A 144179-nucleotide genomic window follows, 5' to 3' on the forward strand; every position below is an offset into this window, starting at 1 on the left:
CTCCTCTGCAACAATCCTGAATCTGAAGCAGCTGCCACTGCTGGTCAGAAACACCTTGATGTATTCCTGTGCCTCTGGAAACTAACCTAAAGGAAGGCTGGAATCAAGTTTTCGTAGAGATGAGATATGGAGTCAAGGATCCTTTTTAGAGGACACATGGATGCTATGGAGCAGGAAGACTAGTATTTGACATTGTTAAACAAATGCATATAGCACAGCCCTGTGCTAAGCACGTGAATTCCCTGATGGGTCATACCCTGGCCTTCAGCAGAACTTCAGAAACTAATGTCACAGATAAAATGTGGTGTGTGCACCAGGATGTGCAGTTGAAGATGATCATCCATTTTCCACTGAGTGCACTCTTCTGCCTCTTTCTCCATCCCTCTGGACACCATGTTCCCCCTCCTGCAAGTAGTGCACAGAGTATGTTAGGTGCTATCATCTCTTAACAGGCTACCTTGGAATCATTTTATAATGAATTTAATATTTTGCCTCCATCAGAGAGAGAAATCAGAATTGGGAGTCAGGCAATAATTCTGTTTCTGAATTTGCTATAATCCTCCATAAAATTAATTGCTTTGGAGTGCACATGTTCAAGAACACTCTTCCAACAGCCTTCACTGCTGTATATTCGTCTACGGAAATGTAAAAGCAAGCAACTTCTTCCCTGTAGAATAACTAATAGAATTAGAAAAATACTTCATAGTCTCTGAATAAAAAGCATCATATCAATGTATCTGATTTTTTTTTTTTTTTCTGTAATACACACATCTTGTAATTTTTCATTCAATCTGACTAGCTCCCCAAAGCCTCATAGTAACATCTGCATCTCTTTCTGCTTTGTACAGAAGTACAGAAAAAAACCCACATTCTTGTCTTTGGTCTTCAGTGGTGTTTCTGTCTCAAGCCCTGTTTATCTATGTACTAAGGAAAATCCGTATAATTATTTGAGTGTTTCTAACTGCTTTTTGAGTTCTTGAAATATATGGATCAATGGTAAGTAGAGGTGGCAAAACCAGGTGCTTCTCTACATTTTCTGATTAAAGGTAATGCATACAGTAGTTTTCCCTTTGAAAAGCTGAGTCAAGCATGATGTATTAATGTTTTATCATGCCTTATATTCTCTACACCTTCAGTTTAATGGCTGAAAACCTCACCCATAGAGTTTTAATGTAGTCTGGCTTAAAACAAACCACATTAACTTATAAAATACCAACCAATATTAATTCTGCTACGTGCAAATACCAAGTTCCTTGTTAACAATCAGCAAATAGATTTACTGCCACCTTTTATTCATAAATATGACAGCTAAGCCAGAATTTGGTTTCAGGGAGTTTGGACTTCAATAAAAGCTACATTTCCCCCTAAAATTGAGTTCCAATATCAAGAGCTCATTTTTTCTAGTTAAATTTCTTATTTTAGTTTCTCTTCATCCTGTTCATTCCATTCCCTTCTTCATGAAAGATATTATATAAACATGATTCTATACAGCATCTGCTGAAGCATTAATAAATTTGTTCTAACCTTTGTCACATTGTATTAAATTCTTCCAAACTTGTTCTAACCCTCATGAACCTGGTAAGACAAATGAATAGTCCTTGATTTTAAACACACATTACCAAACAAGAAATACCTGAAATAACTTGATTCCAACACATTGCATTTGGTAACATGACAGTTTCTCAGGTATTGTATACAATGGTAAAGAGCCCACATACCACGTATCTATTCAGAAACAATTGCCCTACTTATTTTTAGAAAAGCTAGATGCCAGTGCACTGAAATAAAAATGTATTTACCAACACACCCATGTTACTGGCAACACAGCAAACATGACTGGTAGTGATCATATGTTAAACCATTAAAAGAAGAAAGACAAATATGTTCTTTAAATTTGGAATTGCATGTGGGTATCCAGCCAGGTAATAATGGCACTGCTGTAAAACACCATAGTAAAAAATTCCATAGTCAAACCAGGCCCACTATCAGAAAACAGTAAGTGGCTGCAAACACTGTCAGATTCAAATAATGCACACATATTATAGAGAGTAGATTTATAGTCTGACATTGAAGGTAACTCTCAGAGAGGTTTACATTTAGCGCAGCATGTGCTACAGCTGCAAATCACTATGTCAGTATTTTTACTGTGTTGTTTGGGTATTTAGTGAGAAACATTAAGGAATTTAATCCCTGTAGTCATTAGAAAGATAGGTATCTTTTACACAAAAGTATCTAATTAAAAGGAAAAAAAAAGTTTGGATAACACACCCACTTTTATACAAATTCTAATGACTTTAAGACAAGTTTTTTGGCAGAGTAATTGTCACTCTTGGCTTCTAATCCAGATGGTTATTTGTTTTAAAGTGCTGGTTTTAAATTTTGCTGGTTTTACATGTTTCCCTTCAGGCAGTTTGAAGTTCTTTTATTTAGCCTTCAGTACAAATACAATCTGTTGAGCAAGGAAAAATCTCAAATATCTATCAGCTACAACTGATAGGTAAATCTTATCTGATCATCTTCGTGGCCCTCCTCTCCCCCAGTTCTAACAGGTCTCTTGCATAGGGACCCCAGAGCTGGATGCAGTACTCCAGGTGGGATAGCACCAGAGCACAGGGGCAGGATCACCTCCCTTGACCTGCTGGCCACATTATGTTTTACACAGCCCACTATACAGCTGGATTTCTGGGCTGCAAGCACACACTGATGGCTTATGTCCAGCTTCCATTCACCAGTACCCCCAAGGGCTTCTCCACAGGGCTGCTCTCAGTTCATTCATCCCTTTGTCTATATTGGTACTGAGGACTGTCCCAACCCAGGTGCAGGACCTTGCACCTGGCTTTGTTGAACTTCATGAGGTTTGCATGCACCCATTCCTCAATCCTGTCAAGGTCCCCTGGGTGACATCCCTTCCCTCTATCATATCAATTGCATCACTCAGCTTGGTGTCATCCACAAATTTGCTGAAAGTGCACTCAATCCCACTATGTCATTAATGAAGTTATTAAGTAGTACTGATCCCAAAACAGACCCTTGAGGCATACCACTCATTAGTGATTTACATTTGGACACAAAGACTGCAACTCTCTGGGTGCGACCATCCATCCAATTCCTTATCCATTTAATAGTCCATTCAGCAAATCCATATCACTTCAATACAGAGGCAAGGCTGGTTTGGGCAACCTTACTAAAGGCTTTACAGAAATTCAGGTAGATGACATCAGTTACTCTTCCCTTGTCCACTGGTCCAGTCACTCCACCATATAAGGCCACTAGATCACTCATGATTTACCCTTGGTAAAGCGTGTTGGCTGTCTCTAATCACCTCCTCATCTTCCATATGCTTCAACATAACTTCCAGGTGGGTCTGCCCCATGATCTGGGGGAACTGGTCAGCAGTTCCCAGGGTCTGGATGTGCTATTCCCTTTTCTCCAGTCACTGTGGACTTTGCCTGACTACCATAACTTTTCAAATATGATGGAGAAAGGCTTAGCAACCACACACATCAGGACCCCAGGATGTTTCTTAGACTACAAGTTTCTTAGTCTGTAAGCAACATCATATACCAAATCATCCTAACATTTCAAATCTATATGTACCTACTTGACATCCTTTTCTGTTTTCTTGCTGCAGTGGGCAAACAGGTTTTAATGGGCTGTTGATAAGAAAATACCAACAAAACCAAAAAACCCGACAGTACTGCACAAGTTACTTTACAGTCTCAGTATTTACTTTCATAACCATTTTGATGTAGGAGAAAAAAGGTAGGATCAGAGGTTGGAAAGGTGCCAGGGGCATAAGGTATTATGGGTCTACAACTGCAAGACAGCCTGTAATTAAACCCTTGTGCCCTGAGACTACATTCTTCCCCTGCATGTAGGTGGATGTGGATGAATAATCGACATCACGCTAGCAAACCGTATCTCACACTCCCCTCTAGTGCCCACGGCGCACCACCGCCTGTTCGGGTTCCCCAGCCCGAGGGCAAAAGGCCTCTCCCGGGGTCTGAACAGCCCTGCTGCTAACACAGCTGCTCCCAATATGATCCCAGCAATTAAAACTGGGGCTGTCGGTTTTATTTTGAAGCAGGTTTAACACGGAGTAAAAAGTCCGCATTTTAGATATGACAGAATTTTAGCTGGGTTAGTATATTACCTTTGCACCTTGTGCATATACACTGTATGACCTCAGTTATCACCAAAGCACATGTGATCAGTGTAATTTACTTACATGCACAAAGGGTACCAGGTTTTTCTAAGTGTCCTTGAATTCTACATGTACTTCTACTAGGTCCTTTCCCACAGTGACCATGCAGCCTGCAAGAACCTTGAGTTAGAATCTTAAAGCGTTTCTCCGTATACATGGTTACTGTTTGGTCATCCATTACCTTAACTCAGTGTCCGAGAAAAAACTCCATAGCTGCTGAAACAACAGCTTACTGAGACATGATGCCTGGAAGATGTTTTCTGAGGCACCATTTATCATTGTCATCACAGCGCACAACAACTTAATGCAGTAGATTGCTCTTCCCTATTGTGGATCACTTATTCTCAACCTCAAAAACACAATGCCAACTCATAATTGCATTAAATTACTAGGACTTACAATAATCTTAATTCTAAAAATAAAATCTATTCATGTTAATCAGAAAAAAATAATCAGCATAAAAACTATACCTGCCAGCTTTATAACTGCAGTCATTACAGCTAATTACATGTCTGCGCCAAGGGAATACTTTGCTTTCTACAAGCATCTGGGAGTCTTCAAAACACTGGCAGGTAAGGAGAAGCAGCATGGAACAGACTAACTTTGTAAGCCCTGCAATTTGAGAAACACTATTCCAGCAACTTATAGAAAGAAGGATGCCACCCTTTTTTTTCTCGGTAATCACAGTCCATTCTTTGCTTTATACCTATCACCTGGCACTTTATAATTCAGGAGTTCTGTGGGCTGGTACAGATTTCAGTTTATTGCTAGCAGCCCAAAATGAATAAGGGATGCTGAGCTGCTGGTACTGTAGCAGCTGTGAAGAAGGAAAAAGGAAAAAGGTTCAGCATGACTGGGAACTGTCATATAGCTCAGCTTGCAAATAAAGTAACACGTGCTTCTGTCCTCTTGGTTTTAAGGAGCTTTATGAACACATCTGAACCTGAGAACATAAGGTGGCAGAAATACTGAGATACCATAATACACAATTACAGCTGCACAGAGGGGAGTTTTGGGAAGGATAGAATAACTTAAGATCACTCAAAATCTGGTAGTAAACCTGCTTCCCAGAGGGACAGGCTGTCTCCCTGCTGAGAGGCATCATTTACAGCTGATAAACTCTAGGAGAAAGATAGCTCAAAAAACAGCTGAGAAACGTCTGGAAGACTTCAGTTGTGGTGAAGAGGACAAGTGAATTTAACTAGTTAACATACTGCTCCTGCAATAGGGTAGTATGGCGGTACACTTAAGTCTTTTCAGTACCAACTTTTTCAAATGCTACCTTTTAGGTAGTGATAACCAATATCAGGAGCTAACATAAAGGGAGTGAGTTGTGTAGGAAAAAGGGAAAAAAAAGCCACCAAAACCAACAAACCAAACCAAGAACAAATAATCACAGAATGGTTTGGGTTGGAAGGGTTCATCTGGTTCCAACCTTCCCTGCCATGGGCAGGGACACTTTCCAGTAGACCAGGTTCCTCAAAGCCCCATCCAACCTGGCCTTGAACACTGCCAGGGATGGGGCAGGCACAACTTCTCTGGGCAACTTGCTCCATGGCCTCATCACCCTCACAGTAAAGAACTTCTTCCTAATGCCTAATCTAACTCTACTCTCTTTCAGTTTAAAGCCATTCCCCATGTCCTGTCACTACATGCCCTTGTAAAAAGTCCCTCTCCAAGATTTCTTGTAGGCCCCCTATAGGTACTGGAAGGCTGTTACAAGGTCTCCCCGGAGCCTTCTATTCTCCAGGCTGAACAAGCCCAGCTCTCTTAGCCTGTCTCCACAGGAGAGTTGCCCTCAGATAATCTTAGTGGCCCACCTCTGGACTCTCTTGAGAAGTCCACATCCTTCTTGCATTGGTGGCCCCAGAGCTGGAAGCAGTAATAATGACATAAAGCTTTCATTAGGTCCAAATTAAAGTCAATGTGTCTTGTCCCACCACCTATTTAAAAAAAACCCTTCCTTTTATATTATGAAGTGGTAAAGGCAAATACTCAGCCTGCATAAAACCAATGTGGCTAGCAGATTTTCATTGAAACCTTCGTATGTTCTTGTTGAGATAATCCTGTTTTTTTCAGCACTTTTAAAATTATTATTGAAAATGTGCATTTCATGGTTAAATAGTTGATTTGAAACTGTCCTGTAACCGACGAATCTTATATGTTGGCCTAATTACTGACCTGATTCTGTAGATGTAAGAGTTTAATGTCAGATGAAACTGTAAAATGCAGACTGGATTTAAAAAAAAATTAAAGGCTAATTGTAGTATGAATTACTTCTTCATGAGCAGTTGCATATTGAACGGCAGTTCTGCTATCACAGCCCTCCCTTTTGCTAACTGATGTCAACCCTGGTTCTACTAGCTCAGCTATTGGAGCAGCACTTTTGCAGCAAGATCGGTTCCCTTATCTAGCACGAGTATTCACAGCACTGCTAATGCGAACCTTTCTGTGTTGGACTGGCTTTTTTGTTGCTGTTGTTTGGGGTTTTTGAACAGCTCGTTGTACTTTACTAGAGCATTAAAGGAGTGATTACAGACAACTCTGTAGGATACAAATGTGAATGCCGACTTGGAAATCTAGAAAGTATTAATGGGCAAAGAATCAACTGGGAAAAAAAGACAAAGAGACAAACTACCTAAGGTAATGTAATACAAAATCAGTCTGAGGTGCTAAACAGAGCTATCCTGCATCAATTTCCCAGAACCACAGCATAATTAGGGTCGGAAGGGACCTCTGGAGATCATCTGGTCTAACCGCTGCCAAGGCAGGGCCACCTAGAGCAGGTCACACAGGAACACGTCCAGGCAGGTTTTCAACGTCTCCAGAGAGGGAGACTCCACAACCGCCGCGGGCAGCCTGTTCCAGTGCTCACAGTATAGCAGCTCTTCCTCATGGTGAGGTGAAACCTCTTGTAAGTCACAAAACCGAGGTAAGATCTCCACTAGCTTTGAAGGCGCTGCCTCTTCATGTTTGCCTCCGGCTAAACTGCAGTAAGAGGCCTCAGGCACAGCGGCCGCCGCCATGCCCCGAGGGTGTCACTCCGCGGCCCTACGCCTTTAAGAGGGAGCCGAGCACCTACTCTGCAATGTGCGGCCCCGCCCCGCGCGGGGCGCCTGGCGAATGGGCGACTCGAAGGACGCGGCATTGGCGGTGCGGATGAACTCGGGGCTCTGCCGGCCGCGCCTGGAGCGCGGGGTGTTTGACGGGCTGCCGTGCCGCTCCGGCACTGCCGTTCTTGCGGCGCCCCACTCCGCCCATGGCCTCCGCGCTGGTAAGGGCTCTGTCCCGGGCACGGGCGGTCCTCGGGTGTCGCCCGGCGCCCTTCGCCCCGGCGGTGGGAGCTCTGAGGGTGCGGGGCCAGCTCGCCGCCCAGCTTTTGCTGCGTGCGGGACGCTAACGGCTCCCGAGAGGGGGGTGCGGGGGGCGCCCCTCCCGGAGGCTGACGGTACGCACCCTCTCCCCAGGAGGACCCTGTCTTGATTCGGCCCCTCCGAGGCCACGGAGCGGCGGTGACGGGCGTCGCCTTCAACGCAGACGCCGCGGGGCTGGGTGAGTGCTGAGGGCCGGGCGCTGTTTATCTTTCAGAGCGGAGCAGTTCGCTTTCTCCTTCCTCCTTCTCCCCCTCCTTCCAGCCCGGAGGCGCCGGGCAGTTCCGGGCGCAGGTCCGGGATGGGGGCTGGGCGGGCTCCCCCGCCGGCCGGGCGGGCCGAGGAGTCTCTGCCCCTTCCTTAAGCGACAACTTCTAGAGCAAACCACAAGGCGGGAGGAGGGGTTTGTCCCGCGGCGAGAGAGGAGGAGGAGGAAGTAAGTGAGGGGAGGGCCGAGCCCGGAGGGGCGGGGGGCTGCTTCGTGCCGCCCCCCCCCGCCGCTGCTGCTGTCCCGGTCCCGCCGCGGTACCCCGGGAAAGCTGTGGGCCCGGCACCGGAGGAACGGGCTGCGAAGGAGGGAGGAGCCCAGAGCTGCAGCCCGCTCCGTCCTGGGGGCGCGGCGGGGAGCCGGCGCTAGTTCACGGAGCTCCTCTCTACTAGGAGCTGCTGTTAATCGCCTACCATGAGGATCCGTCTGGCGAGAAGATGGACGTGGGTCCGCAAAAGCTGCGTGTTTCTTGGCTTCTTGATGGTCGCTTACTTTGTGGTCGAGCTGTCGGTTTCTTCCTTCGGTGCTTCTCTCGCCGGGGAGAGCATCACCAAAGGGAAATGGGAGAGGCGCTTTTCTGACAGAGCAGAAGAAGCTGTGGATTTGGCTCGCCCAGTTTATGACAAATCCGCGCCTGATCCTTATGCCCCAGGAGAATGGGGCAAGCCCTCTCGCCTGCAGCTGAGTCCTGAGGAAAAGAAACAGGAAGAAGATCTGATTGAGAAGTATGCCATTAATATTTATTTGAGTGATAAAATCTCTCTCCACCGGCACATTGAAGATAATCGGCTGAATGGGTGTAAAACTAAGTCTTACAACTACAGAAAACTTCCCACAACATCTGTTATAATCGCTTTTTACAATGAAGCCTGGTCAACGTTGCTGCGGACAATACATAGTGTTCTTGAAACATCACCTTCGGTGCTTCTAAAAGAGATTATACTGGTAGATGACTTGAGTGATAAGGTGTATTTGAAGACTGAACTTGAAAAATACATAAGCACTCTGAAAAGAGTCCGTTTGATAAGAACCAACAAACGAGAAGGATTGGTTCGTGCACGCTTAATTGGCGCTACCTTTGCAACTGGTGATGTCCTCACGTTTCTAGACTGTCACTGTGAATGTGTGTCTGGCTGGCTGGAACCACTGCTTGAGAGGATTGCTGAGAACGAGACTGTTATTGTTTGTCCTGTCATTGACACCATTGACTGGAAAACATTTGAATACTACATGCAGACAGCAGAGCCCATGATTGGAGGGTTTGACTGGCGTCTGACATTCCAGTGGCACTCAGTGCCTAAACATGAGCGTCTCAGGCGCAAATCTGAAACTGACCCAATCAGATCCCCAACTATGGCTGGTGGCTTGTTTGCTGTCAGCAAGAAGTATTTTGAGTATCTGGGTACCTACGATACAGGAATGGATGTCTGGGGAGGGGAGAACTTAGAACTGTCATTTAGAGTTTGGCAGTGTGGAGGCATGTTGGAAATTCATCCATGCTCCCATGTAGGTCATGTGTTTCCAAAGCGTGCACCCTATGCTAGACCGAATTTCCTTCAGAACACAGCACGTGCTGCTGAGGTGTGGATGGATGAGTACAAAGAACACTTCTACAACAGAAACCCTTCAGCAAGAAAAGAAAACTATGGGGATATTTCTGAAAGAAAGATACTAAGAGAGCGTTTGAAATGCAAGAGTTTTAACTGGTATTTAAAGAACGTATTTGCTGAGTTGCATGTACCAGAAGATCGTCCTGGCTGGCATGGTGCTATCCGCAGCACGGGGATAGCTTCAGAATGCCTTGACTATGTCTTACCAGAACATAATCCTACTGGGGCTCACCTTTCTCTCTTTGGATGTCATGGTCAGGGAGGCAATCAATTTTTTGAATACACATCAAATAAGGAGATCAGATTTAACTCTGTAACTGAGCTATGTGCTGAAGTCCCTGAGCATGAAGATTTCATAGGCATGAGAAGCTGCCCAAAAGATGGCTCTCCTGTCCCAGAAATTATTATATGGCATTTCAAAGAAGATGGGACTATTTATCATCCTCATTCAGGGAAGTGCCTTACTGCTTATCGTACGACTGAGGGGCGTGCTGATGTGCAAATGAGAACTTGTAATGCTGCCGATAAAAATCAGATTTGGAAATTTGAGAAATGATCACTGCTGGTAGTACAAATTGAATGGACTGTAATCTCCAGGGGGTTTATGTGTGTGAGCAGATAGCAATTTTGGTTGTATTCCAAGGTATACAGTTATGACTTCATAACTGAACTTCACATCTGAAGACATTACACACTACGTGTTTGTAGTGGTGTAAAAAATATATTTTCTGTGGTGAACTGTGTGGAAAGCAGAAGTAAATACTGGGGTTTAGTTTCTAAATCACTGAATACAGATCTAATGCCTTTTGGTTTTGTGAAATTTTGATCTATTGTTTTCTTACTTTGTCTTGATTATGGTAAAACAAGGGCTTTTGAATGGACTGAGGAGGGATTTTAATTCTTAAAAAAAATTATGCACATTACCTTGTAGGTTTAATGTTACATGAAAGTAAAGAATCTTTACTTACCAGAAGTTCAGGTTTTTGAGGTGGAATTAACTGACCTGTGTTGCAGGTACATGATAACATATGTGTCTAATACCCCAAGTAATGCTACAGTAGCATGCAATTGAACCAACATTGATGTAGAAAGTTGACCTTTGAGCCTTTTTTGTATCCTGCAGTTTTCTGGGAGTTTACATGCTCTTAAGGGTTTCAAAGTGACTGCTAGCTATACTGCAATGAAGAAAAGGAAGGCTTTTTTAGTAGATGGGCTTTGGCACTGCTTTGCAGTCATGCACCTGTTCTGGAAAACATAGAAAAATGTGGTAGCAGTGGAACCAAGGGCATGCTGGTGGTACTACAAATGGTAAGAAATAGGGATGACTGCAAATAAGAATTCTGTCTAAAGTTGACAAAAGAAAACAAGCACAGAACTGCATTAGCTCCTGCTGTTTCTTGGCTATATATTTAACATTTATGTTGCCTTTGTGTAAGCTTTCCCATGTTAAGCCTGGCATCCTAGGGACACATAGCTTATGTGACTAAGATTGGACTGGGCTTTGAGCAACCTGGTCTAGTGGAAGGTGTCCCTGCTTGTGGCAGGGGGTTTGGAACTAGATGTTCTTTAAGGTCCTTTTGAATCCTTAACTATTTTATGATTCTGTGACTATATCATGTATACTCTTTTTGTCTGTTAGTGAGGTAGAGGAAGGAGACAGAAGAAAACTTGGATGGTTTTGTTTTGCGTTATATATTTTGGCATCAGCTTTAGGTGGAGTTTTGAAATAACACGGCATATGCCACCTCTTTCTAGTTGCAACAGTACCATGGAAGGCCTTGAGGGAGGCTGGGAAGCTGAAGGTCCTGAAATGAGGGGAGTTGAAAAGACAAAGGGCAGCTTGGAGCAAACCAAGATTTGTCAGTTTGGTGGTTCAAAGAGCAACTTATTTAGAATGTTTTCTGTACACTGTTACGCTGACTTTTGAGGAATATTGGTTCTTGAATTGTGTCACTAATCTGTTTGAGTGTGGTTATAGCCCGTAGATGGAATCAATATGTTGTGTACTTGGAGAATTAAAAATCTTGTGTTAGCTAGTATCTGTGTGTTTTAGCTTTATGTGATTCAAGTTGAACGCCTTCATATTTTGGGCATTCCAGCTTTTTTGATTACTTTTCACTGAAGTGATTAATGTTCTTCAGTAGCCACAGTGTAATAGCTCTTGACATAGGACTGGTAGGTAGCAACTTGAGCTAGTATGCATAAGAATCTGAATACTCCAGGAAGGTAGTAGGTGTGCGTTTGCTGCAGGTCTTAGTAGGTAGAAGGGTTAAAAGGGAGAAGTGAGACATGGAATAAATGAAGATTTTCCAAAAAGAGTAAAGCAGCAGTAAATTCAGATGGTTTTAAAGAGTTGAGAGGTTTGGGTGAAAGCAGGCTAAGGTAGGAGGAGAACAAGAAGAAAATTTAGAGGTAGCATTGAATCTTGGTAAAAAAATGCTCTCCACTGTGTGGCATGAGCTTTTTAAGTTGATAACTTATTTTTAGGAGGTTACTTGCAGTTTGATTTTTTTTTTTTTTTTTAAAGGGAATCTCTTTACCATATAAGGGAGGCATTCCTGAAAAATTCCATTCTGCTCTGTAGCAAGGAATTCTTTTGTGGACCTACAAGTTATGAACCATTTATCAAATTTTAAAAGGCAGCCAGTCATTGTGTACTGGGGGCAATGAATTACATAAACTATGTGCTTTTGTGGAAAGCTTGCTGTAGACTGTTACACTCAATAGACATGACAGGAAAAAGGCCTGGGTTCTCCTACATGGCAGAGCATAAGTTGTATGTGCAGTCCATGTTTCCTCAGATGAAAGTAATTAAACGGTGTGAATATAAACTATGCAATGTTTATACAATTAACTTTTTTAGCACTTGGCAAAAACTACATTTCATATGAAGAGCTACCTTCATGTAACAGCTGACATTCAAAGTGTTCCTTATCTATTTAAGCAATAATTCTAAGTAAATCTGCCTCTTGACCTTAACATTTCAAGTTCCATTAGTTCTGAACCTAGCTGCAGCAATTCTACAGAAATGCTCCAGTCCAGTTGTTTTACATGTGTACATATTTCTGGAAAATCTGAAACTGTGAAAGATTTTCTATTCTGTTAAGACTTTGAAAATTTTGGAAACACTTGTATATATTTTAAACTACTGATTTTAAGTGACTTAAAATAAATTGAATATAAACTTAACACTGAATAAATGTGGGAGGGTTTTGGAGTTTCTTTTGAAAAAATAAATAAAATTCAGAATGATAATTAAATGTTGGCTATCATGCTGACTCTTTTCAGTTCTCTTCCACCTGTGTAACTACATTCAGCGTAAAATAGAAATGGCTATGAACTTGAAGTTACAGGAGTTTATTAAAAGTTCCTTGTAATTTATCCACTGTGCTTACTATTCCAGATTGGCTCCTTTGATAGAGGTTCAATTAGTAATTGTTTTCCTCCAAGTAGGAAATCTTGCAAATCACTATTAAATGTGTTTGTACTGGGACATTACACCTTATCACACTGAGATTTGCAGAGTTCCTGTTAAATGTGTGTTTTGGATTGGTGGTGGTGGTTGAATATTTACACACATACATCACTTACACAGTCTTGTACTGCATCTGACCTGTAATTCTTGCACAGGGTTAATTATATTGGAGTGTATCAGTATTTTGCTATGGAAAAAGGGTGACCAAGAGGTACATTTAGCTGTTAAAGCCTGGCTGAGTATGTCTCTTCTGATCTGTGTGCAGCTTTCATATAGTCAGTACTGTGTGGCATTGTGAGAAATGGGGGTGTAATGATAATTCTATATTGTGGCAACTTGTGTCTTTGTATGTACATGTGTACATCTGAAAATGTATGCCATCAGTATTCACAACTTATAAATTGAACTTTGTTTCACTGCTAATACCATAATTTTTTTTTTCATGGCATATACGAAGCCCAGATACCTGTTTAAAGAACCGCAGCAAAGCCATGCGCAAACTTGGCCTTTGCATAAGGCTAAGGCTATTCTTTGGTGTTCAATTCTGTTATGACTTATCACCAGAAAAACAAATTAGCTACTGATGCGTCAACTATACTTGGGTGTGTACAGAAAACCCTGACTTTAAGAAAGAGTGGCAGGGGGGTGGGGAGAAAGGCACTGAGTTTATAAAATAGATTACATTTTAAATTGGAGTCAGCTCAGACTTTTCAGCTTGCTTTCTAGTTATGTTTTGCAGTTGATCAAATATTTTCATTACTAGAGGTGAAAGACAATTTGTCTTTGCTGTAAACTTGATTCTAGTTATGTCGTGGTTTCTCCGAGGAGCAAGTGCAACAGACCCATTTGTGGTATGGCCCATCCTAAAGAAATTCTTCTGAACCTGTTTCTTTTGTTTCAATTCCAGTACTTTAAATTAGCCCTGAAGATCTGTTGTGGACCATTTACTGGTGGTCTGGTAATTGAAAGTTGGACTGTAGGTTGGTGGTGTACTTAGCAGGCACTGGCAGCTCATCAACTGGATCTGATCTGCACTGCTGTAAGATCTCATGTGAAATCTGCCCTGGATGGTCCTTGTTCTACTCCTTTTGAACATTTAAATGCATAGACAACGTGAACTCAAGAAAAATGCATAAAGGATTGAGGAGCAATCCTTAAGATACTCTGCTTGAGAAAACTGGGGAAGCAAGCATTGCTGTAAGTAGGGAAAAGCTCTTAAAATGGAATAAAAAGAGAAACAGAGAAGTTTATTTAATAATAGTAATAGTGTATTTTTCATGAATACAACTGTTTTTAAGATCAGTATTGATAATGGAAATGACCGCTGGCAGCATTATTGTCCCATATAATTTAGTGCCTACGGTTAGCTAAGATAAAATATTTGCTGTTACAGTACAATACTTAGGCATTAGCCATATGCATCAAAATGGATTTCAGCCTACTTGAAGGGGGGTATAGCTTGTCTTGGCTGAGGCTTGTTAAGGGTAAAGGGTCCTTGTTTCCCTGGCAGGATAGGGCAAAAGTTGAATATAGATTCAGAGTTTTGTTTTAGACTTCCTTTGTCTGGATTAACAACATGAGAGAGGGGTACAGATACAGTCATATCAGCCCATGTGCCTCAGGAAAATAATTCCGCAACAGGTCTGTCAGTTATTCCCTCTTTCCTGTGCAGCACCCTTCTGTCTTCCGTCACCCCTGGACTGCGGTCAGTTGGACTGGAACTGCAGTATCGGAGATACTAGTCTTTGAGTGTCACTGAGCAGGTGGTTTCAAGAAAGAAACCTGCCTAAGGATGGAGAGGGAATGCTGCATGAGCCTAGGCAACAGGGAGCCCAGAGGGAGAGCAAGGAAGATGTTTTCCTCTAGTTTTTGGAACTGAAAGCAAAGAGGGTTAGTATTACATTGCCTTCATGCAGTTCATAAGGTACCACAGGTACTTGGAAGTTCATGCATCATTTGTTTTGGAAACCATTAATCTTGTGCGTTCCACATTTCCAACCTGATGCCTTCAAATTCTCTTTAGCTTACATTTCACTTCTTCCTTTCTGTTTTATGCAACTCTAGGTCATGTTTTTGTGAATCAAAGGGGAGAAAGAAATCATTCAAGTACAATTATAAGGAGCCTGCTGTAAAATAGAGTTCTGAAAAGTTGGAGGGGAGAAATATCCTGTACTTCTGTGTCAAATTTAGCCTTATTGATGTGGGTCCAGACTCTCTCCATGCCCATATATTTTACCAGAAGCTAGTCTTTGGGGAGTAAAAATAGTATCTCTGTGCCAAATCCCTGAAGAGTTTAATACCTAATATTTCGTTTGAGGCTTGCCTTGACACATATGCTAATAAACAAACTTAATTCCGGTGTGCTGTGTTGGTTCCTGAAAGAGGGTGGGAAGAGAAAAAGCCATCATTTTAATGTCCTCTTCAACTTCCAGGCGGTTACTGTTCTTCCTCTGCATCCGTTTCTGTACTAGAGGTAGGGATTTTATAACAGTGGTGAGAGTGAGAATCCCTTGTTTTTACTTGTCCTGCATGCTAGCACTTGGCACAGATGAAGATAATAGGGGTGTAGAAATATCATGCTCGTCAGTTTAATTGAACTGCTCATTGTTATTGCTGCTTATAGCTTCCTGAAAATGATCGAGCTCTGGTAAAAGCTGTGCCTGCCTTCTCAAATGCAGATAGTATGGTCCACTTGTACAGTGACTGAAAAATTTCTGTTATTAGACTGACAACTTTATACTGTGTTTTGAACTAGACAAATGTTAGTATAAAAAATTGGTACTAAAATAGGATTATAGAATTTGGATATTCACTTCTGTATAGAAATCTGAAGTGTCAGAAGTGGTATCTTGAATTTCAGTTGGCTTGTCTTTCCAAAGTTAAACATTTGATGCTTGAAACAAATTCCGTTTTGGAGATCAAACTGAGATCATGAAGAACTTGTCTGTTCTTAATATTTGGTAATGCTAAATCTGAATTCATACTTAATTACATGTGCATGATGTTCTGCTTTGTATTTTTTTGTTCTATATCTTTAAAGTACTTGTAAGCCAGTTTGCCTAACATATGGGAGAGCCACTTGTTAAGGATTGTCCTTTACTCCTCCCTGTCTTCTGATATCCCTCCAAAGGCCTGGTGTTGGCATTGCTGGCTGCCTGGCTGCTACTTTGGCCAAGTATCTATTAAAACACAGTAACTGCTTCCTCCCCTTAATACCCAGTCAATTCACTGGGTATTCCAAATCTGTAGGCATTAGCCCTGATTTTTCCATAAAGAGCGAGCAGACTTATAGTATCTTTAATTTCTTGCCAGCTACCTCCTCTTTGGATAGGTTTCTTATGGTGTGGAGGCTGAAGGCCCAATGCAGAGCTTACAGATTTGTAGGCCATGCAGAAGCAGTGACCAGCATACAGTACTCGCCGGATGGGCAGCTGCTTGCTTCAGCTTCTCGGGATCGTACTGTCAGACTATGGATTCCTTGCATGTGAGTATAACTAGTCAATGCTGGCTATGTGTTTCATTAAAGTGCAATATGAATAATTGACTCTTTACCCAAGAAAAGTTTCTGTCTTCTTCCCGCATCCTTGGGCTTTGACAGAAACAGACATTAGGGAGCATAAACAAGTATGGAAGCTAATGTTGCTAGTGAATTGCACCATTCTCCAAAATTGGTCATACAATTACTTTGATGTCTGTTATTCTAATAATTAATATTCAAATAAGGCAAAAATATTGGCAGAACTAAGATTAAAGCTGTATACATTGGTTTTTCGTTTGCATAAGATGCCAAATATATTAACTTTGAGTCTTATGGGGTTTCAGTCAGTTCAATATAATTGTAGTTTGTGTCTTGGGTTTTGTTTTTTTTTCCCCCACTAGTCATGGAGAATCATCGGTCCTGAAAGGTCATACAGCGTCTGTTCGTAGTGTGAGCTTCTCTCAGGATGGCCACTTTCTAGTTTCAGCATCCAATGATAAATCAATAAAAATATGGAGTGTTTGCCATCCATGCCTTTTGTTTTCCCTATTCCAACACACTCACTGGGTTTGCTGTGCCAAGTAAGTGTTGTTTTTATTGTCTTTGTAAAGAAGCAGAACTACTAGCAAAGGGGTTTTATTTCCCAGGACAGAACTAAGAGAAGAAAAATCTGTGAATGATAAACGATGATTTATCACTAATAATGACATTTAAATAAATCAGTTGTATGCACACGTGTTTATCTATCTATCTGTCTGTCTGTCTGTCTGTCTATCTCCTGGTTGAAGTCCAAAAGCTTGCTCTATGTGTTAATATGTCTACATGTTAAATCTGTTGCTGGGTGTTAATCCTTTAACTTTAAAGGACAAATAAGGTCTTCTGTATTCATTTTTAGTCTGTATCCTGTCTTTCTGCAGTCTTGTATGCTTCTGTGCTGTATTAACTCATTTCACAGATTCACTTGTTTTTAGATGTATTATGTGCAGTAGGGGTTTTCTCAACTATTCTTGGAACATAGCAGTATAAAGGAATGGTCATGAGTCACAATGAGTTAAGTTTACGTAGCTGGAAAAGGTAAAGTAAATGGCCTTTGTACTGCAAGTTAAGATTTGCACTCTATTTAAAGGCAGGGCAGCTCTTCAAAGACAAGAAAAGATTGTTCTTTGAGTTTAATTATTTTTCCCCCTCCATATTAGTGGAAAATCTGCAGCTAGGAGGGGCGTGATTTAAACATATTGAGAAAGAAATGTAACACTAGTGGAGTGCAAAACCCTACAAAGTTCTGAAGTATCTGATTGTTTAAAATTAAAAGCACTAGGAAATTGGATGTAAAAGTTCTTGAACTGTGTTCTAATGTCCTTGTGCAGTTGCTCTCTATAAGAAATAATAATGGTTGGTGAAGTTAACACAAATTGATTTTCTTGTTTAAAGACCTAGTCTGCTAGTCTAGGAATAATCATGAATGTTTTGCTGATAGTTTGTAGGTCCAGAGAGAACTCACAGGTATATGTAGGTTAAAATTGGAACACGAGGTTTTACTGTGTCCTCTTTGTCTTTTTTTGCTTATGGTTTTCTATAACAATCTCTTTGCAGTTGAAGTGAGAACCTTAGGCTGCTGTTACCCACCCCTCTCTACAGCCCACCCCACCCTCTCTGCTTAGGGCTCTGTTTTTATCTGTAGTTGATTGTGAAACGAAGGGGGGAGGAGTAGGGGAGAGAAGCTTTTGTTTTCAGTTTTGTTACTCCATGACAAATATGAGAAATTCAAATGTCCTTTAAATGTTACACATTTTTATTCCAAATGGGCTTTCTTGATTCTGGTGTTTTGGAACTTATGTCTCTAATTCTAATCTAGGTAGTATCAGTTGTGTAGTAACGTACACACTTGTATGCTCCAGATTTTCACCTGATGGAAGACTAATAGCATCTTGCAGTGAGGATAAATCTGTTAAGATCTGGGATACAAGAAATAAAACTTGTATTGAGAGCCTCTTGGATTATGAAGGGTAAGTGTTACTAGCAAAAAGGAGAAATGAAAGGGTGTAATTTTCATGAGATTTAGTTCATGCTTTGTGATGTCAACATCTATATATGTTATGTCTGAAAATAGATCGACCTTCTGCCACCCATGTAAACTAAAATAATTCATATCACATTTTCTAAAGAGTTTAACTAGCTGTTTTCCAATAGTCAAGAAATAAGCCAGAGGGAAGTCAGATTGTTCTTGGATTTTTGAAGGTTTTCATGTTTTTGCTTTGTTTTCATAATGCTTTTTGATACTGGGTGCTTCAAGAGGAAGAGAATTTTAAGAATTCTTCGCTTGTTGATGGAGACAGTGTTAGGTTAGCTTCAGTGACCTGCCTTATTTAGGTTTAGAAAACAATTGCTTTTACTTATCTGTAGTTTTCTTAAGCATCTTAGAGCCAGAGTTTTAATTAACAAAGGCAACAGAATATAAGTCTTTTATATTTACTTCTCTATTTTCATGACTGCCTTCTCATGAACAAAGAGCTGCAGAAAACTATCTTTTTTCTAGTCTAAAAGATTGTTATAGCTAGATATTCTGTTCTTAGGCAAAATTATTTTACTTTTTGCTTACAAACTCTTTGCAGCACTTCCTTCTAGGTGATTTGTACTCCAACACGACCTGTGAAAATTTGAGTCAGAATGATTATACTAGCTTTTTAACATAAATCAGACTGTATAACCTGGCTTTTCATGCACATCTTGTTTCCTTATGCTAATTTCAGTTGCTTAAAATACCTTATTTGATTTCACACAAATCTGTGGCAACTCATTGTTAATACTGTGGGGGGTGTGTGTGTGTGTATAAAAAAATTATATATGCATGTGTGTGTGCATATGTATACACACTGCCCCCCCCCCCCCCCCCGTATTTCTATGGAAACATGCAATTAATCTGTTTTTGTTAATTGTATTTAGATTTGCAAATTTTGTGGATTTCAACCCAAGTGGTACGTGTATAGCTTCTGCTGGTTCCAATCATGCAGTGAGACTGTGGGATATTCGAATGAACAAGCTACTGCAGCATTACAAAGGTAAAAACAGTGGAGCTCTGTGCAATTAAATGTGATTTATTTAGATTATACGATCTTATTCCTTAATGGGGAAAATAGAGAAACAAGTCGTATTGTAAATAATCTTTCTGTAGTCTGGAAACCCTAAAAATCCAGTTTAAATTGTGATTATTCCTTTGTAGTGATTTTCTTAATTCTTAGAACAGAACTAATCAATTACTTTGGAGAGTGCTATGCCCCAGCACTTTGGTTGTTTTTCTCTTAAGTTATCTAGTTTCTTCATTGGGAAGTAGAAGAGAGCAAAGAAATAAAGTCTACATTTCCTGTTAGTAGGTATCTACAGTCTTTGAATATTGTCTTCTGTAAATTAGTTCACAGAGCAGGAGTTAACTGTATATCATTCCATCCTTCTGGTAACTATCTCATCACTGCTTCTGATGATGGTACCCTTAAGATTTTGGACGTGTTAGAAGGAAGGCTTATTTACACTCTTCATGGACACAAGGTATACTCAATAATTCTATTTAAATGGAGACCTTAATAGATTATTTGGTATCTTTTCAAAGGGAAGGTAACACCTATGCCATTGTGTCTTGTATCCTGCACTTCAGTGGACAGCATAGTGTTGTATTAATACACTTTAATCACAAGTGCATGAAGAAATGCATCGGTTTTACCTATGACTGTGCAGTTAATCTGTCAATATTTTATACATGCTTAATGTTAAGTAATATATTGCATTCTGAATTAATTCTTGATTGTCAAAATCAATTATTTTTCACAGTAGTCGTCTATTGAAAAATAGCACTAAGAACAAGGAGGCTTATGGAAAAGAAGTTTTATGAAGAATAGCAGATGTTTTCTCCCTTACTTTTTAATGCAAAACCCTACTTTTGATAATGAATCCCTGAAACACGTTGATAACTCATTGCAGAGTTAAAGCATAAAATCTAAGGAAAATGCCACTGTTTTCTTAGAATTGATTGTAGTAATTGTAATACAGCATCTTTCAAAGGTAGGCAGTAGCAACTCTTCGGTCAAGTTGTTTTGTGAAAAGTTCACTCCAGTTAGATTGTTCCTTTATTAAAATTAAAAAATTTATTTATATTAGATAATGGCATAAGTCTTTTTTCTCATTACATCAAAATACCATGATTACAGGAATAGCATACCTTTACTGTATACGTGGTTTTTTTTTTCTTTCAGGGACCTGTACTTTCTGTGGCTTTTTCAAAAAAAGGTGAAAAATTTGCCTCAGGTGGAGCAGATGCTCAGGTCTGTGGTATTGTCTCTTTAATTGTTGTAATGTTTGTTACAGTGAGTGGGAGTTAAATGTAGTATGTCACAGTACCATGCTAATTACAGCATGCTGACCTGTATTTTGTCTGGCAGCATTTTATGTAGACTTCCAACTGGATGTTATGATGAGATGACCGTAATACTGAATACTTCTGTTCTATATATTAAAATAAAGGAGTGGTTTTAAAACAGAAATATTTTAAGTGTCACAATTCAGTGTCAACAAAGTATTGCAACTAGCATTAAAGCCTACTCTCTCTGTTAGGTTTTTAGTTCTTTTAAAGTCACTACTCTGTGAGTATTAAGTTGTACTACTGGGAAAACTTTGCTAAAATTCAGGAAATTGTTGGCTTTGTGATTTCACTAATACAAATTAGCAAAGTATTAGATTTCATACAGGGAAGAGTTGTTTGAGCATTTAAAACAAAACAAGTTAAACAGCAAATCATACAATTAATCTTCATCTGCTGTTATAAATCTCATAATTACAAAAATACTATCAAGCTCGAAGTCATCTCAGGTCTTTACATTCCCCAAAGAGAAAAAACTTTTGTAGCCAAAGGCTTAGAGTTTCAGTCTGAATGTTTTTTAATATTAGTTGTCTTTTTCATTGTTTCCTGTTACGAAAAGCTAAAAGCCACACCGTAGAAATGAAAATCTTCTGAATTTACTATAGGTCATATTTATATTGTTTTGTGGAGTTTGAAATATGTTTCAGCTACTGACAGAGTCAGTCTTGAGATATAATAAATACTTTTCAATTAAAAACCTTATTATCATTACAATACAGTCTGTTTCTGGTTTTTTACTTGTCATTTCAGGCAGCACACTTTCTAGAATGAATTGAAAGCACTCAAAATAAAATAAAATTGCTTTCTATCACAAAGTGTTAGTAAGAAGCAGTGCAAGACTTGCAGTTATTGAAAAAGTGAAAACATTAGCAAACTTTCAATATTAATTTTACAAGCAGAAAAAAATACCAAGAATGGAGGAAAGGTATTTACTCCTTGAGCCGCTAGTCTGATCTTTTATTTTCTGTACCAAAGGGTTTGGGTTTTGGTTGTTTTTTTAGTGTTTTTTTTGTTTTTAATGAGAATTTTTCAGTTTCAGAAAGAAGCTTTGATTCCTAAGTAATTCTGAATTGCTTGCCTTACTTCTCATGAATACTCACTTTTGAGTTTTATGACAATTAGTATTATGACAATTATACTTGGGAGGAAGTGAAGTGCATGTATTAAACTAGGCCACATGACAGAAGATCCATTTGAGAAGCCATGATGATGGAAGGGACCTACAGTATTAAACCTGACTCAATCTCTGAAATAAATGCCAACATACCCTAGGAGTGCCTGTCTTACTGCAAGGTTCCTTTGTATTTGGGATCCCCTGAATGACATGCATATTCAGTGGAGTCATGTCATTGCCTTTCTCCTGCTCTGAATCCATGCTGTAAAGCTGGTATGTGGGATCTTGGGGTGAGTGGGCATTATAGTCCAAAATCTGTAAGATGACTCACATTTCTCAGCAGTTCAGTGTAGTGGTTTCATGCTGAATGCATGATAGGGAAGATCCAGTTTCATCAGGAAGTGCTTTATTAAAGCAAATGTTGAATTAAAAAAGTAGCCAGGTCTTAGAAGGTCTAATAGTGGATCCTGGGTTTATTTACCTTACAGAAAGGCATATTTTTATCTGTTGAAGTTTTGCCTCATTTTCCTGTGAGCATTCCGGTGGGAGAGGGCTGCTTATTTTGGTGTCACTTTTGTCGTAATTTTGTATTGTAAGTTTTAAAATGTGCAGTGCTAACAATTATGTGGTAACTATCTATGTATATATTTTTATATATAGTAAACATAAGAACTTTATTCCTCAGCGTCAATTTTCTATTGGTGTATGCACACATGTACTCCACAAACATACTTTTTTTGCTGACCCATCCACAGTCCTCTCCCAGGCCTGACAGGAAAATAGTTGTGGGACTTTCTCTCAACTCGCTGTGATAGAATTGAGCTATTATTTGAAGACTATTACATTTTCAAACAACAGATAAAATCTGTTATTACTCATGAAAGAAGGAAAACCAGTATCTCTGCTTCTAGTTTCAAGTTTCTTTCTGGTTGGTGCAGAGCCAGCTGAAGGCTTTGCTCAGAAGCATGTTAAGTATTTGAAACAAGCACTGTTTCTTCCTGTTTCTTTCCTCAATCAGAAAAACTCAAGCATGTAGAGCTCTGAAGTTCATGTTCATCACACTTCTTGGCTTGAGCAGCTCAAATGTTCCTCACTGATGAAAGGTCCTACCTGCCTATAGCTGCCTATACCCTTGTTTACAGTCAGCGCTGAGGAAAGTTCTAATTGCTAAATCAGCCAAAAGTTAGCCTGAAAAAATGGGGTAAATCCACATCAAAATGTGAATAACTTTATGGTGGACTGGGCGATGGAGGTAGTGGAACTACACAGTTAAGGAATGAGCTGTGAGTGAGCACAGTGAGCTGCTGGGAATGAACTAACCTAACACCTACCTGTTCCAGGCTCTGAGGCAGGTTTGAATAGTTTGTACTGAGATCCATGCATCCTACTTTCACTGGTGCTAATGTCTGAGATAGTTTGGGCCCATTTTTATAGGTGCACTGTGTCTCCCAGTGTGTATTTAGGGTCCTCCACTCAAGGGTCATGAAAATGTTGAACCTGAAATGAACTTGTAACAGTGAAACTACTTAGGAATATATTAAGAATATGATTTAGTCACTTGGAATTTCTGTGACAAATCTGTGATTTCTGTTGCTTATGTCTAGTTTATTAATTTCTGGAAAATATTTGTAATGATTGTCAAAAATATTTTTGGCTGGACAGTTTTAAGTCTCATTGTGATCTCACATTTGTCCCCTCTAATTTAGAGAGTAGCTGTAAAAATCAATATTTTTGGAAACTGCCATCTTTTAGGCGTTTTGAACTGCACTGGGTGTATCTGACTGTATGTTGTTTCTACCTTGAATGTAATTGAACAAAATTGAGAAAACGGATTCCTTTTGCTGAAACGCTGGAACAAAGTGCTTTAGAGTTGTATGGAACTCTATAATTTCTCTTATGCCCTCAAACTTTCTTGTTTGACCTGCAAGTTTTTAAAGTGGAAAGAAAATTGATAGTCTATGATCCCTTGATTTGGCAGAAAAAATAACTGTACAGTTCAGTGGGACAGAAGTTTGCTTTGTTTCATGAGCATTGAGACATATTTTAGATATATATATATTTAAATAGATTAAACTAAATTTGTTAGGCTTGAAGCACAGGATACTTTGGGGAGCTGCCTGTGTTGTAGTAAAGATAGACTAAATGGTGATAGCAGGCTCATTCTGATGTTGTGATCTATCAGTAATAACAGACTTTGCTGAATAGTTATGGTTTGGTCACTGAATAAGTTTCAAGTAGTTACTAATATGACAGCTCCTTACAGGTATTACTATGGAAAACCAACTTTGATTCTTGGGATCATAAAGAAGTTCTTAAACACCATATTAGAAGAACAAATCTTGATGATCCTCCTCATCTTCTTGATATTTACCCAAGGTCACCTCATCTCCATGGTGAAAAAATTCAGTCAGTTGAGGTAAGTGCAATAAGGACTCAAATACAGGAAACCAGAAGCTTTGTAAACACTATCTAAATAAACATATTTATAGTTAAATATGTTCTGTGTATACCAGAGAGCTTTTTGTTGTTATGGTTGCCTCCAAAGTATTGCACATAACCTTAATGTGGATACATAAGTTACTAGGCTGTCTGATGCTGTCAGATTTATCCTGATGAATTCCTTTCATACTTCTTGTGTAAGTCTGTACTCTAATTTAAATGAAATGTAGCTGATAGTCTGGTTCCTGAAGTAACATGCCAACTGTTGCAGAAGGTACCTGAATTTTTGAGCTTTAAGATACTACTTGAAATATTTCATAAGCAGGACAAGGTGGCATTATTACTGAAAGTCAAATACTTGATTATCAGAAGTTTGCCCTCTTTCCAAGACCTTTATAGTCTTGAGAAGATCTTGATATCTATCTAAAAGTTTAGAAGGCCTTTCTTGGCTAGTAGTGTATGTTATGTCACTGTGTAGTCTGATTTCCTTATAATTTAATTCTTTGGCTACTTTACTGTCAAACCTTCTACCAGTAACCCTTGAAAGTATTGGGTATTGGGAAACTAAAGTGAAATGTCAAATATTCTGTGTCAATATTTGGAAAATCCTGTGTTTGTTGTGAAAGCTGTACTAAGTAGGTAAACAGTACTGTGCCTTAGATAATACCATTGTTTGTGCTAAAACCCCAGGGATGAACTTGTGACTGTTCTTAGTAGATCTGGCTAGCTTCTGCATGGTGATTACCTATACTTTTACCTCTTCTTTGATATTCTCCAGGTGCCTCTGATGTTCAAGAGCTCTGTCTGATATAAATCTAGGAACTTTTTGGGTTTTGTCATACACCAAGAAAGTACTACAGACATTCACCATAACCTGGATTTGTTCATATAAAATGCAGATATTTGTGCAATGGCATTTTGTTTCCTGCTCAGACTTAAAAAATTGAGATTTGAGGATACTGAGCTTTTTTCTGTATTTCTTGTCTGTGTGCAATATGAATATATGCAGTATGAGTATTATAAAGTTTGAAAATATTTTTGTGGAGGAGGGGAACCCTGATAGAATCCATCACTTAACTATTCTCATGTGTCTGATTCTGTTGTCAAGTTGGATGTGAAGCTTTCTGATGATTAACGTTTTGGTCAGAAGAAGAGCAGGACAACTGCATGTATGACAAACTTCATAAACTTCTGTGTCAGACCATTGTAAGGACAATGAATGAAGTTTACTGATTAGTAGCCTTCAGTATAGGTGGTCAGTGCTAGAACAGACTCAATCTGCCAGCAGATTTAAACTCATCTGCCAGCAGATTTAAACTACTCTTGCTGCATCAATAGCTTGTTTCAAGGCATGTTCAAACTGCAGCCACTTATAAAACATGCTAAAAAATGACAGTAGTTTTTGGCTGCAGGGGTTGTTGCTTTCTTTTCAGATCAGCTTTTCCAGACTTCTTCTGTTCAGATGCTTGGCAAAGATACAAATGTTTTCTAAGCAATTTTCCAGATATTTTCTGTTCTTGTCCCTGGTCCCAGGTTAATTGAGAAGCTCTGGAAAAGTGTTAATGAATTCTGGCTAAAATTAAACTAAGGCTAGGAAGCACCTCATTACCAATACTGAAAGGGTACATAAAGAAAACTTGATAGTTGAAGGTCAAGAAATTATTTATCAATTAGCTTTAACAGATTTCACTTTAATGTCTCTGTTTCTTCATGGCTGTAACCTTTGTAGCAGTTCATAGGCTTCAGAGTTAGCTGCTGTAGTAGTGAAAGGGCTTCATGGTTTTGTCACTTGTCATAGCAATGTTTTGGACACTTGTGGTATATTTTCAAGTCTGATTTCAGGATTTTTTTAAAAAAGGCTGCTGTGTTCAGTTTTCTGTTAACATCACATTTCCTGTAGGGTATCTTGGTCTCAAATAAGCATGTCTAGTTGAAGAGGGATGCAGATCCCCCAGTCACTCTGGGTGATCTATTCCATTACAGTGCAGCAACTGAAATGACACAGTTTTTCCTGTTATCTTCTCTACACTTCAGAGAAAATGCAGGACTGCTTGCTTTCTGTTTATTTTCATTTTCATGATGAGCAAGGGAAGATGATTGATCTTAACTAAACTGAAGTAACTGTTTTAAGAGACTTGGTAACATATGCAAGAGTTACAGGCAGGCAGAGGAGGCAGTTCAGATACGGCATACTTAAAAGTATACGTGACCTTTTAAAGTTTGCTACGAGCCATTACAGTGTCATCAAGACACTTGAGGTTTGTTATAATACATTGCCCTGAGTTATGCTAAGCTGATTAAGTTCAGTCACCTTTATAGCAGGAATGAAGATGGATTGCCTTAGGAAAAAATTCAAAGTGGTGGAATGCAAGAGGTTCAGCAGATGTACAGGCAAAACTCGAGGGAAGTGATTCTGTCTATGCTTTTTTAATTCCTAATGTTTCATGCCTCTCCAGGTTTCTTACTGCTTTTGGATAGTTGCTGATTCTCTACCCCTGCTTGCCTAAATGTGGTAAGGTCCCTACTAGTCCAGGTCTTGATTCTGGGAAAATAGTATACACAAAATGGAGCTGGCTTTGCTCAGAATTTATTCAGCTAGGTTCAGAGAGACGGTTGTAGTGCTTTCACATACTGCCAATTGGCAATGTTGCTTTGAACAAAACAGCTTGCAAAAGGGCAGTAAGAATTACAGATGTCACCTGGTATTTTGTCTTCAGGGTAGTGACTGAAGCATGGAGCTTCAGTGTACTCTCACCTTTTCTCAAAACTTCTCCTGTTCACTCTTTGAAGCTATACACAGATCCATCTTCTCTATTTTTTTTGTCTCTCCCTGCCTGCATTTTGAAGCATACTTTTATATGAAGCAAACTTCTATAAGAAATTCCTTATTTGTATCTCCTCCTCTTCAGACCAGCAGTAGCCTGAATTTTAACGCAGTCATGTTCTTGACTTATAAATCTTTACAAATGTTCTCGAACTGCACTGGGCAATGTGATTCTTGAGTATTCAACTAAGTAGAGGTTTAAAGCTTAAAATCATTACAATTATTCAAACAGTTTAGAAATACAAGCAAATGACCCTGAAGGTGCCTACTTTTTTTCATTGACCATAGAAGTAATCTTAGGTGACCAGCTCAAAAAAGGTGTTTGGCAGTATGTCTAAATTTAGCTGAAATAAATCCCAGTCATTGTCTCCCTTTTAAACAGGGAGCTTTAGGAGATATTTGAAAATAATGTATGTATTTACTCAATAATGCAGTTTCAGTGCAGTATACCAAAAGAAATGTGTTCCACTTGATGCCAGCTGTATTTCTTTATTTCCTGTGTTTGTACATAATTAATCTTCCATGCACTAGAGACATCTTTAAAGTGGATTGAAGGTAGAAATAAATTTCCTTTAAAAACATAGAATTGAGGTTTGAACATATAAAGATATGTAGAGTTTCCATCTTGAGCACGAAAAGCTACTCTTGATTTAGTTTCATCTTAAAATTGTGATTTCAGCTGTAAATATTTTTTAGAGGAAGGAAACCCAAATATACACTAGGTGGCAGTAGAAATAAGAGTATACGGCTTGCTTGTTTTGAAGGCCCTTGTCTAGCACAGGGAATGGTGTTTAATCAAATTGAAAGCTAAATTTATCTTTGGACAGACTATTTCACAGCAAGCTACATCACTTTCCTAGGAGATACTTTGTAGGAGTCATTTAAAACTTCATTTTTTTAATTTCATTAGTTCTTAGGTTTTTGATCTAACTGAAACATTTTATGAAATGCATTATAAAAGTAAAGTGAAAGGGGTGTGTGAGGTTGGATATACTTTATTAAAATCAATACAGGGATAGCTGTAGGGGCATAAAAGTGTACTTAAAGCCTGTTGCTGAGAATCAAATACTTGCTTGGGCCTGCTTCTTTTGTTCCTCCCCTAGTTCTCTGTCCTAAGCAGGGATCCTAATTCCTGCATCTTACTTTTTCTTTAAATGATATATTTTGATTTTGCTCTACTTCAGTCTTTAGAAAGCTGTAATTCCTTACATGAAAGGATCTGTAGAAACCTTTCTTCAAATGTATTTTCTTGTGTGTATCAAAATGTGCTAATTATAGCATCATGTTGGAAGAAGATAACAGAAATACTTATATATCAGTTTACCAGGTAATTAAAGGAATGCTTTGAAAGAGTGTTTCTGAAAGCCTTTAATACATGACAGTTCCCTCTACCTTGCCTTTTAGTATTCTATGTTTTCTTTCTTGTTTTTTAAAGTTAAGTTTCCAACTATGTTTGGTGTATGAACCTTAGCATCAGGGATTTTTGTTTGTGGAAGTAGCACTGAAGCTGTTACTGAGTGAGCAGCTTTGGCTGAGCCAGAGTTTTGACAGTCTCCAGGTAAAGTGGCAGGTACCTTCTCTGTGAAAATACAAAATAAAATGGCCCTTGTATCCAGTGAACTTTCAGCAACTAAAATATAGCCCTGTCACTAGGTAAGTGTGAGTTTGCTTTATTTTTTCACTTTCAAAGTTGGAATTAATGCTGTCTTGTAAGGCTGCTGTTGGATTACTGATAGAAGGTTGAAAAGAGAAAAGTTCATTTCTTTTTACTACACCAGACTTCTTGGTGATTTGAAAGTCATCTAGTACCTCTGTCAATTTTTTCAGTTTGGAAATATTATTCTTGTTATTTTATATACTCAGAAATACTCTTCAAATTCCTCATCATGCTGAGAGGGCAAATGTATTAGGCTGCGATACACCTAGGTAATACTATGGTAGTGATGTACATAAAAAAAAATTATAGGGGTGATATTCTGATACTTAAGTAAAACCATCAGATAAATAAAAGCAGCAGCTTTCTCGAACTTTATTGTCTCCTATGTTAATGTTTCACTTTCAGGAAAGGACATTAACAAAATATGGCTAAAGTTAATAGATTAGCTCCTATAACCAGCAATAAATGAGTAGTCCAACTGTGATAGAAGGATTGCAAAATGGCAAATGTTGTGATGACATATTTGTTTGATCAGCCTCTGACTTTAACCCAGTATAAAGCAGTTTTCCCTGTGTTTTTAGGAACAGCATGATTTTTGTTTGGCCCGTTAACTTATCACAGATTTCAGTACTACCTCCTACCTGTTTTCTGCAACAGAGTTTTTTTTCAAGCTATTTTGGCAATCTGAGCTGGCACATAAGAAATAAGCATGTCAGTAATCTGGTTGTGAGAGATGATTTGTGGAACTTCAGTGTGAGCTGGGAATTGATTGATCTGGGCTGCTCAGTGTGTGCTCAGCTCACTTTCAGCTTTGGTGCTGATGATATACCCACACCAGTAAGGCAACTCGGGCTTCTGGGCTGGCTTGGTGCACACCTTCCTATGTACTACTGAGCCAGAGTGACTGCAACCACGCTGACCCTAGCTCAGGCTGAATGGTAGTGGGATTTATAAGCTGCAGTATGAGACCATGAGTGAGGATGTGCCCTAAGTAAACTACAACAGGCAGGGGACCACTATAACATAAAGCAGTGCTGCATAGCTGTATATAGCAGCCTCCACAAGCAGAGGGCTCCTGCTGTCCTTAGACTGTAACAAGCTAATTGAGCATCGTTGCTAGAAGGCAGCTCTCAAGTTGTTACCCAGGGCAGTACATCACTTCTGCTGGGAACAGTCCTGGTGGTTGGAAGGGATAGGAAAGACAGCCTGTAACTATACCCACAAGTTATGGATGCTGGAAAGTAAAACTCAAAGGTGACTTCCAGGAGCCCTTATAGTTGTTGTGCATGTGCAAAAGCTTTCAGAAACATCTGGAAGTGACAGAGTTGGGAATTTGTTTGAATACTTCCTGTTGTTCAGCATTTCAGCAGCATCATTGACCACTCTGTTAATTGCATGGCTTCAGCCTTGGGCAGGTTTTTACTTAGTTGTCTTAGTAAATCCACTTCAAACTGGCATTTGTCACTTCATTTTTATTGATTTGTCATACAACTGAACTTCTTAATGCTCACACCTCTTGCGGTAGGAATCCCCTGAGTTAGTTTTGGGTGATGGATCCCTATGAAGTATAAATTATATTTCTGTAATAAATGTGCATCTGGATTATCTTTATTATATGAGGGTATTTTACATAGCTTGAGGGTAGCACCCTACCTTTAGTTTTACAAATTTTAAAACCTGTTTCCAGTCCTTAGTGAACAGTGGTGCTTTAATGTAGGAAGTAGTCCTTTTTATTTCAGTCTTATTTCCCTTTATCTACAAGTGCTGAAATAATAACAATATTTATAACCTGTTTTCAACAGGTCAACCCTACCTTTGTGAGTAATACACAAGCACTTGACCCGCCTGTCATCGAAATTAGTTCCTCTTCATCTTTCAGTACTCCGGTAAGTTGCTTTCTGGAGGAGGGGAAAGATGGTATAGCTTAAACTAAAATGTTATTGGATGTGTGCTCTTTCTGTCTGTATAAACAAAATACATTTTTAAACCATTGACAACTCTTCAGAGCTCAGTATCCGAACTTCTCAGTTTAAGCGTTTCTTCACAGTTCCCAAGGCTGACCAGAAGATGGTGTAATAGCAAAGGTTTCATGTTATACTGGTCATTTTACCCATACACTAAGCAGAAATTTTAATTGTAAACCCATGCTAATTATATCTAGGCATTACTGTTAAAATTTGTGGCTTATTCTCAAACACTTTTTGTAATTCTCTCTCTCTTCCCATTATCTGCGAATAATGAGAAACCTAAAGAGTAGTTGTCTCATTGATAAAATTCCAAAGGTGATGTTTTAATTTTTCTCCTTTTAAGGAGAGAAAAAAGAACCATTTTCATCACAGAATCATAGGATTAGATCCTTCTAGTGTTAGCTCTTCATATGACATTGGTATGGCATGTGGGAGGAAAGGAAGGCAATGTTTTAGTGGTAGTTTCGTAGGAGGAGAAATATGTTCTCCTGGTATGAAATCTAAAAGATGCACTATTCTAGAATTAGGTTAAAATGAGAGTTTTTCTTCTAGCTTTGAGTCTGTGTCTGTGAAGATATAAATTGTATCCTGAGCAATTTTAGTTACTATAAACGAGTTTGTGAGGTTGAAGGGTTAATACATATGAATAGGCAGAAGGCATAGTTTCTGCTATTCTATTTTGTCGTGAATGCTTTATGAAAAGGTATGTTGTTAAGGTACTTTATAAAATTCTCGAAGATTATGATGTCTATGAGAAACCTTTTCAACACAAATAATTATGTAATCACTTTTATTTGAGAGAGAACTTCATGTATTTTAAGGTTTAGCTGTTGTCATGTTGTGTTTTCACAATGAAAATATGGTTCCTTGCAAAGTACTTGTGACAGAATTTATCTTAGACTTACAGAAATCTCTTTAGTAGGCTTGACAGATAGTGGATTGTAGTGGATATAATTTATTGGCTACTTATCATGTTAAAATACTTCCTGATCTTAATACTGATGACAGAATTAAATGTACAGTTATACTGTAATTCTCTATTACATATCTATAAATTTACCAGTAATTTTTATCTCCTTCATTAATTCTCTTGTTAAGAGAATTTTGTGTGCAGAACTCATAGTACAAATAACTTGACCCACTAGAGAAAACGTCCTTTTGATGGCTGGCTGGCTTTGCAGTTTTCATTACAAGAATGTTGCTTCAAAATTCATGCCTTTTGACTGTGTCAGTAATCACTACCTCTTTTTTCTTTTCTTTCATTATCTTAGCCTCCTGTTCTCCATTGATTCTTACCTTTCTGCACCTCAACATTCACCATCTGCATCGTTTTCCATCTAGCAACATTTCTGTGTACTTGTTACTCAGACTGCAGCCTTAAGGACTATGGCTCTGTCTGACACACCACCATTGACACAAATCCAGAAACCATTTGCATGTTTTCTCTGCTACTAGCATCCTTTCTCTCCCATAGTAAAGAACAGGTACATCAACTTTGCCAACCTATCTGCCAGATTTCCTCTTGATACTGTTGTCCGCACTTTGATGGATACTATGTGCATTATTTGTCTGTGTGTGTGTGTTCTGTTCAATCCTCCTCTAACTTGAGTTTACCAACTTCTAATTCATTTTCCTTCCCCATCCCTCTCCCTGATTCCAGACCCCTTGGGTTGCTCTTTTTATACTGGCTATCAAAGACAGTATCACTCTATGCTTCCCCCTACACCCCTCCCAAATTGTCAAGACCCATCTTAAAGCTGCCTACAACTTTTTGGTCTTATTCCTACTGGAAGAGCACTGTTCACATGACTAAAAATCTTTCTTTAATCAGGTTGCCAGGTTAATTATCTATACCTGCTTACTCTTTTTGAAGTGTTTTGTTCAAGCTGAAGCCGTTCTTCTGCCCTTCTGACATGTACAGAGAAAAAAATGCACTCTACACTTAGGTATCTTTAAGGGTTCTTGTTCTATATCTATTTCTCACGGCTGTGACACAGCAGGGCCCTAAGGGTTATTTACAAAATACTTTGGCAAGTCCCTGGACCACTGGAAGCAGCTAATAAACATGTTTAATTTTTCTTCTGAAGAAGAGAGATACAGCCTTTCTCAGATCACTGTCTCAAGTACTCAAAAGACCAGCTTCTCTGGGACAAGTAACTACAGTGAAGCTTTTGAACATCTGTGATGAGTTCCCTAAAGCTCCCTGAAATCTCTTCAGGGAGATTGGAAGTCTGTACAAAACCTTTATAAAGTTTTGTTGAATGACTATCAAAATTCCTAGTGATAAGTGTGCAAACTCCCATAGATCTCAAGCTACTCCTGGGAATGGGAGAAAGTGTTCTCCCTATTGAGAATATCTTCCTCAGCTATTGGAAGTGTGTCCTGTACTACTGGTCATAGGAAATATGCTATTACTGCCCTTAAGATGACTTGTGACAGAGCAGAAAGGTATTCCTTTTCTTCCCTTCTCTAAAGATTTGTTAATAAAAATGATAGAGCAGTATAGATTGAGAGGGATGTCTGGAGTGATTTCATCTAATCCCCCCATTAAAGCAAAGACAACTTGGATCAGGTTCCTAAAGGCCTTGTCAGGTTCATTTGCTAATATGTGTATGAATGGAGATTCTACCACCTCTCTTGGCAGTTTGCTCTAGTGTTTGACTGGTGAAAATGTTTTTTGGGTTTTTTTTCATAATATGTAGCTAGAATTTCCCATGTTCCAGCATGCCTGTTGCCTCTAATTCTATCACAGTGGTCCTCTAACAAGCGTCTGGCTCTGTCTTCTCTCTATCCACCCATTAGATGTTTGAGATGCAGTAAAATCTCTCTGTATTCTTCCTTCTTAAGGCTGAATAAACCCGATTCTCTGCTTTTTCTTGTATATCATGTGTTCCAGCCCCCTCACCATCTTGTTTGCCCTCTGCTGGACTCACTCCAGGATGTCAGTGTCTCCTGCACTGAGAAGCCCAAAACAGGATGCACAACTGCAGATAATTAGGGTGCAGCTCAGTATCACTGTCATCTCTTCGTGATAACAGTCTGCCTGAAGATTTGAAAAACAAATATTTAAACATTCAACAGTCTTGATTCTTTATTGTGAATTCAAAATATATGTTTAGATATTTTCTTAGCAAATCATTTTTATTTTGAGCTTTATCTGTTTGAGGAAATACTGGTATTATCTCTTCCTTCCACTCCTCCTTTTCAAGGAATTTTAATTTATTGCTTCATCAAACCCAACAGTCCATGACAACTTCCACATTTAAAAAGCCTGCTTATATGAGGTTTTTAAATTTACTTGCATTTTCTTGCTTCGGAGATTAAGCCAAGACATGCAGGTATGAATGTTCTCATAAGGCTTTTGCTAGCAAACCCTTAAATTATTAAACTCCCTGAACTCTAAACACCTTATCTTTCCAGCTTGTGTTCTAACTTAAAGCTGTAAGGCCAGTTCTTTTTGAACATGGTGAAAAAACAATTTTCATGTAATATTCACACTGAGGCACCTTCTTTTGTAAACTTAGTGAAGCAAATGTGGTAAATGGGCTGGTGGAAAAACTTCAGTGTAATTGTCAGTATGGAGCTGCTTTCTTCTGGACTGTAATACATAAACATTAAGAATTACTGTCTGTATTGTTACTGTCAGGAAAATAGCTTTGAACTTGATTCATTTATTTAGTTCTTGTATGTGTTACTGAAACCAGTATAAAGACAAGCTATATATGCTTAACTAACAGGTATTTGTGTAATGTCCTGACTTTTCTAACGGTCAGAGCCTTCATATGTGTTGCACTTATTAAAAATGAGGTGTATTGTAGCCTTTTACACTCTGAAAATGTTCACTGAATTGGGGTCAAGGTTTGGGGGCTGGGTGTTGTATTTCTTTCTCCTTTCTATCTCGCGGCTGACTCTGAAAGCTTTAGTGCCTCTCTGTGTCAAGCAGCTTAATATTGCCTTTGTTTTCAGAACTATTGAAAAGGAAAAATTGGAACTCTTTGTTTCCCTTTGGGACTATTTCCTCCCGTTTCATTATCTGATTTTACTTTTAGTTTTGAGGGAGGTTGGGTTTTTTCAAGTCTGTAAGGCAATACATCTGTAACGTCTGGTCCCTGATAAGCTGTTGGTAACAAGGGAAAGTTGATGATGTCTCAGTAGTTTTTACTGACAGCAGCAGGAAATCACTGTAGAGGCTGTCTAATGTTCCATCCCCTGACCTTGCTCATGTAAACAGGATTTGGAAGAAGCAAAGCAATGTACTGTAATCTGGAAGTCAGAATGTCTGTGCTTTTTGGGAGATGTTTGCTGTTCTTTCTCTTCCAACGCTAGTTAACACTGAAAAAAAGACATGTTTATTGTTCATTTACAGTGCGATTTCTACAAAGTTAAGACTGGATTAATTATTGGAAGGGGAAAGATAAGGATTGTTCCTGTTTGGAGCCAAAGGACCATGCTATGTTTTAAAACAGAAAAATCTCCTCTCCCCCGCTCAACTTGTAAAATATGTTAAAGCAAATAAGAGCATGTGCAACTTTTATTTCTCAGTGTAATACACTGTTAGTTTACTGCATTTGTACTGGTGTCTTGATACAAAACAAGTAGATGTATCTGTACTCTCAATTTGTCCTATACATGCTTCTTCACCAGTATGTATTTCAGGGTTTAGGTATTTCTGACACCAGTTTTTCTGCCTTTGAATACAACCAAAAAACCCCAAAACCCCTAATCTAAAAAGCACCTTATATATTTTGCAAAGACAGCAATTATGAATGCAAAATCTGCATCTGTTCTTCCATTTCTGTATACATGAAGTCTTACACAACTACTGATTTACATCCTTTCTTGGCTCCAGCCTTACATGGAAATAAATACCAACTGTCTTCAGTGAAGTTAAGGGGAGGGGAAAAGGAAGAAAGGAAAGAATAGGAATATTATACACAGATCATCTCCTCTGGGGCCCAAGTCTTAATTCAGAGGGGGAACAGCCAGTAGAATAAAACTCATATGGTACTTCACTGTGCATAATGGCTGCCCTTACTGCTTGTCACAGTTCATCCAAAAGCACAACAGCTTTCTGTAGTTCATGGATATCAGGTTTTCTTGGGACCTCAGACATTTAGCCTTTCACTTCAGCTCTGCTCACTGCATGATATTCATGCATTTTTCTCTACCAAAGGAAAGTTCTGGCGCTATCTCTTTGAGAGGAAGACTGGAATCATTGTCCTCCAAGAAAAAGAGAAAAACGTCCTGCTTGTGTTCCTGGTCCAAAACTCAATTGCCAATTAGAGTGAGCTCTGTATTGAGAAGTGATTGCAACAGTAGAAGGGCTTTGATAAAAATTGACAGGTCCCAGCATCTCCCATCACCTCACCTTCCTTGTTCTCAGATAGAGAAGTAAGAAAGGCCACTCCCTGAATAGCTATAGACTTTTTTCCATATACTGCCGTTCTTCTTATTACAAGTAAACGCATATTTGAACGAACTGCCAATTCCATGAGCTGAACTCCAGATCACAAACATGGAATGAAATTAGGGAATAATGTGTAGGTATCCTGTTTCTCCAAAGTATCCAAGATAAAACTGTCTGTACCTTTTCCATCGATTAGCAAAACTCTCAAACAGGCTCTGAATCTCTGATGCTAGGTCTTGAAAAACACAGAATAAATGCTATAATAGAGGAACTCGGAAGTGTTCAGTGCAGCTGAAGAAAAAGAATTTGTAAACTCTGCTTTTTTGTGTTTACGAATGAATCCTTCTTTCTGTCCGGTCTTGCTCTTGGACAAGCAATTTCTGATGTTATCGTGGCTGACAGCCCCCTCCAGGCAGACCTTCCCCACTTCTTGCAAGCTATGCATGTACAGTGTATGGGGCTGGGGGAAGAAGATAGGCTGCCTTCTCCCCACAGCTCTGCAGGTAAATGTTCAGCTGATCTCAGGGCAGGAAAGCCTCCTATGTTTCCTAAAGGCTACCACTGCCTCTACCACAAAGCAGTAGAGACAGCATTTCTGTTGCCTACTTATGGACCTTCCAAAAAATACATGGTGTATCTGAACAAAATAGCTCATTTTCTGTCACAAGTGCCAAAAGGGCTTTTGGTATATTGAACAGTGGATTTCGAAACTTGTATTTTGACCCTCTGTGGAGGTGCAGGCATGTTTAAAAAGATTTGTGTACCTAATCTTAAAAGCAATATGCTTTGACACCACCAGCATCAAATAACACTTAAAGATCAGATACATGAAGGTGAACACAACATTTATAATAAAAGAAGAATATGATCCAAACGGCCCTTGTGTTTTGCAGTGACGCTATTCTAACACAGCGTGTAACTGCTGGTTTACAAGGAGAGAACAGGAAATGTGTTGTGCCGCTACATAATTGGGTAATAATACATGTCTTGATGTTCCTTAATAGGCTTCATTATCTTCTTTGAGTGAACTGGAGCTTGAGAGAGAGTCAAGCTTTTCATTGGAGACAGAATTCTGAATTTGGGCACTAGAGAGTGCAAGAATATAATATTTCCTATGCTATTTTTAGCCTGCTTTCCTGAGGAAATGTACCTTATGAGATTGTACTGTTTATTTGTCTGTCTCTATCCTATCTCCCTAATACTATTTTAATCAAATTGCTTGTGGGATTTTTTATTTTCTCTTTTGTAACCAAGTTTGGAAATGAGTTAGTAGAATAAGGAAACGTAGTGCTGCACTAAAGAAAAAGCCAGTGGGATTTGACACAGACTAGTTACTGGTAACCTGTCCTGTAAGAGTGTCAGAGCACATACAGAGGAAGCTTGAGTTGGTATGGGACATGAAACTCAGGAGACGGACCTAACAGGAAACTAAATCTGTGCACACAGAGTGCCAGTTTAGTTATATTGCTTTGGCCTATAGTGACACTGTGGGCAACTATCCTATGAAAACAGGCTGAGAGAGTTGTTCAGCATGGAGAAGAGAAGGCTCTGGGGAGACCTCATAGCAGCTTCCAGTACCTAAGGGGGGCCTACAGGAAAAGTGGAGAGGGACTTTTTACAAGGGCATGTAGTGACGGGACAAGGGCAGATTGCTTTAAACTGTAAGAGAGTAGATTAGTAGATTTTAAATACTATGAAGGTGGTGAGACGCTGGCACAGGTTGGCCAGAGAAGTTGTGGCTGCCCCATCCCTGGCAGTGTTCAAGGCCAGGTTGGATGGGGCTTGGAACAACCTGGTCTAGTGGAAGGTGTCCCTGCCCATGGCAGAGGGTTTAGAACTGGGTGATCTTTAAGGTCCTTTCCAACCAAACCATTCTGTGATTAAATCAACACTATTAACAGATGCCACCCCTAGACTGCTGGTACTGTTTTGTAAGATAACTAGCTCTTGTAGATGACTTTCAGAACTGGCAGTATTTTACTTTGCTAGGGTCTTAGTCATGGCAACAGTGCAGTACTTCAGGAATGCTTTTCAAGTTGATCCGTCTGTATATTTTCCTTTATCAAATCAGCATATTTCTGGGAACTAGAGGGATGGAAGTTCCAGGTATTATTTTTCTTTAAACTTCCTGAGATACTTGTATGAGTACGCTCTGACCTTGTCTGCCCAAGCAGTGTTTTCCCCTGCTCCAGCTGGGAATCTAAGCTGTATTCACAGTTCTCACAGCTGATTCTGTGGCATGCAGAAAATGCCCGACAGCTATCAGCCCACACATCCAATAACAACTGGTTCCTTCCTCTTCCTGGGGAAGAGTAACATCCTCTGAGAAGAAACGTCCCCCGAGGAATGCAGGAACAGCAGCAAGCCTTTCACACAGGAAATTACTAATATAGCACTTGTAGAAAAGTGTTTCTGTCACTTGGATTGTCAGCCTGTAATGAGCTTCCTGCTGACCTAGATGATGATTTACTACTGATCTAAATGCCATTTGTGAGTCATTTAGCTTAATGGAAGTTAATGAAGTTAGCATTCAGTAGCTCTGTTACCCTGTAAGCACCTGCCTTAACTTTTTTCGTGCAGGAGAACAAGTTAAGTTTTGCACTTCTTAGTGTTCACAGAACTTTAATAATAATTCTGAGACTGCACATTTTGTGGGACTGAGAAAAAAGGGAATATTTAGTTCATAGTGTGTGACTCTATCAGGGAAGGTTGTAAGCCTTTATTTTTGTTTATCTTAAGTTGGATAATGAAGCTGAGCTACAAATCGAGCATGTCAGAAAACAAGATGCTAAAGCAAAAATACTGCCCTTCAGTTACCCTTTGTTCTTAAATACTGCTGGAGCCTAAGTTTAGCACAGCATGCTTGCAACTGTGTGGTAGAGCCCTGAATATAGAGTGAAATATAGATATATATATCTAAGCCATATGTTATTCAAAATGGTTAATGAGAGCTTGTTAGGAAAGCAAACACTTTAATACTATTTAAATCTTTTCTTATTTTTCCTAAATGACAGTTCTTGAACGAGGACTAGCAAATTCTATTTATCACTTAGATTAAAGTGGTCTCTAAACCCAGAGGGTGCTCTCTGTCTAAAAGCTTGTTTGAGCATTTTCCAAATACATCAACTGTTCTAATACAGCACATCTCTCCTTGCAAATCTTGCTGCATTGCTTTCTAGTTTGCTGTTAGAGATGCAGTTACTTGCTTCATGTGAGATAATGGAAACACTGAGTCAGATCCAAAAATGACATAGGTTGCTTAAAGCAACACTGAGAGACTGAGACTTTTCAAATAAAATTCGGCACCAAGGGCAAAAATGTTCCTTCATCAGATAGATGTTTGATAGAGAAAAACTTGGAAAGCATCTTGCATCATATCTTCCACCAGTGTAGTTTTGAGGAAGAAGTAGAAATTAGGGAGGACAGGATGATTTCACAGTCATTTTAACTTAATGACTGTTCTTGTCTGGTTAATTCCATCCAATTCCCTGATCTGCTCAGCTATCCAAACACTAATTCTAGCACAAAAGAAATAATGAGAAAAAATTATTTGGAGATTAAGTAGGAGATTAGTGTTGGCTGTAACCTAACTGAGGTTGAGCCATGTCCATGGAGCCATCTATCCAATGTGATTGTGCTGTAACATATACAGGTGTGTTACATGCATGACACATCTGAGCATCATTTTTCCTACGATGCAGTGAAAAAATGTGAGCAAAGGAGGTGGTACTAATGGTTTTTGTTCAGGCAGTTGGTGTGTTGGATTCAGTTATTTTTTCAACCTAAGAGGGATTCAACTTGCTTTCTTCTGTTTGAATGGCTAAACAGCAGGTAACTGAGACAGGGGCTGAATGCAGGCAGCTCCATCCTTCATGCTTGAATTTGAAGCACTGTAAAGTAACAGCTTAAAGTGTATGGCATCAGAGGAAAGCAAGTGAGAAGCAGTCTGTGGCTAGTGATTAAAGGTGTTCTTCTGAAAGAGAAACACTGGAGTCCATTGCTGTTATGCATTTTGTAATAAGTAGTATTTGAGGGAAAAAGAAATAAAAGAAAAAAAGAAGCTTGGGTTAATGGGAGGAAGAGAGGTGGAGAGAGAAACATGAAGAAACGCTAGCTAGATAATTGACTTTCTACTGCATTGCAACCTAAAATATGTTAATAAAAATTGTAGCATGCATATTATGGATTAAAAAAAAGAAAATACTTCCGTTAGGAACAGTTTGACTAAATACTAGGGAGGTCTTTGCTTTGACAATTTATTTTCTCAACTGTATTGATTTGCTTGACATTAGGCCTTAAATCTTTGCTATATACGTCCTAAATCAACTTTTCAGTGTTTTTCTCTGACACAATTCTCAAGCTGACTGTGACCTATGACCACACAGTTACCCTGTTTATCCTTCCTAACTACTGATGGAATGTCAGCTTCCCCACTCCCCCTGGTATTTCTCCATTATTCCAGGATATATTAAAAATCAACATCATTAGCTTACTTGTTATTTCAGAACTATTGAGTTCAAACTATGTAAGCTGGGATTTAAAAAATATTTATATGCAGTGTAAATTGTTTAATAGTCTTTTTTGCTATGGTTGGAATAGAAGGTATTTTGCCAGAAATACATTTACATTATTATCTTCCAAAATGGAAGATAAAAATACTTCATTAACAACTTAAAAAAATTCTGTATCACTTTTTAACACCTCTAGCTAATAAGCATGCCATTGCTAGGACTTTTGTTCATGATACTTGTATAGTACAAATAATACTGGAGTGACAGGAATTACGTATCCTTGCTTCCTACAGATCCATGTTTCATAGCTGGTTGTAAAGTTTTATTTGAAGCTTTTCCCTTGCTTTGAGGTAATTCTAAGTTGTTTCTCTCATATGCATCCTCTTGTCTCCAGTAATGTGTAAACTGATGTCAGAGCCCTTTTCCCAGTAGGAGTACTTACTAATTTCTCTCCTTGAGCTAGCAATCTGTTCTCAGGAAACTTGTATGAAATCAGCTCCATCTAGAATGTCTTTTTCTCCATCAGGCCCCCTTAAATCTGCAACAAGTTCAAAACGTAGAAGTGAAGTGTGGGGACAAGCAGACAGAAATTGCCTCAGCATTGTTTCCTTAGGAATGTGGGGTAAAATGTCCACTTTACTGCCTCTTATTCTAATGGCTATAGGGTTTTTGCTGAGGTCTTCAATTATCCTGATCAGCAGTGTTTCACCACTTCTAATTTATGGCCATTTGTATTATTTTGCCTTTTACAGCTGTAAAAAGCAGCAGTGTATTTTATCTGTGAAGGCTTTAAATCCCCAACAAGAATTTGGTATTTAGGACTGGAATGCCAGCTGTTGATCTGGGATTATAGTGCCAAGTGCTTTCATTTCTATTGTCATTTTAACATCAAGTGTGGAGTGTAGCACACAGTAGGGATATGCCTTCCTCCATATCCCAGCGTGTGGCGTTCACTTCTTGAGTAGACCACTACCTGTCATAACTGATACTGTACAATTGATTGCTTGTTATTTAGCTCTTCTCTGCAGTTGCAAGCACAGAATCAGCCTTAATAAAATGAAACTTATAAAGGAGACATACAGTATGATATTCTGGTTTACATCTTTTAGCATAGTTGCATTCATATTTCTTACCTGTACCACAGTGGATAGTAGTTAATGCAGTTTTCATTAAGGTAATTTAGTGAAATGTGCTTTACTTTCAAAGAAAGTACCATGTGGACATGAGCACAAGGGAACTCGAGCACATTTCAGAATCTGAGCTCCAGTTCTTAGCAGGAGTATCTTATATGCAAGTGTTAATGTGCTTAACTTTATTGGTGTCTAGAAAAGATTTTTGTTAATGTTATTGCCTGTTATTATTAGAAATTGTTTTCCTGAAGATGCATGGACATAGGTGACATGGGACTACTGATGCTGTGTTTTTAGCAGAGTATGGAAAATGGTACATCCTCTTGTACCCTGCATGGGGACACAGCTCCACACATTCTCGCTGTCACTAGGCTGCTGCTGGTGATAATAAATTCTCAAAATAATGTTCCTTTCAGAAGTTTTAAAAGATCATAATATCAGTACAAATAAGGGACTTTTTTTCTATAAGCAGAAATGTTATAGAAAGAGTGTAACTGTCCTGGCTTAATACAGAGAGATATTTTATTCTTTTCTTTAATTGAATTCTGATTTTAATGAACTGGCAGAACTGCAGAACATGTTCTTAAATCAGTAAGGTGTTTATTTTGGTTTTCTCAAAGTTCCAACTGTCATAGCTCAACAGTGGGAAAAAATTATGAAGCATTTCAAAGTAAAGCTATTATTGGCAACCTCAATGCTTTAACTGTAATTTTTAACATTGTGAATTCCTTTTTTTTTTTTAATACAGCCAAGCAGAACCTTTCTACCTACCAATCTTATGTGCCAACACATTTAGCATTTTAATTGGTGCTGAATAAAGTGTGTATTTTGACAGAAGTTTGTAATAGAACACTAATTAAAATAAATGATTTTTCGAGACTATGCCAGGCCACTCCAAAGTTAACAGTTCTTGGATATTTGTATGTGATTCTCAAATTTCTCAAGTTTCTGCAGTTCCCTACTGTGATTTCTATCACAGTAAATCATAAAACTCAACTGAAGTACAAAGTTATGCTAGTGCTGCTAAAGCAATTTTTGAAAATCCCACCTCTGAACTAAGCTCAGCAGCACTCAGTATTGTGTTCACCTGGACAGATTGGACAGCTTGTACTAATGGTGAGCATTGAAATAGCTCAGTGTAGGCTTTTGCTGCTTTTTCCAGGTATTACATGAAACCTAACAAAAGCACATATATTTGATTTTTCAAGTAAAATTTTGAAGCTTCATTTTCTCCTTATGGGATTTTCTATGACACTGTTGTTCAAACCTTTGTTCATCATCCGCTATAGATGTAATATTTTATTAACAAAAACACTGGTCAAATGCTGAGGAACAGTATTCCTGTATTACATAATAAAATACTTTTTTCCTGGCTATGTTGTGTTTGTTTTTTTTTTTTTCTCCTCCCTAATAGTAGCATCTGGCTCTCAAGCAAAGTCTTCAAGTAGTTGTGCTGGCCCTGTTGCATACAACTTTAGACTCAGTAGAGCTGGATTGCTAACTTTGTTTCTAATGCTTTTTACTCCATAATATTTTCTTGTAAATAATTTGCATGAGATTGTTTGCGCCATAGAAGCATGAGTAAAACCTCAATCGCATTGTCAATAGCCACCCAGTCAAGCGATATACCCTCGTGTTGTTACCTCTGCTCTGAAGGGAAGTCAAAGCTGCTAGATCTCAGCTAAAAAGCGAAGATTTCATAGAATTAGAAAGGTTTGGTTTGGAAAAGACTTTAAAGATCATCTAGTTTCAGCCTCTTGACACAGGCAGTGGTACTCTCTACTTGATCAGGTTGCTCCAAGCCCCATCCAACCTGGCCTTGAGCACTGCCAAGGATGGGGCAGCCACAGCTTCTCTGGGCAACCTGTGCCAGTGCCTCAGCATCCTCATAATGAAGAACTTTTTCCTAATGTCTAATCTAAACCTACCTTCTTTCAGTTTAAAATTATTCCGCCTTGTCCTGTCACTACAGGCCCTTATAAAAAGTCACTCTCCAAATTTCTTGTACATCCCTTAAGGTATTGGAAGACAAAGTCTCCCCTGAGCTTTCTTTTCTCCAGGATGAGCAAGTCCAACTCCCTCAACCTGGCCTTGTAGGAGAGGTGCTACAACCCTCTGATACTCCCATAGACTTGCTCCAACAGATCCATATCCTTCATATGTTGGGAGCCCCCGAGCTGAAGTATTCCAGGTGAGGTCTCACAAGAGCAGAGGGGCAGGATCACCTCCTTCAACCTGCTGGTCACGCTCCTTTTGGTGCAGCACAGGATATGGTTGGCTTTCTGGGCTGCAAGCACACGCTGAAGCCGGCTCATGTTCAGTTTCTTATTGACCAACACCCCCAAGACCTTCTCCATAGGGCTGTTCTCAATCCATTCGCCCCCCAGTCTGTATTTGTGCTTGGAACTGCCCTGACCCAGGTGCAGGACCTTGCACTTGGCCTTGTTGAAATTCATGGGGTTTGCACTTGCTCACCTCTCAGGCCTGTCCAGGTCCCTGTGAATGGAGATGTCACTGTGAAATCCGTGTGTAATGGGAGGCAAGCTAGGTTTGTCTATGCAATAAAGTTTTATTGGCATGAGTTATGTTGGTATGAAGTACCCAAAAAAATAATTCAAACCATAGCACTGACACTGTTACTCTGACAAAACCCATCGGTACAGGTGCGGCTGTGCCAACAGAAACAAGCTTCTCTTGGGTTTGATTATAACTTTTAAAGATGGTTGTCTGTAGATAATGTGTGAGTATATACTTATGTATGGGCTGGCAAACAGATCTTCTGTGCTGCTTTACACCAGGGGGCTCTGCTAACGTAGTATGTGTATGTGCACGAAGGGAGGCTTTGCAGTGTAGAGACTACACCAGTTCTGTGTCGCAGTCTCCCATCCTTGGGAAGCATCAGGCCCCTGGGCTGTGGAGACTGGAGCACAGAGACCACAGCTCTTGCTGGCTTTCTGCAGGGTTTAGGAGGTGGTTACTCACATTCTTCAATCCTTTTCTTTGTTCTGGCAGAGTCTGTCTTTTCAGGATTTTGTGTTCAGTAGTTTTTTGTTCATTCTTATTGAGATGTGGGGTTTAAGACAAAGTGTGTTCCTTTACCTCTTGTCATTACATACAGTGTAACTTGGTCAAGATCAGCTTTGCCCCAACAGGTTAAGTAGAAGAGATGCTTGTCTAAAAGAACTCAACCACATATTGTAAAGTATATGATTTTTTTCCCTAGGTGCAAACATGCCTTCAAGAATGAGAAATTTCTTTGGGTTTGTTGAATGATCTCTTTTCATTGTAAATTCATTTTGAACAATACCAATGAATATACTAGGTGACTTTGTCAGCTCTTTGAAGAAGATAGATGAGGTGCTAACCTTTATATATAATTTAAGACTCTGCATGATAAATCATACTGTTACCAGCTATTGTTTCTTTGTGAAGTTCAGTTAGACTTGCTCAGCTAGCTGTTGGTCTAAAGAAGAGACTTTCAGTCAGTTTCTTAAGGAGGGGAAAGAGAACAGAAAGAAGTCAAGAGCAACCAATCCAGAAGAACAGCTGGCATTTCTGTGAGTAGATGTGTTCCTGGTGAGGATGCTCTGCTCTCACTCACACTCTGCCTCCTGCCCTCCATGTTTTTGATGCCCTCTCTAAACCTCCACAATCTACTACTTGGAGGATAGGGAGTTTGCCCACATGCTAGGAAAGTCCTTGGAATTTTTACTTCTCTTTCTGTTCATTATCACTTGTAGTATCAAAAATAGCAGAACATTTTATTTATAGTATTAGAAAAGAGGCCTTGTCCATATAGGGTTATTCATTTGCTGTCATTATTTCACTTCTAGTATCTAATTCATTATGTTTCCAGTTAATGCTACAAGTATTCTTCTAGCCCTCCTTCAGCTTTTCCCTGCCCTAGTATGGATAAGAAAATCAAGCACAGTATGTAATAAAATTTGTATTTGGACTCTATATAGGTAAAAAGAAGTTATCACTTGAAACTTTAGTCTTGATTTTATATAAAATGTTCCCCTGGATGTGCACACATGCAATTTAAAGTAATTTATCTAAATTAAAATTGGCTACTTTATTTATTTTGCAATTGTGAATAGTGGGAATGTTCCTGTTCTCATGTTACCTGTCTTCAGCTTTTCAAAGTTTCTTGCTGAAGCTGCACTGAAAATCATTTATCACCTTCCTTTACCTTTACTCCATAGTGTACATATAGTTATTTTTAATGCCTGTGGAGCAAGTATTTCTATAATTTATGAAAGTTTTGAATATGGCTTATCTGAACTGTTATATTTAGAATTGACTTCCTGGCAGGGAAATTCTCACCTGTTGAAATTGAACCTCTAATGATTTCTATCCAGTTTGTGTTGCATGTTCATGACATTTATTTTTTTTTTATTTGTTACCATTTCAGCAATATTGCTTGTTTTGTGGGGGAAGTCCTTCGTTTTCTCTGAGGGTAGTGGTTTAATTAGAACATTTGAGGGCTCTGTGTTTTTTCTCTTAACTTACAAGCTGTAGAGCTACTGTATTTAGCTGAAAATGCCTGTTTTGCTGAGGAATGCAGTCTGATAGTTTAGCTTGGTTTGTTGGCTATGAGTTTGTATCCTGATACCACTACTCATGGTCAGGATCTAAACTGAAGTATGTGCTGCCTTCAGCGATGATGCCAGTGCCACAGAGGAGGAGAGCAAGTATTTCCTTGTCAGATTAGATGAGGTGCAGTTACATTAAGTACTTCCAATTTTTGGTTTTAGCTTGAACATTCTTTTAAAAGCTAGAGAAGACTGAGGTGCTTAAGGAGCCATGAAAGACTGAATTAAGTATGAAAATCTGTGTTAGGAGTTGCTCTGAAAGAGGTTTGCTCAAGCTAGAAATGCTTGGTAGAGCTTTGTTTTAGATGCACTGCATAGTTTAACTATTTTACTGCTTGAATGCAAAGCTTTAATTAAACTTTGCAAATAAATTATACCACAACTACCATGTCAGAGAGCAAGGAGCAGAAGGTTTCAGAGCCTGGCACATGGCAGGTTTTTGCTGTGCTGATTCATGTGTGTGCAAGAGGAGAGGAAATGAAGAATGCTGTCATCAGCTGAATCTACAGGGAAGTTTTCTTCAGTAGAAACCGATAAAACAGATTGTGATTTAACATACTCAGTGTTAGCCTAACAGATCAGAGAGTTCTGTTTCATGTGGATCACTTACTGACTAGAAAAAAAAAAAAACAAAAAAAACACATTTCAAAGCAGTAGAAATGATCTGTGAATAATTATGGCCTAGGAAAAAAAAAAAAACAACAGAGGGGAAAAAAATCTTCCAAACGATTCAATTTAGCTGATCCACAGTGAACCATTTTTGTTTCAGGGTAGGTTCACAAGATGGAGGAAAAAGCAGTGATAATGATAGTACTGTTACTTCTCCTGAGAAACTTCCATGATTTCATATAGCCAAAACCCACAGGAAATCAAGGTCTGGAAGGGTGGGAGAGTACTCTGTTATGCCTCTGATCTTTGGTCTGTTTGAGCCTAATGCCCTACTTATGACTAATTGTTTGTAGTTGTTTTAATCACAGTATCAGAAATGTTTAGTATTAGTAGGCAAATGTACCATGTGTTCAAAATTTAAAGGATTATTTTTAAAAAGCAGACCATGCCAATTTTTGTGATTCATTAGGAAGCTTACCAATATCACTTTTTCATATAAGCCCATCTTAATTATAAGATCATTAAGATACTCATTTGGAAGCCGTTGTCTAAATTTTCTGAATTCAAAGCCCTTAGAAGACTGAAGACAAATGATTTTCAGTTGAGTGACAGAGACTTGTATTTTTTTCATATCTTTTGACTATGAACAGGAGATTCTTTTTCTCTATAAATAAAACTGCTCAGGCATCTTTATAAATGGATGCATTTTACTCAGATTCTACTCTTAAACATCACAAAGTGAAGGGATACTAGGGTACAGTGTTTGTTTCTATCTGATCTGTGAATGCTTCATGGAAAAACATTTGGGAATAGGCAGGGGTGATAAGGTTATGTGTAAGGATTTTTCACAAATTGATTAAGTACCACCCCCAGAGTTTTGGCTATTTTGCTTGACAGAAAACAAAGATGAACAATTATGGCTTGCTGTTTGTGACATCATTTATAAGCTAAATTTAATTTTCTACTGAACATCCGCTGGTAATGTCATGGTAATAACTTCCTATTGATTAATTAAATCTGTTCCTTCTCCTCCTTATTTGTAACTTGCGTGAAGTTGCCCGAATGTGAGTCCATTTTATTACTAACGGGCTGTGAATGGAAATACTGTACATATTTTAATTTTCTTCATAGCTTTGCTCAGAAGTAACAATTTAAAATTGATTGCCTTTTTCAAATTTATTTTCTCAAGCTATAGCTCTGAAGTCTCTCAGAAGAGCAGTTTGGGGTTTTTTTATTATAAGGCATATTTACTACATTGCTGGCAACATAGAATTGTTGCTTATGAATTGGTAGTATTTAAAATACTTTAGAAAAGGGGCTAATTTGAACGAAAGGGAACATCTAGTTCTTGAAACGCTGTGTAAAATAGGCTGTGGGGTAGAGTGAGTTTCCTTAAGAAGAACTTTCTTGTAAAAGGTTATGCTGAATGAAAGTGGTGGACATGAACTAATGGGTATCCAAAAGTGAAGGAAATCTAGTGACACTGGTGTCACTCCTTTATAACAAGGATTTGGCATTTGAGCATTGCAATAGGTTTCAGCAGGTCTGGACTCTTCACTGATCTGGGGAAGACTGTAAATTTAGGTACTAGGGAAAGCAGGCACCTCAATGATATAGCAACATACTTGATGTCTGACAACATTTAAAAATCTCTAGAAACTTCCAGAAGATAAAATAACAACCATTTTGGCACAACTTAGATTTCAAAATTTGAAACAGTCTCATTTCATTTCTCTTACTGATTTTGAAAGTTATTTGCTTATCTGTATTTGATCCTTTCAGATTTGACAAACATCAAGGCGTTTGCCTTATTTATATTATCACTTTCGTGTCACGTTGTCCCTGTAAGTCTTTGAGTATATAACAGAAGAATTTCAGTTTCCTGCTTAACCCACTAAATTACAAGATGACTTTTCCAGTACTCTGACTTGGCAATGTTGGTGGCAGTTTACTGAGCTACAAAGCATTTTTCACAGCCTATTTGTCTGATATATTGAGTTTTGGATCAATTTTACTGTAAGAAAAAAATGTTAGGTGAGATTTTTAGTAACTTAGTGTTTGCTCTGTTTACCTGAGTTGACAGCTTTCCTCCTTGGGCTGGAAGAATCTGTTTAGGTTGGCTTTAATAGCACAATTTGTAATCACTTTGTTGGAGCTTGAACTGAAATCTCAACTTTATTTTCACTGTGAAGTACAGCAGGCTTGTTTAAAAAGGAACCGAGAAATACCAGCCTTGGAGTAGAATTGTTTTTAGAAGAACCTGTCAATGTCTAATAACCAGAGATTGTTTTCCTCTCTTGCTCGATTAATTTTTTTTAAATCCCAATACTTCAGATCACAGACAGCAACTTTTTAATTTGAGTGCCATAAATCTATTGTTCATTATTTAAGTACTTGAGAATTAATAGATTATCCTTGGGACACTGAAAATGCCAAGCAGAATGCCTTTAAGCAAAATCAGTATCAGTTGAAGTTTACAGTTACATTCGTTTTGGCTGTGTTATTTAGTTACTTGTGTCATTCAAAGGGCAAGAAAATTAATGTATTTCTCAAAACATTAGTACAAGTATCTTTTCTCATATTAGACAAACTACATTATGTCTGTTTCCACTGAGCTTATTGATAATGGTGTCTAGGAAAACATGGGCTCCAGCCTGGATCTTTCTTGCACTTCTGGAACTCGCATCCTTATTCCCCTTCAGAGCAAAGGGGTGTGAACTTCCAGAGCAGCGTTAACCTCAGGTGGGAAACTGGCAAATGGTTTCCTGAAGCTGTGAGGACCTTACTTACTTCTGAGACCCCTACCTCTTCATTAGGATTGATTAAAATCAGCAGAGTGCCAACATTTTCAGAGGACACATACAAGTGTCTACAAAGAATAATTACATAAGCTTTACAAGTTGTTCCTGCACCAACTGGCTTTTCATTGACACTTCCCTCATCAGCTGCCTGTGTTTCATAAAGTAGGTGATAAATGGGCAGGTTTACTGCTGCCATGCAGAATATGTAACTCCTGAGTTCTACCTGTCTTCCCTGCAACGTGTCCCATCTACCCTGCCTCCAATTTTCCTGAAGTTTGTCACAGCTTAATCAGTGAGGCTGCTACCTGACTGTCAGGTTTAGCTAATGCTGGTTGAGGTTTGGAAGCTTCTGGGCAAGCAGTCAAGATCTGCAGACAGACGCAAGGTTTTATAATCTCACCATCTTTCTATAGAAATCTCATTAAGAAGTCTATTCTAATGGACTCTTCTGTCGTAATTAAATACAAGGATGTTCTTCATAGTATGATTGGGTATAAGGCAGGAATTCTTTAATGTGTTGCAAGACTCTTTAACATTTGAATGCCAAATTGAGCTTAATCTTTTCTGTGTTAATCAGCATTTGAGACTATATCCATCTTGTGATTTACTAAGTGTGCCAAAAAGCTTCCATTAATCCTATTTCACAAGGACCTCAGTTATAACTTGGTAAATCAGAAATAACACAGTGAATCTGAGCTCTTCTAGGATTGAACTAATGGTATCTCATATAATGAAATCTGCAAAGGGAAGATACAGACGGTCTTAAGATGCAGTAATCCTATATACTTCATGCTCATCTAAAAGTACCTAGGATGCATTGTGAGACAGAATATTCTGAGATACTTGGAACACTTTCCTTTGCAGACTTCTAACACTTTAAAGCAAGGAGCTAAAGCAATGTAAAATTAAATGGGTATTTCCTTTTCTGCCTACCTTGTCCCAATATCAAACCATTTGTATTCTATTTCATCTTGTGCTAACATAACAAGTGAGCCCTTCACAATGTACAATTCTTAGGAATAATTTCTAGTTGACATCACAAGATTTTTCATATTGAGAAGAAATTGAAATTCATGGTACTGGAAAGAAAGATGTAATTAAACCATCTAGTTAGGAGTGGGGAAGTTCTGGTTCAAATCCTTTCTCCTATCGAGTTTTTATTGATTTTATCCCCTTATGTATAAAATAAAACACCTCTTTATGGGAACAGGGCTTACCTGCTCCTGACTGAGCATCATACCCACTGAACTAAAGCTGCTTTCTGTTGACCAGTAGCAAAACTCCCAACAGATTGCTGGAGACAGTACCTTTTCTACCACAGTTTCACACCTTTAAAAGGCAACAGCCTGACTGACAAAGCATCACACTGTGAGCCATGAATTTAGATAGCTTTAGACTGAGAAGGCCAGTTCCCTGTAGTCCAATGCAAATGTTGTAACCTTTGGGATATTATGTAGAGCAGCCTCAGTTGTTTAATGTTTGAAATCTGTAGTTTGATGTCTAGCACACTTTTATTTTTTGACACAACCCAGTATGAGTACAAATCACTGATGGATTTCAGTAGTGGTTGCGTCAGCCCTTTATTACTTGACATGCTTAGTTCGTTTTCATAAATCGGTCAGCAAGCACAGAAAAGAGTGCTGAAAGGGAACTGGAGGTTTCTTCTAGTTCATTTAGCTGTTTCTTTCATCATAGTGAAATTAATGAAAGTGACATATCTTGAGAAGGATTTCATGTGGTTTTGTAGTGTTATAAGTTTAGTATAGTATAGAAGTATATGCATGGGTACCTTCCCCTATCCCTATCAGTCCCATACTCTGCACACCATGGGTTCTTGCTTGGAGGCTGACTCCTGTCTTTGAAGAAATGCACAATGGTGCGTTTAACCTAGAGAGGTTGGTGAGTCTTTCTTCTTTGCCCTCCTCTTCCTAAGATACAAAATCCTCTTACCCCACCACAATCTCTTCTGTCAGCTATTCTCATCCCTAAACCCATGGTCTTCTACTGCCTCTGTGTGTGTGGCATTTGTGGTTTGCTCTTGTGCTTTGCTTTTGAAATGGGAAGCCCTTTCAAGACAGATGGTGGACACCACTTGTCTCTTACTTAGTTGTCTCTCATTGACATAGATACCACAACCCCAGCACTTAGGGAAGAAAATATTTTGGAGAATCAGCAACAGTGAGTTCAGAGAACAGAGCTTGTTAATTGGTCAGGACTGTGCAGAATGGCACTGAAGACACAGGAATAGTATTGTGAATAATCCAGGACTACGAGTTCCTGATAATATCGATACAATTTAGAATTACTTATATTTAAAATCATTACATTATTGTAGTAGTAGTATTTCACCCACTATTCTATGATCCCACCTGATTCAAAGGCAGGGTCAACTACACATAAATCTTTCCTGACAGAAGCTCGTCAATGTGCCTAGGTAATCTTGTAAAGGTTTGTCACTAATTCTGCCTAGCACTTTACATTCTGCAAGGTTATTTTATAGACTTAGGAGATTTATTTTTTTTAATGGCCAACAATGATTTTAAGACTTTTTAAAATCTGTTCAGCTTTACAATAAAAATATATTCCAGGTACATCATGAAAATTGTGTATTTTCAATATGTCAGATAAGACTGAAACTTCCCCTTTGCATAGCTTAATGGATATTCTCATCACTTGTCATTAAGTTTCAGAAAAGCAGTTAAATTGTAACCATTTATAAGTTTCATAAATGTGGATATTGGAATTATAATTAGAGATAATAAAACTTGACTACCTCAGTTCATTTTAGTATAAAATTATCTAAAAGTATAAGAAGTTTTCAGATATAGCTGAAAAAGTCATTAAGTCAGGCAAAGTTGTTATAAAGGACCTTCTAATGAATTAGTGATTATTTAACCTTTCGTGACTCAAAAGGTCCAGTAAGAACTTCAAGGCACAAACAGAACCGGAAGTGATTGGGAAGATTGTGCTCTCTCACTTACCCATGAGCAAAGTTTATACATCAAAGTTATTTCCCTCTTAACTTTGCATTGTGTGGGTCTTTTCTGTTGTTTTCTTCTCACTTTTTATGAAGGAATCAGTTTCTCAAAAAGTAATGTCACTGAGTAAACAACTAAAAACTACTTAATTCTTTTATGCTGAATGAGGAAGTTAATTCATACTAAACAAAGGTTTCATATTACGAAGCTGGATGGAACCCTCGTGATCTAGTCATATATGGATTTTTCATCCATATGACTGCTGTGAATGAATTCCTTTGTGAACTAGTTACCTTTTTGAAGAAAACGCCAGTCACCAGTAGTACTCATTGTAGCTTTAATTCAAGCTCTAGTAGTACAGCATGTAGTTCCTCAACCACATGTACCTGAAACATGTACCTAAAGACTGCTGAGATTTCTCTTGTTGCCTCGTCCACCACAGCTGAAATTCTCTCTTAGGTCCAAATGAAGTGCTAAGAATTGGATCTGGTACAAGACGCAAATCTGAAAACCCTTGTATGTGTGCATCTATGTGTAAACAGATTATTTTTTTCTTTTTTTTTAACTAAAAGCCAGACTTTCCTATCTTGTTGTATGATTCCAATTAAATGAAGACAAAGGAAACTAAACCTTCAAATGGTGTTTCTGTATTCAAGGATTATGTCATCAGTGAAGATGCGCAGAATCCCTCTGATTCAGTCTTGGCAACAAGTTCAAAAAGGAAGTCAGAGAATGAGAGTGAATCAGCTGTGCCTAATGTGGGCAAGCAAACAGGCATCTCCCCCTCCCTGGGTAACACTTTGGAGCACATTGTGGAGCAGCTGGATGTTTTAACTCTAGTAAGTATGCAATAACAGATAACACTTGCAGTGGGAAATGGTAATACTGTCAATAGGCAAAAAATCCCATGAACCATGTTCCTAAACCAGACTATTAAAGGCTATGGGGTTATTTTGAATAGTTGTGTAGTCAGGTGACTGTTCTGTTTTTTTCCTTTCAGCAAATATTGATCACATTGTGTTTGCTACAGTAAGAGCTTCCTGCTACATAATCATAAATATTATTATTGTATTTCTAGCTCAGGAAGAAAAGACTCACTGTTTTTTAGTAGTGAGATCTAACATTGATTTGTCAGAAGCCAGTTCTTTAGCAGATTCCAGCTTGAACAGTCATGTGTTAGCAGGGCATGAACAAAACAAATTTGTAATGTACCATTAAATACTTTTTCAAACGTAGTGTTCAAGGTGTTGGATAGGAATCTAAGCAGTGGAATAATTCCTAGTGTCAATGAAACTGCCCAAATACTGGTCTCCAGCAATGACTCTGAGTCACTTGTTTGCAAATGCTCAATACTACTTTTTAGTAGTCCAGATTTAGCCAATCTGTGTTTTAAGATAATACTCTGTGGTCTGTCATATATTAACATTAAACCAAATGAAAAGGGAGTGACTATTGCAAAACTGTGTTGTTTTGCAATACAGAATAAGAAATACAGAGTAAGAAATAAGTTTTGGGAAGTACAAACTCAAGTCGTCAGTTGAAAATCATTTGTGTTGTAAATTGGATCAAAAAGAAACTGCCAGCCTGTGTCTAGAAACCTTTTCTGATGAGGGCAATCTCTTGGAGAATGCCTTTTAATAGTATATTTTTTTTTCTTACTTCCTGTTTTGGGGGCTACATTAGAAGTTTCTTTTAGGTTTTTGGAAGATATCATTTGGGGTCAACCCTGATGGCTGTTTTTCTGTTGAAATATGGATGCAACTTTCACTTAGTATTTCAGAGTAATTTATATAAGCACAGATATATTGCACGCTCTCCGAGAAAATATTTTGTGAGCACAATTTTAAACCTTTACACAATCTCCGGAGATACAAACCCATTATTTTTAAACAGAGTTGTAAATAGTGGAGTAGCTAAGGAAAAGCCATTTTAGGATATTTTTTCCTGTTGAGTTAGAATGATTCTTCTTATGTTACTGTGTTGCACGCTTGTAATAATGTGTGAGTAATACCAAACCCATTGAAATTCTTGCCCTCTTCATGCAGACTGTTTCAATCCTGGAACAACGTCTGACTTTGACTGAAGATAAATTGAAAGAATGTTTAGAAAATCAGCAAAAAATGTTACTTGAAAGACAGGAAGCATGAAAGATGAAAACGAGCTGTACTGATTAATATGTTTCATATATTCACAAGGAAATAACAACTGTTACTTGGCTGGATTTTGCTATAAGAAAAAAAATATAAATCCTCCTTTTCTAACAAGTTAATGTAATAACTGACAGAAAAAAAAGCACAACACATTTTAAACATTGGTTGCAAGCAGATAGTCTGTTTGTATATTTAATAAAGTGCAGCCTAGCCAAAACTTGTGTTTTCCAAAATCATTCCCATTGAACATTGCAAGACTCTTATTTCAACTTAATAAGATCTTTGTGTACAACTAAGCAACAAACTACGTATTTTTAGATGAATAGCAATTATTATGGAAGTGCACTATGCTGTTTTTTTAGCTCAGGTAAGGATTGTCAAAATAATGCTCCTTGTGCTAAGGCAGCGTTACTCAAGCACCTAAATTAAATAAGACCTAATTAGCCCTAATTCCAAGAATGCCAGAGGTTTACTTTGTTCCTTACATACTCTCAAATATTTTACAAAAAAAGTAGTGACAGTTACTCTCTATCTTCTAAATGTTTTAGTGACGATTGCAAGATGTGGTGTAAAAACTTTGAGTTACAACTATGAAAATGAAACCAAACTTTGAAACTATAACTGCATTTGTGAATTCAGCTGCAAGACTGAAGGAGTCAAACACTTCTGCTTATCTCACCCCATCAAAATTCATGTTTCATATTTAGAAAAATAAAAAACAGCTTCATACTTCTGAATAATGTATTTGAACCAAACACAAAATGATGCAAAATCTATATCATAAATACAAAAGACTCTCATCTCTAAAGGACTTTAACAGGTGCTCAAATCATTAATCAGGAAAGACTTTCCAATGTATGATGATTTTGGTTTTATTTTTAATAAAAATGCAATTTTTAGAAAGACAATTGTAGGTCTTCTTTTTTAATAGAAAACATCTATGCTTCTTTATGTCTACCTATTATTATTTAAATGACAACTGCAGAAAACCACAAAAATCCACAATCGAAACTAGGTAGTCATCCATTGCTGCAACTTCACATTTAGTATGTTGAAAAATAGGACACTTGAAATGGGGGGAGCACTTTAATCCAATTCTGCAACTGACCGTATATAGATAAAGCCCATTTCCCAGGCTGAACCTCATTAACATCAGTAGAGTTCAGCTTAAGTCCAGAAGCAAACTGTGCAAATACTACAGTGGTTCGAGCCAAAGTAATGAGCAATCCATTTTTCTTTTATAGCTTTTCATTTTCTGTCACAGTAATCACCTTCAGGTAGCCAGACATCATCTCCCTTGGTAAATTCTGGGTTTTACAAGTGAGTACTACATAGTTGCAGCTCAGTCTGAAGGAGACCTATTTGTCACAGTGAAGAAGTCTCCTCTTACAAAAATTTTAGATGCAACTGTTTAGATGCAGCCTTCTAGCCACAGATTTTTATTTCTATATATTCCAGTGTAAACTGCCTGACCTTTGATATGCAATTGTTTATAATGGTATATAAGGCATAGTTATGTAAATACTGTCTTTTAGGTCAGATGTACTTTGCTTTATGCATTTGCAAATTCTGGTCTTTGCCTTTTCTTGGCTCTATTAGATGGCATAAAACCATGTACCTTTTGAAATCTTCTTCCTTGTTTCTTGCTTTCTCCAAGTGAACACTATATATATATATGCTTTAAACCTGTACAGAGGTTTTTTGTTGTTGTCATTCTTAAGCTTTTCAGGATTATTTATCAACAAGATTTGGAAATTTCCTTCTGGGTTGTTTTTTTTTAGTAAAATCTCTGCTGAAATTTTCCTTTCTGCCTTAGCTCCTACCACTAATCCTTCCTTTTCAGCACCTGTTATCTGGAGCATTTACTACTTAATCCAGTTTATTCCTCTGCTGTTTGCAAATCTGGTGAATTAACATTTCCAAATCAAGATATGTTCTTCTCATTCTATCAGGTGATTTCTTTATATTGAAATTCCACATGCATGACTCTTGGGGTGTGTGTAAAACTAGAGATGGTTGTTTCAGATCAAGACAGAGGCATTTTCCTCAAGCTAAATGTCTTTTAGCTAAATTTTTGGCTTAAAGCCAATTATTTTTCCAATTCTAAAACTTAAATTTTTGGCTCTTCTAAACCACAACCAGCTTACATTATATTTCTTTTAAAGGAACAATGATGTGGGCTAGTTATCTAATTCTCTTGATTCATATAATCAATATAATATAATCATATAAGCTTCCTTTAAAAGCTCCTGAAGAGACTGGTTAAACTCAGAAGCATTTACTCTAGGCTTTGTGCTCTGGCAGATAACTGGTGACTTGACTGATTTGAATTATGTTATAGAGCTGGAGGAAAATAACCACTGTTAGCCTTAGTTGTGCTTCTGCAGCATGTGGAAACGTAACTGTACAGGTCTTTAAATGACTATGAAAAGTGTATCTGTATTGCGGGCTGCAGTGAGGTATTGAAAACCCATATGTGTTCTAAACAAGCTGAACCAGGTAATTGATGCAGTGCAGCTTTCCTCAAGCCGTTATCCCTCTGATAGTAAATGTAAATAGGCCATGCTGATGAAGAAAGAGTGCTTTCAGTGCCCAGGCCAGCTACTGCAAAGCTGGCTCAATTACTTATTAAAAGTAGTAACACCAATGTCTGAATGATGCGCAGTAGATCCTCCTGGGTTTTGGGTGGGGAGAGAAGGTGGCATCTGGAATAACCTCTCCTGCTGGCATCACTGGCATATTGTCTCTGGAGGAACCCAACTGCAGATTTTGGAGGTGTCAAAGCGTTACGCAGTACTTCAGCCACTCGTTGTACATTCTCCTGCAAGTATTTCAAACCAGAAATGCTCTTCCAAATGGAAAGAAATTATGCCAGTTACTACTGTGCCTTGAATTTTATTTGTAATTCCCATTAAAGTTTAGTGGAATTTTAATGGCATTTTTATCTTGGCCATTACATAAAGCATGATATTGAGGTAATAAGTGTATTTTTCTCAGTTTTTTATTTTGGATGTCAATATGCACTTGCTTTAGGAGCACGCTTAGAGGTTCCTAATTATCACCATGGGGGCAGACACTGAATGGCTACACCTTGCAGTGTTGAACTGTAAGGCATTTCACTTCTTTTCTTTTGATCAGAACTCTGAGATTTTCAAATACCATGGCAAAAGCTGACTGAGACATCAGTTTGTGCCAATAACCCATTGTGCTTTATGGAACAACCTGACAACTCAAACTGTATTCTGAGGTTTTTTCTATTTCTGGGGGGTTGTTTCATTCATTTTATTATTTTTATTTTTTTAACACACCACTACGTTCTCCACATTCTCTATTACTTTCTACTGCTGCTGTTACATTCTTTATAAAATTATGGGTTTGGAAAACTAGTTCCTGGGGAGGAATGCATCTGAACATCTCCCTTGTCTCTGAGGGATTATTTCCTGCTTTTACATATGTAAGATTATAATTTATTGCTTCATTATCTTTGTGGCAAGAAACTTAAACTGTACTTTAACATTTTGATTCAACTAATCTGGCTGGAGAAATTGTAGCCCCAGAGGTTCTCCTCACCATTTAAGGATGGCCTGAACAGATGGGTGTGGCATGAGGGATTTAAGAAATACAACTTCCCACCTTTACTTGTGTTTATTTAAATGAATAAATCTGCTGTACTATTTTTAGGATAAGCAGGGTGTTTTGTTTTTTTCTTCCTTAAAGTCATATTACAGTGTTGCTGAATTATTTTCACTGCCATATCACAGCACAAAACCACTCTTGAGTCTTCACTGAGTGACAGTAGCTGGGATGTGAATGTTTTTCCAGGGATGTAGCTTTATATAACCTGTTTACCTTGTAAGACTTGTAAAAATCATAAACTCTGTGCTCCTTGCCCCAAACAATTAATGAATATGTATGTTCACGTTAGATCCAGGAACAGTATGTTCTTGTCAGAGTGCCCCCTCAGGGACTTTTGCATGCTTCGGATGCATAATACAATTGAAGCCGTTTCTTTGTGAGAAAATAGGTTAATGACTTGCCAAAAGGCAGAGATGTTAATTGGAAAAAGTGCATACAAGTCCTTTTCTTTACAATGTATATGGGTTGCATTTGTTATGACTTGCATCCAAGAACAGGTGCAACTTCAGTTGACTCAGCTAACAGGATGTGCTGAGTACACTCTTCACCAATTTCACCGAAAATTTTACACCCAAGAGAAAAAATATAGTTTCTAACCCAGTCAGTGACCAATAAACTGCATTAATTACCTGTTACAGAACATATTTATAACCCAGGGCTGTACTTAACATTTTCATAATAAGAAAATACGTTATTTGTTGGTATTGAAGAATTTTACTAGTACCTTATACAAGACAAAATGTGTCATCCCAAAATATTTCTTTTGGGAGAGAGTCAGCAGTTCTAGACAAGGTACCACCAGTGTATTTGTAAATGCAACCCAGAGCAGGAAAGTTGCTTATTTTCACTAACGTGTTTCCTGCCGCAAAGCTACGCAATCAGATTCAGGTCTTCACCTTGCCTCTCTTAATTTTCCCTGTCATCAGAAGTAAAAACTAATAAAACAAGTGAAAAAAAAACCAAACCCACATTTTGGTGTATCAGGGTCAGAAGAGCTGTTTGATAGTTTAATAGTTTGATTCTAAGGATCTTTTGAGAGTTTCTAGGCTACTTATGAGTCCACTGGAGCATACCAGTGGGAGATTTCAGTTTGGATCCCTATGTCTAACCTAACCTCATCTTTCGAAAGTCCCTCTCTCTCACATGAAAAGGGCTGAGTGTATAATTCAGCTGTCTGGGAAGCAGCAGTTGGCTACACCAGTGTAGGAACATCTAGTTCAGGAACCCTCTGGGAGTTCTGACATTAATGGGGGTACTGAGTTGGCTGGCAACTGGGGTTACATGATTTTCCCACGTGTATTGCAGGGACCTGAGCTTCAGAGGGCTCTGTGCACTTGCAGAGGCAGAATGAGAAGGAATTCTGAGGGTCTCAATGCCACCTGAATAGAGGATTCTGCAACTCAGAGTAGCAGTTAAAGTTCCTTTATGCCTTGTGTCCTTACAGACCTGGCACAGAGGGACCCAACTGCTCTTCAAAGCCGCCAAAGAGGAAGCAATTGTCAGAAGAGAAGAAGAAAAATCAGCCATTAGCTATCATCTTTTTCATCCTTTTGTGCTTTGTATTGTAATGAAATAGTACGTCTGTCTCAAGATTTTTTTCCTCCTCCTAATCCCCAGAGGAAATCCCTGCTCCTTTTACAGAGATAAAACCTTAGGACAAAGTGAAAGTAGCAAGAACTGTAAATCTGTGCTGGAGGCTGCTTGCTCACTGAAGCCTTGCCTGGCCACAGTGGTTGATGTCAAAGGCTTACAGTGCTTATTCCAACACCTGTATTGAACATCAGTTCTCTCATAAGATTCAGAATGAATTTTATAAGATTCATGAGCAAAGCATGCTTGCAGCAGTTTGCTGTATACAGGGACTTTATGAACATGTGTCATAGAGACAGTAGTCTGGGAAGGACAAAGCAGCAAAATCCTTTCTCTAATTTCCTCTAAGGAAGATGCAGGTAAGCCAAGTGCAATGGATTGTGCTGCTTCATGCTACTTTCATCTTGCACATCTCATAAAGAAACATCTAAGATGCGTTGCATTTGGGTGACAAAAAGGACAGGATGCTCCCAGCAACAGTTCTTCCTCATGAGAGCACTTGCTGAACATTTTTAAATCATTCTTTTTATTAATATTTTCACCCTGTGATATGTGCTGGGAGCACAAGACCCAGGATGTTTGCTAAAAAGAGCAATTTGAAAGAGAAAGATGATATGGTTGGTGATGGTTTCTGACTATGTCCAAGTTCTGCACTGATTACTGGGGGCATTCTGTTAAAATTAAGTGATGCTACACCTAAAAATTTTGTGAGGAAAAGCAAGGCTTAGCTCTTAATCTGTAAGACTTGAAAATTTCTCTATTCCATAAAACCAGCTTTCCCATCTCAGAAAATTTCATAAATGTAATAAAATGCCATTAACTTTTCAGTTAAGCAGTGAGTGTAATCAGGCAAAGTGTAGTAGATTATAATATTTGATTGTGTGTAACTGTGCTGAGTGGTTTCGGTCTGCACTGATGTTTCTCTACAGCTTCATTGCTGAAACACTGTCAGCTTTTGTGCAGCTTCTGCAATCTATTCAGTATAGACTTAGCCTATAAATAGCTGCATTATTGAAAGACTGTGAGAGGTTCATTAGAGCAGTTGTGACAGCCTCACTCGAGCCAGGGCTGATACAGTACCACTCCAAGTTACCAAAGAGCTTCAGCATGAAGCATGAAGCTGAGCTTTTGGCCGTGCAGCAGAGTTGATGCCCCTCCAGTTGTCCCCTCAATCGCCCCGGCTGCGGACTCTCACAAAGTAGATGGCACTTCTTTCTGGCTCCTGGGACTTCTTTCCAAATGAAAACACAGCATAGGGGAGCCTGTGTTCATGCCAACCTTATCCCAGCACAGAGCCAGGATGCAGCCAGGGCGTATGCCGGGGGCTGGGGCCGCAGGACATCCTGCCCAATGCACCTACCCAGCAGTGCAGACGCAGCCAGGGAGATTAGTCATCTTAAAATCACACGCAGGCATAAGTACTTTGCTGACTCAATAGGAAGTCGCTGGCTGAAACCAGTGGGACTTCTCACGTGACTGAAGTTACATTCTGAAAAATGGCTTAATTTTGTGCACTGTATTCCCATGACTGGAGGGCAAAGAAAGAAAATCTGAACAGCAGCTTTTGGTTGTTTCCCTTTAAAGGTACATGGAAAACAAATATAGTTATTGTAACTTGAGTTTCTAGCTAGTTTAAATGGGCACTTTGCTGTTTCACAGATACCTGAATTAAAGCCTCCCACTTCTGGCTCTGGCAGTCAAGTAAATGAAGAGTACTCAGGACTAGTCCCCAGTTTGTATGCAGGCCATATCCTACAGCCTTTTGGGTACTCTGTGGAAGGGATGGTAGAATGAGAGATGTTTCCAGTATCATTCAAAACCATAAAAAAGGAAATATCCTTCTTACAAAGAAAGAAGCTCTCTTCAGCTATCCCAAGCTGTGTCTGTGTTTTCCACATTTTTCTTTCTCTAAACGCTCAAGTTAGTAATTTCAAACGAGAGAGTTATGCCCTTGTTACATAATCTGAGTACTGGGAGGAAATTATCCCTATTTTTCTGTCTAATGGATTTGGAAGGAAAAGGGAGGAACAACAGTCTGTAATATCTGCAAAATGCTATTCAGAATGAAAACAAAAATGATGGGTACAATAAAATTGCCCTGTCCCCATCCAGCATCTCACCATTACTTTTACATTTGTGTACACTGCAGGGTAACAAAGCTGAGCCTTCAGCACTCCATCGTAAAGAACCAGACTGAATGCTTGAGGTCTCCTTTTCAAGATGTCACTTAGGAAGCAGTGTGTGATGTAGCCCATTAACGTTAGCTGTGACACACCCAGTTTCTTTATTATTATTATTATTATTATTAAGGGATGGTTATGCCATAAGAAGCACTGGCTGGGAGATTTCCAACAGCACAGGTTTTTGTCAGAGAATGCCGATTTGTCATGAGCAAAATGTTTCGCAGAAGCGTCTCTGTTTGGATGAACTTCCGATGAAACACAGGCAGGTTTCCATCACAAGCCTGCCTGATTTCCTGCCAGCTTGCCTGGCAGCTCTCCAGGCTCCATGGCTCCGGGACGGCTCTGGACTGAACCTGGGATTCTTCCTGACTTTTTTTTTTTGATTTTTTTTTTTTTTTCCCTTAATTACAGGGAAAAGGTCTTGGGAGAAACACACATTGGCTACCTCTGATTGTTCAGATTTGGCTATTTTGATAATAAGGACGTCACACAGCCCAGTCCCTTGGTTTGTGAGATGGGAGACCCAGATCAGCCTTTCCTCCCTCCCAGAGAAGCTGCTCAGGTTAAACTGCCCTGCAAGTGAAATACTTTTCATACCACATAAAGCTTCATTCTGGGTGTTTTCAGCAGCCCTCCTGGTGCCAATACTGTCTGCTCCTTTCTACTTTCTAAAACACCTAATTGCACTGCAGTTTCTCTGTACTAGCCGTGCCCTTCAGCACTGGCTCCTTCACCCACTTCTCCCAGGCCAGTTTCTGGTACAGAGGCTGCATCAACCCCTTTAGTGTCTTCTGGGTATTTGTGGCTGCTGGAATTGTGGATATGCAGTAGTTTATTGGGACCATAGGCACAGAGATGTACTCTACATAGCCGCCTCGGTGGGCAGCTGCTTGTGCTTTGACTGCTGCTCCCTGGTTTATCGGCTCCATCTTCCCTTGGAGCCAGAGATACTTCTCTGTACTTCAGTCTGATTCACCTGGGGGTGCTGGTTATTTAATTTTTCTTCTTTAATGTGGGGTTATCTGAGGGCAGGACCTTGTGCAGGCATCTGCCCAGGATCCTGGGGGCTCAGTAGGTGAAGCAAGCTGGGGAAGACAGATAACTTCTCTTTCACCTCAGGGCTTATGCTGTAGGCAGTCGACTTTATCTGCCTTTGTACTCCAGATTCTCAACCTCAAACAACCTCCTATACGGGCTTTTTTCCCTTTGGCCCATCAGTTTCATCAGTATGTTAATTGTGTCTGTGTACTGGGTTAACTTGGCTTTGAAAAGAATCTGGCTGAGAAGAAGCATTTGGCCAATATCAAGATCTGGTAATTTAAACTCTGACTTGATCTTGGTGTTACCAAACAACAGAATCCAGCTGCATGCATCACTTTAATATTCTCTTTAAGCATTAGAGTATCTCATTTTTTCCTCTCAGTTATGACATTTTCCCAAAACCCATTACATCTGAAAGTGGGTTGTCCAAGAGGCTAACGCAGCCCACAGGATCAGACTATTGCTGTCACAGCAAGGCCAGAAGCTAAAGAAAGAATGGCAAAAGAAAGGTGTGTGCCCCAGTGTAATTTTCTTGGTGATGTTATAAGCCCTGACAGACCCTGAAACCTCCAAAGAGAAGAGGCTTGAAGTGGAAGAGGCAATGCCAGCAGAAGCTGAATGCAGGCAGAGAGGTAGATAGAGGACAAACATGAACTCTGTTCTGCTTAAGTACAGCCTCTGATAATTAGGCCAAACAGTCTTCCCAATTGTACCCACAGTCTCTGCCTCCTTCAGCACTAATCCTTTATCCAGCCTATATTGTCTGTCCTACTGTAGCCCATCAGTTCTTTGCTTATCTCTTCCTGTGTTTTCACCCTCTCTTCTCTCCCATCCTTTTCCTCTGAAAAAATATTTTGTAGGCTACAATTAGTTCGCTTGGCTGAAGTCTTGTTGGGCATAGCAGGAAGTTTTCTGGATCACTCATGGGTGGAGTTTCCCAAAATCATCAATTTGTTATTAATGTATAAACAATGGGCCTGCCAAACCCTGGATAGCATGAGGCAACCTCAAAATGTGGTACCTCCTCACAGATTTCTCTCATGGGTTACCTAACACAGCACAGACACCAAGACCTCCCCAGTCACACAGCAAAAATGAGCGTGGGCATAACCTCAGCACATGCTGGGAGGAATCTGCCTCATGTTCACTTGTTTCTTTTGCTCGGCCTGAAGCACTGGTACTGATACTGTCTGGTAGATGCCTGTTCAAGTAGCCATGAGGAGCCATGATGGATACACAGAAGTGCAGGTGCATTTTCAGTTGCTCATTTCTGCCAGCTGTCATGGGATAAGGAGCTATGTAATAACAACATTGTTTGCAGCAGCTATGGGATCGAGTTTGAATCAGTACATTGTCTGCAAGAGGACTTTAAGTAAATAATACAGTTGGTCAGCACTAATATGGCTTGATATACAGAATCACCTCACTCATTTGGGAGCCCTTGCTCCTGGTTAGGAAGGCGGTGGGCAAGAGTTCCTACAATTATTTCAACCACAGAGTAGGAGTGCCACAAAGAGCCCTCATTTCCTGCATTTCTTTTTCAAAGAGGCCATTCCCACAAATTTCATATCTGAATGGAATTGTCCATGCTAGGTATCCTTCCAGGATCTGAAGAAACAGATAAAATGTGACCTCCTCCCCACTGCCCTTTGGGTGTTTGCTGGAGACCTTCTGGCACCAGAAAGCATACAGACAGCTGATGGGAGCAAACCAGTGTAGGAGACATTTCTTCTGAAAACATAGGCGGGCCACTCAGTGAAAGCTATAACAGAGAATGACCCAGGCCAGAAGAAATGTGGATGCAGTGGGATCAAGACTAGCTCAGCATGGGCACTGAGGCTGGGGTGAGAGAAGAGAACCACTGAGTGGATGGGGATGGTATAAGACAACAAGGAGTTTGAAGCAAGACTGAAGAGATTTGTAATGCTGGGAAAAGTCAAGCTTGGGACAGCAGGAAGAATTTACCCTTGTCCATTAGGCCCTGTTTCCTACCAGTTTGCAGAACAGCCTCTTGCTCAATTAAATGACTGTTGAGCCACTTGCTCGGTATCTTCCCCAACTGTGCACTTTCCCTATGGCACAAGTGGTAACACCCTGCTAGTGCAGTTGGTTGCTTCACCTGCTCCAGAGGCAAACATCAATGTGGTTAACTTGTAAAACACCAAGAAAATGCACAGAGAAAACTATCTGGAGGTCTGAGTTAAAATCATTTTACTAAGGCAGCTCTTGAGAATTGAATTTTATCTCTGCATCTGTATCATCAGCCTGGCAGCTGTACTCTGTGTAGGAAGCAGTGGGATGGAGATCTGAAAAAGGCTGGCAAGGAGGGGGTGTAAAACCCAAAACCTGGAGACTGTGAAGTTATAAGCAAATGGTTTGAATTCTTGGTTGAGATGTGAGAGATGCTACAGGGGAGAAAGCAACAGAATTAGAAGCAAGAGACAGTGAAAAGCAGTGCTATGGTTATAGATCCAGTCAATATCTTTTATGTCAATAGGAAGATGAAGAGGTGAGGGAAGAGCCTTTAGAGGGAAGGAATTAGTTCTGCATTAAAACTGTGAGAAGCAGAAATGTGAAAAGCTGCAGATGAGGTTGCATGCTATCCTGCCTGGGAAAAGGGTTCTGCTGTCTATCTAACCATGGGTTTATGAACCATAGCTCATGTTTATTTGTTGCTCTTCCTATTCGATTTTATGATGGTGAGTGCATCCTTTTGCATTTTTTAAATCAATGTGATGCTTGCAGATTGATTTGCCACACTAACATCCTCTCTTGATCCATTCAGCCTCTAATGAACAGCTCATGCTGACTTCCTCTCATGTGTTCATGACCCCGCTGACTCCAAGGCATTTTCCAGCCTCCTGAATACCCTGCGGCACTTTTCCCTTGCTCCCTTCTTGCTGGTGGCACTGAGCAGGTATCACTTTGGCTGCTGTGCCTGCTGCTCTGCCTGTTGAAAGCAGGAAGTCCCACTCTCCAGCTAGATGCTTCCCCACATGTATGCATCAAGCACTGGAGGCTCTGTGCCATGGAAAGGCAGCGAGCTAGGCACAGCATCATCAGGGAGCCCAAAACGTTTGATCTCAGACAAAGCCCAGCACTGCCACTGAGAACACTTTACTTCAAGCTGTGTCTGCTGCTTCCCCAGTTTGTCTTCGCCTGAAATCCCTGGCTGTATGGCGAGGGGAGAGCGGGTTTGCTTTGCAGGGTACAGCAAGGGTTTGGAGCAGCAGCCTCAGGTAGATGCAGGGGCAGAAATAAAGGAAACCTGCTCAGTGAACTAGAAATTCCCACACTCTGTTGTCAAACATGCTTGTTCACTGGTGTGGAAAAGGGAAGCTGAGGAGAAAAGAAATGAATTAGAAAGCATTTTAATTGGGATTACAGGCATATGGTGTGCTGCCATTTGTTTTCCCCTTCCTGCTCTGCAGTGGGGCTCTACCTTCACACATTTGCCTTTATTTGTCATGTCAAAAGGGGAGACAGCAAGCGTCTTTTTCCTCCCTCCTCTCTGGGGCCATGCTAGCAGCACTCCTTTCACCCCGAGCTTTGCCAAAGGGACAGTTGTGATTCTCAGCAAAGGTGTGGCCAGGTTGCAACAGCAGATTAAGCAGCTCCAATTTATTTTTATCCAACTTTACAGCTGTTGTTGGAGGGCCTTTGCTATTTCCCAGCAGCAGAAAGGGATGGATTCAAGGGGAGAGTGGGGACGTGATGTCCGCAGTACCACAGGCACGTAATTCACCAGCAGATGGATTGTTAGGTTTTATTGTTATGATAGTATATTTAGTGTTTTGTAAAAAGCTACTTAGGGAGCTGTTTCCCTTGTTGTACAGCAGTTTGTTAGCTGTAAGATTCAGACATAAGCCTTTAATTATGCCTAGCGTCTCCGCAAATGCAATTTCAGTTCTCTCCCCTGCCTCACGCAGCATCTTGGGATGCTCTGCATTTGAATGTGAGCAAGCTATTGTTTAACATGGCTTTAAATCATTACAGAAATGTTGTGTAGCATCCACTGGGAAAGCCTGCTCCCATCTGCCCTCTTCATTTCTCACAGTTGCTTTGGGAACCAGGGCCAGTAATCACAGAAATTCTGTTTAAAGGTCAAGTGCAGAGTAGTGTTATCTTCACACAGTGTGCAAGCTAATAACAGGTGAAGGTGTTGCTCAGAAACATTTAAAGAGGAATGTAAAGCTTAAGTACCTTTCACAGCCTTCACATAAGCAGCTTTCCATTCATTTCCCAAAACTGTATATGACACAGTATAGGCCTTGCATGGGACTTAGAAGTTAATGTCCACTTAAAATAAAATGTCTCTGCATGGTTAAGCCAAACCGAACTTCTCCTGCCTCCCCTGACATAAACCCTCTCGGTAGCCTTCAGTCAGTTCAGTGCCATGGCATCCCAGCCTGACCTTAACTCTGATCCTGCAGCTCCTGAATAAAAGTACAGCTTCTATTTTTCTTCTGAGAAATATGTATTTTTTAATATGGCTTAGACTTGCAGGAGTATAAAGGTATATAAAAGTTGCCTAATGTTATGCAGTATATCCTACATTTGATGCTCCTTTTGTCCCAGAGTTTCTGTTTCAAATAATGATGAAAAAAGTTGTATTAAATTTACATCAAAGGAAAGTTGGAGAAGCAGAAACATGAATAACAAACACATGCATAATGTGATTCTGAACAAAGAAACCTGTGCCGTCAGTGCAGGGATAGGCCACGTGGGAACACATGTATGTCATTGCAGCATATTGCTAACACATGTGGGGGTCACACAGATATGTCTGGGAGCAGCTGAGATCCCTGTTTGAAGGTAAATTTGATAGAATCTGGTTCGTAGGTACTGTGGCAATGACTGCATTTTACATCTTTATAGAGTGGTTACCACAGTCCTTTATGTGTTATCGTGTAGAGGTTTCCATAAACAGGGTGTGCCAAAGGGAAGGTATAAAGAATATATAAATAGTCAGTGTAAAGATTCACTGGGATGAAAAATTACAGATGAAAATGATGTTCTGAAAGTAGTTCATACACCTCTTTAAAATGAAGGAAAACAACAACAAAATCATGAAATTGTAAGGAATCATGCCCACCCAGACCTCAGAGCTCCAACGCAGGTTTTTAGCAGCTTGCTAAATTACCAGCTTCTCCAGTGGAACACAGAGCACAGCCAAGGGGCCATGGCTTTGCATAGAAGTGAGGATGCATTTGCCCAGAGCAACTGTAAGGCTCTGGATTCAGGATCTTAGTTCAGAGCTCTTCAGCAGGAGCTGAGGACATGCTAGTCTTTTGCAAAGGTAATTCAGACTGTTCTGGAAGTGATTTAGCATTTTATACCCATTACGCAGAAACAGACATTCTTGACATTTGTTCGCAATACTCCTGGTTTGGTTTCACCAGGTATTTGTAATCTTGAGCAGACAGTGTCTATTATTCTGAATGCATTCCTGCTTTCCTTATTAGCAGCTCTGGCCGCTGTTCTGCTGTCCTTCATGTCACCCGGGAACTGAGGCAGCACTCCACTGACTGGCTGGTCTTTATCACCAGATTTTCCAAATGCTCAGCACCCGTAACACTGCAGCGGATTTTCAGGAGCAGGCAGCCATCAGCTACGGTAATTACAGTGAGGGCCAAATTCTCAACAGCACTTAGCATTTTGCCCCAAATCTGGTCCCAGGCGTGGATACACAGTGCTTTCCTGCAGAAATCACAGCCCCAAGTTTGGGAGTCACCTAATTCTGTGCCCCACAGAGGAGTCCCAGCTGGGAAGTGTGTGGTCAGGATGAAGGTGGGAGGTAGGTGCCTTTTACACATGGTAATGCAGGTTTGTGACGCATGGGGTGCCACAGGACAGAAAAAAATGAGAATCCAGCTATTACAAAATGATAGTTATGAACAGGAGGAATCCGTAAATACAATATGCATTTTATGTTAATAACATCATGTGACTGGCCCAATGCATATAGGGTTTGATGTGAAATAGCCACTTAAGTTTTGGCACATTATAGCTAAACATACTGGAGCAGGTCTTTAAACCTCGGGCCCCTAAATTGCTTTTAATGAATCTCCAAAAAGTACCTAACGAAACCGAGATTTAGATGCTAAGATCTTAAATTTCCATCTATATTACTACTGAAAGATGCTTAGAGCTGCACAAATTCAAAACAGTTGGGAAAAAAAAATCACTGAAACAGAATTATAATCAACCTTAAAATAGTAGTTTTCAAGACAGTAATGAATAAAGTCAGTTGTAAAAGTAGGTTTTTTGAACTTCTGCCTCACCAAAGGCAAAGCCAAGGGTAAAATAATGAAATCACTGAATGCAGGATTAGGGTTATCTAAGGGCCTCTGTCCCTTCTAATTGACCCTTGAAAACTATCCTGCCTATTTTGGGAGCAGAGTAAATGAAGGCAGCTCACCAGTTTTGAGACTAATACAAACAAATGTTAAACAGACGAAAAAGAAACCCCAACGGAGCAAACAAAGAAAAAGTCCCCGAGCCAAAACCAAGCAAGCAACCAAAGACCCCTGCCAGTCCCTCAAGGTAGGCAAGGTCGCTCCTGATTGACAGGCAGGTGAAGCTGCTCCAGGTCAGATGTGATGCGGAAAGCCATGACAACACAGTAACGGACCACTCTGGCACGTGGGGCTCGGTTTGAGTACAAGCCCTTACTCCTCAGCTGTATTTCAGTGCTTTGCTAGCATGGCCCAGGCTGCCATCCCCCAGCTGTACAGGAACTGCGCTCGCAGTGTACCTGAATGCTTGCACAGCACCCCACCACATGGCAGTTGCTGGAGCTCTGCCCTGCCAAGGTCAGTGGGAATTTCTGTCACTGACTTTGGAGCAGGCAGGATTTCCCCCCATGGACACACACACCTCCTCCCGGATGCATGTGCATATGAGTGTTTGTGTATATACATAAGCTTTACAGTACAAAGTACTTACAGGAAGGCATCTTCTCTCTTTAAACGTTTTACTTCAACTTCACGTTGTGTGAAGTCAGACCCTAACTGTCACAGCTGCAGTTTCTCACAGCTTAATGGCATTACAAACCCTTCTTGCTCCGGACTGCTGCAATAACAATCAGGCTGGGAGGAAGGGGAAATGAGCAGTGTAGCACACGCTGTACCTTCCAGCCACCAGCTATTGTTAAGAGCACACTGCTCCAGACAGAGTGGCAGCGAGGCACAGGGTGGGAAGCAGGTGTAACCTGCCAGGAACACCAGTCTATCAACAGTTGACTTAATTCAAACAAGTACCACTACTTCTGAGCTGCCTCTTGCCACCAAGCTGAAAGAGGTTTTACATTCCTGTTGCTCAACACTTGAAAGTTTAACAAATGCCTTTATGGCAAACCAAGAGGTCATTTTCTCATGTCGGCACTTTGGTCATTCATCTGCAGAGTCACCAACCATAACATAGCATTTCACCTGCAACAGTTTGCTCTAGGAGGCATGTTTCCAGACGCTTTGCTATGGTTTGGGTTCTTTACAGAACTGCAATCTCTCCTCCTTGCTTGTCCTGCTTGTCCAGCTTGTTCTTCTCCCATTCTCTTCAGAAAGTCCCACTAGCAAAGGCTGCCCAGGCCCGATGGAGTACTTTGCTCAAGCCAGTTTTACACAGGCACAACTGGCCAGGTATGGACTGCTGCTGAGTGGTCCAAGCCCAATTCAATTACCTCACCCCCTAAATTCAATTACACTGTGGTGCTGGAGAACTAGTCTGCACCTGCTGAGCACCTGTGCTGTTCTGGGACACCCTCTCCGATGGTTTATAAACGTCAGTGTGATAGTCCTTGCCAATGTGCTTGAAGCCAGTAGCTCACGTTCAAACCCCTTCTTTGCCTTAGTGTGAGTTACTGTCCTGCACTGCAATATGAAAGCCTATTTGGATCAGGTTTAGTTCACTGTGCTCTTGATCTGCAGCCTTTATTAATACCTTGTTTTTAGATACCTACTTCTGTTTGCTGAGCACTCACACACCATGCAGTGCAATATAAATGAGCGTGTTCTGCCCTGCTGCCACACCATAAACAAGCATGATCAAAGAACACCACATCTATGCCTGGTACTATCCATTAGGACATTACCTCTGCTCCTTTTCCTCCACTGAGGCCTGGAAATGAAGCACTGCCTCATATACACCCCACTCATGAAACGTCTTCCCTGGCTAGCTGTTCCCTGTCCAGGATTATCCATCAGCTTAAATTACCTTGCTTGGTAAGGTAATCACTGGACCATAAGAAAGCCTGGCATTTTCTGTCCCTTACTAAGCACCTTCTCTACTTGTGCCTTACATTTCTCTTCTTCTTACAGTTATTGGTGCTATTTTAACACCCAGTCATTAGGGAAAGAGAATCCACCCCTGTCTTCTCCTCCCCCTCATTCAGCCGCTTTCAACTCCAGTTGGACTCTGCTTGGTTTTCTTCAAGAGTTAGCTCCCAGCTTCCTCAGCTGCCCTTGCATCACATCCAAACAGGGTGACGCTGCCCTGTTCTTGGTAACTTGGTTTATTTGGGTGATGCTGGGAAAAAAAAAAAAAAAGGAAAATAACCCTCAGAAGTAGTGTTTCCCCCAAGGAAAATTCTCTTCTTTAAATAGTCCATTTGCATTTGGGAGGAAAAATACAATTTTAATCTCATTAACACACGATTCCCCAGTCATCTGCACTTCTGAGCTCTGTAGCTATTTTATCTTCGCTCCTAATACATGTGATTTAACCTGGAGCTATGATGTATAGATTCAGACTAAAAAAAGGAGTGGAAAGTCTGTCTCCACTTCGGCTTTATTTCACTCAGCAGCAACACTGGACAACAATGACTTGCAAGCAGTTTTGCACTGAACAAAATACATCTGTCCCTGCACTGGAATGGAGACATCTGTCTGTGCCCCGAGAGCTGCTGTTGTCTCCTCATCTATCACTTCCCACTTGTGGCATCACTGCATCTAGTCAACAGTAACTCGCCGTCTGCACTGCCAAGAAACTTTGCAAACGTTCTGAATTTCACACCAGGAAAGGCCATAAGATGCATTTTGTATGTCAAATGCCTCAGAAACTGTTTCTGTGCTACTTTAAACCAAAATACATGCAGATACAGTTCTATGTCGTTTGTTGTGCTTCTTTTTTGCTGTGTTGCTTTTGAGTACTGCTATAATGTACCCTAATAAATAATTTCACATTTTGCTTTGCACCTTTCAGCATTGCACTGCTTATGTCTGATTAAGAAATTAAATGGGAAGGGGTAAGAAGCCATATGGGACTGGGCTGGCACAGTCCAGGCCACAGCATGTAAACTCAGTGATATAAAGTCCAGTCTCCTGTGTACTGTAAGTGTGCTTGTGAGAATAACAAACTTGCCTAATTCTTACAGAGGTATAATGACACCAGCCAGTCTCCCTAAGTCTGTTTCTATCCCAGTGTTGGGTCTGCTGAACCATCTGGGGGACATTGGAACGATGGCTCAAACCAGCTGGGATTCCTGGCTCAGGGGAAGCAAGCGCCACACAGATATGCCTGTATTGCTTCCCCAGAGCCAGATGAAGCAAGAAGTAAAATGGCTGTGGCCCTGCGGAGCTAAGCCCAAACCCATCAGCTCTACAGAGAGCTGGCTATGACACAAGTGCCTGACCTTCCAACAGGGAAGCGGCTGGGACATGGGGCAGAGAAACCCAAGCTGTTTCCACTGTGGCTATGTTGGAGCATGAAACCTACACTGAGGGCCAGCTCTTCTTCAAGCCATTGAAGTGTCAGCATGCTGCACTACCAGCCCAGCTACTGGAGGATTTATTATCTGGAGTGGAGGACCTGCCTGGGTAGCACTCGCTCACTGTCGCTGCAGGCAACACATCCCTTCAGAAACCAGAGTGCTGGGAAGGTAACATGGTGATGCCTTGAACTCTCTGTGAGAATTAGGAAAAGTTGTTCTTGTGTTGTCTGTATTCTTTCCATTACCAGGAGTAGCCAACCTCCAGTGAAGGAAATCCACATCATTTTGTAATGTTAGGAAAACAGACACTTAACTACAATAACCCCTGCACTGCCTACTCCACCATTATGCCCTGCAATTCAGGTATATCTGATCATAGATGACATGTATCACTGGAGAGATGCTTGCCCACAGCTCTCATCTTCACAGTATTTCTTTTTCAACTCCTTGTGCTAAATAGGAAGCTTCAGCACTGGGCTTACTAAAAGCACTCACGTCTTTGTTGTGTTCTGTTCCCAGAAGTCAATGATTACTTCAGAGGGAGCAGTGATTCCGGTGCTGACTGTCTCTGGCAGCCCTTCCTCACGGAATATTTTAAGAACTTAAATGGCCAAAAAAATCAAATTTGACTTTTAAAAAATCAAATTATCTAAAATAATAAAAGGAAGTTATCAACTAACATCTTGCTCTGAAGCACTGTTTATAAAGATTAATAAAACATTTACATATTTCACAAATGAATTTCTGATGGGATTTCTAATTTGTAAGAAAATTTGTCACTAGTGTAGCTTGTCTAAATTGAAAGGAAAATGAATTTCAACATGATACTTAAAATCCCCCCAAAGTGGAAATTCCCAGTTCTAATCTACTCTGAAGAACACTAACAACATTTCATATTTTTATGGCAGCAGATCAGAATGGCAGCATTCCTTTCTTCCATATGGCACGGATGATGCAAAATAATATCGACTCAGAAGAAAAAATAATCTGTGACTAGTTGGAATACAATAAAAGACCTTTGTTGAAATGGTCTTTTCAGAGCATCATCCCTCATAGCTCAGAACCTCACAGCGCGAGTTTGGCATAAACTGCGCTATGCCAAACTTCCGCCTTCAATGCTTCAAACTTCAGGCTTGCTTCTGCACTGCTGTCAGCCAGAGGTGCAGAATTTGCCCCTGGGCAACCTGCTCTGGCTGACCTTGTTCTTAGCAGGGGGCTTGGACTGGATAGTCTCCAGAGGTCCCTGTCAGATTTGGCCGATTGCTTAAACAGCCTTTTTTCCCCAAACCTTAATCACAGTTTACCTCCCCTTTGCTCTCTTCCCTGCTCGCCTTCTCTCCAGAATCCACTTCTCTGCACCTAGCTCAGGGAATGGTGGTGGCCACCAGTGTCTGCTGACAGGGATGCCAGCATCAGGCTGCACCCCTCCACGCCCAGCATGACCTTCACGCTGCCTGGCTGGTGCTTGCAAACGGCAGCATCCCCCTGCGGAGGGGGTGGTGGTGTGCAGGGGCTGTGACTGCACTCCCCAAACAGTGAGCTTTTTGCAGCAAAATGGCTGGTTCAAATGGCCTTTTTTGCCAGTGAAGAAGGTCTGTGCTTCCAGGGCTCTGCAGGTGCAAGCGTGGCAGCCACTGAGGGAGCACTACTGAACCAAGCCACAGACCCCACTGGGCAGCACCAGAATAGCCAGTTACTTCATGGCCTATGAAAGAGGGAATGGCCTAAAAGTTACCCTGCACTATTAGCATCAGTCCAAGAGGCTGAGGTGAAAATTCATTCGCAAGAGGATTTTCGCATTAAAATGTCCTGAAATGCAAATGCAAAAGAAAAAAGGCTCATGAGATCCACTGTTCAAATAGTGACAAACAGCAGCCACTGTCTCGGAAGACAGAACTATGTAAAAAAAATATTTGTACAAATCTAAGCAGCTGCCCTGAGCTCACCATTTTTAACACAAATGAGACATCCTTTTGCCATGTTAGACCTCCAGAGATGCTGCTTCTGGTGTGCTCCTTTGTCAATTTGTGAGATGAATCTGGGACCTGGGACATCTCACCCAATCTGTATTCATTTTATGGCTGAGTTTAAAGCGTCTCTTGCTTATAGAGAAGGAACTAACTTCGTATTTTTCTCCCAATGATGTATTTAAGTACCCTGCACACCTATTTTACAATCTTTTTTAAATCAAGCTGTCACTGCCTTGACATGGCTACTTAGAATTAATTTTTCTTAGAACAATATAAATGGCATCATGTCTTTGCTTGTCCAAGGAGGGCAAGAACATCTTGTAAGCATAAAATTCCCAAGATCCTTCCACAGACATGGTTATCTACACCCTACAAGCATTTTTTTGTGTTCTGCATTCACAGTGGGTTTGGAAGTTTATAGAGGCAAACCAAAGTGTGCAGCGATAGCGGTTTGTCTCCCTATGAGCATGCATGTGAGGATCAGATAATTAGGTAACCAGTGGACTAAGCAGCTGGTATTTCTATCCATCTTGATGAGATAAAGAAATAATTCAGTTTGAATTCCATTTCTGGGAAATTGGAGACTTCTCTGATCATAGAGTCCACTATGTAGTTCGTACTCTCAGGTTTTACAGTGCTGAAGGGTGCTGCAGGCCACAGAGAAGTATTTGATTTATGGGGCAGTTACATACTTAAACAGTAGGAAATCACCTTGCATTTATACTAAAGCGAAGAAAAAATGCCATATGCATTATGCAATAAAAAAGTGAATGAATAAAAGCCCATACCCAAAGTACTGGGCTACCTGAGAAGGCAGTTTCAAAACCGAGTGGTGCAAGTAAACTGATCACAAATCAAAGCTGCTGACTGGGAAGTGTTTTGCTTCAGATGCAGGGACTGAAAAGGCATGCAGGGGTAGCTGTCACCCCTGTGACCGGCTGCAAAGCTGGGCCCCCAGTCTGAGATGTACTGCTTCAGGGCAGCACTCAGCACTCCCAGCACCCATCCTGCTCCTGGGCTAAGCTGTACTTTGTCAACCTTGAAGCAATACCCAGAAGAGGGTGGAGACTAATGTCTTTTCCATTACCTGAAGAGCTCACAAACACATCTTCCTTCCCTCCTCTCCCACACTCAGCAAGGCTGGAGGCTCTCTGGAAGGCAGCCTGGTATGGAGGGACATGGCAGCACTCCCAGGCCAGGGCTGGTAAACACCCACAGAGAGATGAAGGAGGGCCGGCGCACCGGATGTGCATCACTGGGGATTTAGGGTTGCATCCAGGGGAGGTGATCCAAGAGCCTCTGTAACTCCCATCAGTGCCTGTAAGGCCATGGGTGTTTATCTGAACAGCAGTGCTTTCCACAGGACCCACCAAAACAGAAAAGCTGTGCTCTTTGGGCTAGGGCAGGAGCCATCACTGCTGTGGCAGAACTGACTGTGAAGAGCAGTCTGGTGCACTGGGGGAAGCAACATCCATGCCAAAAGCCCCAGCACGAAGCCAAACCACTGACACCAACCCAAACCATCCGCCTGCTATTTGCGCGGGGCCAGGCCCTACATCTGAGAGGATGAATCTTTTACAGTCAGTGAATTTTATGGCCTGCTGAATCGTTTCTGACCACATGTGAACACAAGTTGCACTACGTTGTTATTTCAGCTCTGAGGAAGTGTTTGACTTTGAAGCAGCACCGAGGAGAAATCTGCTGTAAAGGGTTTTACTGTCCCTGCACCTGGCGCTGCACACATATCCCACCACGTTTATCACTACAGGTGATTGACAATATGCGGGTTGCAATGGGAAACTCACGTGCTATTTGAGGCTGCAAATTCTGCCAACGCGTAGAAGTTCTCAATGTGACCAAGCCCAAGTACCAGTATCCTTAATCCTCAAAACAGTACTCGATTTTAAAATTCACCATCCAAAAAATATCAATAATAAGGAGTATGGTCTACACGTTATGGTAAGCTGCCTTTATGATTTTGAGATTTTCTTTTTTAGGCACAAAGGCTATAAAGACTGGTTTCAGATCCTTGAAAACCGAGATTGCCATGCAATTGCAAGCCTTGAGTTGCTAGGGGTTTAGCAGAAAACAACCTATGTCATGAGATTCACACTAAAGTTGGAAGTGAGCCAAACTGCAGTGTCACTGCAGCACAGGTGTGCAGAACTGCAGTAGCTTCATCATCATAAAACTAGTTATGCAGTAGAAATGTCTCATAAGCCTGTGTTGTATTCCTTGCAAGTCAGAAAGGACATTCCGTTACAGCCACAGAAGCCAGCCAACAAAACCTGTGGAGCCCATGCTACCCTCCCAAACTCTCCATACTACCAGTACAAAGGCCCACGGGAAGTAGTAGACAAGTGCCACTCAACGCTGCATTGAGGCTGTGTTTTCGCAGGGAGTTTGTCCTGGGGATATTAAGAAATTTTTCCCTTCAGTTTCCATATCAGGTTTTCAGATCAGCGCTCTTCCCAGCCTCTCCTCCTCCGGGCTGCTCGCAGTGTGGAGTGCTCTTTTCCTGTTTACCCTCACATCCCTTTTTATTACCAGGCAGAGCTTTTTTTCTCTAAAGCACACTCAGGCGCCTGCTTGTTTTTTCTGAAGCTCTACAGGGATTTGTTGGCGTCTTTTGCAGCAGGTCATCCTGTTTTCAGACAAAGTTCCTGTCCTGTTAAAAACAATCATTTCTGGATGTCTCTGTATACAGCTCCTGCTTTTAATCACCCGGAGTCCTTGAGCCATGCAATCTGCACTCCAAATATTTAGGTTTTGCTTGTTTGTGGCTAAAAAAGAAAAGCAAAGAAAAGCCCACAGAACATTTTCAAGCTGCCACCCTTGTGCAGGACAGGGGACCTCTGTGCACTGCAGGTAACACACAGAGGCCAGCGGTGCACAGCTTGTGGCACACTCAGGACAAAGTCTATGACAAAGACAGCAGGAAAGACAAGCTCCAGCACCACCACTCAAAATACCCTTGCTGCTTTAGGTAGAACAAGCTGGCTTCAGGCTCCCGAGTCCTGGATAAGCACTGGCCAGCACAGCTCCCTGCAGCCACACTCAGCCTTGGGACCAGGGGCAGACCCACAGGGCACAGATAGATGGGACAGGCCAAAGTACATCTTTTGGGCATAGTCTGCATTCTGAGCACATAGCAAAATAAAGAAGAGTAACACTGCCTTGTACAACAGCAATAATTTTGAGAGCAGATCAAAGCTCTGCATGGCTTTCAAACCCATAGATGGACAGTAATGGTGTAACGCTACATAACTTGTTGGGGTTTACTTTTATGTTGAGAGAAAAACTTAGACAGCCACATGTCATATTTCTTCTATTTTAATTCAGTAGAAGCCCCCTACTACTGCAGCAAGGGCAACTACTCAAAAGGCAGACCCATGCTGACAACACCTCCTGTGATGAGGGGACCAGTATCAGTTTAATTCCACTGAGACTAGGACAGATACTTTCCACAGCTTCATTTGGAGCAGAGGCAGGAGATTACTCTCCATGGCTCCCCATATAGCCAGCAGAAGAAGGCATTCTCTGTTAGGGAGCAGCTAGCACCCCTGAATTAGGATCCCCTCCTGAGCTCTGCTCTGTGCTGTGTCTCCTCATTACCCTAACGAGCAGAGCCAGTCTCCTGCCTTTAAAAGACAGAGGATGTGAATAAACCCTCAGTAATTGGTGATATAAGATGGCAAAGTGTTTAGCAAGTGTATTTAGTACCCTTTGTATATAAATAGATAGGTGAAGTCGGTTCACAGAAGGTGAATGTCACACCTTAAGCTGGGACAAGAAGTCAAGTCTCTTATATAGCCTCAGAAGAAGGGCTGGAGCTACCTGCCAGGCTGTGCTGTTGCATGCAGTGCTACAAGGAGGATGGATGGGAGCACCGGACTGAATCTTGAGCTCCTGAGCTAGCACTTACCTATTGGGAAATGCTGTTATTACAATGGGGAGGGGCAAAAGACAAATTCTCTTTATTGGTTTCCAATTTGCACTACAGCAAGCTGCATCTCAGAGGATCTTGGGTCACCTCCTTGGAGCCAAGAGAGAGCTCACTTTCAAGTGCACCTCCAGGGTTTTGTGTTTTGTTATGTTCCAGGAGGTGATGAAATGTGTTTCAAAATATGTATGTTTAAAGGTGCCACAGCCTGCAGCTCCATTAAGAGAAAGGGACTATTGTGTGCTTCCTGATGCTGAACACTCTTGCAAAATGATCTTCAATCAAAGTTGCAGGCTTTGGTAAATTTACCCCTGACAGTTCTTGTAGGAAGATGTTACACAATCCCTAACCCAAATGCTTTGATCTCCTAAGTCAAAGTCAATATGTCCAGCTGGATAAATAGCATTAAGCCCAGCACTGCTTCCTGTGGAAGTGTTAAAAAATTGATAAAATCCTGACTTTCAGAAGCACGGGTGCTTTAAATCAATGGAGTACAGTTCACCAAAGCTATCAATACCACCCCTGGAAGTCCTGACTGGAAGCAAAAAGCTTTGAAATTTTGATGCTCCTTAGTTCAGAAATGGAGTTTAAATTAGTCCTCTTCAGGCAGCTACATCCACTGAGCCATACTGTGGGCCAGTATCAATCAGAACTGTGCCATTTGCTTAACTGACCAGAGTCCCAGAGCTGAGGTTCAGCCCCGTGCACTGCCAGCCTTCCTGCAGCAGAATGGGATTAGCTTCCAAGGATGTGCGCTCAGAAACAGTTTTAGAGCCTTGTTCCTCATCCCTGTCCTAACCAGTCCTCTCTCCACATGCATTAGATGCATCATCCCCTTCTTATTCAGGGTCCTATCATTTTTAAAACCCCATTTAAGTCTCCTTGGACTTCCAGCTGATCATGTTGTGAATCCTTCCTCTTCCTCCTCCTCATATTATCACAGATCCACAGCCCCTCTTTCTGTGCAATAGCAGGGCTGGCAGGGTTAAGACAGGTTTCCTTCCCTCTGGCTTACACGCTTCCCAGCATCAATAATCTATTACAGATCCTGTTTTACTGCCCATTCCCCTCCTCCCCCAATAATAATGCCATTCTTGAAAGCTTGAGATAAATATCCTGTTACAAAACAGATGATCGGGATGAATATTACTTTCATCCTCTAAGTCACTACTTGTGGGGGAGTGGAGATAGTCTGTTTAGCCATATGGATGGTTTTCCATCATTCATGAACGTCACTGACAGCAGGGAATAAAAAAAAAAGCCCCCAGAATTATGTGATCTTTGGTTTGCTTCAGCTGAAGTTGATTCTTGGAAGGTAAAATTCCCCCTGGTCCACGGGCCACTCTGTAACAAATATAGCCCACATGTTCTTATGAAAGCCCTAAAAACATATGGGAAATTTCAGAACAAGGACCTTGTGCTAAGAAAACCCTTGGAGGGAATCTCTGACATACAGATCTTTCTTAGGAATTCATTTTGATTCCTCTGAAGTGATAAACCCATCATCTCTCTTCCAGGTATATAGTGACAGTAGGTTCCTAGAAGCTCCATATCTTCTAAAACATGAAAAAGAAGAACTAATTGCTTCCTAGAAACCCTTCTTTGGACCTGAGGGAAGGAAAGGAGGAAGAGACCAAAGTCATTCCTGCCACTTCTTGAGCATTTCAGACTTCCTCCAAAAATGAACTAGACCATGCCCATGGAGAAGTGCGAGGTGCCCTCTCATACAGCAGTGAAAAGGAAAACAGACACCCTGAGTTTCAGCAAATGCCCTTGCTGGGCATATTATGAAGAGCTAAAGAAAACAGTCTCTATCAAAGAATATGTGGGCTAAGGCATGGGCTTAGCCCATGCTTGTAAGAGGAGCTCAGACGGAAACCAGACTACATGTGCAGCCAGTTCTCAGGGAGACCATGTTTCATGGGGAGCTGTTATCTCAGGTTCAGTGGCCCCATTTTGTCTAGACCTTGCTTCTTGCTGCCTGACCTCAGCCATACTTCCTAACTCCACCCCAAACGACCAAAAAGTCTCCTGGCTGCTCCCAGACAAGCTCTTGCTCTAAGGGGTGGCCTTAGGCAAAAACAACCTCAGCAAATGCTTAGTTCCCTTGTTGCTGGCCCATGTTACCCCTTCAGCAGTGTGCCTCATGACAGTGCAAGTAAGACACATTTCTGGTGCCCAGGAATTGCTCTCAGGCAAACTCTTCAACCCACAGTGCATGGAGACCCAAGTAGGAAGGTCAGGTGGGAATCTGGGAGGAAAGCTGACAAGGGGCCAAAAGGCTGAAGCTGCACATATCCACAGGGTTGCTGTTGGCATATGGGAGGTTTTGGGGTCACCTTCACTTACTTGTAATCCCTGGTTGGAGCTCACCTTGCCGCAGCTGAACCTTATCCTTCTGGAATGTTTTTCCCACATGTACTATTTCTGTAGTAAGAAGTTATTTTTTCCCTTCTTTATAAAGGCAATGTGCTGAATCCAGCTTAATGGATGATCAAAGTGACTGATCAGTTCCAAACCCCAAGAATAAAAACCCCTTGGTTAATTTCTCTGCAATTGTGGCCTCATTTGCCTTCTAAAATAATATGCAATATATTTTTGCAGGGACTCAGATGCAAAATTAATATGGGCTATGCTTATAAGAGCAAAAAGACATTCAGCATCATGGGTCCTATTCCAGTCACTGTTTTTGCCTTAATATGTCAGCTAACCCAGCCCGAAAAACTGCCATGACACCACTCATTAAGGAAGTCAGGCGCTACACCTAAAATGGTTTTCACAGCACAGGCTGCTGCTATTCTAATGGCTATGAATTTTCCTATTATTTCTTGCTACTATTTTAATGTTACAGTTGCTATTTGTTGTAGAACATATTGATGAAGAGAACTGGGTCCATTTACTTACTGTTGCCTTGCCACTAAAACTAGAAAACCTCCTGCTCTATTATTTGTTTCCAGTCCAGTCTCTAGCTCAGGAATACTGACCATCTTACTTAGATGAGACAAATAGCATCAAAATGACTGAATCAAACAATACTGCCTCAATAGAGGGACAGTTGTTCATCTAACAATTAGCAAACTGTAATCAGTCTTTTCCCATAGCAACATACCTCTTAGCTTTACCAACTAATAAATGTTCATACACTTACTTTTGTAGGTTTTCTGGAAAAAAAACCCAAAACCCAAATCCAAAACACAACCCTTCAAAGGAAATATCCTGTTGTATGTTTCTGAGTTTCCCTGAAGCTGAATGCTGTGGGTAGGTGACCTCTCCCTACCTCTACGTAACAGTTCTTGTCCACCTGACATAGCAGAGGCATCACCTGTGTTGTTCATGAGTTTCAAAGGCGCAATTGTTTTTAAATAATTAGCCTGTGTCTAAATCTAAGAGAGATTAATTTTTATCAGTGAGCTTAGAGAGCTCTTGGCATGCAAGAACTCATGGTTCTTTGCCTCCAGTTTTCTCTTAGTAACAACTTACATGAATCCACATGGGTGGTGATTGAAAGCACTGGGCTAGAGTGAAGAGTGCTCTCATCCTGAGCACTCAGTGCAGAAGATTTGGTTCCTTTATCTACTTTGCATAAATTCTGGGGAGGAAATATGAGGCACTGAGAGTCCCTTTGTTTTTGCTCGCTGGATTTAAGCAATTCCTCTTGTACACACCCGAACAATGAATCCCTTCAATCCACCAGGCTGTCAGTGATATAAAGCCTTGGATTCACACTGTAGATCTCCACAATTTTCTAAGTTCCGAAGAAGCAACTGGATGATTGCAGTGGCTTCAGATTCAAACTTTGCATTTGCTGTTTTCAGAGACAAAAAATAAAATGTAGCCCCTTATTCTAAGAGTCTGAGCTGGCATAATGTACATATCATTAAGCCAGAACATCCAGGTTGAAGTGTCCTCACTAATTGGGAAAATTCCTGGCCAAAAATATATTGGTTGGAGCCCAAAGAACACAGGTTATCTCAGTAATTCCTCACCACATACTATCACTGGTAGAGTCTTTATCTTCCATACTTCCAGTCTTGGTAAGGACTTGCTAATACAGGCAACACACTGTGTGTGGATGAGCATTCACAGAGCTGGTAGGTTCAGTTCTCCCTCAGAGCACGTAACAAAGCCCTTTTCTCTTTGACTTCAGAAAATATGCTTTTTTTTTTTTTTTTTTTAGGTGAAAAACATCCTACAGCCATTTGTTGACTCTCCAAGATCCATGGACACTGTTTTGCTAGATGATCACTCAGGCATGTCAGCTGGATGCCTCACACCATTCAGAGTTGTAACCGGGATCATTAATTGATGCACGTAGAAGAAGAGACAGTGTATCAAGGTTGTGATCATTTGAAGCATTTCATATTTATCTAGACTAAAAAAAAATCCTTTGGCTAGTCTGACTGGAGGATTTGGTTCTGAAGCCGCAACTTGGATCCAATAAGAAAGAAAACAGTTATCAGTTTTTGCTCCTTTCATATTTAATCTTTAGAGAGAAATCTCTCTGAAAATGCCATTTGGACACTGACCTAGTCTGACTAATTTTGGTATCTTGCTCTTGGGAGACAAACCAATTCTTCCTCTTTCCCTCTGTCATACATGTAGAAAAGCAGTTGCCTTGTAATTTTATCCACCATACTTTAGTGGAGTACCAAACCTACTCACTTTGAATACAGGCCATAAGGCATTTCAAGTGTCAGTGTGGAGGTTGCGTTACCATTCTGCAGCCCAAAAACTATACAGGCAAAAAAAGTCAAGCAAACTAAAGCTAAAAAATAAAAAAAAAAAAAAAAAGAGAAAAGGTGTTGAGGGTGGGTGTGATGATGAAAATGCTGACGGGCCCTTGCATTCAGTGGCAGTAATTAGCTTTACCATAGTAAATTCCAGGCATATGGCATAGCAACTTTCACACCCTCTTATATGATTTAAAACAGTTCTCACAAATGTTCGCCTCGCTGTAACTGTGAAAAATCTCCTGTTTTCTGAAGAGTAAAACTGCTCCAGTATCTTGCCGTGGCAACTGACACTTAAAAAAGAGCGCCTCCCAAATCCAGTTAAGGCAATGATGTGTGTTTAATGCAGGAGAACAACAATTAGTGTATTTTTGACGAAAAGAACTCAGTTAAGCTGCCAGAAATGTCAAAAGTTGCTCGCTACCCTGACACTTACGTAATTGTTCTGCGAACACCCACACGCCGGAATAGACCTACTCCACCAAAAACTGCAGGGCTGACTCACTGAGCGTTCCTCTACGTCTCTGAAGACCTAACCATCTAGGATACATCATCTACAGCGTAATTCTAATGTGATTCCCCTGATTCAATAAAGTCACACTTCACTCAGGGAAAAGGGGAAAAAAAAAAAGATAATCTGTATCTTCAGGATCCTGCCCACCCATCATGGGGGAAGCAGCCAAAATTGACAATGCTGAAGAGCATATCTGCTCTTCAAAACTCTGCCTGAGCCCCATACAAGGGCAAACCTGGGATTAGATGTGGCTGGCTATGGTCTTCTGGATTCTCCTTGCTGAAACAAGATACAGAAGCCACTGCACCTACAAGCTACACAGTTTTGACCTCCACGCTGTGCAATATTTGCCTTCCAAGGAGAAGCAAGGACCAGGATGCAGGACAGTGCACCCCTCCATACAGCTCATCCTAACCCTATGCTGAGGCAGGCTGGAAATGGAGCAGGGCACTGCTGCATCCTTGTCCTTGCTTCCTGCACACTTCTGTCTTACTCCCATTAAAATTCTGTTGTGATCCAGAAATGTTTAACTTCTCTGATCTGACGGGACTGCCACATGAAATGAAGCAGATTGGTGTGAAACAGGACTAGAAGTAAAACCAAAATAACAAACCAACACTTAAAACAATTATGAAGAAAACCTCTAAGAAAGAGCAGGGAGCCTCCATTGTGTCACTAGGAAGCATAGGAGCATAGACATCTCTACAACAACCTCTTGTGAACAAAGATTTATGAGCATAGTTTAGCCAGAATAGGAAACTTTGTGAAAATGGTTTATACTTTACAGCTATATTACAAAACTTCTCAGAGAAAGTAATAATTCAATGTAATTTACTTCTGTGGTATGCTAGTGGCACCAATATACTAAATGAATAACATAAACTGTGACCATGAACAGTACTGTAATCATCCTGCCATTGTGCTCTGACATACTGAGTAATGACCTGGTGTTTGAATGGGACAGTTCTGCCATTTAGTCCTCATAAATATCTAAGCATACTAAAGCCAGGATAAACTTAACAGCAGTAATTCTCTTGTCAACATTTGCAGAAATTACACCTAAACACACCCAGTCCTCAGGGCATGTTGCACACCAGGAACATGCACAGCCCAATACTGCCCCAGACATTTTGAATACTGCTCCATGTTTAGGGCATTATCCTTTCCCCATATATTCTATTTACATCAAATTCTTTCTATTGGTTTTCCTTTCCCACCACCCACAGTCTCTTTAGCTTCCAAATGAAAAGAAACCACTAGGTTAAACTGTGGGATGTAGCAGTTGTGGTGACTGACCCCTTAAGACCACTGTAGTTTGGCAGTTTTCTTTTAATGTTCTGTTTTGGGTTTGGTTGTAGGTTCTTTGAGGGTGAAGGGGGTGGGGATGTCAAAATAAACCAGAAAGTCAGGCCCTTGCACTGCAGGACATGAAGACCTATGTCACATGCTGCCTGTCCCTGGAAGCTAGCAACATCACTGGTGCATCAAATTCAGCATGTGATTTGAGCCCCTTTTCTCTTTTAACACGGTAGGACATTTTAGCACCTAGGTCGGGCCATCAGTTTGGTGCATCTCCCTTGATAAGCTTTTCTGAAACGATGTTTGACAACAGCAGGTCACCAGGGAAACCTCCAGACTCAGTAATAAGGAAACTCTTGCCTCTGTCAATGCACTTACCCATTTGGTGCAGGTCCTTCCTGACCCAGGAGAGGTCCCCATGCAGGACTTTTCATCTGTGAAAAGTAAAACAGATGTGCTAAATGGGAGTTGCAGGTGTCAGGGCATATATCTGTCCCTGTCTCTTGCCCTGTGACTTCCTGGAGCCAAACTGTGTGCTTGGCTCCATGGGGTCCCCAGACAACATTCCAGTGGCCATATAAAAGACAGACAGCGGAAATTGAATTGTCCATGCCTGGGCGGGACTCCTAGTTGCCTCTCTTTGGAAACAGAATATAAGATAGCTGTGCAGCATTTCTTTCCCTGAATATGCCTGTCCCAGGATGAAGGTCTTTTTCTTATATGACTTGATGTCCCTGGTTTGGTCTCTGCACAGCTGATTCACCCTGCACTGTGCAAACACAGTCCTTCTTTACTCTTCCCATGGTCTAGAACAAGCCTTCAGTCATCCCAGGGGCAGGCTTTTTTCCATGGGCAGAACAAGAGAGAGATTTGGGAGCAGGGGACCTCATAAACACAGAGAAAAATACATCTTTAGCATTGGGAAGAGAAGGCTGCTTTCCACACCTGCTTGATGCTGCCAGGTTTGTTTCCTTGTAGAACAAGTGAACGGGATGAAAATGGGACAGTGCTATTGAAGGAACATACTTTAGCAATAGCACTAATTCCTCCCCAGGTAAGCCCACATGTTAGTGCCTAGTAAGCTCTTCCAAGCACATCAAAATGTGCAGCATGAGATTATAGCATTTTCTCAGCAGCCTCATCTGGTGTGATGTATGTGCCCAGGACAGTGTGATAGAGGCTGTGCCTGAATAGCAGGCAACAGCAGAGAGAAACACATCAGCATGCAAAACATGATAACATGCTTTGGGCACTACTGAACTCTTTGATATTGGCAAAGAAATAATACAAGCACATTGTTTTCCCCATCCAAACAGCATGATATTCCTGCAAGATGGATCAGGACTTTTGAACAGGAGTTGCTGCTCTCCTCAGCTAACGTTAACAGAACCATATGAATCTGGATGCCAACCAGTAAGCTAATTTATTAATTTAATCAATGCTACCAAAGTTAAGGGAATACCAGTATTTTTATGTGATCATGGCCTCAGTACCACTTCAAAAATTTATTTTGCTTCTCTCTTTTGTCTGTATTATACAGTCCATTTTTTATTTGAATGCTTTCAAATTACTATGTAATTAATGATATGTATGCACACATATACCCTTCTGTTCTCACCACGTTTATTATTTTTTAAGACAGAGCTGCCCACCTACGCTATGTTTCTGTTGCCAGCAGAATGTAATCCACTGTGAAGTGATACACAGGTCAGTGACACCGAAACTGCCTTTACCAATGACAGTACCTGGTAAGGCGGGGGGGGGGGGGGAAAGGTAAAAATGAAAGAAGAAAATAACGATTAGAGTGCTGGCCTGTGTGGTTGGCCAATACACTGTGAGCCTGGCTAAATGTGTGCCTTTCACTGCCCTCCTCCAAGCTTAGTTTTATCCCCTAAGAAAGGAGAACCCTACAGCCATTAGCGATCTGCTGTTAAACAAAACCACTCATCTTTGCACACCCAGAGGAACCATTTGGAGAACTCCAGTATGAGCTACATTCAGGAGGGAACTTAGTTTATACTACAAGAAGTCAAAAGAAAACAAAACCTTTTAAATAAATACATGCCTGTAGTAGCTGTTAAGTGTTTTAAATCGTCATTCCTAAGTAATTGCTAATTACACTGCTTTATTACAACGTGCAATTAAATATGTGCTTGAGGTCATCCAGCTATTTGCTGTTTCAAGGAAAGCACTTGAGTCAAAAGGATTTCCTAAATGGAGTCATTCAGTGTTTTTATTTCTCCGACTTCAGGCATTATTTTAGATATGAATAATTGGACATTGAATAATCAGTTAAAATGTCATTTCCATAAATTGTTTGTACTTTACATAAAACAAATAAAATGCTTTATAGGGCACTTTTGTTCTCCCTTTGAGGCACCCTGCACTAACCACTTTTACACTGAAGGCACTGTACTCTGTGGCCAGTTTGGTCTAGGATGATTTGTGTTTCTATTTTCAAACAGATCATTCATACAAACCAACAAAGACAGACCATTAATTCTCACTTTTACGGAAATTAAAAGGAACTGTGTGGAGGACATATTGATTAACCTAGAGAGAGAACCTGTGAGAATCACAGACTGTCAGGTAAGCACCTAAAAGTAAGGGCTGGTTACACTAGACACCATTTAGAGACGGTGAAGGGAACTGAGCAGCTCCAGAGTGTAGTTTTTACTCTCTGAAGGCCCCCCGAAAGTGAATATTAAGAGAAATAACTAGCTAAAACGTGAACATTTAATTTCTTCTATCTAAACCTGGATGACTGCCTAGCTGAATCACAGGCATCTGCTGGTTCAAAGTTGACAGTCAGGATCCTCAAAATTCATGCCCCAGTGTGATCTGTCAGTGGAGAAACCTGTCTTCACTACATTTCCCAAGCTCTTGCATTTCCAGAGTTGAGTTGACATCTCAACCAAAATCCTGATGCCAGCATGTTTCATGCTCTCTGGCCTTCTCCAGCAGGCAATCCCAGAGGGTACTGCACTCGCCCGACATTAAATAGTGCAGAGGCAGAAGATGTCTCTGCCACTTTGATTCAGGTCATCAGTGGGATGTGGAAAATCAAGGCTGGAGTCCTCACTTTCCTAAATACATAGAAAGACAGGCTCCTATCAAACTCTGCTCCATATAAAGTAGAAGAAAAGCACGAACCTGCATCTTTACAGGAAGAAAGCACTTCTATAAAGAAAAAACTTTCCCATCCCTGATGTCTAATACAAGAAGAAACTTCATCAGTACATAGCCTCTTGAGGATGCCTCTGCACTGCTGCCTCAGTATCCCAACCTATGAAACACCTCTCTCAGTGGCCCAGTTGGCCTGGTTTCAAAACGTCATAGATACCTGCCTTTTTGGTACATCTATCTCCCATTACACTATGTAGATAGTCCATCTGCCTAATTCAGGGCCAGGGCTTCTATTACAGGGAGAGTTGTGAAGGAATTGGGCAAAGCAACACTGAGCACTAATCTCCAAAGTCCACACAAGGCTTTTATCCTCTGTGTCTACATCTCTGGCCAAGACAAGCTCAGATTATAAGCATTCATGGAGATCTATTTGGGTCTCTACACACACTAAGAATGAGCAAGAGGCTTATGGCCCAAAAGACAGCAAATAGGCGTATTGTGATGAATAAGCTTTGAGCTGGGCTGAAGAGGTTTCATTCACAGCCAGGGAGGTATAAAACCAAAACAAAATAAACCAAACCCCACCCAGAAATAAACATTTCAGGGTTCAAAAGCTAACTCTGCCAGTGACTGGATGAATGAGGCGATCATGCTTAACAGGAATAGGCTCCTCTTACAGCCTACATACTATAAAAACTTCTGGAAGTTGAATGATAAGTGGCCTCCTGGTGAGGCTTGGGTTGTATATCTGGTCTCTGACAAAGCATCAAACGGTAGTGTGGTTAACTGAATCCACTCCTGCATCCCTCAGTGACTGACAGGACAGCATGCTGTCAGATGGAGAGAGGAAAAGTAAGTGCATACTTGCATGCAAACACAAAGATAACAATGTTCCAGTAGTTTTTATTATACTTTAGACTTCTTCAGCTGATGCATGCTAAGGGAGGTACTACTACAAATTCAAAAGGTGGCATGTGCGTTTTACTTGTTTAACTCTGCTGCAGACAGTGCAAAATCTCCTGCCTGGCTCACAATGCACCAAAGACCACCCCCAGACTGTGGCTATGCAATGAGCTGGCTATAGCCATCATCATTACATGTCTCTGCCCCCAGCTCCACTTGGGAAATATAACCCTCTTGAGTGTGCTTTGTTTAACATTTTATTGCCTTCATACACTTAACCTTAATGATCATAACATTTTGACCAGATCTGACATATGATAAAAATCTGCTTAAATGCTACCATTATTTATTGATGCATTACTACTACGCAGGTATCTCAATGGGTTTAATAAACCGCTTGCATAACATGCAGCTTTCGTTAAAACGTTGAATGACTAAGATTTTTATTTTAAACCACTGCCATAAAACGTCATTGAAAATGCCCTGAAGATGATAATCAGAACATATTTTCTTCCCAAAATATTTTAGTCATCAGAGAGTCAGGCAAGTTTACCTTATATGAATATGTAAGTGTGTGATAGACATAATCTGGGGCTTGTTCTGTTTTCTTTGAATCCTAATTCTGCAACATGCTGATGGTTTTGTGTGCATCTTCATTTTTTTAAATACAATCAAAATACACTGTAACCTCAAAGAACCATGTTAATTAATAATAACAAGGATTACAAGGAACAAATTGTATTTATCATTGTGTCAAGCTTGCTGGGAATTGTCACAGTGTTATGGTGAAATTGTCCGTGTCTTTAACTTTCAGGTCTCATTCACTGTGGTTTAATATGAGTCCTTCTGCTTGTTTCTAAGTTGGTCCCTTAGGTGATAACTGATCATTTGAGGGTTCTTCTGGCTGTGGCTCCTGTTGGGATGAAAGTTAACTGAGAAAATACAGCTTATTATTGCAATAAGTGAGTAATAAAAAAATGTTTGAGATGGCTTTAAGACAAGCATCACATTATAATGCACCTTGAGAGATAACTACAGCTGAGGCAGTTTGAGAATTTCTATTCCAGTTGCTCACGCTTTGCAGAACTTCTGATTCCAGAACTTTCATTACTTAAGCCTGAAATTCATGCTTAGTAAGGCTGAGGTTTGGGCTATATTAGGTTGTAAAATCTGAACAAAAGTTGATCTCCTCCACTTGAGAAAAATAATAAAACAATTTTAAGGATGGAGGGAAGGCGGTGGAAAAGAGTAGTTCTTAAATTATGACCCGATTACTCATTTTACCAGGACTGTGATATTTGTCATACTAATACAGAGCAACCAACAGTCTCAGCCCCAAAGAATTTGCTGTCCTGTCTAAGCCCTGACATAGGTGAAACGAAAACTCTTAACAGAGGCAGGGGGAAATACCAGCAAATAAATGAATAAAAATCAAAGGCTCCTGCTTTGCTCTGTCTCTGCTCTGAACATTTAAACTCCATACCCTGGCTACAGAGCTGAACAGAGAGTGAGGTACCTGATAAGAACAGCTTAGAAACTCTTTAGTAAGAGAGAGCAGGACCACCGTGGCAAGCTGGACTGGTCAGCTTGCCCCCATGGAGCAGTGGGATGATGTACGTGGTGCATGTCCAGCGAGTCTTACATTAACCTGGACAAATGCCCCTGCTTAGGAGCTGAGCAAATTTTGTGCAACACCTCAGTCCGGCTTTCAAGCCTTTGAAAAGGTAGCAAGCAGGGATCCTCTCAAAATCCCTGCTGAGGAGCGCGTTGATAATGCTATCTGGGTGTCAGGCTGGTTTGAAACTGCAGCGACTGATGCGCCAACTTTAATTAACATCACGGGTGTTTTCTGTGCAGGAAATACAGGACTGCCCATGCCACTATCTGTTTCCAAGGTCAACGCTCTCCGGCCACATGCTACCTAAGGAACCTCCTTCAGCTGGGGTTAACAATAACGACCCCGAAGAACAGCAGCAGTGTAAACGAGATTAGCCTCTTCTGAACAATTTTACTTCCCAGGAGAGGTTGGCGACAGGATTAGTACTTAGGCCAGGCTTCTCTCAATTTATTTGAGTTCTTGGTTTTCGCTTATCATTTGCTAACCCGCACCTGGGAACAACCCCGCCCGGCTCAGCCTCTGGCCCCGCTCCACCGGCGCCGCTCCCCCCGCTCCCTGCTCCTCCGGCGCCGCTCCGCCGGGCCCCGCAACCTCCCCTCCCGTCTCCCGGTGCGGTGGAGCCCGTAGTGCCCTTCCGCCCGCCAGGGCCGGGGGGAAGCGCCGGACGCCGGCGACGGGTCCGCACCCGCAGGCCGCCCCCGGGAGCAGCCGGAGCGGCGGCCCGGGCCGCCAGGTGCGAGGGGCGCCGCCGGGGGCCTGTGGGCTCCGCGCTGGCGGTGGACCCGCGGTGCAGCCGGGCGAGGGCGGTTCAGTTACCGCTATCTGGCGGGGCCGCTTTCCCTTGTCACGTTTTTGGGATGGCCGCAGGCTCTGAGGCAGCGCCAGCTCCCTCGCTGGGCTTGGTGCAGCGGGTAAAGCCGGGCCGCGTAGGAAGGGATTAGCTCTGGGTTTACCCTTCAGCCGCGTAGAGATCAGCTGAGGACAGAGGCTGCTCGGCCTCCCGAAAAACGAGATTCCCGGAGCGCCCTCATGAAAAGCCGGGCCGCGACCAGCTCTGAGGAACTGGAAGGGGGAAAGAGAAGGCAGCCAGCTCCAGATTTAGGGAGAAAAAACATGGAGGGAGGGATAAAGGTAAAAAGGTGCTTTTTGTTCCGCCGGTGCCAGCACCCGCGGGGGGGAAGGAGGAAGGCTCTTGGGGGGGCGGGGGGGCCGTGCCGCGCCCCCTCACCTGCCCCCGGCGGCCGCGGCGCGGCTGCCGCTTGTTTGCACTCGGCTTATCCGGAGCGGAAATTCCTTTCCGTTTTTGTGAATGACAAACTCATTAACGATTCATCAACACAACCTGTTCCAGCCGGCCCGTCGCCGCGGCAACAGCCCCTTCCGCGCGCACCCATTGGCTGCGCTGGAGAATGTATCCATTGAGGCGTCCCGTGGTTGTATCCATTGAGGAGCCGCCGGGCGCCGGGACGCGACCGAGGGGCACCGCGGGGGACACGGGCACCGGCAGCACCGGCACCGCCGCGGTGATTCCGCGCTGAGCGGGGTAGCCCCGCTCGGCGTGCACGTTAATTGGATTTCATTCACTCGCGGTGGAGGAAAAGCCCAAGGGCTCAGGCTGCAGCGGCGATTAGGCAGGTTCATTCAGGGATTCATTGACAAAAAGCAGACAGGAGAGCGGGCAGCTTGCGCGCTCGCACGCTCACAGTTAGCCGCACTCGCACACATTTACACGCCGGGGCTGCTTCTCCCTCGCCGTGACTCTGCCACCGCCCCGCGCGGGGGGGGGGGCTGCGTGATTCATTTTCCTGGGGCGGAGGGAGATAAGTTGTGAGGAGTTGGAGGGGTGCAGCCCGCCCGCCGAGCCAGCCTGCCGAGCCAGCCGCATGCCTCTGTGAGAGCGAGAGGCGCTTCCTAGAGCACGCTCCGCTCCCCACGTCCTTCCTCATGCTAGATACGTTCAGACCCGTCCCTTTCGCGTCGGAAATGGCGATTAGTAAATCTGTGGCGTGGCTGAACGAGCAGCTGGAGATGGGCAACGACCGGCTGCTGCTGATGGACTGCCGGCCGCAGGAGTTGTACGAGTCGTCCCACATCGAGTCGGCCATCAACGTGGCTATCCCCGGCATCATGCTGCGGCGGCTGCAGAAGGGCAACCTGCCCCTGCGCTCCCTCGTCGCCAGCAGCGAGGAGGACCGGGAGCGCTTCGCCCGCCGGTGCGGCACAGACACAGTGGTGCTGTACGACGAGCACAGCCGCGACTGGAACGAGAATACGGGCGGCGAGTCCGTGCTGGGGCTGCTCCTCAAGCGCCTCAAAGATGAAGGCTGCAAAGCGTTTTATCTGGAAGGTGAGAAGAGCCGCCCGGGGTTGGCTTGCTTCCCTCCCTGCTTGCCTGGGGCTGCGGGTAGCAGGAGCCGAGACCCGGGGCTCGGCGGTTGCGGCGCTGCCCGGGGAGGGGTGGTAGTGGTGGGGGTCCCCAGCCATTGTACACTGACACTCCGGGCCTTTACCCCATGCCTGTTCCCACCCCCCTGCCCAGCATCCGCTATCCTAGCTTTGTTTAAAGGACTCTCGGGGATTGGAACCCATTGGGGAAGACAGTGGTAATGGGGGTGCCGGCATGAGCCGGGGAGGGCAGGAGGAATCGTTGGCGAGACATTTCTCGGGGGTCCCCGCAGGGCGCAGCGGCACAGAGCTTTAATCCGGAATGTGCTGAGCCGCAGTGGACGATTTTCTTAAGCCGTCTTTAGGTTACTCCATCTGCATGAGAGTGTGTGACATATTTGTTTTCTTTCTTTTCCCGGGGCTCGAGAGGGTGGGAAGCAGATGCCCTTTTGCAGACTGTATCAGGGAAATAAGCTGGTTTGCCGTCGTATATCATGTTACATGTTTCCCCACCGCCCCGCTTTTCTCTCCAGGTGGTTTCAGCAAGTTCCAGGCCGAGTTCGCTCTGCACTGCGAAACTAACCTAGACAGTTCGTGTAGCAGCAGCTCTCCTCCTTTGCCAGTCCTGGGCTTGGGAGGCCTCCGAATCAGCTCTGATTCCTCTTCAGACATCGAGTCTGACATTGACAGAGACCCCAACAGTGCCACCGACTCCGATGGCAGCCCTCTATCCACCAACCAGCCTTCCTTCCCGGTGGAGATTTTACCCTACCTCTACTTAGGCTGTGCCAAGGACTCCACTAATCTGGACGTTTTAGAAGAGTTTGGCATTAAATACATCTTGAATGTTACCCCCAACCTGCCTAATCTCTTTGAAAATGCCGGCGAATTCAAGTACAAGCAAATCCCCATCTCTGACCACTGGAGCCAAAATCTGTCTCAGTTCTTTCCTGAGGCCATCTCCTTTATAGGTGAGACCCGATTGTTTGCTAACAGCTATCTGACAAGCGGTAGTACTCAGTTTCTTTGGCAGAATTCGGGAGATTTTGGGCGAGAAACCGTAGCAGCCTTTCTCGGGGCTGCTCTGCTTTTTGGCTTTAAAGCCGGTTTAAGTTGAGGGGCTGGTGGAAGCTGCTTGGGGGGGGGTGGGGGGTGATTGAGGAACCCCGGTGAATTGTAAGCGACGTTTGCAGCTTGCACAGGCAACCCTGGTTTGGCTGGCTGCGGGATTCCTGCCTGAGCCGTTCGTGTAGGAGCTGAGGACTGAGCAATGCGCAGGATGGGGGATCTTTTTAAATCCCTTCCTGATGGGGAGGGGGGAGGTAAATGAGTCTGGGGTTGGATGGCTTATATGTCCTTTTTTTTTTTCCTCTTGAGGTTATTGAAGTGCAGAATAATAAAAAGAAATGATCTGGGAAGCTAAGTTTAGCTTTTAAATGCAAGTTATTCATAAGCGGTATCCCTGGCAAATGTATAGTCAGAGCTTTAATTAAATCTCGTGGTAATAATGATATACCTCTCGGGCTCGGTGCCTGGGTTAGCCAGCCCTTAGACATTATCCATCATCTTTGAAAACGCGTCCCCTTGGGCTCAGGGAGTTCTGCTTAAAATATGCACTCTCCTTCGTTTCGGGGAGGACTATGATCAGCCCATCGGGGTGCGGTGGGGTGGGCATCGCATTATCTGTTGGGAAGCTGTGCTGTAATCCGGTTGAATGATACCGGTAATAGTGGAGAATGTAGGTAATCTGAGCCCAGCAGGAAGAAATGTGGGCTGGAAGCCACAAAGAAACTAATCTCCAGGCATTGTAACGCATTTCCTATTACAAAGGAACCCATTTTCAGCCAGTGTTGACATCCTGTTCCTCCTAATGGGCTGTCCCCTGTGACTTCCCTCATTCTTTTAAAATGCCTGAATACCTCCATTGTTAGCTGCACAACAGTTGGAGAATAATTTAATAGACCTTTGCAGTCTGCTGGTCTGTATAAAAGGCATTCAGTGACATATTGCAGGATTTCCATCCTGGGGCAAGGGGACTGTAAGAATTTAAGGCAGATCTCCAGGAGAAAGCATGTCTTTCAAAACTGACTTTATTTTAAAACAGTGTCATGCTGTGTCTCCTGCTCCCTTTGTCTCATTCTTAGTTTTCTCAGCTGTTGGACACGGGTACGTATATTTAGGGAGGTGGATTCTCCCCTTGCCGTGGTTTTAAGCCGATGAAGTTAACTCTTGCGTTGCACTGCTGGCAACTGGGATCAGAATTGTTCTTCTTTCCTGTTTGATATGAATCTAACCTGTGTTGAGGGATCAGTTACCAGCCCCCTGTCTTATATGTCCTTCTTTGCTCTTTGTACAGATGAAGCACGGGGGAAGAACTGTGGGGTCCTGGTGCATTGCTTAGCTGGGATCAGCCGCTCGGTCACAGTGACAGTGGCCTACCTCATGCAGAAGCTCAATTTGTCCATGAATGATGCCTACGATATTGTCAAGATGAAGAAGTCCAACATTTCACCCAACTTCAACTTCATGGGTCAGCTGCTGGACTTCGAACGGACTCTGGGGCTGAGCAGCCCCTGTGACAATCGAGTGCCGAACCAGCAGCTGTACTTCACCACCCCTTCCAATCAGAATGTCTTCCAGGTGGATTCCCTGCAGTCCACGTGAACTCCCACCACCTCCCTTCTCCTGTCCATTTCATGGGATCACTCCTCAATGGGTTCTTTTTGGCAGTGATAAAGAAAACGTAGCTTTCTCTTTTCCTGGCTTCTGCTATCACAAAGCAGCTGCCAGAGCAGGCTAGGAAAGGTTTACACAGTGTGGAATCGGCTTTTACGAAGGGAGGGAAAGTGGAGCTCTCTGGGAAGGACTGTGGTGACCAGGCAGCAGGTGGGCAGCGTGCTCATCCCTGCTTGTGCAGTGGCTTGTGTCCGAGGACTTCTGCGGGGTAGGGTAAGGCTGGACAGGCTGAGCACGTGCTCTCTATAGAGACTGGAACTGTCCTGCTTCCCTCTCTGCTTTTGGATCTGTGACACACATCTTTGTCTTCAGTGAAGACTGGTTATTTTTGTTTGTTTGTTTTAATTTAGAGGAGCCAAAGAAAGAGATTTCAGCTTAGTGTATTTGGAGTACTTGTTTGCCGGAAGCTCGGTAGTATCCTACTTGATCAATGTAAATATTAATCCTAAACTGATTTGCAATTTTTTTTTATTTCACATATATTCAAGAAATCAATCCAAGGAACACCTGTGTTTTTGTTCTGTTCATAAGTTCTGCTTTTCTTGTTTGTTCTTTTTTATTGCAAAGAATATATTTGCAGCATGCTTGATTTTATTGTTCAAATGAAGCAAGCTTTCCATGAGGGAGAAATGGCAATGGTTGAGAAGTTTGCAAATCATGTTTTGTGAGCAAGTAGTCTCTTCTTTCATATATCTTTCTTTTCCTTGTGGTGATTTTGTTTTCCTCATGCTTTTGACGTAGTTTCCCCATGATATATATATATTTTAAATTAATTTTTTTGCCTTACCTTTTGTAAATACATGATCTGGGAGGAGGTTTGTCTTTGAATGCAGAAGACTTCTGATCACTTTTTAAAACTTTCAGATGTGCTAAACAGTGCATTACCTCTGTACAAATTCTTCAGGGAGCTTCACCTCAAATGCAATATTTTGAGTCTTTTTTTTTTTTTTTTTATAAAACTGGAAGTATGTGCGAGCATTTGGACCTGTGTGTATGCACAGTGAACCTGCACATGGTTGCCAATAAGGGAGAGTCTAATTCATGGTGTAAAAGTTTTAAGATGGAATTTATTATAAGAATGTAAAATCTTAAATTATTAATAAATAACTATTTTTGGCTATTGAGAAGCTGGCTGGTTTATTCCTCCTTTTCCCTCTGTGTGGGTGTGGTTAATTGCACATACACATATGGTTATGTTTAAAGGTAATGATTGCTTTCAATAGGTTTTGTACAGCTCCTAAGACAATAAAGCCTTGATTTCCCTTTGGTATGCTGGTGCCTAAATGAATAAACAGCACATGTGCTGGGTTCTCATCTTGGTTTGGTGAGGGAATGCTTCTGAAGGCCTTAAGTTTAATTGCAAAATATTCCAGCATCCCTTTGCTCCCCCAGGGATGCACCTGACCCTGAGCCATAAGGATTTTTATTATTGTTTTTATTTAAGAGAAAGGAGCTGCTGTTTTCTGGGTTTGTTTACAAATTTTGGCTACTTTATTACAGATGCCAGGAGCTGGGTTTCTGATCTCCTTATCTGTTTGGCAGGAGCTCATTTCACAGAGATCCATCAACAGTCTGCAGCCTGTAAATGGCTTTTTTTTTCTGTTGCTATTCAGCTGTGTTGCAATTTAGTAGGTAAAGGCAAGGAGGAAATGTCTCTATATACTCTTAATTACCTCATTTCCTCTTTGGACCTTTCTACTCCTGTCTGCTGAAGGAAAAAGGGGGATTATGGGGATTGCAGAACTGCTGCTGCAGCTCATTTTCATTAACATCCTGCCTGATATGAAGTGGCCCGAGGTAGGGTGGTGCCAGAATCTGTGTGCAGCACCACGGTGATGGGCTGATGCTGCAGCTGGGGCTGCCGGCTGGGGTTCTGCAGAACTCCTGGCAGCCGGAGCACATGTCAAGTAATTTTAGAAACTGCAAGTGTGTGAAACGAAAAGCAAACAAAACATGGGAAAAAAGTGAGTCAGTGTCTCATGCAGTAGTGGCCTAGATTGAGTGCATAAACTGTGAAAGTAGAAGTGGGTTGCAGTTAAACTTGGCTTGTGCTAATCCAGTTTTGAACGGTTTCCGCTCTTGGCATTCCCTATGCTGCTCTGTTCAAAGTGGAGATTTGCAAGCAGCTCTAGCAATTTCCTGTCCAGCTGCAGCTCAAGTGACTCCCTTGGCTTTTTTTTTTTTTGGCTCTTTTTTTTTTTGGCTTTTTTTTTTTTTTAATATGGTCTGTGGATAATTTTAGCCAGTTTCCTCTTTGTGGATTATTAATCTGCTTTCCTTGTAGAACCTACATAGCTGTGTCCCTACTGTTCTGCTGAAGTCAACAGATGGCCTCCCCACCACTTCCTCTCGTTTCGCTGTGGGTTTGTTGTCAGGCCACTTCTGAAATTAATAGTGTTTTCTGGCCGGCCGCCACAGGCCATTACCACAAAGGGGAAGTAACACATCTGAATAGCAGGAAGCCGGGCAGGGTCACAGCGTGAACTGAACCTGTTGAGTGCAATCCGCCTCTCCCAGTCCAGCAAGTGTAGGGCTTCTCTTCCCTCCCCCTTTTTAATATGCCTTGCACAGAGAAAGGGCTGACGCTGAATGCCTCAGCTGTTTGCACCAGGCAAATATTTCCGGCTGAATGAGTTGCAAATGTTAATTGTGACTAGGTGCCCGTTAAGGTGAGGTGGTAAAGAGCAGCGTGTGATGTAGCCTAAGGGAGGAATCCCTTGGCTTTCTTTACAAGCTGCTTTGAAAAGTTAGTGCTCAACAAGGGCTTCCTGCTTTGCTTAATGACTAACACAAAATGGGTACTTCTGCAATCCGTCAGTAGTCAGGATGAGCAAGCAAAGGGGACCAGCTTTGCTCACACACAGCAGAGATGGGCAGAAAGCTTGTTGCATGTTTTTTCCTCGAGTGAGGCCTCAACCAGGATTGTTAGTCAGAAAGCTTGGCTGAACTTGAGCCAGGATGGGGCGAGAACAACTTTGGTCACAGGCAAACCAAGACTAGAACTGGAGCCAAACCAAAACCTGGTTCAACTTCTGATACTGCTGCTGGGGCTGTTCACACTTGCTCATGCACTGGCTCTGAATTACACATGGTTTGGAGGGAAGGGCGGGGAGAGCTCTCACCAGTAATGTTCACCCTCCCCACACAGACTCCTGGATAACTCTGCCCCAGCACAGTGAAGGGAATGGCTCATGCTACTTGAGCACTTGCCAGCTCTTCTGAGGCCAGGCTCTGCTTGCTCCTGCAGGCCACCGCCAACACTTGTGTCAAAATAACTTGCTTCCTCTTTCCCCTCCCTTGCTTCAGTCCTTGCTGGGATGTGGCAGAGGTCTCCAGCTTCTGGGGGGTTTGGCAGCTATTGCGTTTCTTCAGCTGGTAAAGTCATTTATTATGGGAAGAATAAATCCTTTGTGCCTGTAGGGACAGGCTTGATGGGTATATGGGAATGTAGCCCCTTTGCAGCTAAAAAAAATCACAAACTCCTTCGTGTTATAGTGTAAGAGTGTGAGGTACTGAATGCCTTCAGAAGCTATGGAAATATTAGGAATGAAAACTGTACCCTCAGGACCCATCTGTGTCTTTAACACAAAGGGTGAAGTTGTGTCCCACAGCATCCACGCTCCCTTTGCTCTGGTAATGCCAAGGTTCCCCTCAGTGTTTGAGTGCATATTAGCACTTTGCTTTCCATCTTGTGTGCATGTAGCTCATTAATTCCCCTTCTTGGCCACCTTCAAAATGTCTTACAACTCTTTCTGTTTTTTGTTGTTGTTGTAATTTTCTCTTTCTCCATTTTCTCCATTCTCTTTCTTATCCTTTTTTAATGCTGCTCTTCTTTCTATACCTTCCGTTCTTCCACGGACCTTTTCCTAAACTTCTTTCATACTTCTTATTTTCTTACCCTTTCTCTTTTCCCTGTTACTCCTTTGCTGTTTGTCTCATGTTCCCTAAATTAGCTCCACTTTCTCAGCCTTAAGCCTCCCTTCTCCTCTTAATTTTCACAGTGAAAAACAGGATGATTCTAAATGGACTCAGTCATTTGTAGGGAGCTATAGGAAAGGTGTGTATGAGAGGAAGAAGTAAGGAAATAGCACCGTTGTCTTCCTGATGCTTCCTAGTAGATGACCTTATTCCCCATCTCCACTCCCTGTTGCTGTGTAGACTTGGCTCTGCATGGCTTCTCTGAGTCTTCTCTATATAGCACTTTGCTGCTGCTAAAAGGGAAGGCCATCTGAGGAAGCAGTCTTTCCTTGGGGCCCATCCAGCATCACAGGGCACTGAGCCCTCTCCGAGGAGAGAGGTGTGGTGAGGAAAGTGGGGAGAGACTGAAAACATGGCCGCAAAAGGCAGCTCTACTAGCAAAACTGAAGCCTGGCTTAACAACTGTGTGTCTTGAGAGCATTTCTTCAGCTTCTCTGAAAACCTTATCCAGAAATTTTTCCCTGCTGAGAAGCGTGATGACACTTTTTTTCAGAGCTCCAGGAAAAAAACCTGCATGTGAACGTTTAAACAAGGCTGCATCTTAGGCCCTCTCTCCACAGCACTATAAATCACCAAAAGCTTTGCCTGAGCGAGGATGGTGGAACAAATTGCGAAGCTCAGTTCTGTGCCCCCCTAGACTTTGTATGAGAGTGTTCAGCATTGCTGTTACCCCAGGAACACAAGTAAGGGGCCAGGAGCCACCATCACACAGCAGCACATGTGGGTGACTCCTGGGATGCCAGGGAGAGGTTGCATTCAAGGAGGGTGGTTGAGTTTGCTCCAAACTCTTCATAGCTGAAAGGGAAATAAAGGCTATCTACTGGTGTTGTTTCATGGCATGTGGTGACATGGTGACATCGGGATATATGAACTGTGCCCTTTCCTCCCTTGTCAATCCCAGCCAGAAACAGATGGTACTGCATCATGCGTCTCCTTTCTTCATTGCCAAATTTGAGAGATAAGCATGTGCTGTAACTTAGATAGCACAGGCAGAAAGCTGGTATGGGAGCTGCTCTCTTTTAAGTAAAGTGCTTGTCTCTGTAAGGGAAGGAAAAAAGTGTGTTAGATGCTTTCTGTTGTTTGTTATCATAGGGATCTGCAAGTGCTGAGGGAATTTTGGAGTGCTCACAGCCATAGCTTTTCCTCATAAGGCAAAGATGAAGGATGTTGACTTACCACAAACACAAGGAGATGATTATCAGATGGAAAGTGGGGGTATGGAATCTGTTTAGGAAATATTTCTTAATGACAGAAGTTGCATTCAGGACTATATTTGAGCGATGCAACAGAAAGTGGGCCCTGCTCTACTTCACAGCTGCGATCCCCAGGACGCAGGAAGCGCACAGAAAAGCTGGCGCACTCCCATCCCTAAGCTGTTCCAGCACTACAGATACCAGCGACATAAAATGATGCTACATGGGAGGTCTCTTTACCATAACGTGGAGACCATGGTGAAGCACTTTGCCAGAGGCACAAGTGTTTTGGAAAGTCCCACTACCAAGATCTTCCACCTTCCCAAATGGCTAATGTCCTTACTTAACTCCAGGACTTCTATTTCAATGAACTTCTCTGTTTTTCTGTTGAAGCCATGTTTTGGGGCATTACGGAAGTTTCTTTTTTTCATCTTTTTTTCCTGCTGACCTCAACTCTGTAGGAAGTAAATTCCCATCTGCAAGTGAAGCCATCTGAAAAACATTTGTGGCTGACACTCGGTTTACTTGGAGCAAAAGTTCTTGATAGTTTAAAGGTGGTGTTTTTTCCCTTTGCTGGGAAGTGACATCCTTGCAAAGACAGTCTGGGGACACTAGTATTTAGTATTTGTGAAAATGCATTAGCTGTTCAGTGGGAGGTTGAACACCGAAAGGATGTAAATCAGTATAAGAGACTCTGCCACAGACTGGTGGATGCAATACTCTTGAACCCCTTGAAGGCATTATCTGCCTCTGTGTAGAGACCATTAGGGACATTAGTGATTTCTGTAGATCTTTTTCCCTGCATACAGTAATATTACGGGATTCTGAGCTAGACATAAAGCTAGAGAGCCAAAATGTCTCAAGGCAGTGAGATAACTTTTTATTTTAAACCCTGATAATCTTAGGGACCTTAACACATTAAAAAAATAAATAAAGGGTCAGTAAGACTTCAGCTATTGCTTGGTCAATCAGGATTTCTTGTGCTATCAGTGATCTAAATTGCATTTGCTGTGTCAGCATTTCTACAACATTCATTCATTTGAGGGGTTTCTAGGCCAACCCTGGTGTCTGTGATGAAAGATAGCGCAGCACGTCTCATCTGGGCTGAAATTCAACCCCTTGCGGAAGCCCGGCACTGAGCTGCTGTTCAATTTAAGCATTAGGAATTGAGTAATGCCCAGATTCTGTGCCGGATGTTTTTGTTATAAAAAGAGATAAAATGTGTCTGATTTCTGGGAGTACAATCAGGAATAACAAATTAGTCTTTCACAAACACCTTTACAATCCCTCATCCAGGTTTTTTGTTTTAAGTGAAATTTTGCAGGTTATTGTATGTGAAGAAAATCTTTTTTATGTTTACAAATTACCATCATAGCAGACAGCAGACAATGTCTATTATTAAGGCGGACCAATGCTTCCTCTTAAAAGGGGACTGTTCAGATGTTTACAGCTTTGATACTAGGCTTTGTTTAGACTTGAATATAATGCTGATCTATAAAGATGAAAAGAAATGAATATCCCTCTGAAAATGTCATCCTAAAAGACTTGGCCTTTTTTTTTTTTTTTAATTTCCGAAGAAAATGCCTCGTGTTTTGTCTGTGTAACAAAATCTGTTACTGTTTCCTCAAACATCTTTGGCACCTTGTACCTGGAAGAAGGTGCGTGAAATCTGGCAGGGTGTATTGGGAATGCGCTTGGCACTGCTTCCCTGAAAAGCAACTTTTGCCCAAGATTTGAACAGTTGGAATATGGTGATCTGCACATGCCAAGCAACCACATCTTGAACTTTGTAAGTCAGCAGTGATAAAATTTAGCTGAGCTGTCTCCTGGTGTTGACCTGCCAGCCCCACTGAGCAGCAGCAGCACAGACCCTGTCAGGAGGAAGGGGACAGAATCTTAGAATGGTTTTGGTTGCATCAGTGCATTAGAGAATGGTGCAGTGAGTCTGCCCTAAAACTGGTAAGTTGGATTGCACAGCTATGCTGTTGCTGTACCTCAGCAGTACTGATTAAAGCTGTCTTGAGTGTCTCTGCACTGTGCAGTATATATACTCTTTACATCCTTGTTTTCCCTGGGCAAAATACAGATGAGATCAGTCATCTAAGAACAGTTTTGGTGTTAGCCAGAGGAGAACATGCACGTCAGCTGACAGAAAGCAGGGCATCTCGGTGATATTGCTGGAAAGGCAAGAGATGAGAAAGTGTAGCTGCTCCTGGGGTTCATCGGGAGTTAAATGTACTCTTAGAGGTGTCTCAGGTGGCAGCTAGGTGCACAAGTTCTGTAAGCTTCAAAGTGCTTGACATTGCAACCTCAGTATTGTTATTCTAGTAGTGTTTTACTTCACGGCAACAATAGATATTTCAGCCTCTCTGTTGAGGTCTAAATTAATGGCATTCCTACGGGTTTACACAAGAGTAGCAGAGATCACACTTAAGCCTTCAGTTTGCTATTACAATGTTAAGGTTTTAAAAGACCTTGTCAATTATGGTGGAATAAAATTAACAGGATTCTCATTTTTTTTTGTGCTTCAGAAATGTATGTAAGCTTCCTTTGGCAGGGATTTAATCATCCGATATGCACCTTGGCTAATGAGAGCTGGTTAGAGCTATGGGACATTATTGTGATGTTAATAATAATGCAATGATTATCTGAGGTCAAACAAAAATTTCCCTTTTTCCTGAGTCCTGCACAGTACAGTGAGTAGCTTGACTTAAATAATGTGCATGTTGCTGTATTCCAGAATGACAGTTCTGATCTGTATCGTTGGATTGCTCAGTGTTATTACAGAGTTCAGTGAGCTTATTCCTGTCAGTAGGTATTCACATGCTTAACTATTGGCAAAATCAGACACTGGGGCATTGTTCTGGCTGTGAAAACACATTGCACGATGCAGGCTGTGTAATAATTGATAATATCGACTAACTATTGAAGAAGCTAGGAATTCTTGGGCAGGGCAATTTCTCACATTACTAGAATTTTCTGAATTAACAACTGAACTAAATGCCCTTGTGTTTTAGCTGCTCAGCATAAAGGAGGCAGAAGCAGTTTGTTTAGGAAATACAAAGCCCTCACACCCTGAGGAGCAGGTACCACAGAGAAGCATCAAACAGGGAACTTAGGCAACTCAGTCCTAAGTCATGAGCTGCTTAAAAGTCCATCCTACCTTTTTGCTTTTGAGAGCATCACAGACAGGACTCATAGTCTGTGTTGTTGCAGCGCTGTAAATGTAGTTTCTGAAATAAAGCTGGAGTAATACAGCGATGAATCAGGCCCAGGAGCCATGCGTGTGAGTGCCATTACTTAGGGGAAAAAGGAAGAATAGACTTTCTAATGTATTCTTATAAATGTGAGTTACTGTTATTCAGGAAACATAGGAAGGAGACTGTATTGTTCCAAAGTGAATGTCAGATGATTCTGTTCCTTGAGCTTTCCTTCTACCTACGATGATGATGGGGACTGATTCATTCCCTGTAGAAGTTTCTAGCTGTTTTCGCATCTTGGGCGTCTGCCTAGAAGTCACAATTTTTGTCAGACAAGTTTTTGATCTGTTGGTAATAACAGACCTGGCTAAAGACAGTGGGTTTGTTTCTTTTTGACTCAATACCGGAGAGTTTAATGAATGCCTTTTTATACAAAGATGGTAGGAAGCAGACGTGTTATGGCCCAAGGCAAGGAGTGCGTGATAGAGCTTGAGCAATGCTAAAATACTTGGTCCGTGTGTGCAAGAACAAGAATACAATGGGCAAGCTGTTGTTTGTACAGAAAAGAAAAAGGCTGTAAGAAGGGAAGCAGTCGTGGTCATCACACTGAGATGGGGCAGACAGTCAGGGTGCAGGGTACAGTCTGATGTTAGGCCAGGCAATCAGATGAAAAGGCATCTATTCCCTTTCTCCATCTCAGTTTTCAGTTGTGTCCTCTTGTTTCTTCCTTTGCTATCGTAAGCTCTTGCCTGTCTGCAATGCTCTGCAAGCCTTATCAATACTTTTTCTGGTTATCTAGCCCTGATATAACACACCATGAGGTCAGAAAAGCATCAGACACAGCGCAGTGCCGGGAATAGGAGGATGCAATTAGTGGCAATAGAGGGACAGACAGAACTGAATCTTTCGATACTAGCTTGAGCTGAGATTGGCTTAGCTATAAAGTCCAACTATGGCCCCAGTGTCTGGGCATAGAATTAATTGGAAAGACAGGCTGGGGGGGTGGTTCTGGGCAAGAAAAGTACTTCCTGATGTCTGCTTCTGTTGGGTACATGGAAAAAATCTTCAGGAATCAATATGAGACGGTACAGAGGGCACACCTTTTCCTAAAGGAAACAAACCTACAAAACCCCCAGAATGGCTTCCTAGCTGCCCAACAGGGTACAACACCCACATATGAAATTACAAGTTCCTCACAAAAGAAGGCCAGTTTTTGATTTTGCACCATCATTTTCTGTCTATTTTTTTCTTCTCATTGTGAACAGACCTTTGTATAACAACCACGATGTGCGTATAAATTATATTTTAAACCCAAAAGCTGTTCTAATTGAAGTATCAGGTGGTATTTTGATGGGCAGTTTTCACTGGTAGCCACAAAATGCCATTTTACAGAGTTAAACCAGAAAAGAGTATGGGTGAAAGTGTTTGAGTTAAGAGAGAGGTTTAAATTTCAGTCTGAGAGGTATCTGACTGAAGACCAGTTTGTCACATTCACACATACAGAGCTGCTTCACAATATAGTTACACTGTTTAGTTTAATCTACGTGATTAATGCCTCTAGTGAGGCATTTAAAACAGGCAAAAACAAACTAGTTCGGTGTTTCTGCTAGTGCAGCAGAGAGCAGTTACTTAACTAAACTGAACCTTGAAGAAACATATCCCACTGTCTATTGTACCATGAACACTGCTCCTGTGTGAGGTTTCAGAAAGAAAGGCAGCTTTCACTTTGGTGGATTTTAGCATCGTTGTTGTGCCATCTATCTGGGGTAATTCACATGGCTGTAATTAACATAAAAATGCGCTTGTCATCTTCTAACTTCATGTCAGAAAAATCCTTCAAAGGAATGAGAAATGCTTTGTGTCCATGATTAGTCATCACCACTAATTTATTTTACTCTGACATAATTAAAAGAAAATACATGCAAAACCTACAGATCACAAAAGAAAGCTATTACTGATGAGACCTGTTTCATTTAGCTCATGTATAGAGAAAGTTTACATTTTCATGAAGGTAATGCCAGCCTGGGGTCCTTAAAACCTCTGGGAAATGCCAGCAAAATGATGGGTAGCTAAAGAAGACTAGGTATTGCCATTTTTAATGGACAGACTGGAAAGTCTTCTCCTGTCCACAGCCCCCGGGGGAGCTCCCTGGGAGGAAGAGGTGGGGCTGGAGACATCTTTCCCTGTGCCTCAAATGTACCACTACAGAGCTGAGAGTTGGTTTTGCCACCACTGGTGTGGTACAAAGCATTCTTTCTGCCATAATAGTACCTGTATCATCTGCTCTGGGAGCCTTAAACTTTGCAGAGGACCCGTGAGGGGATCCTTCTGATAGCTCAGTTTGGAAGAAGAAAGACATCTGCTTTATTGTGCTTGGCTTAATCCCACTGGCAATTGCAGCACCATTTAATATGCCTTTACCCTGAGAATTGAACTGGAGGTGGCCAAGGTGTTATGGCAGAGCCCAGCAGAGCCTGGCATGGGACATGGCTGGCCTCAGCATTTCTGCTCTTCTGCTCCCATATAGGGACTCAAAATCCTCTGAGCAGCAGGCAAAAACCTGCTTGCAGTGATGGGGGACAACAAAGTACCGCCGATCCTGTTGGAGCTGTCAGCTTTGATAGTGGCAGGGGGGTAGCGGCGTATTTGTTATCCTTGACGGCAGCGAGCAGAATTAATTTTGGAGCGAGTCCATGCTGTGGAATGAGGGCTGCCCTGCTCTGTGATGGATTTCCAGGCAGAATCACTGTTCTTGCTTTCCATGTTTAAAGGTTTCCAGTGGCTGGGCTCCAACCCCTTGAAAAATCTGGAATCTCTCCTCGACCTATGCCATGTGTAAGCAGTGGAGGTATGAAAAACAGCCCAGTAGTGCTATATCCAGAGTATGGGCACCACTCTTTTCTGGAGCATGTTTCCTCCGTGTACGTGTCTGAGCCTGTTTATCCTTACAGCCACCCAGCAAGTCCCCTTTGTCCTCAGGACTCTTAAGAGCAGAAACCTCTCAATTTCTAATGAATTTCACACTGAGGCTTTTGAGAGAAAGAATATATTTTAAAAATAGCTTATTTAATTTAGTAAATCAAACAGCTTTAGGAAACAGGGTGGCCCAAATACAAGGTGCCATAAAAATAAGATGTTTTACTTTGTCTTACTGTATAAAGAGACTAAAAATAAATTCCCAAGTGAAAGTAAGTCAATAGATCCTTTACTGCTATGTTTTCACCTTTTGAAAGAAGTGCTCTAGCCTTCCCTTCACGTCTTTCGTTCAGCTAGTTTCAAGAGGAAAAGCAGTCAATTCTGCATTATCTCAGTAGGGCAGTTTTAATTTTAACACTATCTGCCCTGATCTCTCTTTGTCCAGTTAACATTTCCTTGACCCAGAGTTCAACCCCTTTACAAAGTAACCTCAGGCTTTGATGGCAGTAATTCTACCTTCACCCCAACGGATTCTGAATACACAACCTCCAGGCCCAAAGGAGAAGATTAGCAGACTTTACCCTAATTACTTGTTATTGTGTAGTTGTTAAAAAAGATTTTGGCTCCAGAAAATGAGGCTGTAGCCAGACAGAAGTTAGCCTGGGGTTCAAAAGTCTAGCAATCTTTGGCTCCACAGGCCTATAAAAGCAAAGTGTTGACTGAATGCAAACAGCCTGCATGGTGAGAGGCCCCCTCGGAGGGGGTGACAGCAGGCCATCAGTCATGGGAGGCAGCAGGGGTCGGAGGAGTCCCTCTAATGACTCCTTGCTGGCTTGTTAATGGATAGCTCCATTTGATTCCTTCTTTGGTGGGAACGCCAGGCTTGGCCGTGGCTGCAACACAGAGGGCTTCACGTGCATGCTCTGTTCTGGGGATCTTTGAAAGGATTAGCCATGTTTGACACACAGCTGGGAAAAGTTCCCCCAGTACAGTAGGTGCCTGCAACATACTAACCCGCCCTGGATGCTTGGTTTAGCTTGGTGTAATGAGTACCTATCAACAATTCATGAGGGTTACTGCATGGGGGGAAGGATCGGGAGTGCCTTTAGTGAAGTGAGAAGCAGTCAGTCAACTCCTCACCTTCAAGCATTAAATGTCCTGAGAGGTCAAAGGGTTTTGTGAGGAATGCAAAGTTTAGAATATTTTTAATTAAGCTACATCCTTTGAAATTCTTTCAAGTCAGTCTTCAAACAAATCAGGTCTTAAATCAACACCCTTTAAAAGCACATACACCTCTGGTAAGTGCCTTCATGCACACTCCACTGGATATCACAGAAAGCAGTTAATTTAATTTTATGTGAGTCATTAAAAACCTCCACTTATTTTTGTGTTCATTCACCATAGGATGTATTAATATTCCTTTTCTCTGAAAACCCAAATTCCTTATCTTATGTAAAGCTAGTGTGTTTGCGTCTGAATGGGTTTATTCTGTGAATTTACCAATGTCTTAAATATAAGGCTTACGAGGAGAGTTTGGAATATCAATGTTTTTGTTATCCTAAACCATGCCTGCTTCTTTGTTTGCTTTTAATAATCTATTTTTATGAAATGCTTGTCTCTTAGAGAGTTACTGATTGGGGGATATTTTCATCATCCTATAAATAGAAGCTGCAGTTGACATACAAATAACTGTACTCGTCACTGGAGTTTAAGGCCATTTTGGAAAGTTTTACTTGCATGAGAAGATTCAGCAGCTGGCTAAATCCCACAGCAAATTACATAAAGCAGTGAAATCAAACTTGATCCAAACATTTGAAAGACGCTAAATGCCATTAGAAGGCAGTGACTGCTTTGGTTTACATCCTGGCTGTCATTTTCAGATCTGTACACCTTCTGTGTTATTTTTGTGACCGGCATACATGGGATTCAAAAGACACTCTGCTAACAAAGACCTTTGATCCCTGGATTAACTCTTCTAACACTCTCCTTAAGCAACTAGGAAAATAAAATTATTACCTCATTATCTATTTTGAGAGAATACTTTAACAGGCCTCTGAGGAGAAGGGCTGGAGGGGCCACCCTAGTCTCCCTCCCTAGTGAAAGCTGATGGCAAGGGGTGGCACCTATCAGTGTGAATAGTTCAAATTCCAGTCATAAGCCTGGAAGCAAAGTCCTTCTGTTGGGAGCTCCAGTGTCTGCCCTGGTTTCTCTTAGGCCATGTCTGTGCTACCAGGGCAGCTGCCCCAGGGGTAGTCTCTGACCCCAGGCCAAGCAGTGCAAGATGACTCCTGCCCACATTGATTAGGAGTTACTACTTTCTTTAGGGCAGTGTGGCCAGGTTTGGGATAGGTCTCCTCTGACCCAATATGGCCCTAAGAACTTATTATGAGGCATTTGTGATTTACTAATTCAGAGTATGTATTGCCTGCTTGTGGCTTGCTATGACAGCGCATAGGGGATTTAAGGACACAAGGCTATTGGAATAACATCAGACAACTGTCGTGGGCTGAGGGAGTTAAACTTGCTGCAGTCCAAGTCCATTTTGTCTGTCTGGAGCAGAGCCTGGAGCAAACTATTCTGTCAACTGTGTCCAGGCTTCCTCTCCAAGGAAACTAGTCATTTTGCTTCAGAAGGGGGCCTGGGAGTGAGCGAGCATATATGCAGCATGAATGATGAGAGGATCAGATGCTGGCAGCGAACAGGGAGCTTAAGTATGTGACAGCAGAGACGTCTGTTGATCTTTGACAGGGGCCTGTTTCATCTGCAGAAAGGGTATCGTTTATGCTTGAAAATAACCCACATTCAGTACTTGAAGCAGCCAATGTTTCCTTAGTTTAAACTCAGATACTCAGTTTTCAGGAGTGTAAGTACTCAGCAGGGGACTTTATTGAAAGCTTAGCTGCAAGTCCCTTTTCACTCTGAATACAGTTACTGCACTGGTGCAGCTACATCTCTTGTCAAATTTGGCCTAATCTGGAATGAATGAAGACAGTATCTAATGAAAATATAGTTTAGCTCTACTGTGAAGATCTGCATTTTTTGCCATATAGTGAGCTGGTTCTGTTCTAAATATGTCACATAACCCGTTTCAAGAGAAGCAGAACAAGGAACCCCAGCTTCCTATGGATTTTCATCTAGCCTTCCCACAATAATCATAGTTTCTCTCAAAAGTCCCTAAGATTTCCCCAATCCCCTCATGTCTGGTACACATCCTCACATTAATCCTAACTCATTTCTATTATTTCCTCTATTTCTGTATTTTTTTCTTCATCTCATCCCACCCTCATGTCCTTTAACTACATGTTAAAGAAGCACAGTGTTGCAGATGCTGTGGCCCATATACATGCTGATCGGTAAGCAGACACATGTGGTGTTTGTCCAGCCATGAGGTCTCGTGGAGCTCACATTGAAACTTTTCTGTTTCTCTTTTCTCTGATTTGCCTTAGCTGCTTTCCTCTACTCACCTGTCGATTTTCACAAGGCTTGTAGGGACTCACCTCCCATCAGGAATTCTCCCTTTTTGTCTGACATGATTGTCAGCAGCTGTCAGATTTAAAAGCTACCCCGGTAGGAGGTGAATGACAGACAAACTGATATACAAATGGAAAGACAGCATGAATAGAGAAGCTCAAGTTCCTCAGGAAATGAGGCTAAAGAGAAGGTGATGGTGAGATCACCTTGGAGCTCTGCCGGCAGTACAGAGAACCCAGCTGCCAACCAAGGCAAAGCTGTTCCTCAAAGCAGGTTCCTGCCAGTTCTTCTCAAAACATAGTGTGACCAGGATGAAAAGGAAGTTCCTGTAAATGTGATCTCTTTATGCCTTCTGGCCAGGTGGGTGTATTCACAGAGTGTCACTGCAGTGTCTGGGTGACACCAATACCACAATATCACCAGTACCAACAAACACAGTTCAAACTGAAGGCAAGAGGCTCTTTGGGTATGGAGTAGTGCCGTGTTGCACATTATTTACCACTCTAGCTTCACTTACAACTTCAATACTTAAGTAACTTACGGTGAGTTAACCAATGACAATGCATATAAAGCAAAACCATTTAGATGCACATGGTGAAGTTCTGTTCTCAGTTACATGTCTCTGAAATCAGCAGGATCCAAAATATGACAGTGCATATCCAGAGTAACAGCCTCCAGGGCATTTGCACTTTTGATGAGTACTTTTGTGTGAACAAAGCTGACAATTCATGCTTATTTTTGATTTTGGATTTGCAGCTATCACATGTGACTGGACCAAGGGCTATATATGACAGAGATTTTAATCCTAAAGCGGGAACAAAGTGTTTCTGAGGAGCCTAAACCCAAAATCATGGTAGAAAACCCTGCTGGTAGAAAAAGCTACTAATCTTGGTATATGCTTACCTCTTTTTAACCTGAAATTTTATCCTGAAAGTTATCCATCTGTGCTTTGTCACAGAGATCTCTTTTGAGCAAATGGGCACGCAGGTCTCATCTGAGACCAGCAGTAGCTGTTCCATCATTTAAGTTCCTTGGGAGATACCTCATCAAATACACTGGTAACGTAAGGTTTCTTGAGAAAAGCAGTGCTCAGTGCCAGCTGCTTTCTTTTGAAAAGATACAGACTTAGGAGTCTAGCTTTTCTGTAATGGTTTATATTTCTTCTCTAGAAGATCTGGAGCCCTTCTCATCATGAAATGTTTCAAACCCAACTCTCAGGAAGACCTATCTCTTTTGTCAGTGGTGCCACACTGTTCAGTAAGGGGCCTTTAGTATGCTTAAGTAGCAGTTGCTTTGCAGAGCTCATCTTATAAGTGACAGGCTGACTACTAGCACTATAAAATCATTCCTTCTCTTTCTCACCAGGCTTTACCCCTTTGCTTCATACTTTAACAGAGGAAGGGAAGATGCTCCTCAGTTCCAGGCTAATCAATAACCTGCCTATCCATGTAATCCCACTTTGCAGGGGAAATGTGGCTCTTACCTTCTGAAAACTGAAGAAAGACACTACAACCACTAGGCTGTAATAGAAAAGGTTGGCTCCTTCTCTAGAGATACCATGGGGAATACAACTAGGGGTATACCACCAAGGAAAAAAGTGTATATTCACCCTGTCCAGAGGTGAGAATCTGGGGTTTTGGAACTCAAGGAAATTGCTAGATCTTTCCTTGCAGGTGTATCTCAGACAGCTTAACTGTAAAAGAAAAAGGGATTTCAAACACAACCCTAATCTCGATGTTTTTTACTAACTAACTCTAAATGACTGCTAAGAAAGTGGGCTGTTAAGCTTACCTGTCTGAGGTGTGTAACTAGCAGGTGGTACTGCTAGCAGGTGTCTGATAGGGTTGTGTTCCTAAAAGTAAAGCAGCATGAGTATAATTTTACCCCATATTTCTATTAGATGCTTATGCCTGAACAGTGGACAAAAGCCAAAATTTGAGTAGCCACAGAGAAGATCTCACTGGAAAAACTTATTGGTGGCTTCTACAGGGAAAATAGGCAAAGCAGATAACTCAAAAACATAGTCAGACCATTCACTCTACAAATCAACACAGCCCAAGTCACTCATCAGAGAGGAACATGAGGTCTATAAACAACAGCTCCTTGCATGGACAAGCTAAATCAATTATAAAGATCTGAAACACACAGTGCATCAGAGGTTTCCTTCTTTAAGCTTTCTTGTGTATTTGCCTGTCTCTGTTCTTACACAGCCCCTTTTACAACAGAAACAGAATGCCTCTTTTTTTGCAGGACAGCACAACACTGTGTTCGGAGAGCCAAAATTAACGGTCTTGAGTGCCAAGAGTCCTTCTGTAGCCACATCTCTTATATGCTGTAGGAAGTATTGATGGCTTTTTGTTCGTCATTTCAGCTGCACAGACTAGAAATATATGTGGCTTCACTGTGTACTTTCTATTCCAGGCATGAATCCCATTGGCCTTTCACATGCAGAAACCCCTGGTAACCTCAGCTGAAGTTTTCCAGGGTGAAAGAGAACAGTTATTCAATGGCTGGAATGCTACTCCCAGCCTTGGGAGATGTTGCTTGTAATTTCTTCACAGTGTTTCTCTACTTTTTTCAATAAGTCATTTAGTCTGCCTTTTCTCCATGCATAAAACAAAGGTAACAGCACTTCAAACAACGCTGTGAAGGTTAGCACATGATGTTCCTTCAGCAAAAGGGAAGACTGGTATTTGAATCCTTCCAACAACTTGTGACAGTTCCTGCTTCTACAGTTAAGGTCCATGGATGCCAAGCAGAACTATAGATCTGAACAGAAATCTTGGAGATACCAAGAAGTGTTTATTGAAGAAACACTATTATTACTGTCGTTTTTACCTATGGAAAACTTTTTTAATGTTCACAGAAAATAATCCTAGGTTCAACTGTTAGCAGGAATAACTCAAGAACATAAATTACCCTGCTTCTCTCCTTTGGGAATACTTACGCATCAATCAATGTAATGGGCTACATTTATGAAGGTAAGTATGGAATGAAGGGGAATGGAATGGAAAAATAATTTTTTCAAACTCTTCAATGCACTTCATACTGTGTGGTGCCCCAGAAAGGGGAAATATTCTGGCAGAGATTCCATCTATCCTACCTCTGGCTCACGGTCTGATTGCTAATCTATTCTTGAGCTTGCTGCAAATCAATCAGTCTCAAGGGCTGGTGGAAAAACTACAGCTGGGCCCCTCAATGACCCAACTTCACCGATCTACTCATCAAAAACACACCAGGAGATTTTAAGTGAACACTGAAATGAATGTATATAAAACTATAGCGTGGAAGTGCAAATCTTTTCTATCTCATGTGTCCACAATATATTTGTGGAATTAAAAACTTATGAAATTCCATTGCAAAAATATGGCCCCACACTTGTAGGAGAAGAGCTGTTCCAGGTCATAATATTCTGATTGTTACAAAATTTTTCCTAATTCCTAGGTTATGTTCACCCATGGCCAGTTTATACTTGGCTTTAATCATCCTGACATTGTCCTCTAGCTTTACTGTTTTTTTACGTCTCCTCTGTTTTACCCCTGAGGTGCAGCAAAAATATTACCTCACAGTTCTTGTTCTGCTAGACACTTAAGTGCTTTCAGTTGCTTGTCATTATTTTGTTCACTGTGTTTTTTTTCAGCTTGCATTCATCTTTCTTGAACACAAGCAATCAGAACTATATACAGAGGAGGTTTCGCAAGTACAGTGACATTAATAGTTTCTTATCTCTTCTGGAAAAAAGGATTAATGGGGATTGCACTTGCCTTCTTCACAGTTAGATCACACTGATGGATCATGATCATCCTGTGAGCAAGCGATGCTCTCAGTTATTTCTCCCTCTCATTTATTTCCAAGTAGCGTGTTGTAACAAAAGGTCTTATTAGTAGTTGAAAGATATAGCAATCAGAATGTTGCATTTTGTGCCATTTCTGTTACTCTAGGCTGCAAAGTTGTCCAGCTCTTCCTTTCAAAACATCCTGCTCTCTCACTGTGATGACAGATACTTTCAAGAATTGTCACCACCTTTCATTAGCTCGTTTCTATTTCTGTGCCAATTCTCTGAAGACAGTATTAAACAAGATGGGCCCTGACTGATCCTTTAGAAATTCCTTTGCTGGTCTTCATCCAGCTAGAAGTCCCCCTTTCAACACTACGCAGTGTCTCTCTGTTGAATTAATAATTTCGCAGTAACACTCCTCAAATGATTTACCCACCTTTCATTTGCTCTGAAAGATGGTTAGGACAGAAAAATATTTGGAGAGCCTGGCATGGTAAATGCATGTTGCACTTTATTTGATTTCTCCATTTTTTCCTCACATCTCCAACTGATATTTTTACAAAATGCTATTTAGATACTATTACTGATTTATCAAAAACCACAAGAAATGTTGGTATTGGGTTCTGGACAAAGGTAGATTATCTGGAATTGGAATCTGTTTTTAACTCTCTAAGCTGGGAGGCAGTACAAAACAGAGAGGTAACCTTTTTCCTGCATTGGCTTCCCTGCATCTACTCTACCTGGGAGACTTTATTTTATGATCTATGTAAATGTCACCCTTCGAAAAATATTTCTTTCAGAAAGAAGGGCAGTACTTTCTTCAGGTGTCATAATTAAGCGCTACGAAAAAGATCTCGGAATATGGCAGCTTGTTTGTTTTCTGCTCTGATCCCTTACGTTTTAGTGACACTTATTTTAGGTACTTATCATTAAGAATTTATGGGGTGCTCTTTTCAAGAGCCCCAATGGCAGTGAATAAATGAGATATTTGTCTAGATATCAGTGCTCACATTAGCACTTACAATGTATTCTACTGCATAGGGCCATGAATTACAGGAAATAAACTTCCAGGTTCTGTATGGCTCCTTTACAAAACAGTTGTAAAATCCACCCCCAGCAGAGCTTTGCATGTAACTAAACAATGATCTGTTAATTGATCTTTAGGGATCCATTGAAATTAATGGAAAGGTTCCCATCTATTTTGCTGAGAGCTAGGTCATGCCCCTAGTGAGAAAGGAGATTAGGCCACGAATATCCATGGCAATTGATAGTAACTAAAACTAATCTAAAAAAAGCACTCTATAAGAAACACTCATGCAAAAAGACCGTGTAACTCACCTCGCTTTAGAGGCACTGTGATCAAAGTGTGTGATAACTGTATCATCTGGGCAGAAATTGGTTTAACTAAGGAAAGATCTTATTATGAAGCTCCTAATTTCCCTGTTTAGCAATTGCAAAGTGGATGTTTTGAAAATCAAACAAGCAAAAATTGCACATATCAAATATTATCCACTGGCTGAATGTTGTGTGTAAGCAAGGATGATGATTTGTCATCGTTATACCAGGGCCTTGAGCTGCTAAAGTTAGAATTAAGGAGGCAAATCTCTATGGCGAGAATGTGCAATATGGTTAACTTCTGGGTTTTGTTACAAAGAGGGATTTGTACCACTCATTCACCAGAAAGTTAAACAATCTAATCAGAAGTTTGTAGTGTCCAGTTTGCATAAGCCTGCTGAAATCTGAAATAAACATTACGTATGTGGGAAGCAGCAGGAAGGAGAATATCCTTTAGAAGCCAGATGCCTGTTTACTGCCCAGCTTATAATGAAACTGTTTTTAACTTGGGTGTCACTTGTATTCTTAGCTACTCAGCTAATATTGTATACATGTGATATAGCCATTAACGTAAAGGTGTTTTTTATGCCTTTGGTGTTTTTACATTTACGCATATGTCTATTGGTGGTGATTCTCCCCTTCTTGAGAAATAATTGACATGAACAACCATAATAAGCCAAATACCATGAAGTTCGGAAAGGAATGAAGATCAAGAACCAGTAGTTCTGGCTATGATCAGATGATGAGCAGAGGCAAATATGTGATAATCAATAGAAGGTGCAAATATTTAATTTAAGATGAATCAAATGATGAAGACAAAAATACAGATTTTTGAATCTTATTTATATTTTTTATAAACTATAAAAATAATGTTTCCAGCATGGGAGATATCATCTGGATCTGGCACTCACACAAGACAATCCATGCCAATCAAGTCCCACACCAGATATCCTTATAGCCTTTGGTAAGGCTGTGGGTCATTTTCAGTGTATTTACCCACAATGTGTAACTTCTGACTCAGAAAGCTCATTTTGCAACTTTGCTGAGAACATATGGGGAGTGCCTGGGTGTGGGATTGCCTTTCTGTCAAGAAAACCACCAAACCCAAACTTATAGCAAGGAGTGTTCAGAGCATGTATTCTGTGTGAATGAATAGCCTGCATGGGCTGCAGGCCAGTTACGTCCTTTGCTCGTTGTTGGCTAAGGTGCTGTGCATTTATTTTGCATCTCTACAAACAGAAAGTGGAAGTCCAACCTAGCTGGCCTAGTTCAATATGTAGGTCACTGGTTTGATAAGTCTGGCCAATTAATTTTTTCAACAGAAATATGCATGTCTGCTTGGTGAAATTCCACCTGACTACCTAACCATTGCTGGTTACAACTGGACACAGGACAGGCTGTTTCTGAGGTGCTTGGACCTTCTGTGGACCAAACTGAAAGGCACAACATAAAGGACTGTAATGGTCTGTCGTGGTTTAAACCTAGCCAGACGACATGGTCCCAGTGGTATATGTGACAGACACCCAGTGCAGTTGTTTCTGTGCATCCTAACGATGCTCATGAAAGATGAGGGGAAAAATATCCACATACTACAAGAAGGCAGGATGGCCAGAATAATCTGGCTTCATAATTGCTTGTTTATTTTACCAAATGCTATGTCCACTTTCTTGGGTCGGAAGGTACGCCAACGTGGCTACTCATAGCGAGCTGCATGCTGTGTTACACATGTTCCTGGGGAGATGCTTGTGGGGCAAATGGCAGTCAGGCTTCCCAGGTTAGGCTCTGCTGGGTGAGACACTTGGACTTTTCAGCAGGCCAGCATGGCTGTGGGCCAACAGTGCTTGAAAAGGGGGAATGGGCATAGTGGTGCAAAAGCAGAAGCAAAGACCTGAGGCTCAGGGTCTTTCTCCACACCACATAAAGAAGGAAGAATTGAAGGTATGGAAGCCAGAAAGATATGATCAATAGGCTGTAGCCAGTGCTTTTCCATTTTGCTCTAGGAAGAGGATAGTATAGGACATACTAAGGGACCTTACCATCCCAGGATCAGCAGCAACATGGCTATAGTCCACAACATCCCTGGCACGGCAGGGACACGTGCAGAATGTCCTCCTTAAAACCAGTCAGAATTTGCAGGCTGACATTTTACATAAACCAGCCCTAATACTGGCTGGAAATCCAGGCTGGAATCTGTGGTGGTTCAGCTGTGCCAGGTTCAGGGCACTGGTATCCATCGGGAGGGTGGTACATGTGCCTAGCTGGGGGGTAGCCATGTCAGCCACCTGTGTTTTACCTCCTGAAACAAATCTGTCATGAACCTAATTTTCAAAATTTTAATTGGAGAGCCTTTAAGGTTTCAGATTTTTGACTGGCATTTTAATGAGTATTAAAACTTTTAATAAATGGCTGATATTATTATTTCAATTGTATCATTTGGATAAGGAACTTAACCCAATGTCTAAAACTGAGTGCATTTGCTGAGTCTATTTTTAGTCTTTAAACATGAAATCTAAATATGTTTCTAGACAGTCAGAAAGGTGATTATCTCTGTTTTCTCCATCTAAGGCAATGTGCTTTCCTAATAATGTTATTTATAGCTAAAGGCTGTTAAAGTCTAGTGCAGACAGTCTGCCTACATGTCATGTAAAACTGCTTGCTGGAGTAATTACACATTTTTCTTAAGCAATGTGGTAACAGAAAGATGGCTGAGTACTAAATAGTTGCTTGCCTGGCTGCTTACCTGAATATCCCAAAAGCGCAGATCAGCTCCAGATGTATTGGATCTGATGGATCTTGCCATGTTGCGCTGTGCTGTGCTCTCGTTTCACAAATTTTTCCTACATGACCCTGATGCATAGCTTACAGCTCTAAGTCTCCTCTGACAGAGTAAGCTGCAAAGCAACCCCACACTTTTCAGACTTTAAAGACACTGTAGGAAGTCCAAAAGTGAGCCACAGATATGGTGAGAGGATGTGCTTGAAACCTAAGCATTGGTCCCCAAGTGAGATACTTTGTGGGTCTGCTTGAGGTGTTCCTAGATGCCTTTTGGAAATGATTATTCACCTCATTTCAGATAAAGGAAGATCAAATAGATGAGAATTTGAGTCTAAAAAGGAGCTGAGGCCTCTGGAAGAAGTTCAAATATCATATATGGTGATGGAAAATAAAATTTGGAACCATTGTCTCACTATTTGTAGCAATTTGGAAACGAGAGCACACCCAATTAAGTGACTGGGTTTAAAACACACACAAAAAAGGAATTGTTTTCACACAACTTATACATACATATGTAATGGAACTCATTGCCACAGGATATTCTGGAAGCCAAAAGTTTACATGTGTTCAAAAAGGGATCAGGCAAATTCTTGCAAGAACAGCCCTTGCCAATATTTTGGATTGAGCCTGCGGCTCAGGACATCTGTAAGCTGACTGTCAGAAGCAGGTTGGAGACCTTGGAGAAAGATCACTGAATTAGTTATGTATGCTTCTGCTATTCCTTAAACAGCTTTTGCTAGCCATTATCAATATTGGTAGATTGGGCTAGATAGACTTTTGATCAACCAAAGTACATCAGTTCTTACGCTTTCATATTCTGTGCCTTGTCTGTCAAAGAAGCAACCTCAACTGGGCACTGTTTCTATAGAAAAAAAGTAGAAAAATGACAGATTGAAAAAATGAAAGATAATAATATAAATAAAGAAGAAGCTTATGACAAACTAGGAAATAAGTGCCATTTGAACTGATATCATGATGAATTGTTTAACAGTTACATAAATAAATATCAAAGCCAGCAGGAAAGTTAAAATATGGACCTTGATCAAGAGTATCCAAGTAAATCAAAATTACAGTGGATAATCACAGGCAAGGAAATCCCTAACTTAATAGTGTTAACCATTTTGTTCAAGGACGGGGAAATAAAGATGAAAGAGAATTCTAAAAGCAGCAGAACTAGCTAGGGAGAGAAGGAAACCGAGAGGACCTATTTCCAGCAGCCAGGGGAGAGAAGGATGAATAATTTGAGATGAATTTAAAAAAGCTAGCAAGATTAAAAAAAAAAAAAAAAGGCAAGAATAATATTTTCTTGTTTTCACTCCGTGTTCTAAGTGCACGGTTCCTTTGCTGAAAATTGTTACTAATGACAGATTTGAATGTTGGTTTTCAGATTGCTGTAATCATAATTAAGGGCCCAGATGTCAAAGGATAAAGGAAAACACTGGAACTCATCTTGAGTGACCTTGAAGATAGGAAATGGGAAAGGGAAAAAGAAGCAACAGCACAATGAAAGCATGATCTATGGATTAAGGTTTTGAGTATGCTTTGAGTGGACATTTCTGAGTAGCCACAGCCAAGTTTGCACTGTGTTTGGCTTTAGTACCCCATGTGTGTGGTCTGTTTGCACTTCTTGAGGCAAGATCAGTCTCTCCTTCCAGCAGTCAGTCTAAGCAGAGTGTCACTTTAGCAGTGACATAGTGGCATAGCTGTAAACTAGGTGGTACTAACAGAAAGCAAGACTGCACAGAAATCAATAACACATCAGTCATTTTTATTATAGAAAAAACAGGAAACATCTGAAAGAGGCTATCAGACTTCCAAAAGGTGGCAATTTGTTTGCAAAAACATTGCTAACACATTACTGTAATTTTCACCATATAAGGTGAAGAAAAAGATCAGATATAGGAAAGATATTTTTTTTCCTCCATAGGAAGCAGAATTAACTCAAAGAAATTGAGATGTTACCAGGAGCAAGCTGAAAATAGCAGAAACTAGGATAAATAATAGAGCTCCTGTGCCAGGAAGACTTCTTGTTGTTCTTCCCATGCAAAGAAATGAGTTCAAATACTTTAAGTGTCCTTTGGAAAGAAGGATGTTTCAGCACTCTCCAGAAGTTAATCTTGCTTTCACCATGTGAGTTGCTTCTATGGAATAGCCAGGAAACTATTGACTTGAGTAACTATCCTATCTACAGAAAGCAAAGCTGTTCACGTAGATCACCGTTAAAGCACAGGATAAATTATGATTTAATTATAGCTATTAAATATGAAGTCATGCATGACTACGGGAGGAATTGCCAGAAAGAATTTTAAAGGGAAGCCAAGTACTTCATAATCCTGGACTTCTGAAAAGTTTTCTGTGGAGTGTGAATGCACAAATGACACTACAGATTTCTCTAGACAGCACAGGTACATGAGCTAGCTCTGTGTGTGAGTTACTTGGGGACCCCTGTGGCAGCAGAGCTGTTAGCACAGTGCTCTGCCCCTAAATTGGGGTTAATTAACCCAATGGGAGGAGTGCAGTGGTATAACAGCATAATGCTGCTTCCAGTTTGGGAGACACGTTGTTTAGCACCCACTTTGTCTGGATATCTCTGTCACTGCAGTGAAGTCAAATAATCCTCTGAGGTTAGAAAAGAAATATGTTCGAATAGTGTGAAAAAGTGTTTGAATAATCTCCATTTAAGGTGAAATACCAGCCTTCATGTAGAAGATATCCCAAAGGTATTTTCTAAAAGATGAAGTTGCTCAGATTTGAAAAAGGTGTGATTATGGAGCATTTTTAGCCAGATATGCTCTTGCTGCAGCATAAGTATCTGTCTTGTTTGTTTCTTTCAGAAGACACATGTTGAAGTCTATTGAAATCACTGCCATTAATTACTGCCATGGGGTAGACAGGGTTTTTTTGATGCACTTAGAAGCCCTCTTCTTCCCTTGTGAAGCCTTGCCAATTCTAGAGTCAGCTTTAGGGATTTTTTCAGACTAGGATGAAGAAACAGGGCATTTTTCCAACAGAATTAGCTCAAGCTACCGAGCATAATTTGATGGAAAAATACCATCACATTCGCAATAGCTCAGTATCCCCTGCTCGGTTCTAGTCAACTGGGAAGATGAATAAGAAAAGACTGGTTTTTAAATCACAGAAGACCTTTCTGATGTTTCCATGCAGACCACTTGCTGGACTTGCACTTCATCTAGTTATTCACATTATTCTGAGATAGTCAGGCTTCAGACCACTAGCGGTGTGGCAATCAGAGAGTACAGCAGATAAATGGGGACTACATTTTAAACAAGCAAGTTTGCTGTTATAAGATGTACTAAGACAGTTGAAGGAAGGAAAGAAGGAATGGCTGGACTGGGTTGACTAGCTGTAAAAGTAAAGAGAAACCTTGAGTAGCTGATGAGGCTTAACCTTTCAGTCAGTCAAATTAAATCAAATTCCTCTATTCATGGCCAGCGTGACTGTGTATGTGTGTGTGTGTGGCTATGTGTGTGTGTATTTTACCTCAGTGTGACTGAGGCAAAAACATAGTCACACTCATAGCTGTGACTATGTTCGCTAAATCATTCCTCCAAATTTTTCAAATAGATATAAACCTTCATAGGTTTAAAATGAAAGGGCTGCCACAAGTTATTAAAGTAGAGGTGGTTAACTTATATCTGTGGCAACAGAGAAGATTCAGTAGAGTGCTCCAAGAGTGATACAGAAAAAGCAACCTATTAAAAAAGAGTAGGGGGAGGAGATCTGTATTCTCTGGGAAAAGCAAAAGAATGGGAGGCCAGCATTTTGAAATGAAGAATAAGGAAGATGTTACAAGGCTGTTGGGAGTCACGTTAGAGGGAAATAAGAAAGGGGAGTCATCTTGTTAAGACGGTGCTTCTTTAAACAAAGATCTTAAAAATATGCACTATAAATAGAAAATGAAAAAATCTGGGAAGATAAAAAACACAGTCGGAGGAAAAAGTCACCCTAGGTCAGGCTTGCTGGCATATCATCATGAGCTGTAACCTTCTAGATTACAATAACAAATAAAATTTGAGTAGCTGTGTGAGGGGGATAATCTCCCAAACCATGTTGGGGACATCAGCGACATTAAAGTTATGGTAATGCATTAATTCATGGTTTAAAGAGCTATCATAACGTATTTCCATGAGCCAGTACCAAAAGTGATATCTGTTTTTATATAGAACCAATAGCTACAAAACCAACAGAAACTGACAGACCAATAGTTTAGGGATACTCGTTGCAAAGGTACATGCCAAGACACAGTAGTTTGGGAAAAGGCAGGTTTTACCTTTTAGTATGTGTCATCATTTGGAGCTTGTCTGACGTTTGTTTCCTGGCACCTCATGTCTTGGAGTTGCTACAACAAAATATTTGTCCTCAGATATCACTACACTGATTGTTTCTCATCATGTCATACAGCAGAGAAGAAAAGGGGAATCTCAGGTTTTACTTCTCTTTTTGTTTCCATGGACACAGTTTTCTAATTCTGTAAGGAATCAAGATCTGCTGCCTTCATTAACTTCTTTCTTGGAATTAACTTCCTTATTAGCTTTTACAAGGCAGTGAAATAATGTGGAAAAAAAAAAAAAGAAAAGTAAACAAACACAAGACTGAAAATCCCCCACAAACTAATTCCAAGTAAACAGGAAGTCGTAGGATAAGGCTGAATAGAAAACATAATTTAATAAATTGTTTTAGATGGAATTTTATGACTATGTAACACTACATTTTAATATAAAAGCTCTCTTCTGTTTTTTTTTTTTTTGAAGACGTAATATATGTTTGTGTGTCTTGCTAGGAATCTGTGGCAATAAGATAGCTGTGTTTATTTATATATGTATATATATATTTTAAGATATTCAGGCATTTTCACCTGGAATGACTTCTACCTGACACCTTGTTAAAGTAACTCTTGGCAATTTCCCATTATTTCACTGTTTCTAAGGGTTACTTCTTCATCTGGGCAGAAGCCATTGCTCCTCATGACAGACTGAACCTGTGGCAAGTCTGACATTTAAGAAAGCAGACTCTTAGTGTCTAGTTGTGTAATGAGTTGTTGACTAGCCTTGGGTTTGCAGAAGCCACAGAGAGAGCTACTTGGGGCTAAGGAAAGGATTTGTTCATTGAATGGCAGGGCCAAGTGAACACAATAGGGTCAGGCTCCATCTGCACCATTTGCTGCAGAGTTTCCTTCCTTCCCTATGCTGCGCATCTGCTGGGAACTGATGCTTGCCAGCTGCCAGTTCCCCCTTCTGCCAAAAACCAGCTGAGGTAGGTGGGATCTGTTGGAAAACTGAGGTGTGGGAAAAAGGAAGGACTGCACTGAGCCAGAAATATCAGGGATCAGGGAGAGGTGAATGAAAAGGTGTGTGATTTGGTATCCATCAGAGTCCAAGCTCCCTATTGCAAGGGGTGTCTTGGCTGAGACTTGAGGACAGGAAACAGAAGGATCTGTGAGGAAGAATTTAGAGATAGGAGCAAATAGTATTTAGAACAATGACATTAACATTAAATAAATTTTTAATTTTATAAATATATTAACAATATATTTCTATCCAGTGCTGCAGTTCAGTCATAAGAGTTAATGCCAGACAGTGTTTGAACAATTTTTATGCTGCATTACCACTACTGCTTACTTGGCTGCTGGAAGATTCTACATAAGGAAACCTAAAACAGTTCCTTAAAGAGACACATTTGCCACCAATCTTGTGGGTAGTGAGTGTGCTAAACATTTCAGATCTGCAGGATTTGTTTCTTTTTTTGTAAACTTTATACTCAGGTGATTAAATCTATGATTGTAGTGTCTTTTGAGGCTAGTAAATATTCTTAGAAGCAGATTAAACATCTGTTCTTTGGGTATCTTAAAGTAGACTTCATCAAAATTTTAGAAGTGCTTGCCTTTGACTAAAGAACATGAAGTTGTGGCCCACAGGTTAATTTTTCTGCAAGTGGCATTGCAGTGCATGAGAGACTTGGAGCAAAACCAGCTCTTCAATTAAAATAAGGGCTTCTTCCCATCAAAATGTACACTGCAAATAAGCATCAGTCCAGCACAGCAAAATTCCCTTAATGGAAGATTGGCCTTGCTCCACAGAGGTGTACTCCCCTTCTCATTGCATTTCAGATACCCAAAGATTTATTGAGCTTGCTCCAAATTGCTGCTCCTCTTTGAACACACCTTACTCACACCCTGGTCTAGTTGTCAAAACCATCCTAACCTCACAGAGGCTTGGAGTCCAATTCTAATAAACCTGTGCAACGCAGCTAACTTTAAAAGTCAGAAGTTTCGCACTGCAAGAGGCAGATAACATCAGCACCTCTTGAATCCCTAGGAAATGTGACTCGCTTTTATCTTTGTGCCATCTCCTGAGCCAGCAGACCTTCACTTCCTCCTGGGCAGGAGAGTAAGAACCAGCTAAAATGTCTGCAGCAGCTGGTGGTGCTCATGCCTCCAGAGGACCTGAGCTGCTGCTGACAGCTGCACTCGGCATTTTGCAACCCTCTCTCCCCTGAATCATCTTGCAAACACCAGCAGAGGCCACAACCACAACTTGAGCAAAAATAATGCACACACATATGTCAAGCAGATATTAGAAGTCCTGTTTTGGAACCTACTTGTCTGCAGAGGTATGAATAAGAATGCATTCATGCTTAGTGTTCTTAAAAGCGCAGGCTACTTACAGTTTCTGTATGGGTAAGCATGTGTGTGCATGTATACAGCTATGTGAATGAATGGGAATATTAAACTTACAGCATCCAGTTCATATAATAGGTTTAAATGTTGCTTAGGAGAGAGTTTGGTGGTCAACATGTACTGCCTTCCATACAAAATGGTTGTGTGTTGCCACCACCACATCTATGACTATGACTTTTTCTCGCCAAGTCCTGGAAACCCAAGATCCCAAGTTCTCTGGGCAGCCTTGCTCTACTGCCCTTCTTGTGAAGATGTTTTTCCTAAAGTCCAGTCTTAACTTCTATCTGTTGCCTGTGATATTTTCAGGCAAAATAATTAGACATGAAGTAGGACTTACAAAGCCTTTTGTGCTCCAGGTTGCATAGGAATCTGTACTTTAACACAAATTATGCTACCAAGCTGGGTACTAAAGCTCGCCTGAGTATATGATTGTATGCACAGATCAGGCACCAGCCCTCCTCCTGGCTGCTCCATAAATGACTGAAAACACTGTGTGTGCTCTAATTGTGTATGTGCTCCTCTAACCACCTGGGATTTTGAAAAAACAGGTTTGAAAGTGTGAACATGCGATATCTGTTTCCTTTAAGATCATAATTGTTCCTGGCTTCAGTTTATTGTGCCAAATGCAGCAGGAAGCGAATGTCAATAAAGGGTTTTAACTGGATGTAGACACTGCTGAGGTATACAAACATTTATTAGAGGTAGTCATGGTAACTAGAACAATGTATTACACAGACTTACAATGCAATTCTTATAAATGTAGTATTCCACTCTCCAAAGGTGAAAGAAACTTGACTATTCCAAGTTCTCAACTTCAAAATTGGTATCAAATACACTACCGGGAATAAACTTTTAAAATTCAAAGAAGAGTTAAAACTAGTTTCAGGATTGCTGAAATTCAAAAATCAATTTAAAATTACACTTCAGAGAGTGGAAACTATCTCATTCTTCATCAGAAAATGATAACCTGAGTTGAAAGCCTCACAGGCATGTTATAAAAATTTTTGCAGGATCAGATTATCTTGGATTTATAATATTTATCTTCCTTCAAGCCAGAAATTCCTCTCTGCTGGGAACAATAGCCTGACTTAAACTCGTTACTTCATTGATTTGTGCATTCAAATTTCACAATGAATTGACATCAACACTCGCTGTGAAAACTGCCTGCAGATGTGGAGCTGGGTGTTTGTCCCTGAACTTCCACGAACGGACTGTACAAATATTTCTCTGTCAAAGGATCTCTCCTGTGTGACAAATAACAGCTCCATTCTAGTGACAAGGCTTTAATTAAGTCTCTCTTCTGTGATCACCAGAACCTGTTCTGCCTGACATGAGAATCTTCTGTCATCTGCTTTTGCCTCTGGTCATCATTAGGAGAATGAAAGCCTCAAAATCAGTCAAAGCAAAGAAAAAGGAAAAGGTGAAAGTACTTTTCAGAATGTTTAAAACAATTTTCACTTTAATATCATGAAAAAAACCACTGGTTCATCTATGGATTTTATTTTGTCCAATATCACATATGAATGCTGACTTGTTACTACCAGCTGCTAAAGAAGTCAACAGATTTATCATTAATCACAGAGAAACAGTAACACAAGCATATTCTCTTAGAGGAAAATCTCCTCCATTCCAATCACACTCACCCATTTTTTTCAATACCTTATGCATATATAGAAATAGAGGCCAATTTCACATCTCTCAATCTAGAGTCTGCCTGTTTAATCTCTTTAATCTGAAATTAGACCAATGAGATGTGTGATGTGTGGGTGTAAATGTGCGTGTCAGGACATAACCCTGCAATTCCCTTCATCTTTCTTCAGCGCTGAACGCTGAATTATGCACAGCTTCTAATCTTCAAATGATTCAGATGTTCAAATCCTTATTAGTATCGCTATCTCAGCCTGCTTTTAGAAAGAACTAGATTAGCAAAGCAGGTATTCAGCATTCCGCACGTCTCCACAATGATTCACAACTCTGGTTTCTCTGTGTTTGCTATTGTTGGTAACCCTAGAGAGGAACTGAAGTATTACAGAAAATTGCATTGAAGCTGAAATTGAGGAGAGATTGGCAGAGAACCCTCAAGAATCAGACTGAGGAAAAGGGACACTGGGGAGGTACAGACAAAGGACATGATGGGCAGAGGGGCTGTACAAAGAGAAGGGAGATCTGTAAAGATGAGCTCTGGCAAGCATAGACCCAGATTCGCTTTAGTGGCACTGAAGACTGAGTATGATTTTCCTTGTGCTGGTCTCTATTGCAGCTCTGTGTTCTGCGCTTGCAAAAGGGCTTTTGGGAAGGATTTTAATCTTTTTAGGGGTGCATAGCAAGAAGAGGTTTTTCCTCTGAGTCCCTGGTGCATCAGTATACAGTCATCTGATGTCTCTCCACTATCACCCTGTCTTCTGAGACCAAATAGCCACCAAAGCATGTGCTTACAAATGGTGCCTGCATTTTCAGTCCTTCTGGATGCAGCCATATGAATAAAGTTCAGCTGCTTTTTCCCCTCCTTTCTTCTCCATTTGAACTAGCAATCTGAGATCTGACAGAGCAGTTAGACTAAGTGTAGTGGAGGTTGACTGAGGTTTCTTTAGCAGTAATCAACGAAAATCTCCTTGATGATCGACACAAATTTCTTGTTTACAATCAGTGCACCATGCAGCTCATGTTTTGGCATGCAGCTGGCCAGTCAGGACTTGCTTGGTGCCTTTGACAGTACAGAGTGCAGAGTGAATTACCCCATCTTCTGAAAAGCCTCTATGGTAGAGGCTGTTTCCAGATCACGAAGAAGGTGGCTTATGGTTGCACAAAACCATTTCAAGTCGCGACGAAAGCCTTTTCTTATTCATCCAGGACAGAATATAGCACTTTCAGGTCATGGTAAATTATTGGCACTACTTAGAGTGTAACACCTACTGTTTCTGCTATGATCATCTCATCTACAATGCAGGAGCTAACTGTGCCTAAGGGAGCTCCTCTGCGATGAGCATCACTCAGTGTGTTGGTCAGCAGGATGCTCACCGCCTCCTGCAATGCTTCAGAAAACACTGGCTTCTATAAAATTAGTTTCCCTGAGGTCCTTGTTGTAACTGGCATGACAGCCTGAGCTACTCTGGGATTCTTCTAGGCCTAGGAGAAGAAAATGTAAGATTTGAAGAGCAAACCTTAAAGCAAATGTATCGCTGTTGTTTTCCTTATTCTGGAGATAGAATGAGGACAAATATTGAATGCTCATGAAAGTGCAAAATTAGAAAACAAGATTTAGACCCAGGAAAAAAAGACCCGAAAGTTTCCTAATTACTACAAAAAGAAGGTGAATTACTGTATTTTTGATTGTAACTACTGTGAATGGAGGTTTTAACAACATGGTTCAGCAGGCCCTTAGAATGATGCCATCAGCTGGTACTACTGGGCACGTATAAATGTGTGAGCAATACAGAATTGTGTAAAAGCTTCATTATGGTAGGAGATTCCCAGCCTTCTTCAAGAAGAAGGTAAGATGCAAGCAGGCCAATCCATGGTTAATTTCACTCTGTATAATTGCATCAGATCATATGGATAATTATTAATCATATTAAAGCCACTGTATTACATATATTGTTAAAAAGTTGCAAATATTATGTGGTAGGAATATATAATTTCAGTTGAAAAGCAAGTTTTGGTGGCATGATAAGCTTGAAATGGTGAGTGTTTCTATAGATTCCAGGCTGCAAGGTTTCTGAATTTATCTGAATGTTTGAGAAGATGTATGTGGTTCAGGCCTGCCTGGTGTACATGTCATTCTGTAAATGCTGCAGCTACCTATGCACAGATAGATAGACATATTTATATGGGCAGATACATAGGTAAGTGTACATATTTATAAATTTAAAGGATGGCATTGACTCTATGACTCAAATATATTGCAGATCTATGTGGGAAATCATCATTGAAACAAGAGAAATGTAGTGCCTAAGTCATCTCCTCAAACATATTACAGGAGTATCCCTTTTCCTATTTTATACTGAAAAACCCAGACCTTTAAATGGGCAATTTCTTGCGGATCCAGATAATGAAAAATGATATCTTTATTATTCATTGCAACTGTTGTCCAATCAGCAGCTGCAGTCATGGAGACTGTATATGTTTACCAATATCATAATGGGCATAACAGGCAAAATCCTTTCCATGTTCCTCATTCTACCAAAAGACTGATGTCTTTGACTTTTCACTTTGAACAATCATTCTCTGCAAGCCAAGCGTGAAGAACTCAGGCTATGATTTCACTCACCTTCATTTTACATCGTTTGCAGTGTACAATGGAGAATCAGACTGAATAGCTCTATGAAGTTTGTTAAACCATTCAGGATTTCACTACATGTCATTCTGATTACCTAAAGAAAGTGTGTATATTTTTGGGGACTAGATTTATAGAAAAAAGAAAATAATAGTCCCAAAAGGAAGATATATTTATGACTAGAAAAGAGTAGTTTCTTGCGCACTGTGATTCATTCTGTGTATATTTATTCATCTATCAGCTTGGACAATATGTGCATAAATATGTATTATAATTCAAATAGAGCAGAATGTGCTCCGTCTTTTTTAATGATGCAGTATAAAATGATATGCATAAGAGATTTTATACTGAGTTTCCTTTTATGTTAAGCTAGGAAGAAATGAAAAAACCTGCAACAATCTTTCATAAACTGGGAAGATTTTGAGTATTTTTAGCTTGATCTAGAAGCAACAGAGATGTATTCTTGCAGTACTTAGATTTTATGACAACCTGGATAAATCCTCCCAAATCTGCCACTAGTACCTATTAGATGCAAAACAAAGAGCCAAATTCAGTGGTTGCCCTCCAACTGGTTATAGCGTAGGGGAATGCTAATTAAATCCCCAGATTGCCATCTTGCTGTCAAGAGGTCAAGTGACCTGGGTTAACAAAGTTACAGGGCAAAACCCTTGGATTTTGTGACTTTGATGGTCTCTTGGTCCCCACAGGTCTGTCTCCAACAGAGTTGGCAGGAGCAACCCTATATCTGCTTTCTTCTCCAGGCACCTGGACCATCCAACCTTGTAGATACAGCCCCAGCAATGTCCTCACCACACCTTCCTAGGAGCACAAGTATCACAGCTCATTTTGTGTGAGCCTTTTGGGGGTCTAGAGGAGAAAAAAGAGCTGAGGAGAGTGGTGAGGTTTCAGCTGTGGCAGAGTAGGAGAGACCAATGTTCCAGCTTCCCACTTCCTAGGCAAAAACCTGTGGGATGAGGGAACTTCATCTCACGCTCCTGCAGGGAGACAGATAAAACCAGCAATTTTTCCCCCTCTCTTTAATAGAGAGCTGTAGGAGAAAAGATGTGGGCTCCAGATCCCAAGGGGCAGGAGGCGCTTGCTGTTAGCTCTGAAGTGGGAACTCAACTTCTGAAAAGGGGGTTGAGACACTTTTCTGTGCAATATCTAATAGGTTGTATTTATGTCAGTGCCTAATCAGAGCTGGGATTTATCTTAATGAATGTCAGCTGCTTAGGAGAGGTAAATGTCTAACTCTGGGTTTGGGATTTCCCTCTAGGAACCAGGCGTGTAAAACACAGCACAGGCATTACAATACCCAACAATGAGCCTTGGCACTTTGAGTTAAATCTTCTAGGTATTTAGCTAAGGTTCTCTGCAAATATTAAATAAATATTAATATGAACGACCTGGCTTCAGTACTCCCTGCTCCGTTTCTTTTGTTTACTTGAATCCTCACATACAGGATGTTCTAAAAAATAATGAGCAAATTATTCTTAGCTGAATTAGGAAAATCTTTGTATCTGCAGTGTAATTCTTAAATTTACATTGCTATGTGTGTGTGTGGAACAAAAATGATACACATAACTTCTGTAACCAATGACAAGGACATAATAGCATTCACATTTCAGTATTTTCAAGAACTTGTTCAGAGATGACCTTAGTTTGGTCCTTCTGCTGATGTCTCTTTGAAGGTTAAATGGTGAAATGTCTGCTGAGATCAGTTTGCCTTTATTTGTGGAAACCCTTGTAAACAATGTGAACAAGGGGCAGAATCAGATCCCAGCAATCAACAGAAAGGCTAGCCCGCAAAATACTGTGCTGATCCCTTCCCTTGAGAAAGGCATTTGCTCTTCACCAGCAGAAAGTTAGGATTTGTCAAGCAAACCATTCATTATCCTTGTTCACCAAGAGGTGTGTGACAGATACACCAGAGCTGTGAGCACAAGGGGAGTACAATGTGAAAAGCATTAGATAATAATTCTTATTGTTACAAGAATAATATAGTTGTTATGAGCACTACAAACCATTAATCTTAGTAGCAAAGCACTAAAAGCTGAAATCCATCTTTGTTTTCCTTTCCTAAGGCACTAAAAGAAATGAACTTTGAGCTCTACAGACCCCACAGAGACGTCACATTTTCATTTCCTCCGTCTCCTTCAGAGATAACAATAGATCCCCAAAGGCTGTTCCTCTTGTCTAGTTAAGGCTAATGACTTATGCTTGATGACATTAAAACCTGCTTCTGCCACTGTTTCGTCTGCTTTGATGGGTAACTGACAGCCCATCAGAGCATGGGGGAAAAATTAAAACCCGCTACAGTCTGCCTCACCTGTAAATCTCAAAGCTGAGCTCTGGCAGCTGGATACGAGGGAGCAGAACTGCAGCCGTGCTGCCTGACCTTGCACGTGCTTTACTCCCTTGGCATGGTCAAGCAGGTGGAGGGACCAAGCCTGTGGGAACTGCTGCAGGCAGGTGGAACAAGATGCTTGGTGTTGGAAAAACAGCTGGGAGAATGGCAGGACACCAGGAGCCCAATGCTCACTGCATAGGAGCAAAAGGCATGGTCATTTGCCTTTGTGCTGGTTTCAGTCGCTTTCAGGGAATGTGAGAAAAGAACTGTATTCTTCTGGTCACTTCCAGTGATGTTAAAACTTCATCGGAGGGGAGCACGTGGAGGTCTCTGTAACCTTGACAGAGTTCTTCCAAACACTGTTAAAGGTGTGTTCTCCTAGCTCCTTGTTTTTCCTAGATTGGGGTTGGAAAAAGAGCAATCATTCACACAGACCTTTGTTGGATATAATTTTCTTACATCTCGATCCTTAAAGATTAGAATGTCACAGACATCTCTGTTACCTAGCAACGAGGATAAAACCAAGAAAAAGGCCTAAATATCAATTCTTTATGAGTAATATAAACACTAACATACTAAGCTTTAAACTCTTGGGGAGTCTTCCTATTATTACTAATGAAACTATCATACCTTTCCCTAGCATAATAAGGAAATTGTTGTCTTAATGAACTCTGCTGCCACTGATCCATGCCTATTTTTGAAGCAGCCTCTGTACTCTTCAAATGTTTTGTTGGCATAGCTTTCTACCGTAAATCTTTCATGTTATCCACGGAACATCAAAATTACGTTGGTGACATCTGGTGTGATGAAAGTAAGCAATATAATTCCTTATCTAGAGGCACCTGAAAGAAAACCTCGTCTTTGAACGATCCCAGACATTGAGACAACTTGTAAACGTGATCTGTACCTCTCATTTTGCCTCTGACCCCCTTGTAAAGGGCAATGCTGTTCTGAGAAACTGCAGATCAGAAGTGGTACCACAGGTCCTCTTTGCTGTGTTTGTTCATAAAGCTATTCAGTGCAATTAACAAACAATGTTTCAATTTGAGCTGCTCCAAGAGTCCCTACTTATGGAAAAGGACTGCTTGTTATAATGGTGATAGGAGCCAAGTCCCTGTCAGACTCCAGAAAAAAATGCATTCCTTTGGGGACTGCAAAGCACCAGCAGAACTTGTAGCAGACTTCACAGTAATCTTTCAGGGGGTGATAATGGTCGTAAATTCCCATTCGCAGAGGCCAAACATGACCTTCTGATTCAGGTAGCTTGCAGGCAGAGCCTGTGAGAAACAGTTTTACACAGATACTATTAAAACCAGAATTTGACCCAAAGGCTCCTCTGTATTTATATTCATAGAATGAAAGAGTTATTTAGATTGGAGAAGACCCTTAATAGCCTTGAGTCCAACTATTAACCTAACACGGCCAAGTCCACTACTAAACCATATCCCTAAACACCATATGTACACATTTTTTAAATACCTCCAGGGATGATGACTCAACCACTTTCCTGGGCAACCTGTGCTACTGCCTGACAACTATTCCAGTGAAGATTTTTTCCTAATATCCAATCTAAACCTCCCCTTTAGGCCTTTCCATCTTACCCTGTCATTTATAAACATGAAGTAAGTTGCAAGTGTACCCCTGATCTAGACAGGCATGCCACCACTCATGGCTTCCTTTCTCTCAGTTTGGTTGGTAAATCTCTTAACACTTGTTTTGTTTGATTGGATTAGTCCATTAGTCTCATGGAGCAGTTATTCAACTTCTGGGTCAGGCCAAGATTGTCTAGACGTGATGCCATTCAGGGTCTTTAATTGTTGGGGCTTAGTTCTTGCATTTGCAAAGTGGTCTGCTGGAGCATTTATAGAAAGTGGATTTCTACAGGTAGCCCCTGATATACATGCATAAAAGCTAATTTTCCTTTCCTCATGGCCCCATTCCCAACAGATCAGGGGTTGTAGCAGGATTGTTCCAGGTTCATCACCCTGGGCTTTGGCTCAGTGCAATGTTACAACAGCCACTTGTAATGATGCAATTCATCTGGACCCTGGCCAAGAGAACATGGATTCCTCACCCCATTCTTGATAATGAACCCATGTTGCCCATCTAATAGGTAGAGTCCATAAGGTCGAGTGGCATCTTCTAGAAGGGAGTGAAAAAATTCCAGGCCTAGATATAAATCTTCTGCCCCTCTCACAAGTAGACACTCATCCTCCTCCATCACACCAAGTTGGTACAACCATTCAACTCCTGATTCCCTACGTTATTCTTTACACATTATCTGAATTTTTCACAGATCATCTGTATTAAAACCATGAATTTTCATGGTATCTTGTCTCTGCAGTTCATCTCCAAGTGAGTCATTTGTAGTGACTTCTTGCTTAATCAGGGGCCATGTTGGTACAGAGTTGCTTACTTTACTTACCTCCTCCTCAGACCCATCTAGCCTATTCCAAATAGGTCTCCATCCGATTCACTATCATACAAACTTTTATGAGGTCTAGATCGCTACCTTGTAATTTCACCGTGTTTTCCTGCTTTCTTTATACCCCATGGCACTGTTTTTCCCAGATGTGGGAAAGATGTGCTCTTTTCCCAGACTCACTGCCAGCCTTTATTTAGGTTTAATTCTCAACTGTTTGTTGAAAATTCACTCTTCCACTAATTTCTTATTCCCAATGCTCAGCCCATTAGTTCTTGATTTTCCATAATGCAACTAACAGCCAGCACATCCCTTCTTCCCTCTGTCTTTATTTTACACATACCTTTCCAATTACCAAATTAATTATATATAGCTTTCCCAAGAGGAGGGTCCTACATTCTGGCAGGATGCTCATGTCCCTGTGAGGTTCCTGGTGGGTGCCCCTGTTCCATTGAAGTGCCTGATGCATGCCTATGTCCTGGTGAGGTGTGTGGTGATTGCTCCCCATGTTCGTGTAAGGTGTCAATGGCCAGTGCCTGCCCATGACCCACTGGGTTCCTTCAGCCTTAGGAGCTCCAAGGCTGGTGCAAGTGGCAAGCATTGCATAAGGAAGAGGGGCAGGTGTTAGGAAGTGGGTGGATAATGATTTCAGCCATAGCATTTTCATCCATCTAACAGTGAATTCTCTTCAGGGTGACAGCCAGCTGGTGCATCATGACATGCCTCAGCCCACTGAAGGCTCCTGGGGTGAGGGCACCTCCACTGCCTACAACCTCTTCTGCTGGCTGGCATTATCATCCCAGTATTCATCTGTTTACTCTATAGGTGCCAGCAAAGCTTGCCAAAGACAGCTGGAAAAACATTTTTTTGAGTAAAATAAACTGATATGAGAGAAGACTGTGAATTTGATTGTAGACTCCACTGTGTCCTGTGTAATCAATTGCTATTGCAGTACTGAGTTTAAACATTTTAAGCCAAATTCTGCATTGTTCATTCTTATAATTCCACCAATCTCAAATGTTTTCCATTGCTCACATTATTGCTTCATGGAGTTTTCCCTAGTTAAGGATGATTCTAGTTTAATTATGTAATAATTACTTTGAATTTTCCAGCACAAGCTACATAAAATCTCTTCAGGATCTCAACTTCTTAAATACAACTCCTTTTGTCACTGTTATTTTAATCCTTTTCTGATCCTCCTTCTGGCCTGTCTTAGAAATATAATGCCCTGGTTTCAGGAAAAAGCTGAAACTCAAACTTGTGAATGTAAGAGTCCTGGAAAAGGACAGAATGATTTCATAATACTTACTTAAGCCTGACTAGATTTAATCTTCCCTGCTCCCATAGGCATATACTATATAGTTGAAATGCATTTCAGAACACCAAACTGTCTGATTATCATCTTTCCCTAAACATATTTTCACGAACAAGACGACTTTAACAAAGAACCTCAGTCTGGGTGGCCATGCCTGTAACATGTTAAGCGCAGTACCTGACTTGCTGTCCATGGGTTAGAAATTGGGAATATCTTGATTTTATTTCCAGCTCAAGGATATCTTGCACACCACCTTAGGCTGGAAATGTCTACTCTGCAGCCATATTTAGGGAATAAGAAATAAGGGAAGAAGAGACCTGCAACTACTCATGCTTCACATGATCTGCAATACATTTAATTTTGAGCAGGAGAGTGTGAGTCTTTTTCAGTTTTCTCCAGAATTCTTTCTGGAATTGCCATTTGAAAATGCAATTAATCAATAAACCGTTTTGATGTACGTAGAGATTTAAGTCCCTTTGAAACAATGCACTTGTTGCACTTAATTGTCTTCTTGTTGTTCTTGGTTTTGTTCATGTTCTTCTTATATTGTCTTGTTTAATTACTTGGGACATAAGGGAAAGAATGGATCTAGTAACACTTGCATGGGAAAGGAAGAGCAGTTCTTTACAAAACCATTAGAGCCTTTCCTATTCAGCTGTCTTCTGTTATTTGTTTGACAACGTTTGTTTTACCTGATGATTTAACTGGAAAATTTGAGCTTTAACTAGTTTTGGACTTCTCTGTGAAAGCAGAGAAAGTAGAATGTGGTGTTTAGGGATAGTGTTTTCAGGCCATTATTCTAAACGTTTTTCATGGGAACATCTTCTGGGAGTTGAAGTGAAGTCCTCCTACAGTTTTGAAACTACTGTCTCACTTTGTGAAGGGAGGGCGGGTTTCCTGCAGATTATAGCTCAGGGCAGAATCCACACTTTTTTCCCCACATGTATGTAGGAAGTTATGAATCAGCAAGCATAAATCCAGAATGCCTTCTTAAGGCTGGCTATTTCTCATCCTTATGAGTCAGTAGCACCTTTTCCATCCAGCTTGACTGTCTCCCCACTTACTCTTCTGGAAAATAAAAATAATGTGGAAAAAAAAAGAAAGAAGGAATTCAAAGGATTTAATTTAAAACCCCCACAATACTCCCACACAAAGGTTGTCCTTGCCAATTTTGACGTACAGTCATACAGGAGAAAACTCTGAATAAGGCAAAGACTTGCATACTGTTGTTACAATAGACTTGTTGGCTACTTTGGAGAAGTCTGATATTGCTACAACAGTCACATGTTGGCTTTCTCTTGAAGCCTGTCTGTGTCCTTTCTCTAGCTCGAAAATGAGAACTTTGCCTGTTCTCAGATTTGGAAACTGTGACAGAGACAAAGACAGGCTTAAGCAATATACAAAGCAAGAAGGCCTGAGCAAACTGGGAAAAGGGTGAATACACCTCCCTTAAGCTCCACAGGCACTGCCATCTCTGAGGCTGGAACCACATCTACACAGAAGTGATTATAGTAGGAGTCGATGATGTGGAGGTCTACTGGGCTGTGATGAAATAAAGCATCTGTAGTACCCATTGCAAACCTGTTCAGCATCCCTTCAGATATCATTATCCCATAATGCTTGATGTAAATGAAGATGGATTACTTACGTGACTTGAAAAATACATGCTCAGCACTTTGCCACGCACTGAGTGTGGTCAGGAGAAAACTTTGCCGCCAAAGGTGCATGAACCATATAAACTATGTGGGTCAGATAAAATGGAGTGGACAGTATGAGAGCTAGGATGCTCTGGAATAAGAGGAGCTGCTTTAGATGTTTTGGTATTTTAAATTAGAACAGAAAAAAAATACAAAGGATAAGGACAAGGGAAAGAAAACACATCTTTGAGGCATGGTGTGAGGTACATGCTGTATAGTGGAACTCATAAGGTATATATTAGTCCAATATTACATTCTAGAACCTTGAAGATTCATTGAAATCATGCTTAATTAAAAGAAAGAAATAAAGATGTGCATAAATTATACAAACCTCAGGTATAATTTTGCATTCTTCTGCATTTGGTTCTATGAAGAACAAAATAAAGGATCAGACAGACAGCAAAATCGAGTATTTGTGAGAGCAGACACAGCAGAATTCAGGTTGTATATGGAATGATGAGATATTTAATTACACAATAATTTCTTTTTTTTTTTCAGTATCTCTGCCCCAAACAGCATACAATACTGCGGTCTTCTCTAGGAACAGATCAGGAGCGTGAAGTGGGCAATCTGCTCTCCCATATCCCTGCCTCAGTCGTGGAGAAATTTAAGTGTGCAGTGAATGAAGCTGAGAACATCAGAAAGAGCAAGGATGGTCTCATAGTTGAGATACATACAACATGGCCATGCTTGAGTATTCAAACTTTTCCTTGCAGAATGGAATTCTACTCCTCCTGCCTCTACCAGAGACTTTACATGTGATGGTAGGCCAAAATTTGACAAGATGCTCCAAACTTATGTTCCCCATCCACATGAGCCTGCTGAGCATTCACAGATACAGCGAAGGGGAGCTGGGTTTTACATCTGGAGTTAAGTAGACTAAAAAGTCAGGCTGCAGATGCCTCAGATTAAGATAGTTTTTAACCTTAGTTTGAGTTACAATTCTGAAATAAATAGGGGAAAATGAACTCTCTCCACATCTCCTTCCACATATCAGCGTAGGGAAAGGTGACACCTTGTTTCTACAGGGACAACAGCCATGAAAAACTATGAGGCAATTAATTATTCTGTCCTCAGAGATGGTGAGTAGTAAGCATTAAATAAGGCTTGGGGAAATAACTATAGGAAAACTAAAGTGTTGAACACCTACTGTTGAAATGTTATTGATAGTTTAGGCAAGGATAGAGGAGGCATAATCACCTAATATGCATGGTTTCTCAAGAAAATAATCTGGACCTTCTTAACTCTGAGTATGCTGTTCTGCATTCTTCATGTTCTTGAAATACAGCTTTTTTTTATTTCGTAGTTTTTGAGAAAATGACAAGGTGAAATCCTGTCATCTAATATTGTACTGGCTTCTACAACAGGAAGGTTAACAAATTTGTTCCAGTGGCAGATGTCTGTGGAGCCTCTGGAGCTAATAGATTAAACGATACCAGACAGGGTATGAAATAGGTAGTTTTCTCTGCAAATTAGCTTTTGGAAAGTTGAAACATGTGCTTTAAAACTGTGTTTGTGTTGACAACAGGGGAAAGGTGCCTTTTTAAGCTTTGGAACAGAGGACAAGCCTGTTAACAAAGTCCCTCCTGTCCTCTGTTTTCCAGACTGAATCCCAGTCATTATGACCCTTTCTGCTCTTTCATTCTCCATGACACTTATCAATTCATCTTCTTACTTCTAGCTCCCTTTTTTAACTTCCTCCTTCTCATCCAGTCTCAGACTCCACTCTTCTCCTGTCCTGTGCTCAAATAGTCCAAATTTCCCTTTCTCTCTCTTTGTCCTGATCTTATGGCCACCCTCTTGCCACTTCCTTCAGTGACTCATATTTGGTGAAGTGTTTCAAAACCATCTATTAAAACTGAAAGTGTTCAGCATTCTTTCATTTGGAGGCATGGCAAGTTTCACCTGTGCCACTCTTGTGCTGAATGCGTAGTGGCAACTGGCAAGTCTCAGAGTTTCACCTCTGAGCTATTTCAGCCCAGCCACTTGAAGTCATGTCTGACTGTGCTCCTCTCAGCTCTAGTCAAGAGGCCTGGAGAAGGACAATTAAAAGTGAATAATTTCAAATTGGCAGGTACTCCTGGAACCTCATGACCAGCCTTCACAGCTCTGTCCTCCCATAGGCATGGAAATACTCATCATATAGATCACACAGTGATGATTGTGTTTACATGAAAAGGACCTCAAAAGCATAACTTTTTTTTATAGATGCAGAATCTCCTTTTTGCTCTGTGGAGGCCTAGCATACACTGGCGCATGCATAAGAAACAATATAAGGAGAGTAGTAGAACAAATCAAGATCCATTAGCATCACTGTTGTAAGCTCTACATTGCAGGGGCATAGACTACTCATTTGAGAGCCAAGACTCGGCACAGAAAATATCAGAGTGGAAACCACTGCTGTATAAAATGTGTAAATTTAAACACCTCTCCAAATTTTTAGCCTGTGAAAAGAAATATTGATATTGCAGACACTGCAGAGACGTTTCAGTCTGAGAAAACTCTTGTCATTCACTTGACAATAGTTAGCAACAAAGATTTACCTACACCACCTTAGAGGGAAAATGTTTGTTGCATGTACAAGGTTATTAAGACTCCCTTAATGTGGGTATTACTCTTTCTTTTGTGAACTGGTAAGTTCACGTTGGAAGAAATCTGCTTTCTCTACCTCGTAAGAGATCAAAATGTCCTGCCAGCTCTCATGGGAAATAAAATGAGATCCTATGATATTAGTATGGATGCCACAGTTCTCTTCCAGAGGATGTAAAATGTTAATTTTACATCATAGATGTGCTAGCCTGTACCGTAAAATAAAACAACGAAATACAGACTTCCTTAGAAAAATAGTGTTTAAAAATGGCTGTAGCCACTGTCAAGAATGATTTCTCAGTGAGTCATTCATCACCGTAAAAAATAAGTTTAGCTTACCAAGAAAATGTTTGTTTCCTGCTATAACTAGAATTCAGTATATCAGCAAGAAAACTGAATCATCTCTCTTGGCTGTAATGAACAGCTGAATTATACTGAAGTCATAACTAAGTACAGCAATCGAGTACCTTGGCAAACTAGAAGTGTTGTTTAAGGTGAGCAACTGAAGCTATTAACTCCTGAAGGAAAAATGGATTTGATTTAGCCAAAACCATACACAAGTGACCACAACAAGAAATTGCCAAGTCACAGTGTGGGTAATACACGGGGTAGTAATATAGAAAAAACAGCTCCAAGGAAATTAGAGGAGCTGAACATAAGCTTTGCTGTATCCTTACCAGAGCTTCCGTAATTGAATGGTATCTTAGCCAATGGTTTTGTTCAAGTCATGCTAAGGTCTTAAGGATCAAAGTTGACAAAAGAACAAAAAAAGCAATCCCCATAGAGAATCCGAGGATGAAAATATACAGGAACACAGAGTGTCATCAATCTATTGCCACTCTTTAAAGCACTCATTCCTCACACTTATAACCTAAGCATTGCATAGAACAAAACAAAACAAAACATAACAAAAAAAAAGAAAAAATCCAAAAGAGAAAAAAAGAAAAAATCCAAAAGGGAAAATGCAGAGACTGGAATGTCAATACTTGATATTAATTTTTCTTCTTGTGATGACCTTCTCTGGGAAGCTTGTCAATCAACAGTGAAAGCAAGAAAAGGGCTACAGGTGTGAACAATGGTGGCAGGGAAAGAGAGCAATTACTGAAATCAAATAAAATCAGGGTGCAGCAGCAGGTGAAAGTGCCTGAGCAAAATAGACAGAGATGACTTTTTCTTACAGCATTTGTGAGTTTCCTTAGGCCGGAGAAATGATCTGAAGGGCATTGTTAGAAGAAACAAGAATAGCTGCCTTCAAAAAAGAAATGTCCTGTTACCTCCCATCTTTCCAGAAGAGAGATGTTGCTCAGATGTGACAGTACTGTACACAGTATAAATGTCTGCTTAAGGATAGGACGAACAGTAGGCAGGAGCAAGACAGCACAAGGAAAATTCAGGTGTTTGGCAGTAATGATGTGTCTGTGATGCTGTATGATGTTCTCTGTGTGCAGTCTTCTATTACATAGTTGGGTGTTTCCACTTGCTTAACTAGCTCAACCACACACAGCGCATTAAAGCGTCTAATACTGTACTAGCCAGAATAATGCAATGACACGTTCAAGGAAAAAGAAGGAGTTGGATGCCACAGTAGTGGTGAGGACCTGCAATGACGTGGAAAAATTGGAGACCAAAGCTCTGCTTTTCACTCTGTCTCTGTGGAGCTGGATATTTAAAACATTGCTTTTTCTGAACTGCATGAGAAAAAACACCTTTAACAACCCTCCTGTCACTGTTGACCTTCCTTGGTGGCTTGGTGGCAGCTCTTTCTTCTACCTCTGATGTTCAGACTTAGTCCTGGTACTCTTTGTACTTAGCCCTACCCAATGCTCCAGCCTTGTGGTTTGTGAGCAATCTGACTGCCCACCCAGAGAACATCCCTGCTAGATGGAAAAATCTGGAGGGAGTGGAAAGAGAAATACAGAAGCATAATTGGAGGTGTAGGGATAAGAATGGATCATGACAGACAAGGCAGGGGTAAGTGTGGACTTGAAGAGGAATGAACAGAATGTGGACAAGTTGCACAATATGCAGGCAAGTAAGAGGAAAGGGCTCATTCTTGCTGTTTGCATGAAGACTATCTCAAACATCATTATTGTCCTGCTATGTCATCCTTTGGGAGAGACCAAGAAATTCTCCATCCCCTCTACAGCAAGGTTTGCAAAATCTCAGTTAACAGAAGTGTTCCAGACAGCAGAGTGACTAATCTCCCCACACCACCTCAAATCTGTCTCATAACCAAGTTCCTCTTTTCGAAGAGAGTTCTCATCCCACTGCACGGACAAGATCTCCCATACCTGTGGTGCTTTCTCTGGAAGAACAGAAACAGAAACAAAGGATGATGACCTGGACAGAGCCTAACCATGTGATCAGTTGTTCTGAAAGCACAAGGGTAAATCTGAATCATGTACATAAAAAAATGAGCACCCTGCCCTTCAGTCTTAGCTAGTGACACAACAGTGAAACTGCTAATGCTGTCCTCAAGAAGATATAGCGGTTAATCAAACTGAAATACATCATAGTTCAATCAGTGTTAAGAAACCTTATTTCATTCCAAAACTTCACGGTTTATTTTTTTTCCCCTAACCTTCCCTTCCTGAGCAATGTTACTTCAGATCAGCAGTGCTCCATCTCCAGCAATATCCAGGCTATTGCAGAGTTGTAATTCTGGCTTCTCCCAAATAGTGATCAGGCCTGCATGTGACATAGCAGATTAGATTAAAACATTATTTGGAGAAAGCATGGAGAAGTGTTCACATTGGAACAATCACAAGTACAGGTGAATGATTCATTTCCAGTTTTTTTAATAAACAAAACTGCAACAACACATGGTTTGCCACATGGAGGACACCTGTTCTCATGCTGAGTTTTACAAGGATAACTTTTTTGCCTGGAATATATGTGTGGCAGAGGAGGAAAGGATAAATAAGATGGTTATTGCAGAAGACACTGAAATCTGTACCTCATCATGTCTATGAGGTGGGCTCTCTGGGTAAATCAGATTGGAAAATGTGACAGGTTTTGTCTTATTTCTCAATAGACACTGCTGATTGATCATTTGGTTGTCTTACTGTTTTATCACCTACTTTTGCATGTCCAAGTGTGTGTGGGGGGGAAGGTTTTCTTTTCTGTTTTTTGAGTATTTTTAATAGATGTGGATTTCTCGCCACCACTGTTACGTTACATGTAGAATAATGTAAATATTTTGTGATGGTATCTAATAGCAGATACCTGAACTGACTTTGAACTACAGAAGCAGAACACGGAGGATGGCAGAATTTGCTTATCCAGCCAAGGCAGCTTTTCTGTGTCACCATATGAGAGTGGCAGCATCAACCTACTCTGTGCTATGCTCTATCATGTGCACTCACTGGCTTCACCAGAACCACCTCAGGGATCTGAGTCTGATAGGAAGTACACAGACCATGTATGGCAAGGATGTCTACACTCTTCCCAGCTATAACAAGGCAAATAAAATTGAGATGATGGAGAAGCTTATGAAGGCTTAGAGTCAGTCTGAGATGCTTACACAGGTTGTTCAGTGCCAAGGTTTGTGCTTCAATATTTTGACCATTGAGAAATTGTATAAACATGAACACTGGCAGCAGTAATATGCTCTCCAGGAACAATATCTCTTGGTGTAACTTCTACAACCAGAATATACAGTTACATTGTAAAAGAACAGTCACATTTCAGACAGTAATGAAAATAAATCAAGAATCAGGAGTACTGAGCCCTGCTTTTATGGACTCATTCATACTTTTGAATAGTGCATGTATAACCCTACAAAACCTGAAATGCTAAGCCACTTCCAGGC

The 144179-nt window shown here is 41.0% G+C and overlaps 3 protein-coding genes and 1 long non-coding RNA gene across 10 annotated transcripts; 3 read left to right on the plus strand and 1 right to left on the minus strand.

Moving 5' to 3' along the window:
- Window positions 1–3706: 3706 nt before the first annotated feature.
- Window positions 3707–7745, minus strand: LOC134171532 (uncharacterized). Its single transcript, XR_009967659.1, has 2 exons — window positions 7661–7745; window positions 3707–6147 (listed from the first exon to the last, which is right to left on the minus strand). It is a non-coding gene; the product is annotated as an uncharacterized LOC134171532 (long non-coding RNA).
- On the plus strand, window positions 7258–72631 carry POC1B (POC1 centriolar protein B). Of its 7 annotated transcripts, none has more exons than XM_062633818.1 (12): window positions 7369–7478; window positions 7672–7756; window positions 16241–16412; window positions 16808–16987; window positions 18305–18412; window positions 19350–19465; window positions 19816–19949; window positions 20651–20719; window positions 24192–24344; window positions 30651–30734; window positions 53503–53689; window positions 71790–72631. In XM_062633818.1, exons 1-12 carry the CDS (start codon window positions 7464–7466, stop codon window positions 71930–71932), a joined length of 1446 nt encoding a protein of 481 aa, XP_062489802.1. In that variant the 5' UTR covers window positions 7369–7463; the 3' UTR covers window positions 71933–72631. The 7 variants fall into 7 exon arrangements, with proteins under 7 accessions (XP_062489831.1, XP_062489773.1, XP_062489782.1 ...); XM_062633828.1 differs by lacking the exon at window positions 71790–72631 and adding an exon at window positions 54892–55904 and having other exon boundaries at window positions 53503–53685; XM_062633789.1 differs by lacking the exon at window positions 7672–7756 and having other exon boundaries at window positions 7261–7478.
- On the plus strand, window positions 8236–12713 carry GALNT4 (polypeptide N-acetylgalactosaminyltransferase 4). The gene has a single exon (XM_062633777.1). The coding sequence runs from the start codon at window positions 8258–8260 to the stop codon at window positions 10007–10009; it is 1752 nt and encodes a 583-aa protein (XP_062489761.1). The 5' UTR covers window positions 8236–8257; the 3' UTR covers window positions 10010–12713.
- A 20087-nt stretch (window positions 72632–92718) lies between the features above and the next one.
- DUSP6 (dual specificity phosphatase 6) lies at window positions 92719–97506 on the plus strand. The gene is made up of 3 exons (XM_062633696.1): window positions 92719–93605; window positions 94177–94614; window positions 96000–97506. The coding sequence occupies exons 1-3, from the start codon at window positions 93203–93205 to the stop codon at window positions 96305–96307; spliced, it is 1149 nt and encodes a 382-aa protein (XP_062489680.1). The 5' UTR covers window positions 92719–93202; the 3' UTR covers window positions 96308–97506.
- Window positions 97507–144179: the final 46673 nt, after the last annotated feature.

This window comes from Pezoporus occidentalis, unplaced genomic scaffold (genome assembly GCF_034315485.1).
Source record: "Pezoporus occidentalis ecotype Australia unplaced genomic scaffold, CSIRO_AGI_Poc_V1 ctg112, whole genome shotgun sequence".
Lineage (NCBI taxonomy): Eukaryota > Metazoa > Chordata > Aves > Psittaciformes > Psittacidae > Pezoporus > Pezoporus occidentalis.

Excerpts from the sequence above, each read along its gene's own strand:
- GALNT4 (XM_062633777.1), top strand. The coding sequence starts at position 8,258 with ATGAGGATCCGTCTGGCGAGAAGATGGACGTGGGTCCGCAAAAGCTGC.
- DUSP6 (XM_062633696.1), top strand. The coding sequence starts at position 93,203 with ATGCTAGATACGTTCAGACCCGTCCCTTTCGCGTCGGAAATGGCGATT. Across the intron at positions 93,606-94,176 it reads CAAAGCGTTTTATCTGGAAG|GTGGTTTCAGCAAGTTCCAG; the intron begins GTGAGAAGAGCC and ends TTTTCTCTCCAG. Across the intron at positions 94,615-95,999 it reads TGAGGCCATCTCCTTTATAG|ATGAAGCACGGGGGAAGAAC; the intron begins GTGAGACCCGAT and ends CTCTTTGTACAG.
- POC1B (XM_062633789.1), top strand. The coding sequence starts at position 7,328 with ATGGGCGACTCGAAGGACGCGGCATTGGCGGTGCGGATGAACTCGGGG. Across the intron at positions 16,413-16,807 it reads AGACTATGGATTCCTTGCAT|TCATGGAGAATCATCGGTCC; the intron begins GTGAGTATAACT and ends TTCCCCCACTAG. Across the intron at positions 18,413-19,349 it reads AGCCTCTTGGATTATGAAGG|ATTTGCAAATTTTGTGGATT; the intron begins GTAAGTGTTACT and ends AATTGTATTTAG.